We start from the raw sequence: 112,736 nt of genomic DNA, 5'->3' as shown, positions 1-112,736 counted from the left end.
AGCAAGTGAATTATTTCAGACAGGTTCTAGCTGAGGTATGGGATGGTCCTGGCTGATGCACTGCATATTCAAAGACCCAAAAAGAACCACTGATTCAGAAATAAAACATTTGTTTTAAAATTAATGATGCAGTAACCATCCTAGAGAACAAAGCCATTAACCACTGTATATCTGCCAGCAGTGGACCCTTAAGACTCTTATAAATGTAACCCTTTGAAATGGAGCTCTTCGGTGAAGGCAATGGAGAGAGTGAGGCAGCAGAAGGCTACGGTTTAGCCAATACCAGGTGTTCCTGTTACCTCCCAATGCCAGTGTTTCTGCAAGGCCATTGGCCAGTGGCTTAGCCTATAGGCACATACAGCTGAAGCTGCTTGGTGATCAGCCTAGCTGTGTCTTATTTCTTCCATCAGGCCTAGCATGAAGGCAAAGAATTTTGATGGACTGGGATGCATCCTAGGTTTTTGATTGTCTCCTTTTTTTGTAGTGGCTTGTCTTCATTTGTGCTGTGTGTACGAAAATTGATCTTCATTTTTGTGGCTGTTTCAGTCTATATTTTCTGGGACTTTTTGGTCTTTTTGGGGAAAATTCAACTAACTTACAAGTTCATACCATAGGTTAAATCCACAGACTGCATAAGTATGTCAACCAAACCTAATCTATCTCAAGGGTTAGGCATAGCTGCTCCAGTTTGAATGCAATACTTTGGTCTGGAGGTTAAAACCTGAAGTGCAACCTCTTTCTGAATTGGTTGCAGTTTTCTGTGTCTTCCTTTGGTTGCCTTTTCCCCATCACTGTGCATTGGTTACTATGTCTAGTGATGGGGAAAAGGAACCAGGTTGAAACCAAGAGACATTTGAACCAATTGATTCTAAATAGATTGCTTGTTATGAGCCACTTGAGCCTTAAGCTCCATATTGACCTCTGCTGGTGCATGGAAATCATGGCAACACATTCTTTCGGGTCTGAAAGTCTCTCGCAAGTCTCAAATCGCTACCTTCACCAGTGAAACTGCAAAATGAATGGCAAATGTAACATGTTATGCAGTTGCCCTTAATGTGAGGACTAACAGTGGACCTTGAGTTTTAGAGAACGGTGCCACCATCTATAGTGTCAAAACCCTCTCTGTGTTGTGCGCAGTTGTGCTCACAAGTATCACAGGGGTTAGGCCTAGAAAATATGCAGAGTATATATTGAAAATGAAGCAAAATAAGGTCAAGGTGGCTTCATCACTTATGACAATGAAACAGCTGTTGTGAAGCTGTTTTACTGGGCCGACCGGCCCAGCCTTCTGGCCTCTGTGAATGCCCTAGCGTTGCGTTTCTTCTCACCATATTGGAACAGTTTGTTCATTTCATGGCAAAAAACATAAAACACAATAAGATAATAAAACATAAAAATGCAGTAAAGTATCTTGCAAAACGTTATCATGGTTTTCCTATTCTTCAGCGGAAAATCCAGCATCACAAACTGAAGCTCGGTTATGTAGACCCAGAAAACATGGGAACTACTGACTCCATTTACCTTAAATGGTATTTTTTTTTTAATGTACTGTTAGTATGAATTCAACAGTGTGTGACTTTTGATGGCAGCACAGCTTTTTTCCACATTTAGGTTTGGCCTGTCGGTATGAAAAGGAGAGTGTTCTAATGTTGGAGAGTGCACAGCAGTAATATATGCTATTTTCAATTATTTTCCATTTAAATGATATTTCAGGGTACTATTCCTAATCAGCTGCTTTATGAACTCTCAGTCAATATAAGGTTCCCATTACATAGCACCATAGTTATTTTATTGGAAAGCCAAATATCGTCATGAGATTTCCAGTCTTTTGGGTGGAGTGAGGATGTGACATTGTTCTCCATGGAGTGAGGTTAAAGGGGCAAACTATCCAATACACAGACTGGCCCAGTCTGATTTATGGGGTTCTGCTGTGATCTGGAGAACATGGCCTCAAACCTAATCAAAAAGGAACACAAGGAATTGTATATATATAGTGAGAGAGAGAGAGAGAGTTTGCATATCAGTTCAAACTCTAAAATAAAATAATAATTTTATTTCAGGCTTGTTTGCTCCGTGCCAAGCATATTACTGCCATCATTTTGTATCTCATAAGATACGTAAAGAGGTCATACATTTTTCTGTAGAATTCATTCTTGCGCTGTATATTCAAGACAATATGTGTAATGTTTGTTATGGTCAGTTACATGTTATATATAGAGATTATTCTATAAGATCATAAATCATGTGACTTAAAAGCACAGAAGAGGACAAATTCATTAAATTAAGGAAAATGTCAGGACGTTCTTGAGAGGCATATCTTCATATCTGTATATCCTTTAGTTTCCATTGCAGTGAAAGTAATTATACAGAAATAACCTTTTAAATTAATTAATTTATGATGCCTCATTTCAGAATTTCTTTTTGATTACAAAACATAATGCCAATGGTTTAAAAGTGGATGCCGTGGCAAATAAAATTGGCTAGTGACTGAAGAAAGGAAATATCAGATGCAGTATATTTATACATGAGAGTTTTTAATGGACATGTTCGCATAAGATAATGTCTTTGAACTTATCTCAAAGTCTTCAATGACTTAAAAGGTAAAGAAACTATGTCAAGACAGCCATGACAGCTGTGCCTTCCATCTTTGGATTAAATTACATGCCATACCCTTAAAAATAATGTGGGCTGTAAAGTGTACAGAAGGACTGATTCACATCACTTCATCCAAAAAGGAAATACCATAAATGGCCAAAGGCACATTGATAGAGCAATGCGTGAATCATCCTCAGTAAAAAACTAAAAAGTAGCTGTTGAAAAAGGTCTTGCAAAAGCTTTCAGGTTATATGATTTCAGATTGACAAGGCTGTAAGCTACAGCAATGACACATCAGAAATCACATTTGAAAACATTGAACGGTTGCTGTCCAAAATGGAAGCTTATTTGCGACTTTTATGGCTATATCATAATTATAGTGTTACATAATAAGAATAGTGGTCCATTATGTATACCTAGATTTGACTCAAACATAAAGGAATGGCTGTATCTTTCCAAACAAAGGCAGTTTGGAGTTCAGAAACACATCAAAACTAAAAAGGATGCATACCCATTTAATCCAGGTCAATGTCTCAAAGTCAAGTAATAATATATGAAACAATTTGTGCATTTTGAACTGAATGTGTGACAACAGCAACATAGCATAAACCATCTATTCATCTGAATGTTCTCTGTGACCACATAATAGGGTGGGTCTACTGCGGGATAGCACACTAAGTGAGACAATTAGCTCACTGGGCTACAGATGAAGGTCAGCTACTAACTGCACTCTGGCCTTGGCTCAACATGATGACATCACTTCCTATATGGATACTCGCGCGTCCTCACATTATCTCACTCTGTCACAGGCTTCGTTCATTATACGGTTGTGGTTATATACAAATCACTGACAGCAGTAAAAACAACATTTGCCCCAGTGTTTCATGTCAATGTGAATCAGTACAAATCACTGCATGCTTTTTGGCAGTTTCAAGGCATGGGGAAAGAATTGCACCTTAAAGGTTATGAGAGGTGTTATGACATGCTAATAACAACCCTATATGGATGTAATAAAGCATAATGACATTCTTAAGAATGGCCCAGCTTCTGCAGTGAGCTGATACAGCTATTTATTTTTATTTTTTTATTTTTTCATTAAGTTAAACGATTACCAGTACAATCCGCTTAACTCAAGGTTATGGAAGAAATGTTTTATAGACTAAAATTCTGCTTGAGTTGTGCAACTGAAAGACACAAAAACAGCCTGCAGTTTTTCTCCAGGGAAAAGCTTAAGTGCCCACAGAGGACTTGGACTTCTACACCGGTTCTTTTAAGGTATTTGATTTTTTGCAAATGTGCCAAAACTTGAATAAAAAGCTCATTCTTTTTTGTAAACAGCCATTGAGAGCTCTCTTCAGTTACAGCTTTTCAGAAGCCCTGAATGTCAAGGAGTTCTTCTTTGTTCTCACACTGTTCCATTAAGAATCAATTCAGTTTTTTTTTTTTTTTAAACAATGGTCGCATGTTTCTTTTTTTTTTTTTACTTTAAAAACGTGAAAGTAGTAGAACTCAAATTCAGATGTTTCAGGGAATATAAAATCAAATAGGCTATTTAACAAATCTCAAGTCTATTTCCATGTAACATCTGATAACCTAACAGATTCTTAATGATTTACTAATGCTGGGTTCAGGCTACATGATTTTTGCCAGTATTAGCTTTCGTGGACAAGTTTTGAAGGTCGCAGATAAATTATGCGAATCAGAGCCTTGGCAGCACTTGGACACCACTGGTTGTCATTAAATGTAAGCAAGTCAGAGATCAGGACCCACTTTCTGACCTTCACGGACAATTCCCAGACCTCACAATATTTTCAAACATGTTTTCTCGGCACCAGATCAGCACCAATCTTGTAATTTGAGTTTGTGAAGTCAAACTTTGAGCCAATAAGCTTGTGGAGGAAGCTGGAAAAAAAAATGCACCACACTTGTAGCATCATGGCCTCAAAAAAACAGCAACCCACATTCTGCATGGACGCATGAGATGGGAGGAACGCTGGCTTTACTCTGGCAACAACACCACTGCCATTTTGGGAAAACAACAGACTCAGACTGACAGCAGCAGCAGAACATTTTTTATTATTTTTTTTTTTTTAAATGTATGAAATGTCAGACTTTGACCAAAGCTCAATCGGTCTCTCTACTTTAATATTGTTTATTCTGGCTTATATCTGATTTTTAAGTTGTGTCAAAATTCAAATGATTTTTGCATTTGTTTTTGTGAGACGGTGGAGTATCAACATCTCTCACAATCAAAATCAAGTGAAGGGTTCTGTTAGTGACCCCCTGTGTATGCCACAGTGTGTGTACACCACTACTTTTACAAGAAAAAAATGTACAGGATAGAACAGCAATCTTGAGATTGTGTCGGTCGTGTATTGAAGAGCCTGGCATAATATGGAAAAAAAATGGAGGCTCTTTCTCTCCTGTAACTCAGCTCAGCTGGAGTGTGGCTTTGGCACATAGCAGAATGGTATTACCTCTTAAAGACCTCATAGATATTACACAGACCTTTTTCTGAACCCTCTACTGTAGCAAGCCTTTGACCACAGAGGCCACAGTGCTGTAATTAAGTTGTATTAAGTTTCTTATGAGAGGTTTGCCCTGTAAGAAATATTTTCTGTAAGATTTGTGAATGAGCATAGTGGTATTATTGCCTTACTGATGACTTACAAATCTATTGTTTTAAACAACTTTTATCCAGCTTTTTTGACCACTCTTTACTACTAACTGAATCCCCTATCATGGTGTGCAACATTGGGACTTTTTCCCCCCGGTTTGGTTACCTAAGCGACAGTCCTTGTTGTCTAGAACCAGCTGTGTTCAGTTCTCTAGGTACTATATCATACTACAGGCTCTTAGTACAGTACAGGTAGGAAGACCATCTGTACAAAAAAAAATGTAGTTATTAATAAAATTTCCATTACAACCGAAAAGATCATGTGTAGCCTGCTTCTTTCAAACTGTTTACTTGTGTAGTGCCATTGCATTGTCAGTGCTGACAAAACCTGAAGGCCTAAAGCCCCTGCAAGACACAATTTTTTTTTTTGCAATTGTAAAATAACAGCTGTCAATCATAAAATCATGGCTGAAAAGCTATCATTCTTTATGCTAATCATTACGCAGCAATTCATGGCAATCAATTGTGCGACGTCATCCAGTTCAGCTTCATCCTTACGACGGCATTTTGTTTCATTTTTCTGACAGGTACAGCCGGCCTTGGACTAAACACTCATTTACATACCTCTGTCTTTTTTCCTTGTCCTCCATGTCTTTCTTCAGTTTTGTTCTCTATTTCTTTTTTCTCACTTTCATTTTGTGTTACCCTCTCTCTCCACCTCCACCCCCCCTCCCCTCCCCCCACCCCCATTTCTCTTGATTGCACACTAGGCTGGTCTACATAGTCTCATAAGTGCAGTGAGCATCCATCCAATCACATACGATCAGATGAATGGTCGTGCTCCCAAGTTCATTGGGGCCGGACTCACATTGAAGGCGGGCAGTGGAGGGGGGGTTGGGGGGGGGGGGGGGGGGGTTACATAGCCGCTTGTAAAGCTCAGTCAGCCGGACATGCCATTCAGACTGGCACGCTAATTGAAAACAGCTACGTTCCTGGCTTCCTGGATTTTCACCCTCCGAGAGTCCCATAACACATGCAGTAACGTGGTAACAGCTCGAAAATAGCATTGTTAGGTATGCCATAAAATTGTTCTTTATACCCAATTTAGCATTTTAATATATAGAGCCTGGGTGTTTTCCCTTGGTGCAGTATATACCAATAAAGTCTAGCTCGATGTGGCAAGGAGAGAGAATGAATAAAGTCTGTATTTGCCAGGATTCCATTTCTTTTTAATAGTCTGATTATTTGGTGCCCTTGTTTGAGTGCAGCCGTGCTCTGCCAATAAGCTGCACCTTCTGCCTGTCCACGTGCAAAAGCAGCATAACTGATCAATGTTTCTCCTTGACCAAAGGAACAAAAAAAACAATAATTACTTTTTTTTAAAGCCAATATAACCACACTGGGCGTTTCAACAAAATCAATATAATATACCTCACTGGTGATGGTTTTAAATACTACTTAAGTTCACTATAACCAAAAGCTTAATTGCTACTTATCGTATACGAGGAGTATCCAGTCAGTTGCTAATTGCCCAGTCATTAAAATTGTTATTGGATACTGTCAAAAGTTATGGATTCTTGATCTGCAGTGTGCGGTCGAGACATAATAAATGGCAATAATGCAGACTGGGCAAATAGGACTGTAATGAAAAGTAATGCATCATAATATCCACTCACATAAAGAAAGAAAGGCAGTATGATAGACAGAGTAGTAAATGCGTTTTACATGCCTTCCTGCTTTGCTTGCTCTCTTGCTTTATCCATCTCTTTCACTCGCAGGTGCCGGTGGTTATCTGTGATTGGTGGGCTTATTTAAGGTTCCTGGATGCCTGTGAGAAAAGGACTGCAGCCCCACCCGTGTAGCAATTGTTTTTAGTTTCTGTTCAATGGCCCATTGCATAGTTAGCCTAGGAGCTTACCTTCCTTTTGTTCTTTTTGGCCAGATCCTTGGACTCTTATAGTCTCTTATGTTAAAGTTTTTTTTTGGCATTTTTATAAGAATATAAATGTTCATTTGTCTTTTTTTTTTCAACTCGAGTCTAGTCCTGCAATGTTATGTGCCTCATTATTCAACAACTTAGGTTTGAGGACATACAAAATGTGCTTATCACAAGCATAGATTGGACTTTAGAGCCTGAATATCAAGTGACGAAGTTTGCACTGTGTCAATGGCCAACACCGACTGCGAGTGGTGCTGGGATACATCTGACCTCATCCTTCCATGGTGAGGTGGGCCTAAGTCCTTTATTCCTTGGGTTACCATTGCATCACTGGCTCTTAGCAACAGGTTAGCGGTGGTCATCAGTCAGGCATTTGCCTCTGCCCTGAATGGCGCTAGCTTTATTGCGCTGTGTGACTTGCAATGTAAAGTAGGAGCCGCTGGCTGGGAGCCCGGCGCATTGACGGGGCTTATGCCCTAAGGCGCACTCTTTCTGGGTGCAGATGGCATAGTGAGGACATGTTAGCGTAGCAACACTGGCTATTCCAAAAATGAGGGGGAGGGGTGTGGGGTGGGGGTGGAGGTGGAATAGAAGATCTTTGGCATAGGCCGTAATGACATCTGAAAAAAAAAATGTTCAAAGGAAACTTGTGAGCAAAATGGAACTCAGGCATAAACTGGTGTCAGGTACACTCAAGCAACAGTCTGGTGTCAAGGATGCTGAAAGCCTATACTCTTGTTGATGTTATCTTGCTATTTCTTTCTCATTGTAAAACTTGGCAGTTCGTGTTATGTAAAGATAATTTTAAACCTTTTCAGAATCAACTTGGACTGCATAGTTGATATGTTGCTTCATTATTGCTGCGAGCCAGGTAAAACAAGAGAGATTGGCGCTTAAAAACAATAAAATAACTTGATCTTGTAACTCCAGAATTACGGTGTACTTTTATAATTTTGTTTTGTTTTTTCAAGATAGAGCAAAACAGAGATTTAACAGCCAAAAACCATAAAAACGCGGAGTCACTGTTCTTGTGCAATATCTCAGAACACTAACCAGGATTTAGCCTATGATAGCAATGGCATTGTTTTCTTAGTTAAGTCATCGGCAGCGATAGTGTAGCCTGGCCATATTTGGCTTGGACATCAGGATATCATTACTTCCTTAAAGCACAACCAAGTAAATACTGTTCTAGCGTCATAACAGTCTACACATAAATAATGAAGATAAATAGAATTTATATTTAGAGAATAGAGAATATAATTTAGAAACACACACATCAGTGAGGGCAGAGATAAACATCTAGCAGTCCCTATGAATCACTGAGATTGGGGTTTATGTGGCTTGTTTTTTAAAATCACAAAAAGCCACACATTGCAATGTTTTACTGTGTGTCATCTGCACGCATACAGTTTGTGCGGAAGTGGCATGAGCAATCCTCCCCCTAAGTCTTTCACAGAGACTTATGGAACACAATTCCCTCAGTGTAGTGCCCTTTGAAGCTTGCTACTGATGGTTAGTGTGTTGGACAAGGACGAAATCTCTGCCCCACTGTTTAGTGATTAAATGGGGTTATGAAACCGAAGGGTTCAAGTTCACGTTCGGTTTGAGCCGCTGCTTCCCAAACCTCGCCATAACCCAAGCCGGATCCAGGTATGTGATGTGTTCCACACCTCAACCACAGCTCATACAATTAATCAGGCGATCGTTACCCTCAAACCCCCACCCCCAACTCTGTGATCTACACACCCCTTTCTTTCTGTGATTTCACCAAAGGGAGAACAAAGGCTCGAGCTAGCCCTGTAATGCACATGATTTCAACACCCTGCATCAGACAAAGGGCATCTGCACGTTTTCTTGTGGAATTCATCATCAAGTTAGGTATGTTGCAAAATTGCTGACAGTGCTATTTTGCTATTTGTGGTTCTTTCGAGTCTGCATCTTGGTTACGACAGAGCACATGATAGCAATGCAAACTGTGACTCAGTGATTCCTCAAGGGAGATGGCGGCATCCCACTTGGAACTGGTAGCAAATTGTGAAACTAGGACTGAGGCCACCGCTACCGGCAGCAGTGGAGCTGGAAGTGGTCCTGCGCATTAGCGACCGCTAAACCAGTCAGTCAGAAATCAGAATTTAATTTAGCAAAACTCTAGACTTTGTGTCTGGGGTAACCTCTCGCAGACGTTCAGTGGGTTCATACGGTTTGCGCCAAATTCACTCGCTAAATAGAGGTCCGCAGACATAAGAGGGGGGCCCCGGGCAGGAGTAAGGGGGTAGGGGAGGAGGAGGAGAAGAGGGAGGAGTAGGAGTAGGAGAAGGAGGATAGGAGTGGAGGGGGGGAACGAGGCTCATTACAGGCACTCGAAGGTGCTTCATCCCCATCGGCATGGCGACGAGGCACTCCAGGAAACTCCGCTCGCTCCGCACAGGGGAAGCCGCCCGCCGGCCCGCGCTGCTTTTTAATTCTTCCCCTGGGAAAAGCGCGCCGGGGAACGAGAAGCATGGCAGGAAATCCGCGCACGCTCGCTGCAGTCTCCCACGCTGCCCTTTTCCCAGCCGGGGCCGAACGCGGGGACGGGGACGGGGGCGAGGCGGGCGGGCGGGCAGCCCGAAACGCTGACATTTCGGGGCAATAAAGCTAATCTGTCATCGGTTCCCTGTGCTTAAGGGCCGCTGCGCCACTTTAATCTCCTCAGAACATCTCCTAATTACCTGCAGACCTGAAGTGCGTAAAGATCTGCTGTTCGTACTGGGCAAAGCCAAGGCATTTAACTGGTCTTTTGCCGAGTGCTTTAGTCTTCCCCAGTTTTTAAACAGGGTGGTGAGATGCTGCAAAACGGACACTTTAGCACCGGCACTGCATACCAGTAGTCAGCACACAGCATAATTCTCAGTGCCTGTCAGAAATTATCAACGGGCAAAATAGTTTTTATATTTGTGAAAACATTCACGAATGGTCAAAGTGGAATAAAGACCAAAGGTTATTGCCTCGGATGATGCAAGTTTACAGTGTCATTCTTTCAGTACGTTGCGCCCACAAGGAGGTGACAAATTTCCTTTTCCTATGTCGTCTTGCCAGTTAAATAAATGAAAAAACAAAACAAAGTGCAGATGCCTTCCGGCTGGAAAGGATTGCTCCCTCTTCCTGCTGAATCACAGACACAACGAAAACAAGCGTCTGCGCACATTTCCCTCTATGACGAGCAGGAAAGGTGGAACTATGGGCGTTTGCAGGAAGTGTCCGGTGTTCGCTCATTTTCAGATGTTGCCTGGAAAAGTCATTCAATACTCAAAACCAAGTACTGCCAGCAATCAAGAGGACACGTATATAATGCTTTTAGGTTGTAAAGATAATTAGCGCAGCAAAATGTGGAGTGCACAACCAACCCAGAGAGACTACTTTGAACTCTAAGAGTACATTTGTCCCCAACTCTTTGAGCTCTTAGATTTAATTTAATTACAGACATAATCTATTAATTGCACTGTGCAGAAGGCCTGGTTGAATACATTTCTACTTTGGGCTCTCTGGGAAGTGTATAGAGAGCTTTATCATTTGCCTCTTGCCAGTTGGACTTCTAAACACTTGAATGTGAGGACAAGTGACATATTTAACACTGGACTTGAGTGAAATATTCATAACATAGCATTTTTGCACATGTCTCTTTTGTCCTGCCAAATGATGTGTGCAATATTTGTTTGCTTTTGAGCTGAAGCCACGCTTCCTGACATCTGGAAGCCATAGGATACGAAAGGCTTGACTCTGTTACCGCGAGATTCCCTATCGGCTTCCGGTAATCACACCTTTTATTTGTGTTAAAGGTCAGGGAAGTGGGCGGAGTTCAGAGGAGGTGGCCGTGGCGACAAAAATGCTCTCTCCCTGAGGCTTTTCTGGGCTGTCCTCGCTCACATGCATGTCTTCCCTGGGCTTGAAGAAGAGTAAATGTCTAGTCCTGGGCCACCCAGGGCTGTACTGCCCATTTTTGGGCCCCTGTGAGAGTACTGTCTGAGGCTCACAGTGTTCCATCCCCTTTCACCTACTCTGTTCTCACCACACGTCTTGGTATCACTGTGTGTGTGTACAGATAAATTTACAGTGTTAATTCAACTCTTAAAAGATAACATTTGGTTCTACATTCCTGAGTGGAACCACATTAACTTTCAAGAGTTGAATTAACACTGGATATTTTACTTTCTGTGAGTGTGCATGTGTGAGACCCAAAATCACACGTGTGCGAGTGCAAGAGAGAGAGAGAGAGAGAGAGAGAGAGAGAGAGAAATAGTTTATATCAGTCTGAAGGGAAAAAGTGAAGTAGTGACACAGCTCACATAATGGTTTCCTGTTGTCACCCAGTGAGCAAGTGGTTCAGTCTTCATATCAGGCAAGCCAATAAGCATTTTCATTGGTGAACAGGGTTTAAAGACACAAAGAGCAGTAAAAGGAAATGATGGAGGTATTCTCGGGCAACACCAATCTGAAAAGAATGGAAACGTTTATGGAATGCTTTTGATCTTGGAACATTTGCTTAGAATAAAATGAGTTAAGTCCATTCAGCACATGCACAGGATGTTCAAAGCAGTTTAACTCACCGTGCACTGGATTCTCTTAAAAGAAACGCCCTCTGCTGGTAGATTTTTTAACAGCAGTGAACTGCATGACATCCTCCCCTATGCACTGCCTTTGATTGATAACACATCAAATGAACATTTACACTATGGCACTGCATTGCACATGCAGTTTAGTTTTGTTATTTTTGATGCCATAAAGCATCTATAACCAAATATAACCCCTGGGGTCTGATGACAGTTTAATTTTCAGCATGATTATGTGTAGACCTACAGGTACTTTCTTGTTGACAAAGACTGATCGTCATGTTTAACATTACAGCTGTATCCGTATGATGTGCGTGTCTCTTTGTTTAAAGAATCTAACAATTATTTTTATTATATTGTACACAGTCCCAGTGTGTGAGATGAGAAATAAACCAATGGTAAAGGTATAGATGAATTCATGTTAGATGTAAGACTACCAAAATCAACTTCTCTTATGCTAAGACCATTCTTACGCCTGGCTCAAGTAGTGTATATCTGAATAAATGTCATGTCAAGTTTAGTCATTGGTAAGACATTCTGCTAAAACCAATGAATTTGCGTGCAAACTAAACAAACCTAAAGTTACTAAACTTACAAACATAAACACAAATAAATGCAATGATCTGTTTTTTTTGGTCACCGATGACTCTTCAAGCTGGATAGAGCACTAAAAAAAAAAAAAAACATTTAAAAGTAGGCTTAAAAGTTAAGGATGAATGATTGAATCCAAACCATTGTCAGAGGCTGTCACACACACACACACACACACTACAGAAAAGGACACACTGCCCATCAATGTTTTGGTTTAAACAAAGACCGCCTGCATCGGGTTAACTGCAGCCCTCCTTAGGATGCTCATGCAGAGAAACAAATCAAATCTGGGACAAGGCAGAAAGCCCGTGATAAATGTTGGAAAAAGGGCTGAACGTGATTGGGCAAAGACCCGCCCTTCAGAGCGACACTTAATGTTTCACATCCACTGACAAATTATGCGAACTGCGTGCTGCACGCTGAGTTCATTGGGTGCAGCACGGGTTACAGTATGCAAAGCTGGTTCATGCTCGCTGGACCTTCAGCGCATTGAATGGGAAGAAACCACAGCGTTTTATTTTCTCGTTCCTGCCGCTTGCAAACCCAAATGATGTTGGCCGCTCACTGGCTGCGTGGCGTTCTGAGGAAATTGCGGGCGGGCGTGCCCGTCCGGCACGGGTGGTCAGCCGTTACACCCCCCCTCCCACTTCCAGCTCAGTGAAGATGCACCCATTCAAAGCAAATGGAAGCTATTTGTATCGCCCCGTCTTCCGTTCCAGCCCTGTATGAACAGGGTTTAAATGAACTCTATGTATCAACAACCCCCTACAGGTATCCACCCACTGACACTGTTCTGCATGCTTACTCTAACCACCAAGAGCTGTTTTTTTTTACCTCATCAAAAGAACTTGCAGAGAAATATCTAGAAATATGGGGAATCATCTGTAGCATCCTATTTCTGGCTGAGACATTTAGGGCCTAATTTAGGAAGACAATCAATGATTGGTCGTGGTATTTGTTTTGGACCAATCATCGTTTGTGTTATTAGTTTTGAGTGTGCTAAAAGGCTTTGCACATGCTAAAGGTCTTAGTAAATTAGGCCCTTAATCTGTTCCCAGTAATGGCTGGTTTTCTTCTCTTTTTTTTGGCTTATGAATTTTTTGCCTTGGGCAACACTAATTAACAAAGAGAAGTGTGTGTTCTGAGTGAAGTGATAAATATTAAAGCCGTTTACACAGATTACCGACCAGGTAAGGGTTAATTGCTACAGTTTGTGTTTGATTGACACGTTGCTTTAGTGTGTAATTCACTTTTCTGGAAGTCATGCCTCAGTTATTTACTTAATATCCCATTACACCAGAAAATCGTTAACCTACTCATGCTGTGGTAATCCTTTAAGTGGGGAGTAGCATTTCCTGGAACGGAGTTAAATATTCACTGTATAGTATCCAACATGAATCCGCTCCAGTGACAGTGCGGTGGAGTTTCGATCCGGATTTAGATACTATGTAAAACACTTTAAATGACAGAACAGCCTCTTAAAAAATGTCCACCTCAAGATTTAGACTCAAGAGCACTTTGAAAAAGACCGCTTATTCATCAGGTGGTTATTTTACCTTCTTTAGGGCACATTGGGAGAATGTGGTGTAATCCCATGCTCATTTTAATAGGAAAGGTCATAATCACCAGACAATCTTTAAAACGGTATATTCGTGTCTTGGTCTGACTTGTGCAGTAGAAATTGGGTCAGAAACACCCAGAGAATCCCATTTCAAAAGTCTTATTGGTATGGACTGTTAAAACCACACCCAGAACATCTGACTGTATTTATTTGATAGAATTAGGCCACGCTTTCCATTTGAAACTCGTACACGAGTGGTTTACAATGATTCAGTCAGCAATATCTGTAAAGGTTTTCATTATGCTAACCTTTTTTTTTTATTTTGCTAAAAAGCAAAGGAATGTCTACTGGATGCTGATGTCTGGTGTTCAAAGGAATTAGACTTTTTTTTTTTTTTTAGTTCCTCCTTTATTCTTTGCACCCATTTAATCAGATTGAATTAACTAAAAGCAGAAGTTTTCCGTCCAAGCAAGTGTTCCATGGTAGGTCCATGCTACATTACCTCCTTAATAAGCGGTGTTAGTCGCAAGAGGGGACAATAAGACGTGAGTAAACAAACAGCACGCAGGGTGGATGTTAACAGCTAGTTTAGTTTCCAGGGTGACGTCAGCGATCCGGATGGCCTGCTTCGCCTCAGTCCAAAGCCAGGCTAGACGGAGAAAACGTATGCCCCGACAAGGGAAGGCTGAAAACCGGGGATTTTGTTTGTTTTCACTCGACATGAGAGGACGAAGGAGGGTTCAGCGCCGTAGTTCACTGCCCCATCGAATGCCAACAGCACAGATGTTAGCGCCTGCTACTCAGAGCTCTGTGACTGAGTTGGTTGGAGGGGGGCGGGGCTTCTCCTGGTAGCTGGAGTTAGAGACAGACATCGAATCCTCTGCTTGCCCCTGTACTCCAGATTATTACAGGGGTGTTGCACCCTGTCTGACAGAAAACCTGATAAATGTGAATTTAAAAAGAAAAGCCTGTGAAAGATCTTAAGTGAATACTGTTGGCATGCAACTGCTGCAAAGTCACAAAATGTTTAATGAATTAATGATCTCATTACATCAAATCCACAGCAGGAAATTTGTCTTTCATGACTTCTATTTATTTATGCTTTTTTTTTTTTTACACTGTGAGTGAAGACCATTCCTTTGTTTTAACATCAGAATGTGCACAGATGTACTTTGGATAATTTGCTCACGATCCATTCATCATGCCGTGAAAAGAACTTGATTTTGAGAGCAAACAAGTGAATTCCAGTCTGCCCTCGCTGGCGGTACTGAGAGACACGGGAGGCAACCAGGATGCCGTCCTCCCAACAAACCGCCACTCTCGCGGTGCCGACGTCAACCTGCGTTAAACTATATTCTCTGCGCATCGTCGAACGTAGCATTTCCTCCTTTGCAAACAATCAGTCAGTTAGTCCATCTGCACATCTGAGCTGCGCCAGAGGGAAAGAATTACTCTTTTTAAAAAATGTACTGTCAGTTCAAACAGCGCACGTCCACATGGTTTCATGCAAGCAGGCCGAAAATTTTCACACACTGCAGATCATCGGGTTTCATATTTGTGCTAACAAGAAGGACCCAGAGCCTCAAGCTTGTGAGCGTAATGGAAAAAATGCACATGGTATTGTTTGTAAGCCTGTCAAAAAGAAAAAAATCACGCATTCGAAGACCACATGTGCACACCCAATGTGTGAAGCCTATTTTTCGGTCATCACCCACAGGAATCTTTCGTGCTCTACCAGGTTGCATGCTATTGCTGAGCTCAATGTGTTCCTGCTTTATGACACTCCCAATTTTTTGCAAATGTTTGATCGATTTATTAGGAGTTTTCAGCTTCATGATGGTCTGCTTTACTTGCATTGACACTTATATCTGAACTCTAAACCTTCTTAGCTTCTTGTGCCTAAACAGATGATACAGGAAGCAGTTCATCAATCAATTGTTCAATTCCCACAGAGTTGACGCAATATGTATGGAAATAATCTCAAACATTGTGCCACTTTTCCAAATACTTATAGACTACACAGGAGCAATATGTCATACAGAAATGTTCACCTTTGGTCCCAAAGGGTAGTATTGAAGACTAATGTAGCAATAACCTCTGTGTGTTAAGTGCTAAGAGGAATTTGGCACACACAGTCTCAAGTCTCTCCCGCTCCCTCCAAGTCTGTGTGTGTTCCCCTGGACCTGCCGGCCTCTGCGGCTGACCCCTGGCGGCTCCTGGGCAGGCCCGGGCGTCTGGACCGTTCCCTTTCCCCCTCGGGGGCGGGCGTAACTGCCGCACATGTGCGGTGCTGGACGTGCAGACCCGAGCTGATTTAGCCCTCTCATGCGATGCCTCTGGAACATCTGCGTCTGGTGTCAGGCAGCAGGAACTGATCGAGCGGGAGAGCGCGAGTTCACACACCATCCCGCCGAGAAGCCTCCGCGCTGGGCTGGGACTGGGGGGCTGCCCTGCCAAAAGCTGGGGAAGATGGAGGGGTGGGGAGAGCGACTGGGGCTCCCTCCTCGTCTGGTTTCACCCATAAACATTTACATTTTTTTCCCCTTTCCGTGCAGCGCTACGGAAACGATAAACGGAACGATTAAACTTTGCAGAGAACTGATTCTAAGTAGTGGTATGGATCAGTCCACCTTTCCCAGTGGGGGGTGTGAAAAAAACTGTATAGATTGCATTACCCCAAAGTAAGGAAATGGAGGAAAGTCTTGAATCCATGTAATGTCCTGTCAGCATGTGTTCCGCCTGAGAGAGTAAGGTGCCTTTTCCCATCATGATGCGATTTCATGGGGTGTTCAGTGCATGGGTAGATCACATCCCACGTTTTCATTAGCGGCATGTATTAAAAATTGTATGTATCGCAGTGCAAAAGTAAAACATGCAGAGATGCCATCTGCCTTGTTACAGTTTGGCAGGGCATAGCCTATATCTAAAAGCACGGAGAGGTTTGGCACCCTTCAGAGTTTTCCACATAAATAACTACAAAGACCACAGACTGTCAATCCTTACAAGCATAACATTAGCTTCTGCCTCTGCTGACCTCATTGCAAAGAGGCAGAATTTCAGATAAAGCTTCACACAGCCACACAATAAGGCCCTAAACTTGGGACATTTTGTGTTCTGTTTCTCCTTCATCTTCTTCTTCTTTAGAATTATAGACATGCAGAGCCAAGATACAGGAAGTGAGTATGTAGGAAAACATGGGTTTCATTACTTTGGGATAGCACTTGATTAGTTTTATTGAAAGAGAGGCAAATGTCGAGTTGTCAAGTTGAAAAAATTTGATTTCAATTATGTGTAACTCTGACACAGTTCATGAATATCTTTTTTAGATTTATGGAGTGCATGCTTTGCATTTGTGAGTAACATGGTTTTTCACATTGTAAATAATTATATTAAGGTACAGAATATTATTTGTGGTAAACCCCAAGTAAAAACAGCACCACAGGGATGTGGTAGGCAGTATTTTTGTGTTTAGTTTTTCTTTTTTTTTGCTTTTGCTCCCAAGAGTTTGTTTTGGCCAAACCTGTATGCTGTGAACAAGATTCCTGACAGGCTTTAAACTTCTCCACAATCTATGGGACCATAACATAACATAAACCAAAACTGAGAGAAAGGGCAAACCATGAAAAACTGAGAGGCCAGAATGATTTCTTTTTTGTCCTCCACCTTCATAAAAAAAGAAAATATGACATTGCTGTTCAAAGTGTTTACAGATGACAAACACTACACTGTATCATAACTTGATGTATGAAGAGATCAACTTTATTGCCCTAATGGCAGAATCAGCAGTAAAAAAAAATAGCTCTCTACCGTGAAAGGGATACATTTATATTGGATTTAATTCCTTCATGAAACTGCGAGATCCAGCTCCCACTCCAACATCTGCAGAGCACATGACAATGCAAAGTATTTCAACACCTTCAGCATCACCGGTTCTAATAGAGGCTGAAAAAAAAAACCACACGCACGCTGAAACACTGCTCTGAAAAAGGGATAAAATATCGTGCGCTGTCTCACATCAGAATGTTTCTGGACATAATGTTCCGCCGGCCCTCACATGTCCATTTCCTCTTCTTATTAACCCCTCATGGGGGGACGGCGAAGCTCGCGTGTCGTCGCGCACTCGCGGTGAAGAGCGGCAGGAAAGACCCGCGCGGTCCAAACGGGCGAGTTCGCGTCCCGCCACTTCCAGTAAAAATCTGGATCTAAACTTAGCCCAAAAATGCGTAGCAGGAAGGCGAGAGATGCCTTGATCTTGGTGTGAAGAACTGTTGCGCTCCTTGGATGGGAGGGGAAGCTACAGAAATGCTTCTCTCCGTCTCTTTTCAATCATATTCAGAAAAAAAAAAATTGGCTTTCCCCGAAATCACTCTAATCTATGCACAGGCAGGGGAAATAAAAAGATAAGCTACTCTGTCATGAAATGCTCATGTCTTTCTACTTGAAAAATGCACGTAATCGTTTTCAGAATGCTCACTGTACTTCTCATTATTATATATTTTAAATTCAGACAAATTTGTAGGCTTGTGAGCATGGACTGCTTGTTTCAGGTCCTGCCACAGCATCTCTATTGGGTTCAAGTCAGGACTTTGACCAGGCCACTCCAAAACTTTAATTTTGTGGATGTGGACTTGGTTTTGTGTTTTGGATTGTCTTGTTGCATAACCAAAATATGCTTCAGCTCACGGACAGATGACCAGACAATCTCCTTAAGACTTCTTGTACAGAACAGAATTCATTGTTCCTTCAATAATGGCAAGTTGCCCAGGTTCCGAGGCAGCAGTGCATCCCCACACCATCACACTACCACCACCATGTTTAACTGCTGCTATGGTATTCTTACTGTTAAATGCAGTATTTGCTTTATGCCAAATATAATGGGACCTGTGTGTCATCCAAAAGGTTCCACTTTTGGCTAATATACCCATAGAACATTATCTCAAAAGGCTTGGGTATCATGCAGGTGCTTTTTTTATTATTATTTTTTTTTTTTTACAAATCTGAGACAAGCATTGATGTTTCTCGGTAAGCAGTGGTTTCTGACTTGCTACTTTCCCATGAATCTCATTTTTGCCCCAGTCTCCTTCTTATTGTGGAGTCATGAACACTGACCTCAGCTGAGGCTAGAGAGGCCTGCGGATATTTGAATGTTATTCTGGGATCTTTTGTTATTTCCTGGATAAGCTGTCGCTCTGCCCTTGGAAAAATTTCGGGAAGATTCTCTACTGTTCCAAGTGTTCTCCATTTGGAGATAATGGCTCTTAATGTGGTTCGGTGCCATCCTTGAGCCTTAGACGTGGCTTTGTACCCTTTCCAGACTGAATATATTTCAACAACTGTTTTTCTCAGCAGCATCAGAAATCCCGCACATCTGGCGATGCACCACGTAAGATTTTTGACACAACAAATTTAATCAAATCAGCCTCCCGGGAATTCATTTCACAGCATCAGCATCCTTCTTTATTTATCTCAGGGAGGCTTCTGTCCAATGAAATCCCGTCGCATTTCCCCTTATGAAGAACAGATCCTGCAGTGTTTAGGACGAGGTACCATACATATACGGAATGCTACTGCACGCGAGGATAAATGGAAAGATATGCGCTAGTGAGACCAAGGGGTCTAGGGGAATGACAGGGTAGAGGTTTGTTATACACTTACCCACTCACTGCCCTCCTACACATTATGACAAAATTGATGGGTTCTTTAAAATAGCAGTTTAGTTCCTTCTGCTTTCTCCCCCCCCGCCCCCAAATTACATGAAAACCTGACACCAGATCGGCAGGGTAGGGAAGCTGGCTATAGAACACAGGAACATAAAAGCAAAAGAGCCCAGACACAGATGATGATGTGATTATAGCATGTGTGTTTGTGCCTGCATGTGTGTGCATGCCGGTGCATGTGTTCGTGTGGCTGTGCGGCTTTGGGTGGAGGTTAAAAGGACATGCAATAAGGCTCTGAACATGGAAAATGTCTGTTTCTTCTTCTTCGTGTTTTTATTCTTACGAATAACAGACACAGAGTACCAAGTTACAGGAGTATGTAGGGAAACATGGGTTGCACTTCTTTAGAATAGCACTTGCTTAGTTTGATTGAAAGATATCGGTAAATGTTAAGTTACCAACCTGACAACATTTATCAATAATCAAGAATGTGTGACTTGACATGAGTTCATGAATGATGTTTTTATAGTTGATGTGATTATAGCGCGTGTGTGCATGTGTGTGTGTGTTGGGTTAAAAGGACAGATGTTCCACAGGCATGTCTGTGAGCCATTATATCAGAATCGGAATCAAAACCAAACCAGCATTCCACAAAGATTCCACAAAAAATGTGAGAGAAGGGTAATTGGTAACCTCTCAAAACTTTGCGCTTTGTGTGTGTGTGTGTGGGGGGGGGGGGGGGAATAGTTGCAATGAGGAATGATTTGTGAGGATAATGCACATTTGGCTGCAAGGCCTGTGCAATTAGAATTTCCTTTTGTTTTTGGGATCATTATGTGAGGTGAGAAAGAAACATTTATTGCTGAGGATTTTGGGAAACAAAAGGGCTTCTACCCTTGTCACGATCCCCCATGTTCCTACGATTCATTAAAAAAAAAAAAAAAAGTTCTGTGTTTGTCGAATAGTTTCAAAGTGCCAGCAACTTTCAGAAAATCTCTCAGGTCCTGATTTCTGCCAAATTTTAGTCTGTCTGCCAGTTTGTGCTGGGGGGCAAAGTATTGAGCGCTGCCACGTTTAAGCTGGACCACATGCTCCTAAGTTAAGCAAATCCCTCAAATCATGGGGTCAGTGCAGGGTCAATTAAAAGCATGCAAGTATGTACAGCAGTTCCTGTGTATTATAGGAAAAACACAACAAAAACTGGCTCTGAAAACAGTTGCATCACAGCAGTGCATTCGTATATGCCTTGTGGGACATCCATAGCATCCATTTAAATTTCACCAATTTTAAACAATTTCCATTCAGAAGTGAATACAGTGTAGGATATGAATTTGCATGAGCCGGGTATTTCAGCCACATTGATATTACTAAACAGTTATGCCATAGTCTCCATTTTAGCATTTACCTTCAAAATCCTACAAGGATATGAAAAATACATCCTCTCAAATTCATCAAATACCATCAAGTGATGAAACAAAAAAAAAAAATGGAGATGCATTTCTGAAGGTTCACTCTTCCTAACAACCGCTTTGACCCCATCTGTCTCCCTGACCATGTGAGGCTGCTTAGGGTTTCTGCTTTTTAGACAAAAAAAAGACACTATGTGATTTGTCACAAGAGGTAACGACCAATTCATTTAACATAAATGCTTGTTTTTTTTTTTTCCAAATCCCTGTCTATTTCTAAATATAGACCCCCTGCTAACAAGGCACTCTGTATATAAGCTTCTTAACCCAATTATGGCCTGTTTGTCCCACTCCTTTTGGTATTTTCTGGGTTAAATTCATTAGCATTGCCTTCAACTTAGGTTTATGCTCCAGTTTTCTTAATCTTACCAAATATTTTAAGAATTCTAGTGAAGGTCAAAGTTCACAATGCATTGAAATGCTTTTTTAAAAAAAATGAATGGTGGGCTGTGGGTCTGTTCAACCTGATGAAACTGGTTTTCAGTGTATCAAATCCTGACCATGCCAGTGCCAATTTCACTCAATAGATCTGTAGAGCATGGCCAACATATGAGTGGATAATACAATTTTTTTCTCGTCAGGTGAGGTCTGGTCTGCCCTGGAGATAGACATTAGAGGTTTTAGATTAGTGCCATTTATGTGGGACTGTACCGATAATTCGGTTTTTTTTTTTTTTTTTTTGAGACCAAACGCGACTGAATGGGGATTCTTTAAGCTATTCACCTGAGGTAGAATAACCATTAAATCTCGAAAGAGAAAAAAGTACAGGGGGAAAAGAACAAAGAAAAACAATACTCCTAAGGGAGAAAAGCTCTAAACAACCCGCGTATTGGGTAAAAAATAAAATCTTAAGGAGTATGAACTTTCTGAAAATAAAACAAAACTGCCTGTGTAGAAAACGGGGTAACTCAAAGAAAACAGACCTCGAACCGAGGCTGAGAAAGTAACACCCTAAAAGAAGAATTCTGTGGCACTAACTTGTTGCCAACAACGCATTAAGCTAAAGACTGTTGTGCTAACTTCGTAGCTACAACTATCCAATACCGCAAAAACTCAATCCTATACCATTACCACACTTGACACATTACCGGCTCTCATGTAACGTAAGTGATACTGAAGCAAAGTTTATCGGCTTGCTAGGGGTTTAAATAGTAAGCCAACAGGTGCAAATTGTAAAAAGAGATGCGCACGCGTATAGTTCAATCAAATAAATGAAGAAAACTTAATGGCCGTAATAACTAAAGAAAAAGCGCAGAAAAAAAACCAATGGCCGTAATAACTGAAGGAAAGCCGCAGTTAAAAAAATACCAATGGCCGTAATAAACGGAAGAATGACGCAGATGGAAAAGAAATGGTGTTATCACCCTAAAACATGACAAAATACAAATATCATTTGTAATTACATAAACCTGTCTATTTTACTGTGCACAATATGTCACTTGAGCCAAACATCTTTATTTTAAAATGACTTCATTATGATATGTTGATGCTAACACAGCACTCTACGCACTTGCTACACGTATCACTGTACACCTGAACAATCTAAATAGGTTGTTTGTCTAATAAAAATTTTTTTTTAAAAACTGTTATACAATGATAACTTTAATGCATGTACATGAACAACATTTATACATGTTCAGAGAGCAACAGATGAGTCACCCTCCCAGTATTCAGCTGTGTTTATGAAGCAGGCCTGTTTATTGGCAAACAATGTTACAACCCTTGAAAACTACAGTAGAAGCCAAGCTGTGCCTGTGCGCATTTCAGTGAACTTTGGTTCTATGAGAAATGTTCATATTTTTCTTGCCTCCTGGAATTTTATTGGTTTAGGTGTTCTTGGACTAATTCTCATGTGGCCCAAATAAAAGAATGTTGCTCAAGCCCTCAGAGCTATTTCTGGGGGGTCATGGTTTCTCGCTTGGTGCAAAGGAGCATGGTGTTCGGCAGTGAATAGTGAAGTGTAATAAAGTGAAGTGTCATCCAGTGTAGCATTAGAGGTCTCTCTGGCCCATACCTGAACAATGTAGAATACATAAACACTCATATATATCCACTATACATATAGTGGATGGTTAATCAAGCCTTCTAGAATTTCTCAAGACTTTTCTGAGAATACATATAAATCTGAACCCCATAGACACGTGTGCATCTCTTTGCCAATCATGATTCAAAAGGTCGTTTTATTTATTTATTTTTATTTATTCATTTATAATTCATCAATTTCCAAATGAGCACTGCAGCAGAGTGGCTGGTCTGGACTTTTATCATGAACTATAAATTCTCAGTATAAAATCCTATTTGTGACACATTAGTTCAGGGCCTCTGTAAATCTAATTTAAAGCTCTCCAAACACCCACAAGCTCCCACACACATAACTTAATTATGTAAAACAGAGAGCATTTAGGTTCCTCGGGATCTTCAGCAGTTCATCTGATCTCAAATGATGCCCGCCCACATATCCATCTAGTCTATTAGCTACATGACCTGACTGCTGGTACTTACATACTTAAACGGATAACAGTGGTTATTAATGAGTGAACTTGAGACAAAATAAATGTTCTGTATCACAGGCGAGGGACAGCCATTTTGTATCTCCATAATAACTCTGTGGTTTCTCCACTGAAAATGTGCAAAGAGAATGGCTTTAAATACATAATTAACACTACTGTTAATTAATGCAGGGAACTGCAGTCTGAGAAGAGGACCGAATAAAGTGGCACACTCAGGGGTCACTGGGTTGATGTGCCACCTCATCCGTGGTGCGAGTCACATTGAACCACTCAGGCCTTTTTTCTTTTTCTTTTTTTAATTCCCTGCCAATCGCATCTGCCAAAGCCTCAAAGCTAGGTTGACTTGCTATATCCTCCTTCCACTCAGGACCACATGGATTTTATAGTATTTCTTGGCTACCCCGCACGCTCGGTTTTATTTATTTATTTTCGGTTTGTGGACTGGCCCTCTCCGGTTTCGCCCGGGTCTTATCGACGCCGCGCATCTCTTCGTGCCGTAGAAACGGCAGCCGACGGCCAGACCGCAGAGGGGCCTCAAAAATTAAACGCTACTTCAAATTAAAAATAACATCGAACGTCATGCTTTGTCGTCGGAACAAGAGAAAAGAAGAGGATCACATCTTTTAGAAATGTCTGGTGCTCTACGGATCCCCAGGGAGGGTGTGGAGCGACTGAGGTGGAGGCCACACGGTCAACCTTCTACGTCATGTGACCGAGGCCGGGCTTTGGGGTAGCTGCCTCTCGATCCAGGGTGGCTGGAAAGGGTCTGCCCCGCATGGAACGGCCTTGAAACTGAAGCTCCTATTCTGAGGGAAAAGAAGGCCGCCCTTCTATTGTGAGACAGCGAATGCTGGCAAACTGACTACTGTGACTGCAGTGACCACCGATTCCAGTAAGAGTGATCAACAATTTCCAGCAAAAAAAAAAACAAAACAAAAAGACACAGACCACAAGCTGCATGACGTGAGTGTATTTATAAGGATTCGCCTTTTAAGTTTCACCATTAGTACACACACTGTGACAGCTGACCAATGTGGTAGGGCGGCAGCGTATTATAATGGGTAAGGAGCCGGGCTTGTAACCGAAAGGTCATAGGTTCGATTACTGGGTAGGGCACTCTGGATCTGACGCTCTGGATAAGAGCAACTTCTATCCAGAGCGTCTTCTAAATGCCCGTAATATAATGGCATAATATGGGTTGGCATTAGAGAAGGTTTTGCTCTGGCCTATTATAGCTTTTGAATAATTGCCCACTACTGGACAGAACATATGTCACAGAAAAATTGAGCCTAATCATCCACCAGCTGAAAATGACATGAAGGCCTTTGTGTTAAGGCGGGACTTGCATTTATAAACTGTGACACTCAATAATGCCACTTGCAATGTGACATACCCAATATCACTCTCACAGCCAAAACTGCACAGCTTGTACTACTGAGAAATAAACTCATTTTGTTGGAATTTACTGTATATTCGATCTGAGAACGTGCACCCTGAATGTGTGTACTGTGTGTGTACCATATAAATGGCAAACATACGTACATCATATACATGTACGCAACACATTGTATGTGGTAGTATTTATGAGGCTTCTTTAAGTTCATCATTCCGCATCACACATTCTAAATCATTATTTAATGTGTTTTGACTACACTGTCTGTGTTCCCTGTTCAGCTCCAACACCTCAATGATTAACTCATTAAAGCAAAAAGTCAACATTATAAGGCTTGTTTTGGAACGAGGGTCAGATCCCAGTATTAGCAACGCATCTTGACTCTCCTTCGTAAAATTCTGCGGGCATCATAAATTTGATTCACTGATTAATTATTGAGCTATTCACCATTTTACAAGAGAACATTAGGTTCCCTTTATAGGACCTTTACCTCTTTCATTAAAAAATACGAGATTTGGATATTTCAGAACTCACCTTCTGAGTTTATTTAACAAGAATAATAAAACAGTAGATACCCGTTTCTCTTTCTTCTGTAATTTGTTACGTAATGCGGTTTAATCCTTGATTCCATAATTGTTGGACTTATGTTGCACACCTTATGTCATCTAGAGGAAAACAACCAAATCTAACATTTAGAGTGCAGTTATTGCAGCATAATAAAGCCTTAATAGTTGTGTCATATTTCCAAACATTTGAGGATTATACTGATCCTCCATCATATTCCCCTTTAACCCTCCTTTCACATCAGAAAAAAAGGCACACAGATATATGCACACTCATTCACATGTTCACTGGCACATGAACTCACACCTACACACAGCTTGTAGCATAGACTAAGAACAAGGAGTCTAAAGAATAGCTTGCTTGCTTTTGTAATTACATTACATTAGAGGCATTTAGCAGACGCTCTTATCCAGAGCGACTTACACAACTTTTTACATTGTATCCATTTATACAGCTGGATATATACTGAAGCAATGCAGGTAAAGTACCTTGCTCAAGGGTACAACGGCAGTGTCCTTACCCGGGAATCGAACCTGCGACCTTTTGGTTACAAGCCCAGTTCCTTACCCGCTGTGCTACACTCCATCCTCCATCACCGTAATGGTGATGGTATAATATCCAGGTAATCATTACAGACTTAAAAACTTTTAACTGAGTGTTTGCGAGTTCTGAACTGTCCAATAGATTTGTTAGTGCCACTGATTGTTAATTTATTTATTTTTGTCTCAACCCCCTTCCATGCAAAATATTTAATAAATGTGGTGTACCGAAATGAAAACATGAAACATTAAATCCCATTGTTGTACATTTACAAATTCATATGAATAATTTAAAGTAAGAACACTCAGATATTGCATTGATGTAGCAAATGCAATTAAATAATTGACATGATTTTAGCAGAGGAAATTACACACAGGAACAAAAAAAACAAAAAAAAACAAGCAAGTGAATTTTTAGCAGAGACTGAAAACTCCCAGAAGAGGGCCATTGCACAAAGTTTACGAGCGGTACAGTCATTTTACACAAGGCCAATCTGTTTTGATTGAAGCATCCAAGTGCTGTTGTAGGGATTGTGCAACATTCTGCACAAACAATAAAAAAGCAGTTTGGTATTCTAGAACAGCTCAAGCCCCTCCCATTCCTCACCTTACAGACATAATGTCATCAAGTTCAGTCATGGTGGGGAGGGGGGGTGGTTGGGGGGAAATTGTGTTGGAAACTTTTCTTTTTTTTTTCCAGGATAAATTTTCCATTTCATATTGCATTTTTTGCTATCTTTATTTATTTATTTATTTTATTTTTTTTTTGCCATAAAAATCTGAACCACCTGCAGAAGCAGCCCTTGGGGAACCGAGAGGCTGGTGTGCAGCGCAGATTGATGTTCTGTGACTCCTCCAGCTTTCAACGCAGCCCAGGCCCTCCTCCGCGTGCTCTCTTCTGCTAATCATTTGGAATCCGAACGTAATAAATGCCGCATGTTTTTCCGGGATCCGACTGAAGGCAGCGCTCGCCCTCGCTCTCTGTGTGGCCTGATACCGCTGCAATTATATCCTCAATCAAGGAAGATAAACTCCTGAAAGGGCAAAAAGGGAATAACCTAAAACAAGACACGAGACCAGTTCTTCTTCTGCTTTCACGGAAAAATTCCGCAATCGCGTAATTTTCCATTATGCTGTAGTAATATTTGTCATTCCTTGAGAAGAAAGCAGAGAGCTTTTCACTTCCTCGGCTTGAAAACACAGGAAACCTCAATGAAGTTAGTATACAAAAAAATAGCGCCCATGGGTCCCAGATTCATGACAAATCGTCTCATATTACCCCATTCAATGTAATTCTTTCAAGGTGGATCTTTTGGGGCAATATGCTTAAAAATGCTTCTCAGAGCTAAACATTATACCCAGGGTGACTCACATTAGCCCAGACATTGGCCACCTGCAGTTCAAACACAAGTGACTGATCTACTTATCTGGAATCTATTGTCGACAGTCACACTTTTGTCACATTTTTGCTCAAACAAATCAAACAAACCATTGGTCGTTATATTATGTCAAAAAATCCGGACTGATGGATTTGATTATTGTGGGTGTGTTTATATAACATTACATTGTCAGAAAGGACAGATATATGAAGCATGTGAGTACACACAGCAGTGCCAGCTTACTTAAGGTCCATATGCACCATGTCCCCAAAAAGGATTACTCTTCCAGTAAAACTTAATAGAAGTTCTCTAAAGTGATATGACAGGGAGAATTAATTGGATAAATCTTAAGCCCAAAGTGAGTGCAAACGTAGGGTCATGGAAGATCTTTAACAGTATGGACATGGCTGCTAATTACAGCAGTACTTATGAAAATACATGTGCAAGGGCAACAGTTTAAGGATTATAGTTGGACAACTATTCCTGGCATCATTACGGGCAATTTCGGGTAAAGGGTATTATTGACTTCTTGCAATACATACAGTAATATTTTGAAAGTGCTTCAGACAGGCACAAGACTAGACTTATCTCAAAGCAGGAATTTTCAACAATGGCAATCTGCATACACTGGCGATTGGGAGCGTGACGATCTCAGTCTCAGTTTGCTCTTCAGAAACAAGTATGGTAAGACAAACACAAAATAATCAGATATACAATACTGAGCATTATCTCCAATGCAAGGTTATGTAAATGTAATGCAAGCTACTTGTTTGAAAAAAGATCGTAGTGTCCTTTATCTTTCCTTCATTATGTCCCTTGGAGGACTGGATTCACCTCAAAACTGCCGAAATAAGTGAAGGCCAGCCATTGGGAATCAGCAACGCTTGGCTATGCTTCAAAGATTGTGTTATTGTAAATTTCCAAAAGGGAAAAGGATATGCTACTCAGTTACAAAAAAGAAATAAACATTTATTTAGAACACCACCTTGACCTTTATCAAGTAGGCTCAAACAGCGAATCATGAACCAATATACTAATAAAACGAATAAAAAGCTGTTATTTACCTGCTTTTGAAGAGATAATACCATACATCTGTTTTCCCACTGGCTCACCCCGGTAGCACAGAGTTCACAATGTTCCATTTTGCAGTCAATGATCTTTCTTCTTGCGTCGGATTTATTGGATCGTCTGAACTCTTTGTGATGTCGGTTTAGAACCAACAGCCTTTGATGTGATGGAACCAATAACTCCCAGATATAACAGATAGTTGAGGTTATTGTATCAGCTGAATGGAACAACAACAACAACACGAGTCGCAAAAAGTCATTTGAAGGCACTTCAAAACTCTTGTGGCTACCAACTAGGCGCCATTGCTATGGACTTCCTTGAGGCTTCCTTGTATTGTCTCCAAATACTCTTGAGTCTCGTAAAAGTAAAAATTCAAGTGCCTCAATATGTTAGCGACGCACTGATATCGTTTGAGGTTATAAAGTACTCAGAAAGACATTGCCGAAACGAAAATAACTGGGGGCTTTTTTAACGACATTGACTAAAAACATCAGGGTTTTTGGAATTTATCTGTTCTGGGTTCAGCAGTTTAGCAGTTTAAATTCATTTGGGAAATGTAATATTGTCATCTGAATTTCAGTCAAATGAGATATATTCCAGCATCGGAGGTCATGTCATCAGTACATAGGAAGGTTATTATTTAACCACAACTGTGTTCTGGTTTGATAAAATACAATTAAAATTTAATTTTTACATACCCTTTAATTGAAATTCTCATCTAACGTTCACACAAGCCTCAAAGGCAACAAACTACTGCTTAAAATGTATATAACAGTGCTTAAAATATTAATATTATAAGAACTATTCCTGGTTTTTACTTTAAATTTAATAGTGGAATGGAGTATGGAGGCCCACAAGGATGATCACACTTCGAAAAAAGCACAAACATTAAAGGGAAATGTGCTCCAAATCAAAAAAACTATGAAAATGGATGATCCTGTGTTTCCCCATTTGTGCTTTCTTTTTTAAATTACACACGTCCATTTGTATCGTTCCTTGATTTGGAGAACTATTCGCTTTGCTTTTGTTTTTGAAGCGTAATTGTCCTTCTGGGCCACTGTACTGGACCCTAACAGAGACATTTCCTCTGGACAGCTTTCATCAAAAATGACTTCATTTAGTTCTATAAAGGGATTTAAAACCTCAGATGTTCCGTCAGTTTGCCAGTGCTTTATTTTCTGTGCTTTGGACCTCTGACACATTCCTCTTTTGTTGTATACAAAGGCTTCTACTTCATAATGTAGATAACCTGTGGGCACAGACAGCCCGCGATACTTTGGGAAGAGTTATGTTTTGTACTGCTATTATAGTATTTGGGATTACCGCCATGGTAAAGGGCCTGCTACATGTTAAAGACAGGCCTCTTTGTTTTGATTTTAAACTGGTGTTTTTGGTTAACTTTCCCTTAGTCTGGTTGGGTGACTAAACTCGCTATTTCACTTCTTCACCATCATGACCTTAAAAAACTTCTGAGTAATAAAATTAAAAACATCCTCTCCTCCCCAATGAACTCTGAAAAAGAGAACATTATAGTCCTTACAAAACTGCATAAGCAACCTAATATCATGCATAGCATAAATATGTTGCATTTTTAATATGTAACTACATTGTTCACAAACAGTATTTGCTGTAAAAGAGTAAGATCAGAGCAGGCACACTGTAATAACAGAGAATGCTGATGATCCATAAATAGGGTGGGAGGGAGGCCAAATGAGGAATGTAACATTTTGGAGCAAAGAAGGGATAAGGTTTTTGATTTTGTATTGTAATTCAGTAATAACAGTGGCATGAGACCACAAATGCATCGCTAACTAGCCTTAGATGCTAAAGGAGAACTCTTCTACAACAAGAAGTCGATGAGTAACCCTAGATGACCCCTCCGCATAGAACCAGTGAGTCAGGGAAGTAGATTTTTTTCTCTTCATGGCTGCTATCCCAGGCCCTGGCAGTCTCATGTTTGGACTGTTACAAGGTGGAAAGCAGTTGGATCAGGAGAATCATTTTGGTTTTTCTCTCATCCCCACCGCATTGCACTCTCTTCTGTTATGTTAAATTGGGTTATGTTATTTCTATTGTTTAGTATTTTATACTGGTCATTTTCATTGATTGGGATGTGATCGGTATGTATTTAGGATTTGTATTTTGTTTCTTGGCTAGCATAGTTAACATGCGCTAGTGCTTCAGTGATGTAGCACCCGGTCTGGGAATGCTGTTAACTAGGTCTGACCCTTGGGCTCATTTTAATCAGGTGATTGCACATCTGTTTCTCTTATGCTGGATTAGGGCTTCTGATAAATTATGAAATTAGGTTTGATGCTAAACAATGGTCCCGGAAGAGATACTATGTAAATTTGATGTATGTACTGTAATTATGTATGTGTGTATATATAAAATACAACATAATGAATAGAAAGCAATAATACCTGAAAGGCAAGTGTGGGGGTATATAGGCTATGTGCAATACAGAACTTACTATACTGTACATTATACAGGATGCAGTGGTTAACTTTCCCATCTCTAATGAAACATGCACCGCACCAAGCCTCACAGACTCACAATCTGATGCTATAACATCAGGGGCCAAATAGAGAACTTCATTACATTTAATCTTAATCAGAAAATAACACATCAATACTCCCATTGTCTGTATGATTTATAAAACCATCTGCTGCAATGGGCGCCATAGTAATTCATGAGAGGGTAAAAAAATACTCTCTATGTTTCTATGCCCACTTGGTGAACTTTGCTTCAACCCCCCAGTTTGGCCCTTTATCCGCAGCCCACGGGGTCTTTAGTCTCCAACACGCTTGCTGATGGCTTTGCAGCATTCAGCCAAAAAACCCAGCACCGCAAAGCCAGGCTGTCCCGAGGTTACTTCCAGCATGTTGAGAGAGTTTCCAACGGAGAGGGAGAAGGAACGGTGCATTTCTTCGGCTGCGAACGGCCTAGCTAGGCAACAGCTTTGTCTTTGACGAAATTACACTAGTCAAGAAACTTTTCATGAATAAAACATAGGGAACACAAGGTACTGGAAACATCCTCACATTATTTACGGATGCTGCGTTATGTAATAGGGTGACAAAAGGGTCCTAGAAGGGAGCTGAACACCTGCCAGGACCGCGTCGAAAACAAGTCTCGCAGCGCGCATTTACACGTAATCTCAGCAGACATCCCTTGGATCGAACGGCATCGTTCGAGCCACGCAACGAGGAGGCTTGGATCTTAAAGCGAACTTGCCTCCTACCGCCGGTGGTTTTAATGTTTGAGCTTCACTGCAAGCCGTCTGGCAGACAAAACAAACGCACATGACCGCACTGCAATCCTATACGCTAAAGTTGCACAAGAATAACAGAGAATTAAAAGCGCATTAAAGGAAAGAAATTTCCATGATGCCATTTTGCATGTCTGCAGTACCATGGAAACAGCTGTCTAATTTTGGATCCTCCATACAAATGTAGGTCATTAGGTGAACCAAAAAAATTCCCCATGAAACAATTGTCTCATGATGTCATGTAGTTTGTCTTTTGTCTTTACTTGGATGATATTGTTCCTTTTTGCACATGAGAAAACCAGATTTTACGCCCCTCTGGGGAAGCACTGCAATTCATTTCATTTGGAGTACTACTGCAGCAATGTGTTCCACAGGAAATTGAGACACAGGTACAGAGATTTAGGTATGAGTTTAAAATAAAGGGAACTGGATTTTTAATTTGATGCTTGAAGAGGACTGTCCAAAACCTTTTTTTAAAAAGAAAATGTGCATCTATTATCTGAATTGTCATTGGTTTTGCCCCCCCAAAATGCTTTTATTTTCATTTTTTATGAGGAGATCAGAAAGAGGAGAGGAAATGGGGGATGCATGAAGTAAGAGAAATATCCTTCAGCCTTTTTTCTTTGCTAAACAAACATTAGGCTAAGTCTTGAACCGAAAATGTGAGAAACTTAATGAGCGTGTGTGTTCATGGGGGCGTGAGACGGTCGGGGAGGGGCTGAGGGGGTTTAAACTAATTTAGTAGTCAACTAGCATCTGCCATATAAACAGTGTTTTCATTCGGTAAACACAGCCCCTGAGAGTAGTCGGAGGAAGGAGTGGGCTACAGCAGACATGCAATTGTCAGATTAGTATAATGATCTCTTACTGTGGATTGTAAACAAGTGCAAATGCTAACTAAAATCATAGCGTATGGCACTAAACTGGTTTCTTATGGGAAAATTCATATTAACATATCAAATAAAACTGACCGTCAACTCAGTATGAAGCTGTTTTATTTGCGCTAAATGTCATTCCGTATTTAAATTAGTCTTGTCGGAAAATGTTAACCCACAATTCTTTGCCACTGAGTATGTTTTCACATGCTGATCAACATGATCCACCACCTCATAAATAACAAAACCTAACACAGAAAATATGTGACACTCGGGTGAAAGCAGTGATAGCAAGCTGGATCCAGAGTCAGATGTTCCACTCCTAATTCATTGCCTGGTTGGCAAAACACGAAGCACGTGTTGAAGGAATGAAGCAAAATGCACGTCCGCTTTAATCTCGGGCAATTTTACATCGCGTCAGCTGTACGGTTACCCTTTTCAGAGTCTGGCGGTGTTTCTTCAGAATGTTATTCGCGTAAGAGCAGTCCACAGGATTGCTCCTTCTCACTGTCACCTGCCTACTCTAGGGTGGCACACTATGAGCGTGTGTGTGTGTGTGTGTGTGTGTGTGTGTTGTGCGAGCACAGCGTGCTTCATTCAGGCTTCATCTCCCTGTTAAAGCTCTGGAGTTGACTTGCATGACCTCGCTCTTCGTAACCCATGGCTATAAAAACTGATAGAAGACAGCCCTCTGCTGGAAGCACGGAATGTGCTCAGCAGTCAGACAGAGAGCGAGCTGACCCAAGACCTGTTCCCATCGTCCAATCAGCAGTGTTCAAATTTCCGCTAAACACTTCGAAAATATTGGTAATAAATGCAAACCAGGTGACACTATGAGGGCTTGTTTTTTTTTAAAGATAATGTTAAAAGGTTTATATCATTAACCATTCAAACCAAAAGGTGTTGTTTCACAAGCTTTGGAAGGCATACTTGATAATTGTTATTCTACTGATTTCAGCTGGACTTCCAGGAACAGCTTATTTATATTTGCAGCACATTTTTACGAATGTAATTAAAACCATATTGTAGCTGCAAAACAGAATATTAAGGATGATAAATAAAAAAGCGTGCTGGAATTGCTGAGTTGGAGCTGCGGTGGATATGATTCATACGTTTAATTTTTCGCCTTCAAGACTTGATATCAAAAACATGACAGTGGTCAAATGGTTGGGAATGTTTTCCCAGAATGCAATGCAAAAGCCAGGTGTCCACGTGTCAGAGCAAGACTTGATGCCTCTGCTTCATTACCCACAGGCCTGAGAAAGGTATGTTTTACTCATAACAAGCTTGAGTTGTTTTCTCTCTGGCTTTCCCACAAAAACTTTTGTTTTCCCCTGTGTAGTCATTACAGCAATACACTGAGAATGGAAACATTATAATTACGAACTACATATAATTTTGAGCACTCACCTGTAACTGCATGTACCTACCAAAACGTGCACTCTGACTAAAGGCTGCAAGCAGGCTTATAGGAGGAGAGTAAAAAGTACCAACAAATAATTTCACATGTATGTATTGACAAAGGGGCTTGATAAAAATCCCCAACTGTCCTTTATGAAGAGCGCTTACGATGCACTGTGAACTCGGAGTGGATTGTTAGCCCGCACAACCATGTGTGAGGTTTCTCTACCATTCAAATTACAAGGTAAATGCATTTTACCCTTTATGCCTTGAAACCAGGGCATAATTAACATTCCCTGTGTGTTTACTGTCAATTATTTAACGCAGTGGTTTTCTCTGCCAGCTAGTGATTATCCTGTCGCTGGTCTTCTAATAAAGAAATCTCTTTTTGAAAGGCCTATATCACGGAGATCACCATAGAGTGGACCTAGTTATTAAGACTGAGACAGACAAAATGTGTACCAGGATGAAACGCACTGTTCAATGAGGCTCTGTGCTTGCAACTTTGCATGTATAAACAGACAGGCACGTACAGAAAAAGACACTGTTGACACACAACCAGGGACAGATCTACACTGAGCCACGGTATAAAAGCTCCCAGGTGCCCCTGACGATTGTGACGCTAACAGGCTACGGCCAGAGGTTTTGTCGGCATTCTTAATCAGATTTATATTAATCTTCGGCATGTGATTCGTACGCTCATGACAGAATGAACACAGGCAACATCTCTCTTGAGCTGTTGGGACAATTTGGGTTTTCTAGGTCACAATTTCAACGGTCACTATTGGGCATAGAGTATGTCATTTAGTGATATGCAACCCATACCATTCAGCTTCAGTACCAAATAACAAACAAGCTGCAGCAGCCAGCATTCCCCCACAGTCTATTTGCATGTACCTAAAGGCCCACCAGCCAGTGTTTACCATTTGATGATAAGCACATGCAAGTTAAAGGGGCGTTGAGTGTATTTGCTGGTTTCCGAACACTTTCCTACCACACACAAACCCAAACCAGTGTAACGCCATTTTGGTGAGAAACATGCAATTACTCACAGTTCTCAAACCCTTCACCTTCCAGTTTTACACATTTTCTTTTCCCCTTTAAGAACCTGTTTGTCATGATAACTATGAGGTATCCTGGCACAGTTTTTATAAAAGGTTTGGGGAGAACGTTCTGGAAATATTACAGCCTGTGCCAGGTGTTTATGAGAATTCTGTACCTGTTTTTCTCTGCTAGGCACAATTCTAGGACTGCGGTGACCGAACGGGGAACAAAAACATGATGATTTGCTGCTTTTCACCATAAATGCTGAAGATAGTTTCGCAATAATGCTGAAAATCTTTCCTTTGCTCTCAGCTATCCTGCCTTGTTCACCCTTAAAGAAAACAAGAGGGCTGTTATAGTACGAACTCAGACCTCAAGTAAATGAGGATTTATGCTGATTTCCCTTTTTCAGATATACCGATGAGGCTTACCTGTAGAAGCAGGTAAGCACAGTACCAAGATATTTCTAAAATCCGGAAGCTTTGGGAAACATTTCCTGCTTGAGAACGACCATGAGAACAAACATTTTGTGCCCACCCTCTGATGGGGTACTCAAGTTTCATGTACAGGTGACAAACATTAAAGGTTCTACAAAAGTACAGTGATATGGTCATCTAACTAATTACTAGAAGAAGAGCCTCAAACCATTTAGCAAACTGTTACAAATCTAACATTTTTTTGCCGACACTATGTTTTTTAATGATCTTTTAGTTGCCTACAAAAACATGCTGCTTATCTTATAAACATATTTGAGGTAGTGTTTTCAGTGAGACATCAGAAATGAATGGGAGTCACTGGGTGGTGAGTTACAAGAACTGCATTGGTTTTAGTGATTAAGGTTCTACATGTGTTACGCATGACTTTGGCTAGATAAAACTGAGGAATGCGAGTGGTCACGTAGTTATGAAAGCAGACATAACCACGTCCTGTTACACTTCAAAATGCTTAATTCCCAGGAAAAACAATTTTCACACTTTTGTGCAGAGAAGATTCAGGTTGAAGCTTCAGTGCTCCTGGAAATCAGCTGATTGTATCCAGAGCAAAGTTTGCCACATCAACAATAACTAAAGTGAAAATGAAAAAAATTAATAAATAAGCAAAATTCCAACAATGTACACTAATTAACACATAAAATGTTCTCACATAGGCTAAATGCATAACCATTCAAATCCATAAACTGTATTTTTTGGGCCGATCACACACAAACTGTGCGTGTGTAGGTGCGTGTGTGTGTGTGTGTGTGTGCATGCGTGTGTGTGTGCGTGTGTGCTACACATGCCTCTGTGAAAGGAGTCAGTACACTTGTCAGTACCTGCTGATGGTTTCAGCAGTAATTAATCGGCTTCATATGTCTAAAAAACCAACAGGGTTTTAAGCACTTGCAGGGGGATGATCTGCAGTCGTTTAAAGCCTCCTTACACAATCATTGTAAAGCCTGGTTATCCACACTGGGGCAGCAGGGATGTGAACATGAAAAAAAAGCATTGTTTCTGCTCACCTAAGGTCTGTTTTAACTTCATAAAACAGTCATATCAACTGGATCCTCAGCAACGCGCATCTGGCCGCATGTGGGTCCCAGTGTTGCTGGCCCACGAGAGGGTGTGTCACATGGGAAAGGGTATCTGACCGAAGTCAGATGTTTCTCAGAAAAGGATCTGGACAACTTCCTTTTCCATTCACGTTCCAAGCGTTGCCCAGCCATCTGGATCCTGGGACACACGCAAAACGCGCCCGCCGTTTTGGCCAGAGACAAAACGACAGGCGACCGAAAGGAAGAACCATTCTTGTGCGGATGCCCCTTCCCACCCCACTTCCCTTTAGCCAACGTCTTGAAATCAAAACCACCAAGTTGTCTAAAGGGAAAGGGCATGTGTATACAAATTAAACCGTTTTGTGCTAACGTGCATACATTTGTGGAAAAAAACAGCTGATAAATTTCAGTGGGACTCGACTGAAGTAGGGCAGATCAGACAAGCAATTCATTGGAAATGGACATTGTCACCCGATTTGCGCAACAGACAGAGGAGTTAACCAGTTTCCTAAGAAATGGGTTTGTCGGTTGATGAATCTTTCCTTTGAGTGTATGACCCATAAAGATAGTATTCCAAATAAGGATCAACCGAAATTCAAGGCTTCTAATCAATGTAGGAGTTCACGTGGGTGTGGCAGAGAGATATTAGCACAAAGAAAGTATAATTCCTGGTGATACCACAAGTATTTTGTACCACAAGAAAGATATCGTTGAAGACTTAAGCATGTTCGCACAGATAAATGAAGCAGTTCTTGGCATTTTCTTAAGGAGTTGTAAAGAATGATGTAGGGCACCTTTATAGCAATAGAATAAGTGGTGGCACTGTGGGGGGAAAAAAACAAAAAAACAAGTGACCTTCCTTGTGCTGTGCTTTGATGGGGATAAAGAGCAAACTTTCGACAGAAGCATAATGGTGTTTCTGTACGGCTTGGGCCTGATAAGTGTGCTTATCTCCCAAATCTCCTACTTGACATTTTCATCCTGAACTCAAAAAAGAATAAAAAAGGGATAACCTTTTCATATTTAATTAGTCTCACCGTGTCTTCCTCAATTTTCTTGAACTCATGACCAGAAACACCAGCATGTTTCCTCTGTATTTACAAGGATCATTTCTTTCTCACATGTTCTCTCAAATGCCCAGAATTGCATGGGCATCAAAAGTACCCTTCATTCATTATTTTCCTTTTTTACTATTTTAAATCAAGAATACTTATTCTGGGAATACAAAATACAGGACATGTGCGCTCTCGGTTTATATAGGAAAATTCAACAGACACTAAAACAATGAAAAAAAAAATAATTTTCTTAACTGCAACAGACAGGAAGTGAACTCAGGTAATCAAGTTTAGAATGTACTTCATGGTGCTTATTAGTCTACACATGAACCCCTGAACATCAGTAGTGAGTCAACCAGGCCCCTGCCTGTGGTTTGTGACTAAGGAATGTATTTGAAAACCACCACGGATTATTGCTAATTGACGCTTATGATTCACCTTAGACAAACAATTGTGCTTTCGGTTTTAATTTTTTTGTTTTGTTTGCTTTTACGGTACAATTAACATTAAATAATATCCATGTGAGACATTGGCTGTGTACCAATACGCAGTAAGCTGCGTGCTGCCTGTATCCTCAGAAGTGAGCTCCCTCCGAAGGTAGCATCCAAACGGAGAAGGAACCGCAAAAGGCAACAAATTTGGGACGCACTTGAAGGCAGGCTGACATCACAGAGCGTTAGCTTTTTCTATTAGAAAGTAACATGATTGCCAGCAATTAGCAGACTAGTCCACAGAAATCTCACAGAGGCTTAAAAACATTACATATACTATTCCACTATTCCAGATAATCTGCTGCTGTTATATATATTTATATATAACAGCAGCAAATTATCGAGTTCACTGTATATTTGTAAATTAGCTCCTCCGCTACCACCGAAACAGCCACAACTGCTATTCAACTGCTATTATTTCGACAGAATTGACAAGCCTGAGGCAATCCTACACAATCATAAATAGTACAAGTGTACTGGGCTCAAGCATGCAGGTATTACTGGAGATTTTGCGAAACATCGGACCCAAAATGTAATTTTTTTCAACTGTTAAATTCTAATGGTCAATATGTAACAAATGCTAATGCTTTACAAATTCCTTCTATATTAAAAATTTGAGAACAGAAGGCTCTCTGTTTATTTAGCAGCTCATTGAACCAAACACAAAAAAGACTCTAGGCCGCCCACAAATTTCCTGCCAGTTTTGTCTAGTTTTCTGAACAACACAACCTCTCCTTGCTCCATACAGGCTACAGCAGTCTTTTCATTAATCAAAGGGAGATTTGTATGAAAAGAAAGTACGCATTTTGTATCTGAGTTTAGATCCTCTTATTGAAAACAATTCCATATTATTTCATCCGGAGCTTCGACAAAGCCGAGAGAAGTCTTTACCTGGCAGCGCAGTACCTTACACCTGTGCAGTGCGATGATTACTGAACATTTTTCATTTCCCTGGCAGTGTTAGGAGTAGGCCAACAAACCCCATCTGAATTATAGCAACAGACTCACAAAGGATGGCCTGCCATGTGCTTTTGTAACAGATGTGAACTGAATGCTTAAGTAATTCTACCATAGGGGGGCTTGGGGAATGAAGGGGGAAAAAAACAAGAAAAAAGAGAGCTTGACTGGAGGCTGTGGAGGGGCACTGAAGTTTTACAAACTCTCTCTGAAAGTAGCGCGTAAACACGATGGCAGGAAAAAACTTACGCACTGGTGATTCCAGACAAGGTACACGCGAAGAAGAAACAAGCTTCTTTAAAACGGTGTCATTGCCAGATTTTACATCTGCAATGATCTGAAATTTTAAAAAAAATCTTTCATCTGCAAGGTGGACTTTTTTTTCAAATACTGAATTCAAAGTCACTGACAGATAAAATGCATGTACAGTATTAATTTCATATGACTTCCATCCATGTTGTTGATCATTACTTTGCATCTATTAGTGAATGCATATGCATAATTCAAAGAGAAATGCTGTTTTGCTAACATTAATTTCCACTGGATGAAAAAGACTTAAGAATGTTTTCAGTAGCTCACATCAACCCATCAATGTCAAGTTAAGATGTTTTTTTCTAAATAAATGTCCCGGCCCCCCTAGTGCCCATTCTTGGAACTGACGGATAGCGGTGGCCGCTGAGGCATGCTCGACACCATTGAAACGTGCTCAGTTGCTAGCCAAAGCCCTGTGTCCTTAAACAAATGTAGCCATTCCATTTACAGAGACGCTAGGCAATGGGCAAGGTGAATGCTTCATTTGTCTCTCAGGCAACATGTACATAAAACACACACAAAGCCCTGGAGGGGGTAATGTTTTCCATTCGCTTGGACTGAGCTGCCCTTTATCTGAAACAACCTCATTATTTCAACGTAAAGCTGCGTACTTTGTCTTGTTAAATTTCTTAAAACTTGAAAAAATGCATTACATATATGTTTTACTTTAGGGAACTTCAATTCAGTGAGGCATTTCTTCTGTACTTTAATGCCTTGTACAAGTTCTAGACTTTGCCATTTCTGGGGAGCTTTCGCAGTGTATTAACACTTAAGACTCGTTTTTTCATTTTGAAGCACGTTGGGATTACAGATGTGCATGATTCACCTTTGGCATTGCAGCATGGAGTAGCAAAACACAGCTTCTAATCTCTTTCCAATTGACGGAAGTTATTTGCTCCTCCAAAGCAATTGTGCATTCGGACTATGTAGTACATTCCAGACATACTTTCAATCAATGTGGGTTAATCTTAGCATGCCCCTCACTGTAGCACACATCACAGCGAATGTATTACTTATATTACTGATCCAGTCTGGACTCTGCAATAAATAATAAAATATCAGGGTGGTCTTCAGCATTTGAGACTGTTTTATAACACACAGATATGTCCAGTGGGTGGATTTATTTCAAGAATACAATCTGAAAGACAAGGAAAATGTGTAATTCAGTATGTCATAACTAGGTGATGATAATATGTCTTTCTCATACCTAAAATGAATTTTCCACGTGTTCTGCCAATTCCCCGAGTTCAACCTAAAGGCCTTCTTTAATGACTCTGCTCTACTCTACAATGATTGCCAATGTGAGAGTTATGCAAAACCCTACTGTTATTAAACAGTAAGAGTCAATAACACTCTGAACACAGAACACAAGCTCAAGTCTCCCTGGTGGTTACACAAAAAAGTAATGAATACTGAATTTCCTGCAGCGGTTGATATTGTGTTTTTGTTTGGTTGACAACGGTTTGAAAGAAATTGTTAATTCCACAAACCGTGGACGTGATAACCTATATGTCTGAAGTATTTTTTTTTTTTTTAATTATCTGAATTTATCTGACTAAGCAATGACCATTTGGTGCTTTATTTCCGAAGAGCGACAGGTTATAAGTGTTGCCATTCTCCCTCAGTTGTTGGTTTTTTGTTGACCTGTACTTGTAATAGACCCACTAGTTCCTTTTATTACATTAAGCAACCTATTTTAAAATGACATGCCTGTGTTTATTTTCTACTTGCAAAAGCATGGAGGAATAAATTGAAACCTCTTAAAAATATACCCATAGCCATGCTCTGCTATTCTACAAATCATTATTAAACCTCATTCAACGTTTGGTTAAATTTAAAAGACAGTGGTTGCCTGACAGCCATTTGTTCTATTATATCTCTCTAAATGTGTATCCTCATACCAGCTCTTACAAAACTCTTTTGTTTTTGCTTACTAATGTGGTCTGTAGCTTTTTCCTATGTATGATATATGGGCATTGGTATTATCATATATGTTAACTTATCTGCTGCAGTTCAAGCTTAGGATGCCAACTGCACTTACGTGCTAAACTTGACTTCAATGTGAACAAGTGTTTCTTGTTCTGGTTCTTGTTTTGCTTTTTTACGTTGCTTGAGACAGATGGGAATCTTTGGGAAATGGTCATTTCCTTGCATAATTAACAGCGGACAACAGCTTGAAACATTTGTTGCCATGGCACCCTAATGAATGAACTTAGTTACCAATTGTTAGCCTTGCATTTCGAGCGCCTATCCACCGCACTTGTGTTTGCCCTTGAGTTTGTGTAGTCGCCGAAGTGTGAGCTCTCTTCTATCGTCTCTGTAGAGTGCATGAATGCAATTAATAAGAGGTAAAATCACCCATTATTCGGTTCTAATAAGCAATAGAAAGGCACAGTTTTTGAAAGGAAATAGCAGGAAGTCTTAGACTGAAGTAATTTCCCTTAATCTCTTTGAATTGCTTGCCAGACTAACATTTATCTGCTGATAATAAGATTATAAGGCCATGTGTTCAGTGTACATGTCCAGACTTACACCAGGGAGATACCCACATGGCACACTATATGAGTGTGCCATATGGGTACACTCAAATAGTGAGCCATGAAGGTCTGCCTCTTATTTCCGCAATTTCAGGAAAGCTGGCCAGTGAAGGGTTAAAACTGGAACAGAACTGTGCATTAACATCAGCCAAGGAGGCCGGCGGCTGTTGAAAGGCGGGAAATCGTGCAGCGACTTCAGCTGCTGCACTGAGCTCCACAGACATCCAATGCATTATTAAGTTAAATATCTGCATGTAAAGAGGGAAACTGTGGCCTGTTTCTACACAGAACGGGACCGGAATGGCTAAACTGAAAAGGTGCACTGCTGGGAGCATTCTCAGAAACAGACTCTCTCTACAATGCCCCCTGTGGCCACACAAGAAATCTTTTTCTGGGTAGCAAGTTGAGCAGAGCATTGCTGTTTCAAGCAAGGTGTGCAGAGAATAGAGAATAACAGAGCTTCCATATAAATGGGAAATTTTCACCAGGTTTAAGAAAACAACCACAAACTGACTCATATTCCATTAAATTCACCACATTTCCACAGAACTCTGCCAGCTGACTTTGCTTGCCTTTTGATCTGCCTGTTTGGTTTGATTTCTGTTACATTGCTTGATATTTATGTGGGTAAAAAACAGTACTCAGGGCCTGTTCCACAGACTCACCTTGAAATAACTAGCAAGTTCCACGCCCAATGTGAAATTCTGTCCAAGATACAGTGCAATAAATTAAATGTCCCAGGCCAACTTTTGGTTTGGGAGCTGGGCAAGATGAAATAGTACCATCAGTCCCTCAACTTGCTGATAGGGCGTGCAATAGCGATTTTTATTTTTATTTGTGTGTGTGTGCGTGTGTTACTTGAACATGTTTGGCTTTGACCATATGTGTATGAGGAAGTAACTGGTGTTCAGACATAGACTAATATGTCTTCAAAGTAAAAATCCTCCACAAGGGTCAGTTTTTTAAAAATAGCAAAACAAGCTATTATATTTGTGGCAACTATTAAAGACTCAAACCGCAGAATGCATTTCACCATCTCTTTCTTTGTGGTGAACCACCTCACTGTGAATTCTGAGAAATGGACAGAAGCAATCACTGTTTGAACTGAAAAACCATCCAATCACTGTAAAAAAATTTTAATAGGTAAGTGGTCAGGGATAGCCATATGAATATACTCACGGGGTTATATTGAGGCGATAAAAATACTGACTTATTGTAAAAGTCATAAAGCATACATTCACTGCTAATGCTCTGGAAATGTGTTACAATTGATAAAATAACGGCTCAGTTGTCTGCCATTGTGGTGGCTTGACATACTAACAAAAAGAGAAAAAGCTAAAATAGATTTGTTTTGAAGCTTGGTTTAAATAAGAAAATAAACATTTGGTTTTAGAAAAATTTAACCTGTGCAATTTAGACTGTCTTTCACACAGTATAATATACAGCAATTACATGAATAAACACTGTTCATCCTTTCTGTAAACAGATGATTGTCAAATTATATAAGGTTATTTATGTGGGTTTGTATGAGTACATTTGAGGTTGGGTATGAAAGGTTCATGGTCTTTCAGTTAGAGGTCAGAGGTAGAGGTCAGTTAAATGAGGTAATGTGTAGTTATTTCATTTGAACAGTTAACACCAGTTCCTGTTCCACTTCAGTAACAAAGATCTTTACATGCATTTTGTACATGCACTTATATGGTATTAATACATTTTCCATGATAGGTGGATGCACATTTCTCTAAACATGTTATTCAATTGTAATCCAAACCTCATTGCAGTAGATGTAAGAGGTTGAAGCGTATTACTTTCATTTTAAGAGAAAACAAGAAGAGTGAATCTATGGCACCTGGCAGCTATTGTTCTTGGGATACCGACAACAGTCACTATATCTATGCACTTTGCTTCAAAACCCCTTTTTTCCCCACTGTGGTCTGTGTCTCTGGGTCTCTGAAATGCTGGGCGTGCCACAGTGGTTGCAAGATGTACTGAATTGGCTGTTCCCTCATGCTAACGGTCTCTGAAATGCTGAGTGTGCATGGGAGCGCAACAGGAGTCCCGAAGCTGGCGCGGTCATATTCCTGCTTCTGAATCCACCCTTTGTACGGCACCTCTGAATGAAGAGGAGATGGATATTACTGCCCCGTTAAAACAATGAGAAACACCTGGGAAGGTGTGGCCTGGCAGCCAGCTGTACCCCGTGTTCTGTTCCTGTTAGCACGAGGAAGCCGCAGCCCACTCTCTCAGTACACACTTTCACTGTCTGCATTTTAACGTCTACTTTATTATACGTGCCGCTCCGACACAGGCAAGTAAAATATAGCCTCCCCCCACCCCCCCTCCCCTTATAGGTTATAATGTACTGCGCTGTTCATTACAGTGAATTATCCAGTCTCAGCTTCATAAGCAACTTTTCGATGGCTTTATGGCCATTTCTGAGGAACGTCGCTCTTTTGATATGCGAGGCAGACTCACTCAGCATGTCGAGTTGCGGCTTGCCCTGTCGTTAAGGTGCGTTAGCAACGGATTTGCTGATTCACGTAAGCCGCGTGTACCTATTACCCATGAGAGGGGGAAAATAAGATCTAGTAAATGTTTCCGAGTGGATTTCCTGTGGAGTTTTTATCTTCAAACATCTGATAATAACTTGCAAGTGCCAAGTCTCTGCCAAGTCTCCTACATTTTCCCTCGCAGAGGAGAGTTCAAACTGAAATTCATGCTTACGACGCACAGCAATTAACATATTTATTAGTGTGGCCGGTGAACTCATCCAAGGTTACTAACAAGGCAATATAAAATAAGTATGGAACAAATGGCCAAAAGGGAAGTGCTTCAGACCTAGTAGTTCATCTAGTTGTTCATCCATTTACCCACCTTGTCAACTCGTGGATGGACCTACTCATAAATACATAGATCCATTTATAGATTCATCCACCCGTCTATCCATCCACATGCAAAAAGCACTTTGCGTGAGCAAGCTGTATCACAGTACAGGTTTTGATTCAGCATCACACTGTGAACAGCTGTCCCCGTGGGCCAGTGACCCTAAAACAATCGTTTTCTGGGCCATAAAGCACAAGAAAATGTTGATACCGGCACAAATAAAGGTGTGCCCGGTGATTCTTGAAGGCTGGCTGCTTTATTTATTTCCTTTTATTGAGCTTGGCATTCAGGAGTGCGAGCCAGGCACTGTGGAGTTGAACGCCCGCAGGCCAGATCGGTTCAATTATCACAAAGGCCAATCATTGGAAGAAATTGGTGGTGGAGAAACCAATCAAGTGACAAGGAGGATTTTCAGAGGTATAGATCATAAAACTCCAAGAAGTGCTCAGTAAACCAGGAGCTTGGCAGTAAATCTATATCGTGTTTCAGTTCTAAATAAGTTGCAGGACAAAGATCCAGGTTCTAAGTACTAATACGGCGGTGGACGTAGCAGGTGATTTTGTACAAAGGCTTTAATACCTTTGGTGTAATGTCACTATTCAAATGGTATGTGATTATTTCATATAAAATGATGTCATAGTGTACAGATGGGGGGAAAATAAAAAGCACCAGAAGAGATTTGTGATGAAAGGGGATAAAAAACATATGCTTACCTGGAATTGTGTCTGTCTTTCTGAGACAAATAAATGGTGAGAAAGAAAAAAAAATGAAAGAATATAATAAAATAACCACATTCATGTTGAGTTTTTCTTTCTTTTTTTCAAACCTAGATAATTACAAAAAGTAAAACGGAGTGAGCCAAACAACGTGTGAGCTTAACCATCTGCAAGCAATTTCTGTCTCTTGTTCAGAACAGCGCTTTGGCTACATTTTACCTTCAATTGTTTGAAAGATGCTCAAGAAATTGTATGTATTGATATCAAGCACTTTGGCCACAGTTCAACCCAATGCAATAACTCACCTTATAAAATACCAAGATTTTTGTAGAACCTAGTAAATTCGTCCTGTCTAGAAAAATTACCTTAACAGGCTCCAAGTAAGCTTTCTTTGAAATAAGTGCACCATAATTGTATGTTAAATACAAACATTTACTTTCACCACCTGGTTAATCCCAGCTAATGCTCCATCAACAATTCAGGCATTCAAAAAAGCCACTTTCCCACAGTCTAAGGACTGAGTTCTGTGCATTTGAACATGCACGTGCAAACTAAACAGAACACACAAAGAGAGAAGGTCTTGTACGGATGTATGGTAAAGTTTATTTAAGAATGCTAAAGATTGTTCTGTTAGATAAAATGAATTCATATGTATTCAAAAATACCATATTTTGTTACTAGGATTTATGGTTCAGTGCATTTGCACATATTTTTTAGCAGAGGGATCAAAATATACTGACTGAACCTGTTTCTGAAAAAGATATGATGCTGGTGTTCTGTTGACCAATGGCTTATCCTTCCATTCGACTTGTGAACAACAAGCAATGTATTCAAATGAAGCTTCATCAATGGTCAATTCCATCTCACACTATTCACATGAGCGTGTACTCCCCAAGCATTGCTTTCCTTCCCATAATCTTAATCACTAGAGTAGCCTCACTTTTCGCCTACTTTGCAACTTTGTTAGCGACCTTCGGGCCATTTTATGGCCACTGCAGTTTCACAGAAAGACGTCTTTGTCCATGGTTGAGATTAAGCCATTCGAACGTGTCTACACACTGCCGCGCGTTCTCTCGAATCCTGAGGTCTGAACCGTATTAACTTTTTTTTTTCCTCCTTTGCTTCTGGCTGGTGTGCTGAATCTGGCCATGTACAAGCCTCACAGAGCTGAAGGAAAAGCAATGGATTTGATTTTCTTTTGCTTAAATAAGAACTTCCTCAAAGCAAGACAAAAAAAAAAAACTTGTCTCTAACATCCAACTGAGAAGGTGTGTTTTATTGCTGCACTTTAATACATGGCTTTTAAGCATAACTAGTTATTTGGTGAGATCATCCGATTTCAATTTGTGAGGGAGAATATGGAAATGCTGGACCAATGAATTCGCAGAAGCATACCCGTTCTGCTTTACTTAATCAAAGAGATTCGAAACAGCAGTAAAACTGCTCCTTTGGCAGTCAGCATGAAGTCTAATACCTGCATGGCATACTCCAAACTTATTTATTCATTAGGCAAAAAATAAATCTGCTGAGGTCAGCTGTAATATATTTTTCTCTGTTTCTTTTTTGTTCTGCAGGACTTCAAGAGTAATCGAATAATGAGAGAGAATAACAACTATAAAACGAGGGTCCAAGTTTCTATGTCCAATGGAAAATGTCGATTCATTCCAGCATTTTTTTGTTCCAACTACATTGTACAAAGAGAGGGAGAGAGTGAATATGCAGCTTTGCAAGCACTACCTGAACATGCTGGTATCAGTCCAGTGGCATTGTTAAGGCATTCCTTCTTCTATAAGCATTTACAGTGCTTTGGGACAGCATGCTAGTACCCGTAATGGTACCTTCATTCTTTACTTAAGCAGCAAATGTAGGTAAGCACTACACTATTTCTTATTCTTAGACCTCAGTACTAGTGAAATGAATGAAAGATATTGAGCCAAAATCAAATGAGAAATTCACTCTAGCTTTAAACAGGTTACTCAACATTAAAAGTGCCATGGTGATTCAGTACCCTCCCCTTCGACCACAACAGGCCCCCACGCCTCCCGTTTACCTAAGATGTTCAGCATCAAAAAAAAGAACTTATTAGATCATAAAGATCACATTCACATATTCATCATATTCTTCATAGCCGCGCATCAGAAAACAACATTGAAAGAACAAGAATATCTTTGACATAAAATTATCTTTAGACTTCCATCACCACATAGACTCCAAGCCAGTCATGTCAAAAAAAAGTGTAGATGTCACAGATGACATTTCCCAAATAACAAAAGACTAATTCATGAACAATACAGGAGAAGGCCGAGCCTGTGATTATGGATTATCATGCCTGAAAAGACCTAACCTGTGTACAGGAAACCTATTATTAAATGAGCTCTGCTGCTCTGTTGGAGTCACCAATTAGTTTTTGTTTTAGTGTCACATTATAATCATTCCTTAAAAAGCCATAACGAATGAATATGCAATTGCTCACAGCTGAGTAAGTCATACCATAAATGGGGAAGAGATCATACATATAACGGTGCTCACTAAGGATTCTAGTATACAGATGTCCACTTTGAGTATAATATTACTGTGTAATATTATAAATAGGAATTTCCCATGCTTTATGAGCACAGCTATTTAATATTTTTCATAACACACCACATCATTGTTTGCAACACAACTCAAATGTCATGAAAATGCTAAAGAGTAAGGATTTGTATTATTAATTGCTCATGAAATATGTTTGTGTGCTAAAAATCACTTGAGCACTGGGCAAGCAGTCGATGATGTGAACACCAATGAAATGTATAGTCAGAGATGTCCTTTACGTATAATACATCAACAATTCAGATTATCTGTCCTCTGGTAATGTGCTCTGATCTTTGCAGTCTCATTAATCTCTTTGTTTCATAACGAGGCTGCTCTAATTACAGCCATTTAAAAGTGCTCTGTGACGTCTTTTGATGTGATATTACTGTCTGTCCCTATTAGCTGCGAACGTGCCAGCGTCGTTTACCCGTGATGCCTACCTCGACTTTAATAGAAGCGAACGCCGTCGGTACTCTGAGGATGTGATCAAAACATCGCCCTGTGCAGTGCCTTGTTAGACCTTGGATGCCAAGATACTGAACGCATGGGTTTGCCCAGAGGCCCCTCTTTTCCTTTCAAGATAACCAGTGTTTTAGCTAACCGGCAGACCGGGAGTGAGCGTGATGCAAAAACGGGCTTTTATTTATCCAATGCCGCCGCTGCTTATCTCGGGATAAGGATAACATTCCACCGGCAGGCCGTGTTCCCGCTGGCCCAATTACATCTAGCCTATATGTCAAACATTTACCTTGACCACGTCCTGTGGCCGTTGTCAATTCACGCTATTGTCTTAGTGTAAATTGTTTTAAATTTTGAATTGCAATTTTTTTTTCAAATGTAGAAAAAACAGGGTTATAGAGGCATAGAATTCAGAAAATAATCATCAGATTCTGCAGTGAAAAAGTATCATAAAGGAGGATTTAAAAAAAAATTATTTAAAAGCCATTTCTTCATACTGTACATTCTGCAATGATGTTGTTGCTTGGTAAAACACAAACCAGTGAGTCTCATGTGTATGAGTTTGATAATCATCGTTACAAATGACTATAGAATGTGAAAAAATATACCTATGGACTTGGCAAAGCATTGAGCCACAATCTAATTTCTCCTATTGATGATGTCACGGTACAAGTCTTCTGCATTGTGATTTGGTCCAAGGTCCAAGAATTAAGAAAAAAATACAAAAACCCACACAGCTGGTGGAAGTACTTTTTCCCCGGTGTGTTCAGTGCCAGAGAACGTGAGAGAAGGCCTCTCCTGCCACAATGTGAGGTTTTCCTCCCCACTTCCCCACAATGCACTGGAGCATGGCTGAGAAACAGCAGGAAGGCTGGGATTGGAAGCCACACAGCCACTGAAGGGGAAAGGTTTCACTTAGCTTCTGACTATTTTTTATGGCTAGTCTTCCCCACGGTGATAAATGTTGAGGCCTGATGTTTTCTGGCCTTTTAAGACAATGTACCTCAGCTATGGGGGTTTTCATTAAAATGTCTTGACTTGAAAGTAACTGTGTGAAAAGCCCAAAGATAGAAAATTTTATACTTAATGTAAGTGCAATAAATTCAAATGACAAGGACATGCTGGTGATTATCTCTAATTACTTTTGTCTTAACAAAATATATATATATATATATGTCTTGAACTTCATATACAAGCAAGGGTTATGGACTTCCTATATCATAAACTTTCTACAGGACTGTGGGCATCTTTGACCTCACACCGCTTTTATTTTAAAGTGAAAGACTTGCGCAGTGCTCAGAAGCTATTCTAAGCAGAGGTCTATCTCCAGTTTATGGGATGAAGTTTATAGGACAAACTGAATAACTGTGTGAGGTTACTGTTGCTTTCATTGTCAAGCTGACTGCCATGAAAAGACTGGATTAAATCACTAATTTGATTTTACTGCAGGGTATATAGAACAACCACAGGGTTTTATATTAAGGAGGCTCAGTATAATTCAACTTATGTGTCATCTTTATCAGACAGCAAACTTCCAAATGTTCATATGAAATGTATTTTTAAAATAAAGTAAACAGGCAGAAATGCAAGCTAACTGAGTGTATCATGAAACATCACCAATAAAACAACCAGTAACAGCCATTTACAGCTATGCCACAGTATACAGGCCAAATTATATTACATTGCAGTATAACCACTCCGCAGATGCTCTTATCCAAGAGTGACGTACAGAAAAGGAGAACATCATCATTAGTCTAAGAAGGCCCATATAATCAAGAGTGTATTGTAATCTCAACCAAGCAAACAATTTGTACTGAAACAAATGAAAGTGCGTCAAAAATATAAGATAACAAATATCATCAGGAATTTTGGTTTGGCTCTTTAATATATCAATTGGCCAAACTAAGGCCTAACAAACAGACTGAAAAATGAGACAATTTTACCAATGAAGGGTATTGAATGATATACTCCAATACCAATAGTGTCTAAACTACAAACAGTAATTCACTTTAGGATGATATGGATGTACACAATGAAACATGGATTTCCCCTGTGCCCTGAAATCTGGTTTCAGGCCACTAGAGAAGGACAGACATTTTTTTTCCCACTTCCTGACAGCAGAATATTCTCTTATTCTGAAACAGCTACCGTTTGTTACTGTGAGAAAGCAAGGTCACACAGTTCCACAATAATAGATAATTTACACAAGTGTATAACAAGACTACAACACAGGCTATGAATGCAAGTGTTATGTGCCTTATCTACGAGCTATAATCAAGTACGTTAACAAACTGCCGAACAGTCGCGTGTCATTTTCTGTAATCTGGACACTGACATTTTAATGAAGCACCATGCAGCAATGACTCATGTTTAATTGTTTTTGTGTTATCCTGTTCAAAGCTGATATGTCATGGGCGATGTTTACGTAATTCACCAACCAAGTATATGCAAACATATCTGTATCTGTGATGTAGGTTTAATAGCATTAGCATTAAGCAAAATGCATTTTAAATAATGCTCAAAACAGTATGTAATAGGCTAATTATATAGTAGAACTAATGTGAGAAGGGAGATTAGGTGAATTTATAAAGAATGTATCCAAATCTTTTCATGATTTGTGAAACAGAATTTAACACTCTAAACGATACCAATGAGGCTTTCCAACTATTCAGTTACATATAATGTAATACTAATATACTTAAGGACCTGTCACAAATAAAATATACCAAGCTGGCCCTTTATGCACCAAAGTGTAAAAAAGTGTATCAAACCAAAGCCATGCACAAGTTCCTGAGAGGAACAGAGGGTCTCGCTTGTTTTAACATGATACTAGAGTGGCATCTAGTGGTGTTATACATTATATCACACAGCCAGTCTCCAATGTGAACATCTCTGGCTAACTTCACTGGTGTACTTAGCCAGCATAATCATTTTAATGTGCAACAGTACAAATTAGTTTTAAAATGTTTGCATGCAGATACAGTAATATTTAAAAACCACCTTCTGAAATATAAGTTAGTAATTGTTATATCATGATGTTTCCAGCAATTACCCTGGCTAAATTAGCTAATTGACTGTGTACACCAACACTGGTTCACAGAGTAGATCACAGTAAAAGGTTTCATATAGGGCCAAGAACAGTCTTCAGCTTTCATTCATGATTTTACCAAGAAATATAGCTAAAATGTCAGATGGTGTATATGTTAGGGCTAATTAAGTCATTAAGGCCCAAAGTCGGCATGAAAACCAGAAACAGATTTGGCCCTTGTTGCTCACCTCTGCTCTAGCTCAAAGCAAAGTCTATTGCAGGGGTGGTCAACCCAGGTCCTGGACAGCGACAGGGTCTGCTGGTTTTTGTTTTTACTCTGCACATAATTGTAAAACTAAAGAAGTTGATGACACAGTTAACTCACCTCGCCTGGTTTCTTTGGCCGAAGCGGTTGCCGTAACAGCAGACCCTGTGGCTCCTTAGGACCAGGGTTGGCCACCCCTGGTCTACTGGAATTCACACTCAGCTACGGTGCTTCCTCTACAGGCATGACTGGCATGGCAGTGACATGGGAGCACATATATTTTTTTGTGAGCCAGCAAGTTATTAACAAGTGTGGCCTGTACAGACAACTGTATTCAACCAATCAGTTACATTTTTCCCTGTGTAGTTTTTCCCCATCGCTTCAAAGAACACTTGTAAATGTCTTTTCTATTCCCTGTAAAAACCATACATTTCAGTAAGTCATACCCAGCTTCTGCTATCTGACAGGCTACGTGGCATCAACCATGTCACAGGTGATATTTTCTCTGGGCAAAAAATTGTGTGTGGGCACTGTGTATCTGATGCTCACATTGCTTTATCTGTAAGATCTGTAGGAAATAATGTGGATGTCGACGACGCCTCAGTCTTAGAACTTGCAGGCCTCTTCGTTTTCATGCATTTTTTTTTTTTTAGGAATAGTGAAACTAGGATGAAATCTTGCAACAGCCACATCGCTATAGCTGCAAGTACATGCTATTCCACGTGATAGAATTTACGTAAGTAAGTTATGAGCCAATCAGCGTCTTTCTTGTTATACAGGAAGTTGTAGTCCTACGTCATTATTTTCTTGTGGCCTTGTTTGTTCTCAGAGAAAGGACCGCCATACATTTGGCCTAAAACATTTTCTTTATGCCAAAATGAAACAGAACTCCAATGTCCCCGCGTTCCTTACCAAGCTTTGGACTCTAGTGGAGGATACTGATACAAATGAATTCATCTGTTGGAGCCAGGTAAAATGAAAGATTTCTGGAGAATCAGACTGGCCTCCTCAAGAAAAGCTAACGTCAGTTAGCTATGATTATAGTCGACACCAAGCTAGCTAGCTAACAAAGAGATGCGTTTGGAAGAGTTGTAGAACCAAATTCGTTATCTAACGTTAGATGTCTTTAGGATTATGTAGGCCTTCGTATGGTATGTTCATAGTTGCATGGTTAGCTATACGGAGGTACGATAGCTGCCGTTACTTGTAGCTCTTTCGCCTCATTTGTGTCTTCGTGTGGGTGTTTTCCTTTTATTGCGCGAGACGAGCTGTTTTCAGACAACGTTTTAATAATGTTATAGTGCTTCAACTACCAGTAAGTTATGTAAATAAATCTTCAAGATTGCTGCACAGGCAAGCTAATTCACGTTTTCCGTGTATTGCTATGGAGTATTTCACATGAACGTTGTTTTCTTGCATCATTTTTCTGAGCTGCTGCCTGCTAACCAGTAGTAGCTGTGTATGAGTGTTTACCGTTAGCTCAGCCAGGCTTCTAGCTGCCTACTATTACTGTTGAAAATTGTCTCTATAGGTGAAACGATTTTGCAGAATCAAACTAGTGGTGATGATGTTGCTGTAATGACCGCAACGAACTGTCAGATGTTCAATAATTAATTATAGTTAATGACGTGAAATGAAGCTTGCTGTCTTAGTAATGTTCTTTTATTTGAGACATGTCAGATCGCTACGTTTCTGTAATTTTTTTGGAGTATGTATGGATATTATTGTTTTTTTGGTGATAGTGACGGGGCTACTTGAAATACTCTCAGGTTCACAACGTCTTACCCAACATTGCAGGGCCTGCTCATAATTAATGGGCGATTTGCCTCGGTGATGCAAAGCCAAAAAAAAAAACGTATCTTATCTTTCCTTATTTGTGTTTGAAGGAGGGCAACAGTTTCCTGGTGTTGGATGAACAGCGTTTTGCCAAGGAGATACTCCCCAAGTTTTTTAAGCACAACAACATGGCCAGCTTTGTCAGACAGCTCAACATGTGTAAGTCGTCAGTGTTCTTTCTCATGCCATCACTGAGAATCTGTATGAATGTTTTGCTTAAAATACATACATTTAATATATTGTTAAAATACATAAATTTAATTTATTGTTATTTGTCCCCAGATGGATTCCGCAAAGTTATGCACATCGACACGGGCATTGTGAAGCAGGAACGTGATGGACCAGTGGAATTCCAGCATCCTTTCTTCAAGCACGGACAGGATGACTTGCTGGAAAACATCAAGAGAAAGGTGTGTAGAGACAGAATTCCTCAACAGTTATCGTTATTTCCCTTTGGACAGCGTTGTTCATATGGCTAATTCAATGGAATATCAGTGATATTACATTGGAGGTTATTGATGATAATGCCTTGTTTTGATTGACGTGAATGGTACTGCTGCATTGCACTGTTGTGATGTCTAGCTTAATGACACTTCGGACGTATGGTACATGCTAACCTATCGTTTTGACAAAAAATAATTTAAAAAACGTTTTAACGTGCTTGTATATGTTTGTGTTGTTTTGACATATTTCCTGGTATAGGTGTCGTCAGCAAGGCCTGAGGACACAAAGGTTCGGCAAGAAGACCTGTCAAAGATTCTGCTCAGCGTGCAGAATATTGAGGGTAAACAGGACAGTTTGGATTCCAGACTTGCCACGCTAAATAGGTACTGTTGCGTCACCTTTTTTTTTTTTTTTTTTTTTTGGGGGGGGGGGTGGGGGGTGGTTGATGATCACAGGATTACCTTAGAAGCGTTTAAAAATGGTTAGCTTTGTAAAGAAAAAAGGTTGTCTTTGGTAAAGTGACCGTTGGTGAGATGTAATGTTTGTATTTGTTCATGTCCTGGAAGCACTTACCTTCCTAGGTTTCATTTATCTTTTTTCACAATATGAGTTTTTATTCCAGAAAGACTAATTGGATTCTGTGAAGAGTGGTTTGTCATATTTTCAGTTATGTGTTTTGCGGGTGAGTAACGGTAATCTTAAGGTGACCATCCTATGACGTTAAAAAATTAAATGGGGTTAGCTCAGAAGAGTGAGTTACAGAGGTTTCCTGGAGGGCAGTGTGATTTTGAAATGGACAAATAAGTACAGATGTCTAACTTGTTTTTTTGTTTTTCTTCCTTCACAACCCTTGTAACTTAATTGTTCCAGAGAGAACGAGGCTCTGTGGAGAGAGGTGGCAGACCTGAGGCAAAAGCATGCCAGTCAACAGCAAGTCGTAAAGAAGGTCCTGTGAATCTTTGATCATTAAAACTATCACCCGCTACGTGAAGGACAGGCTGATAATTGTTACTGTGTGCTAGACACATAAAACTACATTATGACAAACTGCTGTAAAAGATGTCACTCGCATGACAAGTAGTTGATTACAGCTATGCTGATTATATTAGGGGAATGAGCCCATAACCAGTTATTGAATTGTAAATCTGCAAGTGAGGTTTATTGTTTAACAATGATATATGCATGTTGAAAAAGCCAAGTAGACCAGAGGTTGTTGAGGCTTTGAAAAGGAAGCTCAGTAGTTAAAGAACAAACCTTTGTGTACCATTATATTGCACATTAAACTGCCATCACCAAACAAACACGTTATAAATGTGAATTCCACTTACTTGTCTCCTTGTGGACTTTTTTGACTACCTGCATATTTGTGAGAATTAAAAAGTTGAAGCCATCCATATTCTCGTAATCAGGAATTAAGTTGTTTCAATGGCAGAATATTAGTAGCAGTAGAACATGATCATTTCTACAGTTGATTTGTCAGAAGACATTAATTGTATTTAATTTAATGTTCTCGTTTCATTTCAGCTCGTACAATTCATCATTACACTCGTTCAAAACAACCGTGTTTTGAGTTTGAAACGCAAAAGGTAAGATGGTCCTGCTCTTCCCTCGACTTATTTGCAGAGTATTTACTTGCTCTAATTTTGATCCACACTAGGTTGCTCTCTACGCACGCACAGAATCTTGTGAGTTTGAATGTCTTCCTTCCTTCCCTGTTCCTAGGCCTCTCCTGATGAACAGCAGCGGGAAGAAGCCCAAATTCATCCATCCCATTTTTGATGAACCTGTGGAGCACAACAAAGTATGTATTAAGGGCTACAATTTCATTTATTTTATTTCCTTAATGTTGTCGAAGGGGCCCAGACCAGGCTTTGTTTTTGAAGCTTACTTCCTGGTCTTGATGAGAGACATTGCTCTCCAGCACCCACATGGTTGGCTCCAGTATTGGCCTTTCACCACCCGATTCATTAGAATCAATGGTAGGCCTACTAATGCAGTTAAAATGCGAAGTCAATATTTTTTCCCCAGAAGAACATGTGGTCGCAGTAGGTGTTTTTGTCTTCGTCTAATGTCTTCCCACGCACCGATTTTTTAAGTGATTGTGTCATTTGAACAATATTTTAATATGTTGCGGACCATTCGGGGGAAGTTTGCTTCACTGCCTAGCCACCGTGCGTATCTCACGTGCTAAGTAATGGCCCCAGACTGTCAGTCACACTCTGCCTGGACATAACCATATATGGTTCCATACTTTGCAGTCTCTGGCTCCATTTTGTACAACATGGCAGCACAAAACTGCACTTGTGCTTCAAACCCGCTTTTCAAAGAGCCAGTGGGAAGTCTGTGGGTGACATTACAGTGACTTTGTAAAAGATAATTTTCAGTCTGATATTGTTAGACAAGGTGCATTTGCTGCTTGGAACCTTTTTCTTTTTATGGCTTGCTTTCATTTTAATATCCAAATTTCTCAGCATGAATCATGTTTGCAAATGTCCCCTACAGGGATCCGTCAGCAGCCTCAGCGGTTTGAAGAACAGTTCTGAAATCTCTGACGACGTCATCATCTGCGACGTAACCGACGAGGATACGGAGATCGTGGACGACACCTCCAGAGCTTTGGATCAGACGTGAGCATTCTCATGTATTTTAGAAGCCCAATCAAATTACAAGTGGTGTTTCGTTTGTTATAATTACCTTTTGTATTTTAGGGATGTGGAAATTGTGGAGGTGAACTGTGGGGACGACGCAGCAGTGGAGGGCAGGGAATTGCAGGGCGTACTCAGGACAGAGTTCGAGGAACCCCCCAGAAGCCCCACAGATATCCCCCTGACCAGCAGCGCCCTGCAGGTCAACAAGTCCCCCGGGCTGAGCCTGGAGGACCCCCTCAAAATGATGGACTCCATCCTCAGTGAGAACGGGGCCATCTCGCAGAACATCAACCTTCTGGGAAAGTAGGTTTCAGCCTCGTAGTATGCTATCTTCACGACAGTCACAGTGTCAGTTAACCTTGTCTGTTTGAATTGTCAACTTGTTTTCTTGAAGTTTGTGGAAGTACAGTGTGTACTCTGTTGGAAAGATCGTAAATCGAAATGTACTTAATGTTTTATATAGGACATTTGACGTTATGCCTTTTTTAACTAAGTACTGGAATCCATAGCAATGTCAGAACTTTATTTTTCCAGGGTTGAGCTGATGGACTATCTGGACAGTATTGACTGCAGTTTGGAAGACTTTCAGGCCATGCTATATGGGAAACAGTTTGTTGACTCGGACATTTTAGAGGTAAAGTATGATAAAGTTATCATTGCTTCCCAGCCTGCAGTTCGCAAAGGGAATACAGTGGCAGTGAGAACAATCCATGCAAGTTTGATTTACCAGTTGATAATTTGGTACAGAATAACATCAAATGTGTTAGTGATGTGTGTCCGGCACGAAGAATGCTCTGTGTTTGGTGTACATTGTTACTCTGACTCAGTGCTGTTGTAGCTACCAGTTCTGTTACATTACAATCTGCACATGCTCACACAGAGCATCATGTTGTTCATGCAGTTGTTTATCAAATGTGTTATTAAATGATGTGGCATTTCACATTTGCCAATCATTAATTCCTGGTACCTGTAACATCATCTAAGATTGTAAGGCATAGCACGAATTATTGTGAATTATTACCGTTTTTGACTGATAGGTTTTGCTCTGATAGGTTGTTTTTATGGCAAGCTTCCTTGGACAGAGTTCAGGTGGCCGCTGTGGACACTGCAGCTGAGGCAGTGTCAAGTTTCAAAGTGGCTGTGTGTTGCTTAGCAACGGCAGCAGGATTCATAGTAGCAGTGCTGCACTTTTGTTGTACGTTGTCATGGAAGCGCTGGTGTCTGACTAACTGGTCTAACTTGTCGAAGACAAGTGAAATGAAATGTTTGAACATACAAAAATAAATACACATTCTGAAAAATCTGTTTTTGGTTTAATCTCTTTAAATGCAGCATTGTCTGCTTATTTCATTGCTGCCATAGACTTCAACTTGTCAGTTATAGAGCTCAAGTAAAAGTGATTTGATTTGTGGCTACTGAAAGCCCAGAGAGTTCATGGTGAGTGATATCAGCTTAAAGACAAGTTAACTGGGTCACTTTGGTGACCTGAGAGAGGGAGCGTTGTGACTTCATTAGGGTGGCTGTGTAGGCAAATGGTTAGGGAACTAGGGTTGTAACTGAAAAGTTGTGGCTTTGGTTCCTACCTGGGCCACTGCTCTTGTACTCTTGAGCAAGGTAGTAGAATTGCTTCAGTAAAATATAAAATATGTATAAATTAACATTTGCAAAATCTATGTTTCGTTAGGTAAAATGGTCTGCTAAATGTTGAAATTTAATGTCATTAAATTTCCGCTGAAATGCAGTAATTTAGGAAATTTCAGCTTAAATAATGCAGTTCAGGTCTTGATGCCATTGTGGAGTGTGCCACTGTGGGATCCCTGAATGAATAATTGATCTTTGGCTTTTCTCCCAAATGGCTTCTGTCAGAATGACATGACACTGCTCTGCATCAGTAGGTCTTCTTGTCCTCCCAGAAAACCAGAACTGGCAGCACATACAGCACATTTCAGTTGTACAGAAATACAGAAGATATGAAGTGTAATTAGTGATCACAATTGCAGTTAATTACAGATTGGTGGGGGGTCTGGTATTTTCTTACCTCTTATCTTTTTCTTTGACTTCTTTGCAACTCCAGGAGACTGACAGCTCAAAAGAAAATGCTGCTCAGTCAACCAAAGGGATCAAGTCTGATGCCACTAACACAGGTGGGCGAACGATAATATTTTCAAAAGGAGCTGAAATGAAATGAGAACATTAAATACAATGTGTGATTTTCAGAAAACTTAATTCTTCTGGGCTATTCCGTAAGTTTATAAGCTGGTCTACAGCCAGTATTTTAATTAGATTTTTGTCAATATGTATTGATAATCATCTGGAAATGTTCCCACATTTTGATGCTTGAGAGGAATGGATGCAAAGCCCTAGTGTTTAACAGTCTCCGCCCTCTTGCAGACAAGCAGCTGATCCAGTACACTACCTGCCCCCTGCTGGCCTTCCTGGACGGCTGCACCCCGCTGGCCCCCGAGTCGGAGCCCTCGGGCGGCGAGCTGGGCGAAGCGCTCCTGGCGCCCGGCCTGGAGACGGAGGAGTCGTCTTGCGGGGCCCTGGTCCACCTGGAGAGCCTGGCGCAGGAGGAGGAGCCTCCGGTGCGGAGCTCGCTCATTCGCCTGGAGCCCCTGACTGAGGCAGAGGCCAGCGAGGCCACCCTCTTTTACCTGTGCGAACTCAACCCGGAGGTGCCCCCCGCCGACACCTCCGAGCTGGAGGTCTGAGGGGAGGGAGGGCGACGGTAGTGGGGGGGGGTGTGGGAGGAAAGGAACGAACAAAAACCTTTGTATATATTCATCAAAATGATGATCTATTTATTTGCCAGTATCTTTTGGTACATTTCTGTCCCAGAGTTCAGAACTACGACATTCCTCATCGTTCAAGCCGACGTCGCATCGCAAACCTTGTCCGCAGAGCGCCCGAGATTCTGTCGCCCTGAGCCGACCGAGGGCCCGCGATTGGTGCTGCCAGTTCTCGTCACGGAATTTTCCTGAAGGATTTCCTGTCTTATTCGGTTGAAAGAAACAGTTTTATAAGCTCAGTGTGCGAAGGGTTACAACCGTCTTTACTGTATAAAGATATAGAAGTGCCTGTATCTTATGGTCATTGTAAAACTTCAGTGTTCCGAATTTCAAGTAGTCCAGCTTGTAGCACTAGATCAAGAAACGCTTGGAAAATTCTCATGTGATTTGCTTATCTTGTTGGCTTATTTTTCTCCATATTTTCAAGCTTGGCAATAAATAAAGAGTTAGCCTCTTATTCACTCTGTGTGTCATTGACTCAGTTGGTAAAGCAGTCACTTAAAAATGTATATACTTTGTATATACTATACTATAAAATGTATAATACCATTTTTACTTTCTTTTTTAAAGCATTGGTACATTTTTGAAAACTTAAAACCAACAGCCACAAATGAAGAAACACTGCCTTTATTGAAATTAAATGAAGATAGATTACAATGCACTTACGGCAAATTGAAATGATGGAGGAATGCTAGCTCTACTGCCTTGTGCAACCACAATACAAGTATCTGCTGCATCTGGATAAGACACATTGCACAAATGAAAATGGTCCACTGGTACGAAGCCTTTCTCAGCCATTTTCTACAGTAAAAACAAGTATTAAAAGATGCAACACTTTAAAAGTAACCAGTGCAAAGTCTAACATGTATGGCCTAATAAAAAAAGCCTGGTGAAATCAATGCCATAAATTAGATTTTTTTTTTTTTCTTTTTTTGTGCAGGTTTAGTCATACAGGGTTAATACAAGTATACCCAATTCAAATGATTTACATTTACAATGTATATTGAGATTCTTGTTACACGTTAAAGGAAAGAAAGTCACAGCAAATTAAACACCACAAAGAAGAGGGTGGTTGCTTTTGATGGTAGCAGGTAATCATGCAAATGTTACGCTACATGTCTATCAACACAGAACAGTTTAGCTCACGCTAAAGGAAGTGGCACAAATAAAATCAGGAAGGAATGCACATACTGATTACAATAATCTTGCAATGAGCAGCATGTACCTACTATAATTAATTCCATTTGGCTTGTCACAAATACCGTATATATTTCAGACGTTCTAGGGTGTCAGACGGCAAGCAATTTGACTCATTTGCTTTTTGTGTACAGAAGTTGGCGCTTCCTGTTGGAGCCCAACACCTGGAGCGGTGTTCAGTCCCTCTCCGAGTCGGGTGTTAAACGACACATCTCCTACTAATGACTCTCTTAAGCCCTGTGAGTCTCACTCTTTTCAGCAGGTTTCAACACTCCATGAGAAATACCCACCTCATCTCCACATGCAGTAAAAAATAATAATAAGAAATGTGTAGGAATCAGCCACAGGGATAGCGCGTACAGTATTTACAAATGCGATGATGAAGCTCGTCACGACATACGCTGCGGGTTATTCACAACGAGGGGGAGGAAGGGGAGGAGGGGGGGCGGGCGCTCGGCTTCCGGGCTTCGGTGCACGCGCTCAGTCGAAGTCGCGGTTGGTGAGGACCATGGGGGCCACCAGGGTCCACACGTACAGCCCCACGCAGATCCAGCTGGACGAGATCTTCACCCACACCGCCGGCCACTTGCTCGTCATCGTCTCGTAGCTGGCGTCGGGACTGAGACAGAGACGGAGGGGGTTAGTTTCAGACTGAATTTGGAAAGGGTGTTGGTCATGAGAGACGTCGTTTACCCGAGGCAGACCAAGTAAGCCTTGCCTCAAATGTAATGTCATTCCTTGATTTGCATTTCATTTCTTGAGCCATTTCTTTTCTAGTTATAATGCCTTTAAAACCATGTTACAGTATATTATGTTATTAAATGAACTGTAGTATATTTAGAAATGTATTTTAATATGATTTCTGTTACAGGGCATGTAGGGGTGTTCTGTGACCGACACTTTCATTGTATAACAAGAATTAACCGGAGCTTTATTACAGCATCATTAATACAAACAAGTACACAATTGAATATTGTAGAAAATATAATTATAAATGCATGGTAAAAATATCATAGTGGCTGATTTATACCCATTGTGTAGAAAACTGATTTATTAATTCATCCCACAAAATACTTTTTGGGGGTTTTATTGTATTGTAGTCCCGCTCATTATGACCAACATAAACTAAGACATATTCACCGGGATTAGACTAAATATGTATAGCCGGCCTTCTCCAGTGTCTTTTGAAACATCTCCACCCACTGTCTCAAAAAAGTGAGCCTCTTACAGCAGGTATTTATGAAGAACTCTAGTGAAACCTGTGGAGTTGCGTCGCCAAGAGTGACGGCAGTGGACGTGGTCAGAAACAGGAAAGGGTCTCGCTGCTACACACCTGTACCAGTTGGTGAGGGTCATCATGATGTACAGGGAGGCGAGGAAGAGCATGAAGTGAAAGAAGGAGTAGCTGTAGGTGACGCCGTCCCTCTCGTTGTCCACGGCGCGGTTGCCGCTGTCCGCCTCCTCAAAGTCCTCCGAGTGGTTGGGCCCGTCCTCGATCAGGGCCGAGTCGTCGTTGGTCAGGGTCAGCTTGTTCACCTGGCTGTTGGATGAGTTTCGGATGCTGTGGAAAAATAAACAAGGAAACAAATCTTTATTAGCAACAGAAGCCAAAAACCGTGCGTATTATTTCTTTGTCAAGCTTTTGTTAATTAAGATATTATATTTTACATTAGCTTAATACAATTTTCTTACAATAAACCTTCTAAAATTCATACTTTTTTCTTTACCTTTTAAAAATAGAAGCGATTCCTTACCTGGAGTACAGAACACACATCAGGAACAACATCAATCCCACAATTCCCTGGGCATCCCACCACTGAACCGCTTGGCCTTTGACAGCTGGGGTAGTGCTGTTGAGGCCAATTATGCCAAGCAGGCTAGGGTTACACTTCCTGTCTGAAGAACACAGGAAGCAAAAATGAGCAAGTCAGTATGAGATGTAGGTGTGAACATACCATAAACACAATGCAGCAGGGTAATGAATTAATCCTCCATCCACTGACTATGAAACAGATTGTGTGTCTACCAATACTTAAATCCCTCTCCAATCACCACACACTGAAAATTAAAAAACTGGTCTAAGATGTTAGAACTGGTTTACCTCAAAAAATTTTCAGAAAGATTTGTTTTGTGAAGACACTTACCAGGCTCATTAGTCATGGCTGACCAGGTGAGGTACATGGTGTACAGGGTCACGATGGAGGACTGCAGCAGTCCAGAGCGGGGCTGAGACTCCTGTTGAAACAGCACAGGAACATTGCGCGTTTTAGCACAGTAAACATGCAGGACTGTACACCTGGGGCCTGTGGAGGACACACCGGGATCCTCAAGCAAATGACGAAGAACGTAGTCTTTCAGGTAAAATAATATAATCCTGACATGCTTCCAATATTCGATTCCACTCGTGTGTTCTATAGCCACTGCATTGCACCATTTAGGCATTATATAAGTTCCCAGCAGTGGCATAAAATTAATTAGAGTGGATTTATGATGACTGTATTCAGAAGGGGGTCCTCAGCCAAAGCAGGATCATTTCAGGTGAAAGGAGGGCATTGAGCTGAAAGCTTGGGAACCTCCGCATTATAAAGTATAGCCGTTTTCATTTGTCCAAAACCGGCCACACAGTGAATTGATTAGTGATTGTTAGCCATGATGACACAGCAGTTCCAGGGCTCCTGCATCACCTGGATCTTGGGCAGGATGGACAGCACGGAGGCCCCCACACACAGCAGCATGTTGACGCTGATGAAGGCCTTGTTCTCGGTGCAGCCGTCGGAGTGGGTGTAGTAGACGTAGAACATGACCAGCGCCACCATGGACAGGACGTAGTTGAGGGCCGTGGCAGAGAGAAGGGCTGCGCAAGAGAAAACGGCCGGCGACATCACAGCGCTGTACAGACAATACGTCTTTCCCTACCCTTGACTCGGGGCGGCGGTGTAGTATAATGGGTAAGGAGTTGGTTTTGTAACCTAAAGGTCACAGGTTCGATTCCCCGGTCGTTGTACCCTTGAGCAAGGTGCTTAACCTGAATTGCTTCAGGATATATCCAGCTATATAAATGCAATGTAATCACTGAGTAAAAAGTTGTGTAAGTGGCCCTGGATAACAGCGTCAGCTAAATGCCTGTAAAGTAATGAGTTACAGTAGGGGCTTTTATCATGGCCAGAGCCAGCAGTGTAAATAGCTGCTGATCATTCAGGAGCAGTTGGTTTTTATAAGCAGAGTAACGCTTCGGGAGCTGCTCTTCGTACCTGCGTACCAGCAGCGGGAGTTCCCTTCCTCCATCTTCTCCACCCAGGACTCGTTCCAGGAGTGGGCGAAGTCGATGAGCAGCACCAGCTGGATCAGGATGAAGCAGGCGGCACCGGCCATGCCCACGTAGAACCAAACTGCAAGAGAGGAGAGGGGGGAGGAGACTGGGCTGTGAGGGTCACTGCCTGCCAAACGATGGATCCGCACATTACTGCTCAAATTGAATTTCAATTCAGAGAAGGGCAGGCCAAGGGAAATCTCAGCGGCCATTTCTCTTTTTTGAAAACAATGCTGTACCGTTTCATTGCGGATTACAATGTGCACTAGTAACGGCAAGATGAGTCAAACTACTGAGCATCTGAGCAGGATTAATTCTTAAACAGCCATTGTGGAACAGAAAAATTTGTTGTGGAAACGAACCGATTGTGTTACGGAATACGAGTGCATAATTGCAATGGCCTAGCCGCTATGAAGGCATTACCTGTTGTAAAGGGCCCCTCTGGAATGAAGAATGCACCAACAGAAATGGCAGTCGCAGCAGCAAACTTGAAAAACCAAAACCTGAAAGAGAAATGCACATTTTCCTAGTAAATTAGAACATTTCAGCCAGCTGTAGGACTATAAAAGACCCCCTCCACTTTTTTTTTCTCCCCAATTTAGAATTGCGACGTGCACCACTTGATTGACCAAGTTCTGCATCACTCTGGCTGATTGATACAAATTTTGTTGATTAAAGTGTACTGATAACACCAATCTAAACTGAGGTAATCATTATTTGTAATGAGGTTCAAAGTTGCTCAATGTGCCCATCTGATATTCTTTTAAGTGGTGATGATTTATTATCGATAATAATTCATTCTTTGTAAATTCTGGACTGTAAATTCTGACTGGAATTCTCATAGGAGCAGCGTGGCCCACACAAATGTTGCTTTTTGTGCTCCCTATGGCTTCAATGCCAGCCGTTACGCAAGTGACACTTATAATGAAGTGCAACTCGAAAGTTTCGAAACAGGGGGAGTGTTTAGGAGGTGAATTGGGACCAGGGGAACGACTATTTTACACCCTACAGGCCACACAGCCTTTTCAGTGCCCAAGAGCCAATCAGACAGCTTCCAGTTCATCTGGGAAGAGCCCAATTGGCTGCGTTGCATACCCGTTGTGGACAGCAGCTCGGGGATCCTGGCTGCTCTTGACCTTGATCATGAGGAGGGAGAAGAGCAGGAAGAACATGGCCATGCCGAAGCACACGCGGTACACGGCCTTGTAGCCCACCAGGATGTCGCAGTTCACCTGACCGTGCACGCCTGGGATAGACGACCCTGAGCCTCCTTCACAAAACCCAGGAATCTGGAACAAAATGGGGGGGGGGGGGGAGATTACATTATCAGATACATCAATAAACCAACAGTGTGAAAATCTATGATAAGTTAGCCAATGAATCCTAAATATGTGTGGCATTTTTCCAACTGATTGAGATGGCTACTTGTTTTCACAAAGTGCTACGGTTACTACTATATATCAACTAAAGCACAGGACATAAATCTCTGCCCTCCTTGCTTTTGGGAGGACGTCCTTGACTGAAGACTATTAACACAATCTCATGGGAAGTTATGCTGTACATCAAGTGACTGAAACCGACTCGGTTCATTCAGTCACCTTCTTCAGTTGCCCCTCCATCCCTGGCATGAGCATTATACAGGCTACCCCCACGCCCAGCAGCATGAAGAAGGCGTAGATGAGCCGCGTCACCGTCGAGTTGTTCCCACTCGGGCAGCATCTGCACAGCAGGCAGGGAGCGCTGCCGCAAAGGCAGGGGATCTGAGGGGCACAACCACGCATGTCAGTACAAACGAACGAAACGGTCAATATGAATCTGGAATTTGAAAACATCCATTTTAGCGACGCAGCTCATTTTATCATAGGTGTGACGCTAGGTTGTGAGTCATCAAATCCAGTAAAGTCATACAGTGCCATGTAACCATGAAGTCATATAGCGTTACCCAAACATAAAGTAAGTGTAGGTAATGTTAGTAGCTAGCTAAGTTACATAAAAACAAAGCTAATTTCACCAGTCAAATCGCTAGCATACAAATCTCAATCGCAGTGAAAATCAAATTGCATCAGTTCTAACTCGCCTAGGACCAGGATTAGCATGTATGTGTACGATAACTACATAGCTTACTGTATTTGCTAAAATACTGCAGTTTGCAATTTAGCTGGCAGTCATTAGTTAGCTAAAGCTAGGACGAAGAATCCAGGAACTGCTCGATGTCAACTCGCCAAATTGAGGGAAAATACCAAATATAGCTATATTATCTGAACATGGCACTGGTAGCTAACATTAGCGAGTTGGGTAATGTAGTCAAATGAGGAGTACGACAGACAACCAAGATAGCACGGTCGGGGAAACACCCTTCTGCGGGGTGCGCGTCAAAAGGAAAATGAAAATGAATGTATGCTACTAGCTGGTTAGCAAGCTAGCTATAGCCAATGCGTATGCTAATAGCCTAAGGGTCAGATATTGTATAACAGACAAAACAACTTTAGAAACTGTAAATTAACTACAATAGCGCTAGCTAAGTTGACTCATCGCTGAGCTACCAGCATCTCGAAGAGCGAGGCACCATTTTTATTCTTCCTTCTCCATCTTCTCAGACACACTAGTTGGGACGAAATAATGCGTTTTTTCTGAACAGACCGTGTCGTCATCGACGCAAAGCATTTATCAACAAATGTTATATATGATGTCAATACTCTTACCCAGCTTGCCATAGAGCACAATCCAAGAACAGACCCCATTTTGGGTTGTTAGTTCCCGACCTTTCAAACTCAGACTAAAAAGATGGATACCGTCCGTCTGCTTTATTGTTTACAACCCCAGTGCCACTTCCGTTTTATTTCAAGCGAGAGAAGAGTACTGCGCATGAGCCAGAAAATAACAGGAAATTAAGGCTGTCTGAGATCATCATGTGGGTTTCGTTCACGATGTGTTTAATTCCAAATTATTTCTTTGTTTTTACACGAGAGGACAAACTAAGGGTACTGAATTTATAGTTCGTGAGGACTGAGATTACTTCGCAATTGTTATTTCTGTTGGAAGCCCTGAGAACTGGTTACCTATTTGTGCGTAGCATGGCGTATGCTCCTCGAGCGGATAATGATGGATGGCACCAGAGACCGTATAAAAATAATGATGGATGGCACACGCAGCCCAGTGGTCTCGGAGATGTGTTGTGGAGCTACAATGGCACAATGATCTTATACTTAAAAATATACAAATGTTGTCATTGTTGCAGTGCAGTTATTTCAAACCGAATTCATTGACATATATTAATACATGTGCATGCAATGAATAAACCAAATCTCTTGTTGTATATGTAGTTTAGTCTGGACTGTCTGCACCATTGATTCAGTGAGTGGACAACTAGATAACCCTTCATGATCATGGAACAGACAGTCCAGACTGAATGCATCCCATCGACTAAGGGTGGTGGATCAGGGCAGCTGAGGTTCAGCTTGTGCTCAGCCATGTTTGGCAATAGCAAAGCTCTTGCGTTCTCAGGTCCTGTGCGATGCCAGCATACTGCACATGGGCTCAGTGTGAGGTTACTTCTTCATCCAGTTGAGTGTTGTGCTAAATCACATTTTAACATCAGGATACTTCCGGGAGCTGTGGTTGGGCTAGGGTTTATATTGTGTTGTACAGAAATGTTTTTGAGATATTGGAGAACGCAGCGGGTTCAGAGACACAGATAATTTACTTGTGAAGTACTGAATTAAGATACAGAAATTGTCGTAAAAAAGTTTTTGTCCGTCCCGATTTCCTTTCTTATTGCATATTTATTACACTGAATGGTTTCATATTTTTGGACAAAATGTAATATTCAAACGGAAACTGAGTAAACAAAAAACACATTTAAAAAATATATTATTTCATTCAATGAAAAAAGTTATCAAATACCCATATCACCCATGTGAAGAAGCAATTGCCCCCTTAAACTAAATAACTGGTATACATACAATCAATGTATGTCATGAGATATTTACTGACGTGATTTAGGTCAATTACTTTGGTCAGTGGTACTCCTACCGAAACCTAGGAACGGCAAATCCAGTTCCCTAACCGATAGGCAATAGTGTTATCGACATCTAAACAAAGACACAACTAACAAAGGAATGTGCTTTTGATCACCCCAAGGGACTTATCCATCAGCCTGTCGGCATTCTCCAAAATGACACTTCACAGGGAGCAGATGAACCAAAATGTTCCTGCTTTTTCAATACCATATATATCAGGTATCATCCTTGGATCTAAGGCCAGAGCTTTGCTAATCATAATTTTGAATTTCAGTGAAGGCCATCAGGGAAGTTAATGATGCAAAACACTCACACAGCATGTGAGCCCTGCTTTCATTCTGTCTTGTAGGTGAAGGATGCTGCATGCTGTTTGTCATAAATGTAACCAACCATGAGGCATTTTCTCACCTAGAAGAGACTGTTCTGGAGACTGTTTTGCTGAAAAATCCATCCCTCTTTATAGATGCTCATAATGCGCACACAGACAATACACTCAATAAAACATTATGCAAAGTCATTGTAATTGAATTTTAATATCCTGAGATACAACACAGTGTGTGATAACAGTTGCTTCTTGATTGTGCGGAATGGATTCACAATAAGCTGTTCACGTTGTTTAATACATGCGCTGCAAGGTAGTTTGAGCACATGAACAACAAATATATTCTGAAACTGACTGTTTGAAAACTCTTATCCTAGATTTTTATCAGGTGTTCTTAATCTCCTCTCTGTTCTGCTTGATCCTTTCAGGCTAGGGCAATGACAACTATTTTTCCTGGTAGCTAGTTTCAAAGGATGACAGGCAAGGCATTTACAATACTTTTGTACAATTTAAGTGTTACCATACATGTTATGAGTTTTGTATTTAAACATACTGTTAAGGCAATTAGTGATCATGAATGTCATGGATGGTGCTAAATGTTTTCAGATCATTAAAAAACAAGACCAGGTCAAAACCTAGTATATGGCTGGACTGGCTGACCAATGATGTAACTTCATAACTCGGCCGACCAATGGTGCAAGTTCATCACTCAGTCCCTCAGTCCCTCAGTCACAGACATTCGCGTTTGTAGCGCTGGCCCCGCTGTTGCAGTCCAGCCAAAAATGTAAAATTAGACAAGGAAAAACTGAGTAGACACAAAACAAAAATTTTTTCCATTTATTTAATGAAAAAAGTTAACAAACACCCATATCCTCCATATGAAAAATTAATTGCTCCCTTAGTTGCTTAATCAAGCAATTAACCACATTTAATAGATAATTAGATCCTGCTGATTGAACACAGCCAGGCCTAATTGCAGCCAGCCCTGTTGAATTTAAACCTCACTCACATTGAACCTTACCATCCAAGTGAAGTAGTCACCACAAAGTTTCTACAAGTGCACTATGCCACAATCAAAGACAATTCCAGAAGAGATGAGGAAAGAATTATTGATGCATATCAGTTTATCAGCCAAATGTGCAATAATGAAGGAAATTAGGAAGGGAGCAAATACATTTTTACAGCACTAAAATATACATTTTTTAGAGAATGAATTTTCCCAATTTGTGCCTGGTCCAAAATTGGCTGGTGACAGGTTCAGTGGTTATATTCATGTTTGGATAATCTACCACAGTCCCTTTTAAGGCTGCTCTCTCCTCAGACGGCAATCATTTGGGTGCTCCCTCGATGTTGTGATGGATGGCACATCCCATGCCATGTGTCCAGCAGAAAGCTGTATTGCCGGATGGCATTCTCATGACTGGAGAAATTAAAGAAGTGGCGGTCCTCCCTTACCAAAATATCTAAAGGAATAATAAGGTTCAACGTATCATGAAGCTCAGATGTTAACTCCATCCTTAAATACCCTGCAGAAGCAGACAGGTCTGTGTAGGAGTGATAACAGCTGCAACACATCCTTGACACTGCAAGGTCATTTGTAGGAGTCTACTATTTATAGAGCTGGGCTGTTTTCAAGGAGACCAGGCAGAGCATCATGGAATCTAATTTAGAACATAATGGAAAATCAATCTTCTCAGTAATTAGAACAAACACTTTTATCATTCATATTTAAAGTATTGTATTTGTCTGTATTTTAATCATTTGCATATATATGTATATATAATATATTTTTTTAAACTCATGCACATCCACTAACGTAATTCACAAATGCATTACATTAACTATACATTATAAAATGACCAAATTAAAATGACTCATAAAATGGTACAAGAAATGGAAATCAACAATATAAAACTATACAACTATGAATAGAGCCATGCAGTTTTTTTTTACTGCTGCCTTGTCTTGAATTCAGATTTAGATTCTCAGTCCTGTTGAATCATATCTGATAAAGGAACTTCACTTATCAGGACAAACAATTCTGGTTTAATAAAGCCTTGGTGCTTTTAGGATGACTAATTTCATTTGTTTGCGTACTGTAATTAAATTAGCACTGCTAACATATTGTATCATGAAGGTATATCAGTATATTTGGGTTGGGTGCGGGAAATCACAAGCTGGAAAAACAAACAGTGAAATTCCCTTTACATACAAAATCTGATTAAAACTTTATTTATAATTGCCGCAGGTTTGTTTGCCAGACTAAAATTCAGAGGGAGTACCACACACATCTGAATCGATTGTCGGCATAACCCTATGAGACACTGAGACAATTCTAGAATATATGCTAGAATTACATAATGTTCTCCTCAGTAGACTTAAATGGGGTATGCACCCCATATCTTATTTCTTTTGTCCCCAAAAATAATAAATACATTTTTTAAAAATTATGATAATAAAATAAGCCCTAACCTTGCAAGGCATGCCTCATGTGGTAGTCAGTGGAATCATAGGCAAGAGAATAACACTAGTGACATGACTTGATTTGCATGCAGCAGTTCATCTGATGAAACCAGCAGATTTGCTTATACAGTTGGGATTGGCCTGTCTGTTGTCCGGAAACGAATTGTATTATTGTGTATTACAGAAGATTAGGGACACCATAGCCTTATTCTTTCAGGGAGCCTTAAGAATCATGCCTACTTACAAATTTACAGCATCACTCATGATTATAAGAACACTATATCCTTTCCAGATGTACATAGATTTTCCTTGGAAAAATTTAGATTTGGATTGCACTGAGATGAGAGTGGCATTATCAGAAACATAAGCATAGATCAATTAAATTAAATGAGATCTACAATAGTGATTACATTGTTGCGTACATAGAAATTTGTTTGCAAATATCTTGTATACTTTGAGTGTAATGCAACTGCCACAATTCACATTTCAAAAAATTTTGAAACGTGAATTGTAGATGGATTTATACATCAGCTGTTGTTAGGGAAGGACATCTGATCATATCTTTCAACCAAATGTGTTGCCTCCACATTAATGGGCATATAAAGGTTCTTTGTAAAAGCTAGGTTCAGACTATCTTGTTTCTCCTTAATGTATGCTATCATAGTAAAGGCTTTTTATCTGCATTTTGTTCAATGGACTTAAGTGGACTTGATCCTGAGTTTGGTTACACTGTTGTAAGTCGCTCTGGATAAGAGCGTCAGCTAAATGCCTATAATGTAATGTAATGTAATGCTAGGGAGAGGCTATTGACTTATCTATTGCATCTCTGCCAAAGTGCACTGTGAACTGACCAGCACCAGCCATTACTGAAAGCCAAGTTGTAAATATTTATGCTTTTAACAAGAGATCAGCAGCATGAGGTAGACAAGTCAGTTTTCCATATAGAGCAATTAACGAATTATTAGTGGCTTTCTTGGTGTGTTTTTTTTTCCTCGTATTTTGACTGTTTCCTTATGTTCAGTTCAGAGAGTCACATCTCAGGAAGTGAAGTGAGAAAACAGACCAAGCATTTTAAAGCGCTAAACTTGGATGTCGCTGAAGGAGTCTATAAACGCGAGTTTATTGCCACTACATCAATATAAAGATCATATTTATTTTCTATCTAGAAACCCTCCAATAAATCTCATGACAGCTATCAGGAAAGTATGCGTGTGTCATTCTGTACATGCATACACATTTTAAATCGCAATAGTAACAAAAACATTTCCAGTAGTTGTCGGTGCAAGGACTCTCCGTTAAAAACCTGTTATGTCCCCTGAAGCTGCCATAGCTCATTTTTACTTCAGGTGGTGCGGTGAATGTGATGGTGTCATTTTCCTCGACTAATTAAACAGAGCAATACGTTGGATCTCACATTTCTAAAGATTACATGGTAGGCTACACAAAAGCAAAGCCTGTTGACTATGCCTTCTTAGAAAAAATTAAAATCTAATTTATTTGCTGTGTAATAATAAGACATTGTTATTACGACTTGGCTAGACGACTACAAGATGACTACAAGACTGATATTAACTCACTATTAAAGATAGTTAAGAATTATATAACTAGCATTGACCAAATTATGGAAGAACGAACCAACACACTGATCAACAACACACAATAAATAAATAAGGTAAAACTTCCGCCGTCTTCTTTCCAATTCACTTCCCACCTCGCAACTCTTGAGCGAGAATACTAACACACACAATATGCGTTATATTAATGCTTCTCTCAGCGCGCACCCTGCTGTGGATATGGAACGTGCCCGCGTGATGTCACTGCCGAGGGGGTAACTATGCTCGCACTGGAACTGAATATATACATGAATGACAATGACAGGGATCCCAGCTCTCAAAGTTCTCCCCATGGATAGTCTATTTATTTTCAGATTTTGAGTACAAAGCCAATACTCTTGTTCATCACCATTTGTTTTGCATACTAGGTAAGTGAGAGTCAATTTTGGATATTTGGCATTTCTGATCTTAAATGAACCGCGTCTATTTGCGTGCTTCTTGGATAGCTAGCCATAATGTGTAGCTAAGTTACATGGTCAGTTGTAGCAAGCCACTGTGGCTTTTGTTATGGCATTGCTATTTATTTGAATAATGTAATTAATGGTATTCTGCAACAACTGTCGGTGTCTTGTCGTGTAGGGTCGTGTGGAATTGATGAGTTATTTATTTTGTGCGGTTGGCAGATTTTTACATTGTTTTTTTGCCTAGTTTACCAATGGCATCGAACACAAAGCATACGATATATGTCTATTTGCAATACGTGAACGATGATTGTCTTTAAATAACGCAGGTAGCTATCACAATGGACGAATTAACCAACTACCAAAACCGTCAACGTAGATAAGCGCAAGCTTGACTGAGTAAATGCAAATCATGTATGTTAACTGCCCACAGAAATGTGTTGGCTTCACAAGGAGCTAATTATTTATTTTCTCGCTTTATGAAGAAACGGAACAGTTATCTTGTCTGTCCTACATGGCGAAGCTGTTTATCTTGCTCCCCCAGGTTTAAGTCTACCGTAATTATGGAATGGAAACTTTTGATAATAAACCCCGTTCGGAATTAGTGAGGTACATTTCTTGACTTGTATTAGTTAACCTTGTTGCTGCAGTATCAACAGACTTATTTATATATTCAAAATAAAGTCTAGTACTATCTCTAGCAAAAGTGTACCACATTTTTATTTATAAAGGAGTCATAAAAAATAATAATAATAATCATTTAGAACATCATCAACTCAATAATGATAACATTATATATGTTACATATGATTGTCTCTATATTATTATTATTATTATTATTATTATTTAATTTCATGTGCTTGTGTGTAATTGAAATATCATCTTGTTAGTGAAAACAGCTGAAGTAAACTGTAAGACTATAAGCTGTGGTTTTCATTTGGCCAGAAACAGAAAAAAAAAACATCTAGCATAGAACAAGAAGGATGGATTTACTTTTGACGTGTTTATCCACCAGTGAATATATTCTATTTTTATTTGCCAGATCCTTCCTGTTGCTAAGAAGGTAATCTTTAATCGTGTTTAGTCACACTCTCAATTGACTCATTTTAGAACTTCACATCCACTGTGAGAGCTGAAGTTGCTCTGGACTGCTTGGCCCTTCATTGTTTGTGCTCTGCTTGGCTGAATAAGGGTCCACCCTCCTCATCTCAGTACCCTCTTCCCACCAACACTTCAATCAGCACAGAACCCCTCCCTAATTTTAAAAGATGACCAGTCTATTTTTAACCATGTCTTTGAAAAGGAATACATCATTAAATGTAAAAGTCCTCTCTCACGAGGATGCACAGTACTTGAAGAACTGTGCACATAGCCTGTGGTGAAAGGATAATGTAGCTCACATCGTGATCAGCACTTTGATGATTTATCTGCTGAAGTGTGATGTGCTGGACAAATACATTTCCCTTGACGTCTGAAATGCAGTGCAAATGTTTGCTTTCTGGAGTAGATGTCAATATGGCAATTACGGATGGTCTGCGGGAATTGCAGATTGCAGATTCATTTCAAAGCCAGTTTGGATATGGGACGGGGCCTCATATTGAATAAAGCACATCAGCTTATCAGATGACAGTTTATAGTTTATAACCAGATGCTTTCATGTCAGTGATTGCAGTGAGTATTTTACTGTCATATAACATTATTCTCTATAATGTAATTCTCTCTCTCTATCTCTCTCTCTCTAAATGGGCTAAAGTCAGATGCAGATTCGTTATTTATCATTATTTTCATATCACAGTACCTTGTGATTAATTGGCTGCTATGAATGTGTTAAAATGGCGACGCCTGTTTCCTCGTTATTTTAACACATTCATTGCAGCCAGTTTCACGCGTGGTGCTGTCACATCACATTTGCATTAACATTTCCCTCTCTCTCTCTCTCTCTCTCACACACACACACTCTCTCTCTCCCCCCCCTCTTGCTCTCTTAAGTGAGGTGCAGATTTATTTTTCATTATTAGCATGTAGCAGTCACAAGCTTGTAACTGGCAGCGATGTATGTGTTAAAATGGTGAACATTTGATCAGGACCAACACACAGGTGTTACAAAATCGCCATTCGTTTCCATGGCGTGGGTCACAACAGCAGGGTCAGATGCTGGTTTCATGCAATGCATATTTTGGTTTCAGAAAGGCCATTATTATTATTATCATTTTATCAGTTGTCTGAACCAGAGCAGCTTTAAAATGGTGTTATACCAGTTATCAAGAAGTGCAACATTTGCAGCTGCTGTGAGATCATTAACTCAATAACAGGGCCGTGGCCACAGCGTCTCCAGTAATCGCCGTGTTTGGCAAAGGTGGCGCTTTAATAGCTCACTCACAGTTCGGTCTGGCTTTTCACAATTAGTGGGGCCTGTTTTTAATTACAATAATTAGCCATTGTTTGTGCGTGAACGGAGCGCTTCCAGCGTTTTAAATGATGGAAACTATTACTGTCCATTTAACATAAGGTTCAAGGCCAGTAGTAAGGAGTACACAACTGCTTAAAGTAACTGGATTTTTAATCAATGAGCGGTCATTACAGTTGTTATCTACCACTGTAGGTATTTTCTTAAGCATACCCAATTTAAATTTCTTACTGTGCTTGCAGAATGGGCTAGTATTCAGAGCAGATACATGGACTCAGAAACCATGGGAATTCTTTATGAGGAGGAATGCAGCAACCATGATCTGAATTTGAATGATTCAGGAAGTGAACAAAAATAGAAACACATGTTTCTGATAGTGAAGAGTTCTGGTGGTTTGTAGCGGAGAGGGACACTTTTGCTGGTACGGTTTAGAGGCACTCAAACCCAAAGAAGGCGAGGTCAAAGTCAAGGTCAAAGTCAACTGTTCTAAGTGATTGTCTGTTAAAGCATTTCTTTTCTACAGAGTGGAATGTCTTCTAAGGTTACAATATCCCCGACCACAAAGCATGAGTAGTCAATGGTTAGAGGAGCATGATGCTGACATAATAGAATTGTCAACGCCTCCTCATTCACCATGTTTGAAACCAATTAAACATTTATAGGATTTTCTGGAAAGACATCTGAGACCGTGGCTCTGGTCCAGTCTGTTTAAAGATATGCCCTCACGCACTTGCGCTCGCCACGTACACTTAGGGAATCCCTTTACAGTCTGGAAGTTCACTCATATTGACTGCAGTCCAGTCCATTAACAATGCAAGGGAAGAATGTGGAATTATCCCTTCCTCTCTCAATATCGCACAAGGGAACGAGGCTACAAAACTGCAGACTCTAGGCAGCGAAATTGCACAGAATCCTTTGCGACTGTTTATTTCTGTGGAGGTTAACCTGTTATCTGCTTGGAGAAACCCTGCACAAAATGGATAAACTGCTCACAAGTGAAATTATTTTTAATAATGCAAATAGGAACAATGAAAGGATTACATTGGTTTTGTGATTTACATGGTTTGTGGGTTTTGTGGTTATCTCTAGCTAATCGTTTGATGTTATGTTTAGAATGCATTGGAAAAGATTTGCTGCACTGGCACCCCAATAGAGCTGGTCATTATTGCTGGATGATATCTTCAGAAGTTTCTTGAACACTGCTTACTTTGTGCTTTGCATTTTAATTAGCAAGGCCATTTGCTTTTTTTTATACATGTGTTATCGGCAATTCTAATTTGTAACTATGAGCTACAGCAATGTGCGCAGACCAGATTTGCTGTGACGTTGTATGGTTTGATGAAAAGCTTGCACAGGGGCATTGTTTGTGTGGTAATTGTGATGGGATTAATCTCAAAACAAGAGAGAAGGGCCACCAGGCCAGGCAGATGTTTTCAGCAAACAGAAGGCAGTGACAAACAAGGTCAGTCACAAACAAGGGATGGTGATGCTTAATTTGTTGTGATCCTCCAAAAAATAATCTTGGAATGGTACTTGGGCTAGCAGCTGCTGTATCTAATTGCACATGGGGAAAAAAGCGGTAGAATTTTAGCTGCACTTGTTTCTGCAGTCACATCACTTCTTTCATATGCTCTAAAATGTAAACGTTGAGCACTTAATTCCAAAAACCAAACACGCTGAGGAAGAAAGAGAAGGCTGGCCTGCGTACCGTGGGGTGGTTCGGATAAAAGGCAGATAGAGGCTTTTAAGATACACGACTCTCCTTATCTGAAGCCTACAAAGCAAGGCCTTTCATAAGGGATATCTGAGGAGATCAGCTGGACAAATGGCAGCAATATAGCAGGGTTAGAAACATTGGGCTTTCATTTGCAGAACTCTGAAGGAAAGCCAGTTCCAGTCGGGCTTGATTCTTTATCTGAGGGTTCTTCAAGGCATCTGCCAGCGTATTTGGCGGATTCGGCGGATTCTGGGCTGCTATTTCACAGGGGAGGTCCCGAGAGGGGTTCTCACTCTGATTTTCTCTCCTACGGTTTAGCTCATCCTCATTCGGCTCCGGTAATTGGATCTCTGGATGCCGTGGGGTCACGGCACTTATTGTACGTCGCTTTGGATGAAAGCGTCCGCCAAATAAAACGTAATGCGATGTAACGCAATGCTAAAGGTACTCATGCTCTCTGTGTCAAATCGATGAAGTAGCCTAATCATGTATCCACCCTCTTTGAACAAGGCAACCAGAAAGTGGTATTGAAATATTGAATCCCGTCACTTTGTTTATGTCTGAATTGAAAATGTGCAGAGAACAACCTCCTTCGTTTAAATTCAACAATAATCCAGTGGAAGCACACTCATCTTGTGTCATTTCAATTTGTGGTTTTTAATCAGCATAACACAGGAATCTACATAATTATCCATTTGCTACCTTTTTTGGCTCTTAGTGAATAAAACATTTCCTTGGTCAGTGCGTAATAGATCGTCAGTAGCAGGTTTTACAGTAAAAGTACATGAGTGTTGCAGTACAGTACCCTGTACTGTGATTGTGTCAGATTTTTTTTCTGGATTTCAGCTCGGAGTGTAGTTGTTTCTATGGATCCAGTTCCAGACGTGATCGTTAGACGTTTCGCCCGCTGTGATCCACATTATAGCTGAGCTGTTCCTTTTCTCCAGGCCTTTCCCCGTTCAGCTGCCTTTGTTTAACGGCACCTGGGGTCATCAGCAAGCTGTTCATTACAGATGAGCGAGCCCTGGAGCTTGAAGTGACTGTGCAGAATCACAGCCACATGACATCATCTTGAACTGAAGTGCAGTGTCGTATTCTTTCCCGTTTTTTTAAACACACACACACACACACGGACACACTCACACACATATTGGCACACACATGGACACACACACACACACATACACGCACACACACACTTAAAAAAAAATAAAATATAAATATAGAAGTACAGATGTTGAACATGTATATCCGTGCAATTTTGCGTATGTAATACATTTCTGGGAGAACATGATATAACACAGAGTGGAAGCCTGTCATTAGGTTAGGTCCTATATGAAGCACTTCAGTAGGGAAACGTGAATCAGGTAAACCCAGGACCCTAATGCCTGTATTTCATAGTCCGTATGTTCACGATGTGAGTCAGCGGTGAAGGGGCGGTTCAGCCTCAGCCTGAGGCTGATGATAAGGCACTGCGCTCTAAAACGCTGAAAGGGACCGGTATTTTCTGCCAGTCTCGCCCTTTTGAAGGCTAAGAATGGGGGGCGGTAAAATTGCAAAGACCCTGCTGTGCTATCTTATATCAGCGGATTTGAGCGAACCATAGCTGAAGCTAAATATAAACCTGGTCAATCTGGAATCTAATTCCTCCTACTTTTATCCTTGGATGTACTACAGTGAAATGGTGGAGGGAAGCTCTTTGTAAACAAAATAACAAAAAAAAAAGAAACAGTACATGCCTATTTTGTTTTGTTTACTGTACAAAGCTCTTATTGAATTGCATATATACTCTTTTATTTGCACATTTACATTTGTGTATCATGTGAATAAAGTTTTCAATTCAGCACTCAAGGATTTTATAATCCACTGGGAATCCTCTTGACTGCTAAATATGAATTATTAATTCCCTTCCACGGCCTACCAGCCTGGATCATCAGGATTGCCTTAAATATAAATATAATTATGAACATGGTGTACAGATTCCAATAGTAGTTCCCACTTGTTCTGCATAGGCTATGTAGGTTATTTTATTCATGATATAAAGTCATGCATTTTCTTTGAACATTATTTTAGCTTGTGTTTGGCCAGGATGATCTGAAACATGGGTTCAAAGGTTAATGATGGACCATGGCAAATGAAAACATAGGAAAATAAAGTATTGTCATGTGGAAGAATACAATGTTGTGTTTGTGTGTGTGCGCGCATGTGTGTGTGTGTGTGTGTGTTGAGGAGAGTGGGGTTGGCTCTATTTAGGATTTTCCCATAAAAATTCATGTTAATACTGTCTGCCATTTTCAAATAAGTGTTTTTGAGTGGTCCCCTCACCTCCATCCATTTGCGCTCAGAGTGTTGTGAAAGAACACAATGTGTTTTCATAGCTTTTATATAATTTTGAAGCTGCTTTGACTGTATTTCATTCGGCTCAGGGTCAAGCCTCCGGGATTGTCCAAGAAGGTGATGTAAATGCCTGCACTTCGCTATGGATGGCTTTTCAGGAGGGTCGACCCCTCCCCCCACCTCGCTTGAATTTCTCTCCTTTTTGAGGTGCTCGTAAATCTTTTCAAGGTGATGCTTTGCAGAGGTCTAGGGAGGCAATCTCAGAATCCAGACTGCAACAGAAATTGAGTGGCCACCCTGATAGGTATGACATTGCGTTGTTGGGCATTACACCTCTCATCTAACGTTCGCCACTCTTCCAGGCTGTGGAAACCATTTTAAACAAAAAAGCGAGTCCGGACAAGCCTGGTTGAGTTGAAAGGCTCATTCTCCTAATCAAATACTCTTATATTCTTTTGCTAAAATGCACTTTCCATTTCCATTATATTTTAAGCTGTGCAGTTTTATGGTGTGGTATATATGCTATGTGTTTGAGGAAAGCATTTTTTTATTCACCCTAACTGTTTGGGGTGGCTAATATTGTGAAATTGCATGCCTAAATTGCATCCAGAAATGGTGTATAACTGGTTCTGTTCATAACTCCTGCACGTAGGAGGGCATGATAAGACCTGATGTAGGCTTTGCATAAGTAACACGATTGTTGTTATCTCCTTTTAGCTGGGTTAGCTAGTCTGCTGGCTAATTGTTTCTGCTTCCTTCAGTCTACTAAAGTTGCTCCCATTGTTTTAAAGTCCTTTTTTGAATGTTTCATACCTAAGCCTGTGTATGTACATCATGAAAAACACCGCATTTATCCTGCCAGCTTAAAGGCCTGCTGGCAAAATGGCACTCAGGTTAGTTTCTGTTCCCCAATTACAGCTCAGTGTACTTCTCTTCCCTTACTGTTTTGATTACTTCAGCAGCCTTAGTTCCCCAAGTCGTTACGCTGATTGTCTTCTTTTTTTTTCTTCTCCTTTTTCACTTTGCTCATTTTATGTCTTAGTACAGCGAAACAAATAAAGGGGCACACATGCGTTTCGTTCCAAATGTTATCGCGGCAACGGCACTCCACAGTCCACTCTGGTGGTAATTCACGTCAAAACTCTGGAGCACTGCCCAATGCTACGTTTGGAACCAGGCCGAGTTGGTGCCATCCACTGTATAGGCCACACTCATGCATGACCTAGTTAGTGAATCAAGATGCACAGAGTTCTGTTAGCCAATATTGAGTCCTTAACCACATTTGCACAAAGACATTCTACTTCCTCCACCAGTCAACATTAGTTTGTCTTTCATTTGTATTTGCTGCCAAAAGGCTGATAAGTGTTTCCCCTTCAACATTTCAAAAGATTTTCACAACTGGCCATGCTTGATTTTAATAGGTGTAAGAATCCGTTAATTCTAGTAAATATGAATATGAATGTGTTGCTAAATGTGAAACTGCAGGATGATTCAGAAGCACGTGCTTGCTTTCTGCACTTCAGAGTACCCAGAGATGCACATTTGACTGTCCTGTTCAAAATAATTTCTGATAACCTTGTGGGATTTTCTTTAGCTTTTGCGGTTTCAATAAAATGGTTTGGCTTTGTGAAGAACTCTATTGAAACTGGTGAAGGTGAGAGCTGAAAGGGAATACAATGCTGTCATTATATAATAGAATATCTCTATCGGCAGAGTAGAGATGTTTATTTTTCTTTTATCTTTTTTTTTAACCACAGAATGTACAGTACGCTTATATGTCAGTACATTCAGGCATATTGAGATATTTATTATGACAATTTAATGGCGTTTCAGTGTTTGCATTGCTTTTGCCTAAAAGTGATGCTTATTATTCCTGTGTTCTACTCAGTGTTTTGCCATAACTTGCACATGCAGAGAAGATGACATTTTATTTTTATGTGCTTTGTGCTTTGTGTTGCAGTAAAGCAAAGTAGTGTAATAATTATTCATTGTTTTTGATTATGATTGTGGGCTGTGCTAATTACTGCTGATAAAAATCATGCGTAATTATGATCATCCTTTATGATATGCCAATGATGAGTAGACAGTATGGGGGCTTTCATAATATAAAACATTGTGGGATAAGATTTTATCTTGGGTTTGTAAAAGCCATGGGTATTTATCATATTCATTTCTATTTACATTAATTAAATTTGGATATTAATTAGAATGTATCAGTAAGCCCAAATACAGTGCATACATGATTGCCGAAATGTATAAAACAAATAATTTACTGCTCACTTATTAATGTTTAAAACACTTCTAAGCGACATAAATATATATGACAATCATTGGAAAGCACATGATGTATATGCCTCTTCGTATGATATTTGTAGATGTCCTTTTTGATGTTATTATTTTGGACCCATAGGAATATGGGTACCGTTAGAATACATTGGGATTTAAGCATTTTTATTAGCCACTGCTGCATGCTTTCTACTTTGTACGTAAATTTAACGTATGTTATACACAGACTAGCAGGGAGTCATGTTTGTTTAGGAGACAAGCAGTAAAGACCTCAGATCAATAGGGAAGCAATCGATCTGTACAAGGGGGATGGTGATTCCATGAATCATGTCTAATCTGTGTTGTTCCCACAGCCCACTGCCATTGGCTTTGTTCCATGGCCGCCCACCCCATCTCTATCGTTCCTTACTGATGTCGGCTCAGCTATAAATAGGTCAGGATTAAAACCCTTCATCCGGCTAAACTGAGGTTCCTCTTCAACTCTCCTAAATATGTTGTTTTTTCTCCCTTCTCCTCCTGCTCCTCCTCTCTCTCTCTCTCTACTGATAAGTAAATCAGTTCAATAAGAAGTCATTGGATACCTCAAGTACCACTTTTTTAAACGTGAAAGATAAATATTTCCAGTATGCAGATGTGAAGGAATAGACAGATGTATCTTAGAACCAGCCTGCGTGAGACTTTTGTATGATAGAAGAGTTTAAGCGGAATTCTGCCATTTGACTGAATTCATGCATCAAGTAGGCGGCCGATTGGATGTTTGACATTTGAGTGACAGCAACAGCAAACACTGTGAGCAATGTCCTCTGGGTAGCACAAACCAAAGAAGGCCAGCGTCTCCAAATATAGCTACATTTTGAAGCTGGCTAGCGCAAATTATGGAAGCAATCTTCATAATCAACCATCATTGTAAAGTCTGTGCTTTTAAAAAAGAAAAAAAGAGAAATATTGTGACTTCCCCCTACAGCAGTTGCTGCAAATATGATGTTCAGCAGTCAGCATACCATGATTAAGCAGGAAATGGCTGTCACAATCTCTTAAAGTAACCCAGTAAATATAGCATTCTTGGTACAATAATGTTGACATTGTTCATGATTAATTAGTATTTGTCTTTTGTTTCTCCATTCACAGTTTGCATCCTTCTCTGCCATATAATCATTTTATAATATTAATTAGCCTTGTTATTTTTACATGTATTGATTTGCTGTGTGGCTCCAATTCCCCACTCTATTATTATTATTATTATTTTTAGGTCAAGTGTAATAATTAGACCATATTATTTCTGCTGCAGGTTAATGAATTGTGTGGCATTTCCATTTGTTGCAGTTACAGGCCAGCACATCATTAATTCCCTGGCAGTCTTGCTCAGACCTTCATTTTCTTTTGTTGACAGCTGTGAGAACTCCATTCATGCTGAATTTTTGGTATCTGGTGCTACTACACAGTCCCTTAATGTATACAGTGGGGAGGTAGACTGAGGTCAGGTTCCCTGTGCTGACGCAGTTATACCCAGCCGGGAGAGGGGGCCCTGCTGTGTTTGGTAGGAGTGATCAGTCACCCTGCTTTCATCTGAACGGAACTCACTGGGATCAGTGGGCGCTAACCCCCCCCCCCCCCAGACCGTTTCTGTCTGTCAGTCTTTCCAAACGATGAAAATGAGTGGCTGTGTGAAAACAGTGCGGCCTGTCTAAACTTTGATTAGTTGCATTGCATAATTGAATATAGGATATAGCTGCCAGCGCTGCAGTTGGGGCGGGGGTGGGGGGTAGGTGGGCAACTGGGACACTGTCCCAGGCTCAGGCCTGAGGGGGGCCCTGGATATGGGGAGTAGCTGTATTTCATTTGTCACAAAATATGTATGAGGGTGGGGGGGGGGGGGGGGGGGGGTCCTCCCAATATATTTTGTCAGGGGCTTGAGAATTCATAGCTGTGGCCCTGATAGCCGCCATAGTGTTTGTTCACTTGCATTCATATAAATCCAAGTTTGACAGAGCCTGAGCTCTCAGGGAAGTGGAAGTGAGGTGGGGGGGAGGGGGTCTGTGTGTGTGTGTGTGTGTGTGGGGGGGGGGGGGCGGTTCTGGCCGTGTTGTGGCTGTAATGTCTAATCCGTGAGTGCAGGGTACATTAGGGGGCTCATCCACTCACCTGCGTCTCCGGTGTGTGAGCTGTGGATGGCTGCTGTGTGCATTTCCATCACTCCTCTCCTCACAATGGGAGGCAAATGATGGAAATAATGGAAAATGACGATGGGTGGCCCAAAATAGCAGGTGCCCCATTATTTAGAAGTTTCGACAGCTCAAGTGCCAGTGGTTTATCATCAGTACCCGATTCTCATTTTTATTCATCAAAAATACGGCCATATAGAGACCAGGAGCCAGTCTATATCTGTCCTTAAACTTAACTAATTTGCAAATAAAGGTGATACTTTTCTCAGCACGAGGACAATTATTGTCATTAATATTGGCGATTACAAAACTGGCAAAAATGATTGCACTGAAAAAGGTAGGGACAAATGCTGAGTCATTCCGGTTCCAGAGTTGTATGCTTCCTCACTGAGAACTATGAAATAAGCACCTGTGTACATGGTAAAACTTTAAAAGCGTATGTCAAACGATTCTGCGAAACACGTATGGCAATAAGTGTCAAATTTTAAATAGTGCAAATATCTTGTCAATTTTGAAAGCACACAGTGTCTTAACACTTGGGCCTAAATGTTTTGAAATACAGTTTTACAGTTGAGCACTGAGACACATGTCATACATTCAGGTATTATCATTGTCACTCAAATGCATTATGATTTGTAATTCTCCCTACTGCTTATGCTGAAGATGGTGATGATTACAATATCACTTTCTCAAAGCTAATAAGCCATATGGCCTTCCTGCACTGTAGGCCTATGCATATGTATTTTTTTTTTATAGTAGAGGAGGAATTACTATTATTTTAGAAAGGGATATTATAATCATTGTCATCATCATCATTGGCAGAATCATATTTTATTTTAATGACAATGTTATTATTTGAATGTTCATTATGCGTCTGACTGCTCAACTGTAAAACTCTTTCAAAACATTTCAGCGTTAATACACTGTACACTTTCAAAACTGACAATATATTAGCACTATGTATAATTGGACACTTATTGTTATATACGAGTAACTGAATCGTTTGACGTATGCTCTTTGCCAAAGTGCTTTTAAAATGGCAGAGCAAGGAAAGGTGGCATGATATAAAGTAATGCTAGGAAAGGTTCCCTTTAATATGTTTCCACAAAGTGTACAGTTTTTCTCCTCTCACTGCTGAACTGCTCAGGAGAGCGCAGGCAAAGTGCTCAGTACCAACCACTGCAACTTATTCTGCCACAGTTCACAAGCCAGCCTCACGACATGAGTCTGAGGAAGACACTTAATGTGCAACTCAATGGACCAGCAGGGATAGCTGGTGCATGATGAGATGCTTTCAGCCCAGCTGCCTGGTCCAGCCAATCGTGCATGACCCTTTGGGGCTCCTGGCAACAGTTTGCACTGGTACCATCCATGTTCAATACCAGACAGGGAGGCCCATCTATGTACAAGTATGATGTCTTAAAGAGATTGATTACTACCTGAGGTTTTTTTTTTTAGGTTTTGGTGTATGGTTTCGTTTGGCCAAAACAGCTTTTCTACACAATTAAGGATAGCTTAGATATGAGGTTTGTGGTCTAAAGCGACAAAAACTATTTCCTATGGTATAAATGCAACAAAATGAATCGATTCATATGTATAGCCCCCGGAAACATAACATGTATTTTCTAGCTCTACACCAAAACCCCTCAATGCCTGTGTTCTATTGCCATTATAAAGCCAGCTGGTGGTCAGAAACATCTGTGACATCTCTGAGTATTCTTCATTACAACAACACCATGTGGGCCAGTTGAAACATGCAGTAAACCTCAAATAACATCTGAAGACCCTAGAAAGTGAACCATGGACAGCCCAGCAGCCCTGTTGTTTTGTCATGAAACTGGGCGTGGGTGTACCTGTGCCCCTTTGTGTCCTAAGCCCACAGACTATTGTGAGATTAGAATTCTGCTCTGCTGCATTGTGAGGTTCTGCTCTTTCATCGTACACTTTTCACAGACCTATTGGACACTTGTCTATTTAACCGCAGAGGCTGAAGCATAAAGGTTCGCGTCAGCTTCGTGGTCCGCGGCTGTGTGGCTTCAACGCACCGTATGCATGTGCTGACAAATGTAGGCGATCCGCAGGGCATGAAGGGCAGCGTAAGCTTGGGTAATCACCGGTTTTGCATGCCGTGGGTTCCCCTTTCAAGTCTCTGCCACTGAATAAATTAGCATTCGTCCTAGCTTCGCCTTTCAAAATCCTAAGGGAGAGGAAAAAAGAGAACCTGCTACTCGTTTACTGTCCTGAGACTGGATCATCTGTCAACACCTGTGGGGCGACATAGCTCAGGAGGTAAGACTGATTGTCTGGCAGTCGGAGGGTTGCCGGTTCAAACCCCGCCCTGGGCATGTCGAAGTGTCCTTGAGCAAGACACCTAACCCCTAACTGCTCTGGCGAATGAGAGGCATCAATTGTAAAGCGCTTTGGATAAAAGTGCTATATAAATGCAGTCCATTTACCATTTACCTGTATGTGGCCAAATAATGTAGTTACTGCAGTCTACATTCTTTTGACTAATATTGCCTATGGATAGAAACTCTTCTAACTAGTCATGCATTTGGGGAAGTGGTGCTTGACTGTTTTTTTAAGCAGTTCAAGAAAGCAAATAGAAAATATAAGATTTCAAATGATTTTGAAATCAGTCAAATTTGACCCAAAGACCCAGGTGGGATAACTGTGCAATCAACAGCTCTAATTGGTCAATTAATGGCTGCATCCAACTGCTTGGATACAGACTTGTTGTTACCTGTCACTGCTGTTCTCTTTAAGAAGTGGCACCAAGCAAACCTGGGCACATTCTCCTATTAGCTTTGTCATTGGGATCTCTCGAACAGGGTGTTAAACAAAGCTTGGTTATTAAATCCCTTCAATTCAAAGGCTCAGGCTCATATTTCACAGCTCACAGACAAAGCCTCCTGTAGCTTGCTGCTATCCACAAGTCAGTGCCTCACGATCATTTATTAAATTCATCTCACATCTGATTTACATCACAATCACATCTCACATCAAAATCAACTTTAAATTCAAGTCAACTTCAATTCACTACTCCCTTTTTCAGTGGTAAAATTTTTTTTTTTTTTTTACATGACCAGTCATCACCACTGCAGTTGCTGAGGTAAGCCTGAAGCAAAAACACCCTGAAAAGAAAACCATTTTTGAATCTCCTGACCCATAGCGGGGAAGAACATGAACAGAGCCACGTAACAAGAACAAGCACTGAATCAGAAAGAACAGACAGCCCTTGTGTTATTGACTCCAGCTCTTTTGATGGAAATAAATACTTGTCTTTCTAAAGATTTCTAAAGGAAGGCTCCGGTAATGGACAATATGGGTCGCTTCCTTGACATAAAAGTAGAGGCCTGCCTTTGTTGGCGGGCAGTGGAGAACAGAGCAGGCATATTATAGCCTCAGAGCGCCGCGTGTAGTCGTGCTCTCGCCCTCTCCCTGTCTGATGCGTTACTGTTCCTCCGAGGGAGGGAAAGCCATCTGCGAGATTGCAGGACTGCGTCGCTGCAGCCTGACGCCATTCCCCGGAACATATGGTCACTTCGCGCACGCACCAGTTTTAAGCCAACGGGGAAACCGGCAAGACATATGGTTGCGCAAATCTGCTTGGTCATTTTACGCAAACTGGGGAAGTGATAGAATGAATGATAAGAAAAGAGTGTGACAAATAAGAATTCCACGTTCATGATTATTTGTGGCTTGTTTCTCAAAACTGTATTGTAATTTATTTTGTTTGGCCCAGTATATGCACTACTAATACTCAGTTGCTTTAGTATTTAAACAGTAGCATTAAACAGGTGTTGCCTAGCCTACGTTCCTTCACTCACACTGAAATAGTTAACAAACATAAATGTAGCATGTCCGGTGCTCATTATGAAAATAACACGAAGGCTTAAAATATGTTTAGTTACTTAAAGCACGTTGACTTAAAAGAGTGGTGTGCAATGAATCAATTATGCCTGATGTAATGTACATGAGCAGAAAACAGCAGGATGCTTTTAGAGCTAATTTGTGGACGGTGTATTGCTTTATCTCTGTAATGTATTCCGTTAGTGATAAACATCAAAGGCTGCAACATTACAAGTCCCTGCATGTTCTGCAGGAGTACATTTCAAGGTCAGCGCCATCTGGACGTTAATAAATTGCAGAGGTTGAGGTTTTAGCCGAGAAGAAAATTCAGTTCAGCTGCGGTTGAAAAGAGCAGGGGGAAGTGCCTACTGCTGTTCTTAGAGACAATCATACACAGTAAAGCATTTGATAAAATGCACTAAGTTTGAATTACTTCAATATTGTTTGCATGGTTGTTTATTTCATATATGCCTGTTACATCTACCTTGCATTTCAGCAAGGTTCAAATTTTAGAAAAGTATTGGCATTTCTTAATAAAACAAAGTAAATTAATTTAAAACCCAGTGTACATATACACATTACGTGGTAATCGTGAATTGAACATTGGGTAGTTGTGCTTTAAAGCTAGCCATCAATTATATTGTCGTATGATTGGCTATTTCAGCAATTGAAATAGCCAATCACTGATATTACAGTTCACTTTGCCTCTCCTTACACTCATATGCCCTTGTTTGGGCAAAGCATTTTGTAATGGATACATGAGGATAGCATGACTACATTCGTAAAAGGATCCGCATTCATTTTTCATGTCCATTTTTCCAGTAAGATCAGGCCAAAGATTCAAGGTTCTCTGCATGCAGCCTTCTTCAGCGAAATGGTGTTACATGTCGACGCCAACCATCTACCCCATTATAAAACATCGCCGCAGGGGTGCAGGTTAATTAGAGAGGGATTGCCAATCACAATCTCTATTTTTAGTCTGCTAAAGAGTATTTAGCTCGCGGCAGCCTATCCAGAACAGCTTAACAATTTATACATTGAGAATATAAGTGAACTGCACTTTTGTTTCAGGATTCATAAAATCCTTACAGATGTGTGTGGAACAAAATAATTTTGCAAACTGATGTTGTCAATATGAATGTATTGAATGGTAAAATTATGCGTTTCTTTATATATCACAAATTGTCATCTTCAAGGATGGTCTATTTTGGAAACTGTTCCACTGTTCCTGGCTCGGTGTCATTCTTTGATGCTTGGAGGTTATGTCTATTTTTAGGTTTGTACTTCCTGGTTATCTAGCAGGAGGTGTTAATGGAATTACTATTAATCTCCATATTAATCCTCAGGCTAATGACTCATATGATGAAAAGCTTAATTAGTACCTTATCCAAATGTTGAGGCTACAGAGATGCCTTGTGGACAATCAGCAGACTGTATTTTGTTGAACATGTTTGAGATTCATCTTGGGTCTGATCATAACAAAGATAAGAGTTATTTAGCTGCATTTAAAAGCCGAGCCAGCCTGACTCTTAATGGAACATGTTTCAGCCCTCTTTTAAAAGAAATGTCTTTCATTAGGAGCAAGAGCAAGTGTTTGCACTTGCAGCCTTGCACAACTGAATATTGGAATTTATTATTAGCGTATCAACAGCCATACCACCTTATAGTCCTACAGTACAGGTGGCGGAGAGATTTGGATTCTCACACCGGGATAAGTTTTGGTTATGCCGAAATGTTTTTATTAATTTCTGCTTACCAGACACTCTTACCCAGAGTGACGTAAATAGCTTAAATGCAGCATACATTTATACTGTATGTCTTTCTTATGCAGTTCAGGTTAAGCACCTCAATGAAGGTAGGAGTTGTAGTACTGTGTAAGTGTGGACGTACTGTGGAAGAAGCATCCCAACTTCCTCCCTGTACATCTTACTCAGATCCAGGCTTACCTGGACATCTAAATCTAGCCGGGCTCAAAGTAGACTGCCCTTGGGTGTACTGGCTACAAGAGGAAGTGCGTGTAAAAGGGGAGATACTGGCGGATGTGCAGATGGGCTCTGACTCATGGAAAAACAAGGCATCCACTTCTGGCGGCAGTGTAATATTGAGCCTCGCATTCAAACGCTCGCAAGCTGTTGTCTCTTGGCTCTCTCACCTGTGGACTCCCTAGCCGTGCTTCCACCGCCATCTTCTCCCTCTCAGCTGAAGGGAATGACTCAAACGGTGCCAAGATGATGCCGGCTCCAGAACGCCCTGCGCCCAACGATCGAAGGATTCTCCGCACATAACCTTGCGCGACCGTGAAAAAGCGCAGTGAGCGTGTGCGCTGGGAAGGAGAACGGTTCAGAATTCAGAGCCATTAGTAAAATGCTTTACGCCTCACAAGATGATCTCAGAAAATGGAGTGCAGAGAGAGAGGGGGTGATTCATTAGCAGCAGACACCCATGTCCGCGGCACCCTACAATGCACAAGGTAATTGTGGTAACTGATGGATGAGAAAATAAATCCAGATTAAAAACCACATTTGAATGATTCGACACAATATTACACGTGCTGAAACAGAAATACAGTTAATCAGCGAGCAATTAGATACAGTTCAGAGTTGTAAATATGACAATTGGGGAGCAGGGGAAAAATCCAGGTGTTGCTTGAAGGGGACAGGATTTAAGGGACAGAATTTAAGGTAATAAGTGATTATGCAGTTATAATATTGGCTGGCTCCAGAAAGAAAGGGGTGGATGAAATGATCTACCAATAGTCTTATTTTACAGGAGAGATGAAGTACAGGAAAACATGACAAATTTACGGTGAAAAGAAGGAAAATTCATTACTGCAACCCTAAAATCAATGGAGGGAATACAGTAATACACATTGTATGTATTGTATATTGTATGTGAAATATTGCATATTGTATGTGTGTATGTGTGCATGTATTTTTGTATGTATGCATGCATGTATAAATATTGCTACATGCACATGTATATATGATGTATACAGGTATACAAGGCCTAAAGAAAGTGGTAAAAATCTTGCAGAAATGTTTAAGCAGAACTAAAGCTACCCTCAAAGCCTTCTATTACAGAAGGCTTTCAAACAGTAAAAAAAGATCATCTTTTATCACCTGCTGGTTCTGCTGACTGCAGATACAACAGATAAAATATGGAGGCTCTATAAAGGGAATTTTAGATAGCAGGATGTGTCTCAGGGCCAGAGGATTATATTAATTTATTTAGCTATTTGCACTCCTCCAGAGGGACTGACAAGGCTGCGATGGCAAGTGACATATAGCTGTGTATCACGGATTGGTCCAAATAAGAGAGTTTGGAGAAAAATAGTGTGATCAGGATAACAGTTGTAGAAAAACAATGGGTAGAAATAACAAATCAAAGCAATTGACTGCAAATGCAGAGAATAAAGGACCATGCATGGGTCCTTGGGGAACACCTGTTTGAGGGGGTTAGATATATCCTCCCTAACTAACTTGGTAAGGAGACATTGAGGCCATTGTATGCTCTGCACAGTGAGCAGCTGTATTGTAAGCCTGTTGCAGTATATTGTAAAAGCACAAATTTATAAAGTGCCCTGCTGAAACCACACATTACTTACCCACATCTATCTGTCAGTGAAAACCCACTTTCCCCACTGCCATGAATAATCCATCAGAGGGAATGCTCAAAAGCACATTTTCCCATGGGGCGAATTTTGGATCTGCTGAATTGTCCAAGGACAAAAATAAAACATGACATATCGTGCGTAACACTGACAGCACCACGCTTGATATTATTATGAGTCAGGTACATCTGAAAGCGGGGATGCTGTGACAGTTCGATATGTCACAAATGTTCCCCTGAATCAGTGCCGGCTTGCAAGTGAACAGCGGCTCGCTCGGTGCAAATTTGAATGCTGTCGATTGCAAGTCACTGTCAGGGCCGGCCCAGGCATCGTTTCACATGGAGGCGCTAATACACAGAGTAAGCAAAGCCACTCAGAGCAGGCCGGAGTCCTGCTGCTTTCAGGTTTCCTTCATATGGATTTCATACTTCGGGTGGGGCGACTCTCCTTTTGAAGTTATGACTCCAATTAGACAAATGGAAGGTGAAGCAGAATTTTAAAATGACCAGACTCTCTAAGACTGAAGTTGCCCTTCCCTGGTACATATGATCAAAGCAGACCCTTGAGATCTCTCTTGGTTCTCATCCATTGTATTGTCAGGGGTATTAAAGAGGAACAGGCCCGAAAACTGCTACTGTGACAGAGGATTGAAAGAGAATAATTCTAATTTCCTTTTTGCTTTTTGCATCGATACTTTATTAAAAGTCATGCTGTTCTACATGCAGTAATTGATTACTCAGTTGTGATAGTGCTCTGACTTTGTGTGCAGCCATACAATTAATGCCAACAAAGAAATCTTAATGTATTCGAAATGGAAAGGGAAGAAAAGACTTTCTGAAATGGTGACTGCATATCACGGTTGCCATCGTCCTATTGTCCTTTTTAATCACAGGAAAAAGAGCCCTCTGCTGGCCAAAATGATCTGATAAACAGCGAGTAACCAATAAAGTCATTTCTGCATTCGTGAAGAAAAATCCATTTAATTGACGTTTGGATTCCGCGGTGCAAAGGGCATGCTCTAATTGGAATAGCATTTTGGTGAAGGGGGACGCTGGAGGATACATGAAACAAACCTATCCGGCTAAGTCACATAATTTACCATAGCTGTACTGCACCCGGTATATTGATTAGAGCCGGTGGATGAAAAATGTCTCTCTCACAGTCAGTAAAATATCCTTCATCGCTGGATCATTATAACAAAGGTCATTTATATTTTTCGCCATGATCAGTTTTGAACTGTGGACTGTGGCTGAGTGACTTGTAACCCCAACAGAATACAAGGAGAGATGCTGTGAAATTTATCACGGGCGCCATGGAGACCGGAACGAAAATGTTTGCCTCGTGGTGTGGAAAGGAAGGTATATTAGGTTTGGATTGACAGAATAAGGTTGCTGTTCCTTTTTATTATGTTTTTATGAATCCAAGTTGATACAAGATTGATTTTTCTCACAGTCTGTTTAAAGGCATGACATGAGAAGTGCATGGGGTGCGTATCAAGGGTCTGAGTGCTTAAATCATGCCTGATCGTTTTTTTTTGTGATTTTTTGCAGTGTCTGCTTTCTATGTGTATGTCATTTTTACAGCACATGCAACTATGTACAAAGCAGCAGGGGAAAGTAGCTTCATACAGTATAAATCTGATTGTGTCGCTTCTGATCGGGTACAGTTCTGACCTTCCTGCCACCCCAGGCAAGATTGTGGAGCGGGGGGTGGGGGGGTAGGGGGGTGGTGTTGGTGGGTAATGGGGGTGGACTGCCTACTCTCGACTATCATGGGTGCAAGCATGTATTTTTATTTTTTTTACCCCCTTCATTTGGTACCCTGCAGATGAATAGCGCCCTAGGAAACTGCCTTGTCCATGCAGAGAACTAACCCTGATTCTGATTCTGAAAGTCCTTAAAGGCTCCTGAACCAATCCTAACTTTCAAGCATGAATTTTTTTTCATGAAATTACATTTTGTAATAATGGTTGTTAGTCATCTTTATTCAAATTTATTTAAATAACTATGGGTTCAAGGTATCAGTCCCTCAAAGCTGAGTCACCAAAAAAAATAATAATAATAACATGTTAGCTGCCCTTGGGCTGCCATGTCAGAATAATGCCAGCACATACTGTAACAAAGCGTGTTCTCTTCCAGGCGAGGCTATGAGGAGAGGGCCCAGCGATGACTGATGTGGAGCCTGTTGTCACCGATTTCGCAGCGACAGGGAGGACCGGGCGACGAAACGCCCTTCCCGATATCCTAGGGTCCACCGCTGGGGCCGGCACCGCCGACCTTCCAGACAAGCTGGCCCAGCTGTCCGTCAGTGGTAAATACAGCAGCTCCGCTTCGGCACAGGGATGAGAAACATTAAAGGAGCCCCGAGGTCTCTTTCAGCGGGCCCTGTAAATTCCGAAATGAGGAGAACGTGCTCCTATGACCACATTTCTTATCCAAAAAGCTGTGCGGCTGAGTGTCCAGCGAATGCGCGCACAGTGGAGTTCATGAAAGCATCAAACAATAGGAGTTAATAGCTTCATTATGAAATCAGTTGATTCCAACCAATTGAAGGTGCGTGGAAGTCGAAATTGCTTTGGCTGCTTCGGCTCAGTCCGATTTTAATGACCCCGTTCGATTGAGGATTGAATCACTTCAGTGTGCGTTTGGCACAAGTTTTGGCGACGGCGAATCCGATCGTGTTTTTAAACCGCAGGGGATTTGTTCAGTGGAAAACTACAAAGGTTTCTAGAAACACAGCATTTAAAGTAACTGCCAGATAAACCTTTGTTCCGATTCATTTGAACTTTAAAGTTTGCGGAGCCGTTCAAAGGAACCAAGGCAGCACGGTACAAAGCAGAATACAGAACAGCTTTTCAGCTCCCCTCTTCAGAGAATGGCCCTGAATCACTGTGGCACGATTCCCATTTTAAATCAAAGGAAGTTAAGGGCGTGTGGCGGTGTATAATCCACAGCTGGGCTAGGAGATGGGAGCGTTGGGTGGGGTTTTTTTTCCCCTCAGGTCGCTCCTCCCGTACAGTTAGCAGTCCTGCACTCGTGACCAAATCCGCTCCCGTTAGCGACCCCTGCCAGTTACACCCGCCGCCCACCGCGTGGCACACAACGACACCTCACAGCAGGGGTCCTCACCCTTATCCAGAAAGGGCCGGTGTGGGGGCGGGCTTTCGTTCCTACCAAGCAGTTAACTGATTCGACTAATCAACCACTAGAGTGTTTGCTTAGGACCTTGATTAGTAGAATCAGGTGTGTTACTGCCTGATTGGAACAAAAGTCTGCACCCAGTCACCCAGTCTGTGTATATCCCTCATGTTATGGTGATCAACAAGTGGAACGTCACACTCTTTGTGATTTGATGGGGAATGGTACAAGTATTCGGTATTCCTGTGCTGTGTTTGAATTCCGCAGTGAATAGCCACACAGCAGCATATAGTATAAATCAGTCACAGTAGCTACCAGCTTGATCTGTCATTCGTCCCAGCATTCAGAACCTCACCTATTACTGGATAAGTGACGTCTCATCGCTGATTCAATGTATATACAGGACCCACCACTTTATTTACCCCATCACTCGTGGGGTGTTTGCGCACTGGGCGACGAACCAAACAGTGGAGTGTTTTATCATGAGATCAGCTTTTCCTGAGGAGTTTGTGCTGGGAGCTCTGGTCCCTGAAGAACCTCCCCAAAAACAGGATGTGCTGCGTGGGAAATTAGTGATGTAGAAAAGTGTGCCATTTTAGAGCCTATAGGCATATCTAAGCTGAGCAGTAGGTCTGTATCACTGTATGTTTTATTATTATTGTTACATTGCAGTTTTAGGTGTTTCTATATACACACTCTGCGCTAATTGCTGTTCTCATATTGCCATCTTACTGTATTTCACCAATTGTTCGTTTTGTTTATGTGACTCATTAGAACTGTGCTTAGGTTGTAGGAATATGCTATACAAATAAAAATGATGACTTTATTTGTATTATTGTTGTGATGATTATACACAGTAATAATATAATAATAATAACAATAATAATAATAATAATAATAATAATAATAATTCCACTCACAGGTAATGGGGAAAAAGACAGAATTGTATCTCTGTGTGCTCAGCAGATGACAGCGAGCAGGGTGCAGAGGGGTCAGCGGCGGAAGCTTCCGGAAGCTCAGACGACAAGGAGAAGGCGGAGGGAACGTAATGGCCTGAGGGCGCCCGGCGAGCTAAGCCTGTGACCCCACCCGAAAAAACAAGAGACCCATGGGCCTCCTCCTCACCACCACCACCCCCCCCCCACTTCCCCCCTCCCCCCAAAAATCTCATTGACCAGACAACTGTAACCTACACGTGCAGTGCTATGCAACATCGCCAACAGCTGCAGCTGAATCCAGGCTCCGGACAACGGGAGGCTGTTGTTTTCGCTTGTTGCAGTCAAGCTGCGGGATGTCAGTCAACACACAGTCGATAAAACACCTGGATAGACGTAACTCGGAGATGGCTTCGATCCGTCTTTCCGCCCGTTACCGTGTGCCGCAAACCAACCGAGAGACCAGTGCCAGAGTAGCGCCATGCGTGGAAGTGTGCAGCGTTCTTTCTGTAGGTGAGAGAGGGGAGTTCTCCCATGTGACAGGTGTAGCATTCCCCCACTTGACAGGTGTTGCAAGAAAAAGCGTTTTCGCCGAATGTCGACTCGTAGTTGCAGCAATGTCTATTTTTGCACAACAAAGGTATAAACATTCCTTTTGGTGACGTGAATACAGTTTTTATCTTATACTTGTGGTTAATCTGTGTGCTTCAATAAGACCTCTACCTTGTGTGTTTTATACTGTCAAATATCCATAATTAATTATTATTACTGACAGAAAGTTGTTTAAAGTATATGGTAGTTTCCCCCCCCCCCCCCAGTACTTGTTAAAGTGTTTACATTCTGTTTGCAACTAAAGGCATCACTTTAGTGCCCATCAACTCTTATAAAGGTTATGCTCCATGTGCTGCAGTGTTGTCAATACTTGTCAGATCTAACTGTGTGAAACAGTCCGTGACTATTGGGTCAGCTGTAGTTTGTTGTCATCGTACAAGAAGAAAGGATAAAGGACCATCCAAGTTCCTCAATGGACCGTGGACCATATTATGGTTATGAACAACCATTAGACGAGTAGGATGGAACAGATTTTCTGGATTCAGTGTATTTATTTTTTTAATTGTTGAATCTAATTACTTTTTACAGTGTGTTGCAATAACAAACCTACAGATTTTCCTCTGGTTGTTAACTTGGCCATGCTGTTACTAGAATGATATTGTCTGTTGTAAGTTACACATGAAATACCAGGTGTAAAAAATAAATCCTGTACTTAGTTTTCTTTAAGTTTGTGTGCCTATTTTTGTCTTGATAGCGTTCATTGTTTTGACCAGCAGAGGGCACCACATATTTCAAGATTCCAGATCAATTGAACAAACATCATTTCTCTTGGTTTTAAGCTTGTACACATAATCCTACCACCCAACCAACAATACATATGCCTTGATGTAATTAAATCTGCAATAGTCTACACATTTAAAAATAAAACCAAAATGTAGATTATTCCTTGATTAGGATTAATGGAAATAGTTTGCCTTTAATAAAGTCTGTCAGTGTAGTCTTTCAAAGAGCACCCTGGGGTAATCAGGAAAGTTCATTTTATTAAAAGACCTGGATACAAACCATTTTCTTCTGTGACTAAATGCACAATTTAAACAGTACATTGAGCGGGAAAGGCTAATACGCCCATTACAATATATCTCTTAAATCTATTTAGGAAAGGAACTGGGCTTGTATCCTAAATGCTGCAGGTCAGATTCCTAGGTAGATCACCATCGTTGTCCCCTTGAGCTATATCCAGCTGTATAACTGATAATATGTAAAAAATGCAAAGGTTGTGCAACAGCGTCTGCTAAATGCCCCTGATGCAATGTAAACATGTCCACCACAATAACTCTACAAAGAAAAGTACACCAGTCCCATCAACTGTTGTGCAATTGAAATGTTTTATTATTATTATAATTATCACAAATATGAATGTGCATAAAGATATTCACAATAAGGGGACTGAGAATTGTTTCTAGGTCTTTGCAATATAATTTCATACACAGTTGTATGCGTTTGGCACGAGCAAACTTTATGGCAGTTTCCTGTATATTGATTTATTTAGTAACTGGAAGATGCACTTCAAATGAATATCAATTGCGTGTTCAGTGACATTAAATATTTTGGAAAAAGTGTAACAAATCGTGCTACAGTACACTTTTTTCTACTGTGTTTCATGTAGTTTCATGAGTGAGCAAGCAGTGTGAATAGCTTCTGCAAACACTCCTCTGACATATTTGTTGACTCTCAGGCCTGCAACTGAATTCTGCTCAAGAAAAATGAAGAAAATTCCAGTTAAGTGCAGGAATGCACACAGCCATGAAATGCATGTTTCCGAACATATGGCGTGTTTCTTTCTTGCTCATGTAACTGAGCATATTTGTTCTTGCATTTTTTAAGTGTTGTTTTCTGTGTGCTTTTGCATCATCTATCATCCTGACAAATACCCAGCAAAAGTAAAAACACATATCATGTTGCAAAATGTTTTTAAAATAGCTATTTGGTTATTGGGAGATAGTAAAATGGCTTGTGGATGCTACTGCCTTCCCTTGCATTAACTGTACATTACATACGTTGAACATGGTAGATGGGCCTAGACTCCATGACAATAGCAGATATTTCAAACCAGAATTCCAAGCCGTACAATGCCCTGCATTATCAATCTAATCAAATGCCCATATGACTATTGTCAAATCCCCAATCAAGCTGTACCTCGTGCTTCAATAATGGTATCTTTGGACTGAGTCAAGTGACAGAATTGAATTCCAGTTGGCTTCTTTCAAGAAACTGGGAGATCAGCCCTGACTTTAAGGTCACAGCAAGGCACAGCAAAACACAAAATTCACACCCAAAACATTGAGTCCTTGTATGAGTATGGCAAAGATTTCTACCCTTGAATACACTGCAGCGCAATAATGTTAACATCTGCCCTCTGCATTTATTTACTTATCAATCAATCAATAAATATTGGGAAGTAGTTTTGAATCAATTTCTGTGTTCATATATGTTGTGGCTGTAGGACAATCTACTTTTTCCAAGTTGAAGTGACTTTTCTGTACATTTATAGCTGTAGGTCTGAGGTAGGTACCTGAGTCCCTACCTCACATATGATGATTTTGCTGATAGTAACGGCTGTCGTTGTTGTTACAAGGCTGAAAGGCTATCATAACCCCAATCAATCATAGATGTTCTTGTAAGAAAACAGTGTTCGGTTCAAAACAGGAAAACAGTAAATTATAATGTGTAATTGTATGTACAAGTGCAGGGGCGAATGCACGTCTTAATTAATATTATCTGAGATAACATGGCAGAAACAAATCGATACACTGGCGGTCTTGGTAAAGCAGAATCCAGTCAAAGCCCAAAACAATAAATGTAAAACCGTAGAAATGAGCAACGCACCATTCGCGCTCACACATTCCATCGAAACCAATCAAGATTCACAGATTTCCCCCAAACAGCCAATGAGGATGTGCAGCCACCTTCTCGCCATCGTCTCCGCCCCCTCACTTGAGTATTAATATTACATTTAGAACTACTTTAAATGCACAGGGACCCTGCAGAACGAGGCATTAGCTTTGTGAACATCTACTTTTTATTTTCCGTTATCTGCTTGACAGCTCTTCAACTTTTCAGCATGGTTGATGCATTTTGTGGCACCTGGAAGTTGGTAGACAGCCAAAATTTTGATGAATACATGAAAGCTATCGGTGAGTTAAATAAAATGTATTTAACATGTGTACACTTCGTAGCCTTTAACGTCCCAATAATGACCTGCGCTATAACGCGTAGCGGGAATAAAACATACAAGTCCTATAATATATACCGGTGTCTTGCGGGTAAATCTTCCCGGCGGTCTGGAAAAACTGCATCACTACATACTTGTGCACAGTAGCGTTCGCTATAACTTACTGCTATTTTGTTTTATCTTCCTGCAGGAGTCGGATTTGCAACAAGGCAAGTTGGCAATGTTACGAAACCGACAGTGATCATTGGCAAGGACGGAGACAAAGTATTTGTGAAAACACAGAGTACATTCAAGAACACTGAAATATCCTTCAAACTGGGGGAGGAGTTCGACGAAGCTACTGCTGATGACAGAAACTGCAAAGTAAGTCTTTTTGTGAATTAGATGTGATAAACTCAGAGTACGGTAAAATAGAAATTGCACAGTGCTCTACAGTTTTTTCTATATATTGCTTTAATAATAACAGCACGTGCAACATTACGCAAACCCTGCAGCAGTGCAAAAATGCACAAAGCACAACTCTGGCCGCACAACAATATCTATCAGCATTTTCACATGACCTGTGCCCTGCGTTTTGTCTCTAGAAAACATTGCATTAGAACTGATTTTACCAGTACATAACAAAGATCATATAAAACACCTGAGTTATGTTTTGTCCATATTGTACTCAGGTATGGCACATTTTATCTTTTGGACTCCTGTGCGTTCTTAAAGTGTTCTGCCCTTCAATGAACACTGAACATTTTACTCTGCACAGTTACAAAGAGGCGCAAGTAGTATCTTTAAAAATTTTTTAAAAAAACTTAGCCCTATGCATTTTGTGAATTGTAGTCTGTCCTGAACATGGAAGGAGACAAGTTTGTGCACGTGCAGAAGTGGGACGGCAAGGAGACAAAGTTCGTCCGAGAGATACAGGACGGTAAACTGGTCATGGTAAGACAAAGATGAGAAATTATCACCCCCAATGAATCCTTTTTGATAGTGTCTATGCCCGTTAGGCCCCAATAGGTATTTAACCCTTTTATGATTTTTTTTTTTTTTTTGGAATCCCCCCAAAAATACATTTAAAAAAATATGAGTGTGTTCTTGAACTCCATTTCTTTCAATTACCAGTAGTTATTCTAACACCAGCATCATAATGTTCAGTTAAGACCATTCCTAATCACATATTTGGGACGTTAAGCTTTTTCCAGACGTAGGCTCTGCGGCTTAAGCAAACCAATGTCGTAACTGACCCAATACGGGAACAATTTCAGTGTAGGGGGGAACATATCTTGTTAGTCTTTTATTGTATTGCGCTTGTGTTTGTGGTTGTTTTTCCTATATTTGCTATTTCTATTAAAGAATAGGCCACGGGAAGTGCATAAAGTCATTATTTAGGTATGTAGACGTATTTAGTGCTATAGGCTACATATGAAACCCAGTTTAGCGTGTAGCCTTATTCCTTTGGTATTTTTCCGCAGAAACTTTCGTTCGAAGACATCGTGGCTGTGCGCACCTACGAGAAGGCATAAATTCTGAATCAACCCCTGTGCCACCCAGTCTTTTCAGTCCTGTTTACTGGACTATGGACGGATTTTTTTCTACTGTACGCATATATTTGCACTTCATTCGCCCAAACGTTTTATGGCATCAGATGATTTTTTAAAATTTTTATACAAATGACTTCAATCTTTTCATACGGAATCATGATGTGAATAAATGTGCAAAGTAAACTGAAATAAATGACCTTAATGAACTGATGTGGTGTTGCCATTCATCGTGTGTGTGTTTGTGTGTTTTTGGGCCATGCTGGGATTTAAAAAAACTGCTAATTATAAAATAGTCTACTTCAATTTAATGCAAATCATTTCACTTGATGTATCCTACATCATATCAATAACATTATTATTATTATGCACACCCAGTGGAATTGGGGTTAAACTTCAATGCGCACACATACCTACATACCTGTCTAAACAAGACAGGCATTGCTCATTACAAAGGGAAAAAAAGGCCTTTTCTTTATTCCAAAAGGTTGATATTTTACTTTTTTTTAAAGTAGATACATTTAAAAAGTAGATAGTATTTGATTCAATAATAATCCTTCCCACTCTGTCTTATGAACGATTATCAATAGCCAATTGTAGTAGCCTACGAGCTAAACTGACGATGGGCTTTAGATTTAACCACAGAGGGCTTTTTGCATTATCGACACCTGTGTACGCTAAATATTTTTACTAAAATAACACAGAATAACACAAAGAAGACCATTTGTATTTTTGCACAGGTCAGAACGAATCGTAGCCTACAACTTATTTTTAGTGCGAGCACGGTAAAAGCGGCCGTTTGACTCGACTCCTAACCCTAGAATGCATGTTTCGGCAAGAATATGTATGCAGGCAACTAAAAACCACAGGGCATGATTATGTTGTCAAAGACGAATTATGTCTGATCTGCAACGCAAGTGTACACAGTTTAAACTACGTCACTTACCACACAAACAAAAGCACTTACAGTAGACAACCGCTTTTCCAGTGGAGTGGCTACAATACAGTCACGTGACTAGATATGCTTCCTGTTTGTGTCACATGAGAGCTTTCACATTCCATAGATGTAAATGTTAAAAGCTAATTTACTACTGGCGAATATGGGACCCGAGCTGGTTTTGTACTTGTGTTTGCTGGGACTCCGAGGTCATTTGTTGGTTTCAGCTGTCCCGATAGAGAATCGCCCACAACGCATTCAAGAGACAATTTCAGGTGAGTTACTGAACGACAAAAGATACATTTTTAAGTGCTCTACAGTTGAGTAGTGTTTCATCGCACCGCACAGATAATGCCAATCAGACAGGTACAACACAAAGTGTGGAATTTTGGCCTACTGTTGATCGAATTAAGAATTAATTACGCGTAATATAAACAGGAATGTCCGTGTACACATTCCTAGAAATCACAATGGGTCCGTCCCATAATCCAATAGACAACATCGTATCTGAACAGGACAACTGGGCGCTTGATGTCCCTGTTTCCTTTTTTATTGAGTTTGCTTTTAAAGTGAGAATATGCTCATTAATTTAAACTTGGTACAGCGATTTACAACAACCAACAAAAATAAAGATAGCCACTGCCCGCATACTTTCACACAAGCCTCAGTGTCACAGGCGTTTTATGCTTTGTTTACTGCACTGAACACTTCCTTTGCTAACCACAGAAATAGAGAGAATGGAAAAATAATGGCGTGCTGAAAGGTTCTGATTTATAATCACACTTTGTTTTTGTTTTTTTAAATAATATTATATGCATCAATCAATACCACATCGTTTCAGTCCATTAAGCTCTCATGACTGCCTCATCCATCATATGTGTGTTCATTCAGTTCTAAAATCTAGAAATTCTATGGAACAGTGCATGCATTTGCAATGTATTATGTGATATAAGATCGAAGAAGCTATCAACAAGCTGACAAGAAGTTGCAGAGCATGCAGTTTCTCATTCATTATGGGCGATGTGAATTTAATTATCGGCTTCTTTCTCTGCAGGCCGGTTCTGGCACATCTCAGATTTGCATCTGGACCCAACCTATCACATCACAGATGACCACACCAAAGTTTGCTTCTCCTCCCAGGGTCAACCGGCCTTGAACCCTGGCATGTTTGGCGATTTCTTGTGCGACTCCCCTTATGAGCTCATTCAGTCAGCCTTTCGATTCATGAAAGAAAAGGACCCACATCCAAACTTCATCATATGGACGGGGTTGGTAACAGGGCAGAGCGGTTATGTAGTGTACAGTAAACTGGTCTGTTATTGTTCCTCTTTTTTTCACAGTATAAAATAAAAGAGAAGTCGGAGTAAAACAGTATGCACCATAGGTCAATCATGAACATGTCATTTACTGTTGTCCAGTAACCGAGAATGCATTCTGCTCTCAGCATGAATTCACCTGAAAAACACATGGCATAATGTTGACATTTGCACAATCACGAAGAACTGTTTGAACTAGAGGCTTTTTAAATATTCCCTCTTGTGTCTATCTGATATCTTTACCCGTATAAATAGCTGAAATATGTTTCTGTAGTTTTACTCCAAAACATCTGAAAAGAAACTAACAAAACGGAAGCTATTTGTAATCCAACAGTTCTGTTTCTCTTGAGCTGGTGAATGCATGCTTAATAGGCTGTTAATCGGTTAAGCTTCTGATATGTTGGCGTGCATTTTGCTTGTTCGGCATAATTCTAAGTTTTGAGATGTAATGTTCTACACAAAGATTAGCTTTGGCAAGTGACAGATGAGAGGATTTGGGGGCATACAAATATTTAATTTTAAAATAAAGTTTTCTTCATTTTTCAGAGACAGCCCCCCGCACGTCCCAGAGCGGGAGCTTTCAACCGACACAGTGATACGCATTATCAGCAACATGACTCACACCATCAGGGAGTTCTTCCCAGATATCTCTGTCTACCCTGCTCTTGGGAACCATGATTATTGGCCACAGGTATTTAACCGTTTACCAGAGAACCTTTGGAGTGTGTTATTTTGTTTGCTCTTGCTCAATGTGGAAATGAGTTATCTAGGGTTTTTATTTATTTATTTATTTTTGTTATTTTATTAAAATGATCCTTTGGATCTCCTGAGCCCAAAAACGTTGGTTCATTTACATAATCTAACATATCTTTTTTTTCTCTGCTATTAACTGTAACAAACACTACAGGATGAAAACTCATTTTGACTGGAAATGATAATGACTGCTTAAACTTCAGTTATTTACCCACAGTTTAAGTGGAGTGCTCCTCGAGAGACTTCAGAGTAATCAACATAAAACCTGAATGACAGAAAACTAATAGTCACTGCTTGAAAGAAGTGCATTCGCACAGAGTGATTGACTTATAAACAAAATTCAATGGCACTTAAAATGCTGACTAGAAAAACAGCTGCTTTTGTATTTTGACCTTTAATCTCTTGTGCAAATTGATTTTGAAATAGTCCCTCCTACATTTGGCCTTTCAGACAATTTATCTGAATCATCCTTTTAAGTTAAGGCATGTCTTCAGGTGAATTAAGAACATTATAATTAGTATTTTCAGTTTTATTTGCTAAGATGGTTCTGTAATACTCATGAATTCATGAAAACTATAAAGAAATCGTTTAGCTGGTCATTGCAGTTAACTGACGAAGGCCTGGTTAATATGGTGCTGCAGTCTCTATTCAAATACTGAGCCTGTTTTCTTTTTCAGGATCAGCTTCCAGTAGCCACTGATGAAATATACCAGGCTGTTGCCAAACTTTGGGAGCCCTGGTTACAACCAGAAGCCCTCCCAACACTGAGAAGAGGTAAAAACGTCTGCACTGCTGCCAGTATGGAACATTAGTAAGAATTAGAGGGAAAAGTTCTGACTGTTTCTAAGCGTTTATGCAGGAGCACCATATAATGATTCAATCATTTTATTTTATTAAAAATGTTTTCCCCACTCGCAGTTGTCAATTAATGGAAATCGATGGTTTGCATACAGCCCTGATTGTTATTCCTTTTCTTTTGTTTCATGTGAAGGCGGGTTCTATTCACTAGTGATACTTCCCAAATTGCGGCTAGTTAGCTTGAACACAAATCTGTACTACAGTCCAAACAAAGTGACTGTGAACATGACGGACCCGGCTGGACAGTTTGAATGGTTGGAAGCCACCCTGGAAACGTGTCGACAGAGTGACGAGAAGGTAAACCTGTCCGTGGTGGAGCCTGCCACTGCTTTTTAAATTTTTTAATTTTTAAAAAGAATTTGGCTCAATAAAAAATAGTTGTGGAGAGGTTTTAGCTGAAGAGGAAGTGAAACAAGCACCATTTTATTAGGTATCAGTTTTTTTGACACATTACATGAGTACAGTGTCATGGTTTGATTGTTTTGGCATTTAATATGGAAGCAGGTAAATATAATCATGTAATCTGTGTATGTAATTCAGTTAGCTATTTTGAAACTTTGTGAAAAAGGCATAGTACATTTATTTAAAAAATGCCTTTTTCTTTGTAGGCTTACATTATAGCTCACGTTCCCATTGGTTACTTGCCCTATGTCATCGGGACAACTGCTATGAGAGAAGCCTACAATGAAAAGCTTGTGGAGATCTTTCGCAAGTACAGTGATGTGGTTGCTGGGCAGTTCTACGGTCACACCCACAGAGACAGTATAATGGTCCTATTGGACCATGAAGGTAAAGCAAAACCTTTACAAACCTTTAAAGCATTGCATTTTTGTTTTCAAATCTTCCATATTGTTCAGCAGCCATGGTTCGGGGTTACAGCTTCTAACCTGTGTGCATTGACATTCTTCCTTTGTCCCAAAGTTACCACAACCTGTTGAGCTGCTCACAGGAACTCAGTGGTACCCTTATCAAATAAACACATTGGTTGATCTGAAAGTTCTCAAAGTACATTGTATGTGAACATTTCCTTAATACACTCTATGTAATATTGCAAAATGTCAAGCATGCACTGTTTTACAACAGATTGTGTATTTCTCTCTCATTTTAAATGGTGTTAGATTTCCACATTTCCACAAATCACCTCTGTCAGTGTGAAGAAATGTGCTGAAGAAATTTGAGCATTTTTCAAACATGCCCCTTTTGAACTATTTTCCCCCTTATTTCTGTTTTGGAATGTCTAGATGTGTTCATCAGCTCTCATTGCTGTACGATGAGCACGTTATCACCTCTGAAACGTTTGTGTTGTCAGCCTCACCTGTTATCACACCACAGTGTCCAGTTCAGACTCCCATACATGTGTGTCAAAGGAATTCATGTGTGCTGATCGCGGATGCCTGATCGACCAGCAGGGGTCGCTAGTGTGTGATCAGATGCTGGCCTCCCATCCCACTGAAGCACTCCCTTACCTTGGCTACGTTATCGCCAACTGGGCGTCTCCCTCCCGGGCTGCTAGCCTATGAGCACTGGCATGGTTAGGATTCAAAACCAGACCGGGGTGGCTATCCATGCACTGGCCATGTACCATGTACTGTGCCTTAGCAGGATGAGCCACCCGGCAGCCTCAAATGGTTGTACGTTTTAGGCTGGATGACCCGTGAGGGAAAGTATTCACAGGGTTCCTTTTTATTTAAATATTGAAGATGTGTCCCTTGTTGACCCATTCACATTTGCGCTGCGCCAGATGCGTAAGGGGTGAGCTTCTCGCTGAGCCCTTTTTATTGCGGTTCAGCTTGTTGACTCAGGTGTCAGCTCTCACCTTTGTCCGGCTTTGCCTAAAGCTGGTCACGCAGCCAAACATCACTTCCACTCAGAGCATTCCTCTGCCTGGCGGTGGGTGGCAGTTCTCACAATGACTGTAATTTTTGCCTCCAGTCACTGCTAGCAATGGCAGGTAAGTGTTATTATGACATTGTAGTCAAAAGAGCGCCGTGGTGTTTGAGGAGTACCTTTTAAATACTGTCTTTAGTCCTTAAATACCCATTTAACAAAAATTATATGTGTGTGTTTTTTTTTAAAGGCCAACCTGTTAATTCAGTGTTTGTCACACCGGCTGTTACTCCATTCAGACATGCCAATGAACCTTACTCAAACAACCCAGGCCTCCGGATGTACTACTATAACAGCCCAGATTACAGTCTACTGGTAAGTAGGGAGAGATCGTGATCTTTTGTGATGGTATTGTATGGCGGAGGGCCACTTAAATATCTCTCCTTGTAAATTGGGTGAGTAGAACCACAGATATCATAGCTTGACCTGAAGGTCAGAGAACAGTTCTCACAGAGTGACATATGTTTTGAAATCCACTTGCATTGTAATTGAAACTAAAATACATAGCAAGTGTTATTTTGGCTTTACTAGTATAATTGTTAAATACCCTCACACACAAGCTTGGGGACGGCTTGGTTTTCCTTGGAGCTGATTCCAGTTGTGGTAGCCGCTGGGTGATCCTGTATCATCTGTGGACAACCTGTTTCCCTCACCCTTGACACTTCTGGAGTGAGAATGCTAAACGCAGCACAGGAGTACTTTAACGCAGTAACAGACACTCAAGTGTGGATCTCAATTTCTGACATAGGTTTTTTTCAAAAGGACACATTTGAATAACGGAGAAGAGAGCTTCTCAGACGGAAAGAGATAAATGAAATGGCTTTGAGTGCACCTGATATTCGTCATCTGCGTGCATTATTGTAGGGTCGGTACAGTCGCCCCCTTTAATTCTTAATTTAACTGTGTTGTTACACATTTCAGAAATAGTTGTGTTTGATTCGTACACAGAATTGATCAGCAGTGATGTAATTAAGGAAAACAATGTTGTGTAAGCAATATGAAAACTGCATTTGTTTAAATGCCTTGCAAAGATCTTCAAAGTTAGTAGAGAGTGGAGAGCTATGTCAACGTAGATGCTCCACCTCACATTTAATGTTCATTGTCACACCCTGTGCATTGTGTTGCATTCTGTGCTGTATTCTCTGAGATGTGTGTCCTCTCTTAAGGATGTTTGGCAGTATTACATGAATCTCACTGAAGCAAACTTGGAAAGGAAGCCAGACTGGAAGCTTGAATACATAATGACCAAAGACTACAACATTGAAGACATTCAGCCAAAGAGCTTGTATGGACTTGCACAAAGTTTCAGAACACCCGATAGTAAGACTTTTCAGAATTACTTTAATCATTTTATGGTAAGTTACAACAACTCTATTGTTTGTAAGGGACTTTGTAAACTGGAACAGGTCTGTTCTGCGCTATTCTTGGACCACAAGTCCTATTTCGATTGTACCTTAAAAGGGAATTCAGATTGATTTGATTTGATTTGATTTGATTGATGCAGAAATTGATTGTACTAATCAGTGAAAATTAGTGCACTTTATCAAACTTGAGCACTTTATGCAGAATTTTTTTTTTTTTTTGCAATGCTGTTCTTCTTTTATTTCTAACTTGTAAATGGGAACAGTGTGCATTTTTAAATATTCTAAATGTAAAAGGGAACAATGCAATTCAGAATTTGCGGTAATGGGTACAAAATATAACATGAATCTTGATTCCTGGTTGATCAACTGTGCTGGAAATTGATTGGTTGAGATGCTTTTATGAATGTACATGCATTGTCTTGGCAAAACAATAAGGAAGAACACTGCCAACATACAGTATGTGTTTATGTTTTTTGATGAAGAAAAGCTGCAATAAACATTAAAAATGTAGACCCTGGAATGAGGTATAATTTTGTCAATTTGCTGTCACCTTTTGACACTGTCCAAACTGTCTAACTTTTTTTTCCATTATATCTCTCGATTCAGAATGCCCAATCACATCTGTAGGCCCAATTCATATCTGTGATGCCACTCAGTTTGGGATAGTGTAGGTAGAAAAACGCTCTCCTCCACTCACTTCTCCTCTCACTGCCTTTCGCACTGAAGTCACCATCCTAACTGCCCAGTCGTTGCATCATTGGATGATGCTTTATGTGAATTTTGGTGCAGGCGTCTAAATCAACCAATGGAGTCGCTCTTATACAATCAAACAGGGACACCCTGCCAGCTAAAACCCCGCCTCTTGGGGAGAAGCTGCATCCACTTTGGCATCCAAGATCGTCAATGACACAGTACACTTGTGTGTCACAACACTGAGGAACATACGACACTGAGTGCTTTAGCAGGAAGTGGCACTCGAGAGCCCCAACTCAGTGTCTTTGTACTGGAGTGAAGTACTTTATTGGGAAATGAAAGACTGTCTTTGAGTGACAGTGACTGTGGCACTGGGGTTTAGTGTCCTTGCGCCTTGAACCACGCCTATACATCTAAGAGGTTCTCATGACCTTAAGACAAAATTAGAAAATTAGGTCAGTCTTAGTGCGTGCAACTTAGACATGAGCAGCTCGTCGAATCCTAGAGAAACCTTATGTTGCCTGCTCTACATGTGAAAGAAACTCGCTAAACTTGATACAGTACATCTTGAGAAACCGGCAGTTCTTTGGCTTAGGATCTGTAATTTCTTCTTTCAAAAGCCCTTCTGTTGGACTCAGCTGGATGTTTTCAGCCGTAGTGTGACTGTTGTTATGTTTTATTTGCCCTCCACCTGCTTACTCTGTAGCAGGACTGTGGGAGAGGTTAACTCGTGACCTCGTATGAGGGGAAAGAAGGTAGGAAAACTCTTCTGCTTGCCAAATCCTCTCTCTGCAGGTGGTGGGGTGAGGAGTCAGCCCACACCAGCCCCCACCAGCCCCCACCCCCAACCCCCACCCACCCCCGACCGCCCTGGCTCCCTTCGTCTGTGGTGTGGCCCCCTCTCTCCGGCCACAGACAGCCACTTCAGGACAAACCGCTCCCCTGCTTTTGGGAGGAAATCTTTCGACTCATCAATCCCCGCCCCCCCCCCTCGTCCAATGTCATTAGCATTCAGGGGCTAAGAGGGACTCGGAGCTAAGAAGGATGGCAGCTGTGAACAGGATTTCGGGAGTCAAGTAAACTCCTGATGGTGAGATAATGGGTGCCCGGGAAACCCGGGGGGAATTCGGGTTCCAATAATCGCTTTCCGAGACGTTGTAATTAGCATTAATCACCGAGCTGCCCATCAGCAGTGCAGTATTTCTCAGGGAGGCACCGCTGTACTGCTGTAACATATAAAACAAACCGGGGATGCATTTTTATCCCCGTCTGCTATTTTTTTTTTTTTTGTTTAGTCTTTTTTCGTTTGTTTATGTTTCGTTTTTTAACCACCCTCCCAGCGCTTTCCTGACTTGCTTCAGGCAGGTCTTTACAGCAATGTGTTACTCTCTGAAGAGGTGGTCGCAGACAGACACCCCGCAGTGGGCAGTGATGGATGTCCCCTTGTGCCTCTGCTCCAATAATGGCTATGAATAAGCCTTGTGCTTTGGCTCCTCAGACTCCGGCGAGGTGATTTCATAACGGAACGGGGTGATTAATCAAGAGCCGGACCCGGGCGCTGAGGACCTCTTGTCTTGCAGACGCCCGTCTGACTCAGTCTGGCATCGTATTATTTCGAGCCAATATTTACTGGCTGAAAGCAGGTTAAAGTCATCGGTCAACCTAACCTTGATGCGCATTATCCTTGTTTAGTAAGGGGTTTATGTAAACATTTTACCTCGGCGCCTGCTGAATTCAGAACGTTGTACAAAAGAAAAGTAATGCTTGCTGAAATCTGTTGCTCAGAAAAGCACTGTCAGAATGTATAACCGCTAGCCTGAATCTGTGTTGAAGTATGCATACAAAAAGCTGTGACATAATGCTTTTCAGTTAAGTGCTGTCGTAATCAGTGCACTTATCTGGAACCACCTTCCTTATTACCATACATACAGAGAAACTGAACCCGGTGCACCCTCTTTCTCAGTCCAAGACATGGGCAGACTGCAAATGGCTGTTTCTCCCTGGTAATAATGTCTCATTGTGCCATACGAGATAAACTGCATTCATTTAAAAAGTTGCAACTGAAAACACCTGCCGAATAAGGGGAAATGTGCTCGTGTTTATTTGAATTTGGGCTGTAAGCCAATGCTCTGAAGGTATTAATCGCAATCTGTTTGCGTCTGCTTTCTTAGAAATGTACATTTCCGTGAGCTGTGCTTTTCAGCCAGAACTGTATCATCGCGTGCACACTAATGATACTAACGCTGCTCTCCATATTCAGACGTTTTATAATGGAGTCTGGAGAGCCTGCTTAAAACATAAGAGAGAGGTCAAGGAGAAGGACTCCTGCAGGTCAAGTCTGCGTTAATTACTGGACCTCATTACAGGCCGCTGACCCCCGGCGTCAGACGCCTGTCTGCAGACTGTTTTTTTTTTTTTATTGCTGCCGACCGCATTTATCCAGCAGAATTTAATCTGTGGATTACTGTCAGGCCCAGGCAACTCTGCGGAAACCCCAGGGATACTGGAACCCTCGGGATGTGCCTTTTAATTTGTTAATTTCAAGGAGGAAGGAACGCCGGAATGGATGGTGGGGGACACGTGGGGATTACTGTATGGCGGGGGTTTCCAGGCTCGATCCTGAGGACCCACTGTGTGTGCTGGTTTTTGTTTCTGCCGAGGCTGACAGATGAAATCACTGAAAGGTAATTGGTGAAAGGGTGGAGACCTACCTGGTCACTGAAACTTAACTATTTGTGAAAAGTGGAGAGTTCAAATACAAAGAAAATGAGCCAAATCTTTGTTGTGCTGGAATAAGTGAAAGTATAAAGCTATATGAAAATTTATACATATATATTCATCAGCTTTAATTGATCAAAAAAGAGGTCAATTAACTAAATTCAGCATACACAGTCAGACTCCAGGACCGAGTTTTAAAACCACTGCTGTGTGGTCCCCCAAGTTTGATCCGGCTGCTTCTTGAGCCAATGCAAGTTGTATAATGCGATGTGTAATGACATCATTCATCATATACCATTATATCCATCTATACCCGTTTATCCTCGTCAGGGTCATGGGGGTCCCAGAGCCTATCCCAGCTTGCATTGGGCGAGAGGCAGGAATACATCCTGGAGGTCAATTTATATCATCATGCTAGTTTATTAAAGCATATTTTTACTATCAAAGTTTCTCACAAACAATAAAAACATTTTGTCCATTTTCTCCATATGCCCACTGGAATGCCTTCCATTGCTTTTCTGTTGAGGACATCTTCTTTTGCTCACATATGCAGGGAAGGGAGATTTTCCCTTGCTCCAGATGTAATGACATGAGGGTGAATATTTTTAGGATAATGGGTGAAGTCTGATTCAATTACTGAAAATTGATCCTATGACTACAGTTGCAACTTGGTCTAAAATCTTTTTTTAGGTCAGAAAAGTTATACTTTTTGAAATGCATAAAATTAGTCATTATGTGTCATGCACCACACAATATATTTGCCAATATGTCTGGGAAAAATTGAGATATTTGGAGTGTATCACATTCATTTTCTTCTCAGTATATTCATTACTTGGTAATGACTCCATTATTTACCAGTGATACCCCCATATTTTCCTGTTTTATCCTGCTACGGACAGAATGCCTTTGAACTGGAACTACTTACCAGGATCAAAGGACTTAATGGGGGTGTTTGGGGTCTTCAGCCAGACTGCCTGTACCACACAAATCATACATTTTGTCATATAAATGGAATAAAAGGGTATACGTTAACAAAACTTTGATCGCATGAGTACAGTGCATACGGATAATTTATGAAACACCCAGAGATGGTAATGATTCATCAAGAACAGAAAACCAGTTTTATTATTACTTTTATTATTTTTTATTTAATTTTATATTTATTTGTACATTTTTTAATTAATTAGCATTTATATCTGCCCATTAAACAAGAAGAGGCCAAGCTCATCTACGCCTACTGAATTACCTCAAAAAAGTGCTGTGGCCATGGCGACTGGGGGATTATGGGAAACAGCTGTGCATTGTGCTCTTGTCCCATTCATCTTGGCGGTGCCTCTTGGACTCAACGGGGTTGCTGCAGTGTAGGGAAATGTCCCACAGTAACCTCTTACAGACGTCTGTAAGCACTGACTCAATGGCGAGACCCTAAATTAATCTGGTTTGGAATTAATCTTATTTTATTCCTGGTCTAATTCTCTGGACAGGGCCACCAACTCTGGGTCAAGTTTTTTGTACCTGTATATTGTACTTTAATATTATTTTAAG

General features: G+C 40.7%; 5 protein-coding genes and 1 long non-coding RNA gene across 9 annotated transcripts in view; 4 read left to right on the top strand and 2 right to left on the bottom strand.

Annotated features, from left to right (window-relative positions):
* LOC118230550 overlaps positions 1 to 5,897 on the bottom strand; it is a 20,002-nt gene extending 14,105 nt beyond the window's left edge. The window contains exon 1 of the long non-coding RNA XR_004765871.1: positions 5,837 to 5,897. This is a non-coding gene — a long non-coding RNA (uncharacterized LOC118230550). The remainder of the gene's footprint in view (positions 1 to 5,836) is intronic.
* Positions 5,898 to 52,659: 46,762 nt separating this feature from the next.
* hsf2 (heat shock transcription factor 2) lies at positions 52,660 to 60,045 on the top strand. The gene is made up of 12 exons (XM_035422005.1): positions 52,660 to 52,837; positions 53,754 to 53,862; positions 53,986 to 54,113; positions 54,406 to 54,530; positions 55,018 to 55,093; positions 55,672 to 55,733; positions 55,870 to 55,948; positions 56,650 to 56,774; positions 56,856 to 57,098; positions 57,330 to 57,429; positions 58,870 to 58,939; positions 59,187 to 60,045. Exons 1-12 carry the CDS (start codon positions 52,745 to 52,747, stop codon positions 59,504 to 59,506), a joined length of 1,530 nt encoding a protein of 509 aa, XP_035277896.1. The 5' UTR covers positions 52,660 to 52,744; the 3' UTR covers positions 59,507 to 60,045.
* A 150-nt stretch (positions 60,046 to 60,195) lies between these two features.
* On the bottom strand, positions 60,196 to 66,951 carry serinc1 (serine incorporator 1). The gene is made up of 10 exons (XM_035422006.1): positions 66,794 to 66,951; positions 65,690 to 65,851; positions 65,187 to 65,380; positions 64,515 to 64,594; positions 64,033 to 64,170; positions 63,466 to 63,635; positions 62,926 to 63,016; positions 62,536 to 62,677; positions 62,115 to 62,342; positions 60,196 to 61,400 (listed from the first exon to the last, which is right to left on the bottom strand). Exons 1-10 carry the CDS (start codon positions 66,830 to 66,832, stop codon positions 61,262 to 61,264), a joined length of 1,383 nt encoding a protein of 460 aa, XP_035277897.1. The 5' UTR covers positions 66,833 to 66,951; the 3' UTR covers positions 60,196 to 61,261.
* A 5,761-nt stretch (positions 66,952 to 72,712) lies between these two features.
* pkib (protein kinase (cAMP-dependent, catalytic) inhibitor beta) lies at positions 72,713 to 96,630 on the top strand. Of its 4 annotated transcripts, XM_035421945.1 has the most exons (4): positions 72,713 to 72,876; positions 92,554 to 92,638; positions 93,419 to 93,590; positions 95,381 to 96,630. In XM_035421945.1, the coding sequence occupies exons 3-4, from the start codon at positions 93,446 to 93,448 to the stop codon at positions 95,464 to 95,466; spliced, it is 231 nt and encodes a 76-aa protein (XP_035277836.1). In that variant the 5' UTR covers positions 72,713 to 72,876; positions 92,554 to 92,638; positions 93,419 to 93,445; the 3' UTR covers positions 95,467 to 96,630. The 4 variants fall into 4 exon arrangements, with proteins under 4 accessions (XP_035277836.1, XP_035277838.1, XP_035277835.1 ...); XM_035421947.1 differs by lacking the exon at positions 92,554 to 92,638 and having other exon boundaries at positions 72,716 to 72,876; positions 95,384 to 96,630; XM_035421944.1 differs by lacking the exon at positions 92,554 to 92,638 and having other exon boundaries at positions 72,720 to 72,876.
* A 2,254-nt stretch (positions 96,631 to 98,884) lies between these two features.
* fabp7b (fatty acid binding protein 7, brain, b) lies at positions 98,885 to 100,878 on the top strand. The gene is made up of 4 exons (XM_035421943.1): positions 98,885 to 99,098; positions 99,327 to 99,499; positions 99,968 to 100,069; positions 100,600 to 100,878. The coding sequence occupies exons 1-4, from the start codon at positions 98,933 to 98,935 to the stop codon at positions 100,648 to 100,650; spliced, it is 492 nt and encodes a 163-aa protein (XP_035277834.1). The 5' UTR covers positions 98,885 to 98,932; the 3' UTR covers positions 100,651 to 100,878.
* Positions 100,879 to 101,650: 772 nt separating this feature from the next.
* smpdl3a (sphingomyelin phosphodiesterase acid like 3A) lies at positions 101,651 to 108,292 on the top strand. Its single transcript, XM_035421941.1, has 8 exons — positions 101,651 to 101,877; positions 102,657 to 102,870; positions 103,465 to 103,609; positions 104,349 to 104,445; positions 104,663 to 104,826; positions 105,138 to 105,318; positions 106,607 to 106,731; positions 107,583 to 108,292. The coding sequence occupies exons 1-8, from the start codon at positions 101,736 to 101,738 to the stop codon at positions 107,889 to 107,891; spliced, it is 1,377 nt and encodes a 458-aa protein (XP_035277832.1). The 5' UTR covers positions 101,651 to 101,735; the 3' UTR covers positions 107,892 to 108,292.
* Positions 108,293 to 112,736: the final 4,444 nt, after the last annotated feature.

The sequence above is a fragment of the Anguilla anguilla genome, chromosome 6, assembly GCF_013347855.1.
Source record: "Anguilla anguilla isolate fAngAng1 chromosome 6, fAngAng1.pri, whole genome shotgun sequence".
Classification (NCBI taxonomy): Eukaryota; Metazoa; Chordata; class Actinopteri; order Anguilliformes; family Anguillidae; genus Anguilla; species Anguilla anguilla.
Note: the sequence above shows the minus strand (reverse complement) of the source record. Positions and strands in the feature narration are given on the sequence as shown.

Coding starts and splice junctions, on each gene's coding strand:
- hsf2 (XM_035422005.1), top strand. CDS start 52,745: ATGAAACAGAACTCCAATGTCCCCGCGTTCCTTACCAAGCTTTGGACT. Junction 52,838..53,753: donor AATTCATCTGTTGGAGCCAG/GTAAAATGAAAG, acceptor TTGTGTTTGAAG/GAGGGCAACAGTTTCCTGGT. Junction 58,940..59,186: donor GTCTGATGCCACTAACACAG/GTGGGCGAACGA, acceptor GCCCTCTTGCAG/ACAAGCAGCTGATCCAGTAC.
- serinc1 (XM_035422006.1), bottom strand. CDS start 66,832: ATGGGGTCTGTTCTTGGATTGTGCTCTATGGCAAGCTGG. Junction 65,852..66,793: donor TGTGCTCTATGGCAAGCTGG/GTAAGAGTATTG, acceptor TGTGCCCCTCAG/ATCCCCTGCCTTTGCGGCAG. Junction 65,381..65,689: donor TGGAGGGGCAACTGAAGAAG/GTGACTGAATGA, acceptor ATTTTGTTCCAG/ATTCCTGGGTTTTGTGAAGG.
- pkib (XM_035421945.1), top strand. CDS start 93,446: ATGACTGATGTGGAGCCTGTTGTCACCGATTTCGCAGCGACAGGGAGG. Junction 93,591..95,380: donor GGCCCAGCTGTCCGTCAGTG/GTAAATACAGCA, acceptor CTGTGTGCTCAG/CAGATGACAGCGAGCAGGGT.
- fabp7b (XM_035421943.1), top strand. CDS start 98,933: ATGCACAGGGACCCTGCAGAACGAGGCATTAGCTTTGTGAACATCTAC. Junction 99,099..99,326: donor TGAATACATGAAAGCTATCG/GTGAGTTAAATA, acceptor ATCTTCCTGCAG/GAGTCGGATTTGCAACAAGG. Junction 99,500..99,967: donor CTGATGACAGAAACTGCAAA/GTAAGTCTTTTT, acceptor TGTGAATTGTAG/TCTGTCCTGAACATGGAAGG.
- smpdl3a (XM_035421941.1), top strand. CDS start 101,736: ATGTTAAAAGCTAATTTACTACTGGCGAATATGGGACCCGAGCTGGTT. Junction 101,878..102,656: donor CATTCAAGAGACAATTTCAG/GTGAGTTACTGA, acceptor CTTTCTCTGCAG/GCCGGTTCTGGCACATCTCA. Junction 105,319..106,606: donor GGTCCTATTGGACCATGAAG/GTAAAGCAAAAC, acceptor TTTTTTTTAAAG/GCCAACCTGTTAATTCAGTG.